The sequence below is a fragment of the Herpailurus yagouaroundi genome, unplaced genomic scaffold (genome assembly GCF_014898765.1).
Source record: "Herpailurus yagouaroundi ecotype Mexico unplaced genomic scaffold, PumYag 191, whole genome shotgun sequence".
Classification (NCBI taxonomy): domain Eukaryota; kingdom Metazoa; phylum Chordata; class Mammalia; order Carnivora; family Felidae; genus Herpailurus; species Herpailurus yagouaroundi.
In genome coordinates, this window is record NW_024412422.1 from 11,961,731 (window position 1) to 12,105,222 (window position 143,492).

The 143,492-nt window shown below is 42.7% G+C and overlaps 4 protein-coding genes across 20 annotated transcripts in view; 2 read left to right on the plus strand and 2 right to left on the minus strand.

Moving 5' to 3' along the window:
* The first annotated feature begins 3,230 nt into the window (after nt 1-3,230).
* On the plus strand, nt 3,231-40,259 carry HVCN1 (hydrogen voltage gated channel 1). Of its 9 annotated transcripts, none has more exons than XM_040443900.1 (8): nt 3,232-3,396; nt 4,538-4,603; nt 9,896-9,935; nt 28,234-28,515; nt 33,002-33,100; nt 35,488-35,719; nt 37,972-38,084; nt 38,437-40,259. In XM_040443900.1, the coding sequence occupies exons 3-8, from the start codon at nt 9,915-9,917 to the stop codon at nt 38,500-38,502; spliced, it is 813 nt and encodes a 270-aa protein (XP_040299834.1). In that variant the 5' UTR covers nt 3,232-3,396; nt 4,538-4,603; nt 9,896-9,914; the 3' UTR covers nt 38,503-40,259. The 9 variants fall into 9 exon arrangements, with proteins under 9 accessions (XP_040299839.1, XP_040299834.1, XP_040299841.1 ...); XM_040443901.1 differs by lacking the exon at nt 3,232-3,396 and adding an exon at nt 3,948-3,990 and having other exon boundaries at nt 4,537-4,603; XM_040443902.1 differs by lacking the exon at nt 3,232-3,396 and adding an exon at nt 4,073-4,102.
* TCTN1 (tectonic family member 1) lies at nt 38,817-67,936 on the minus strand. Of its 5 annotated transcripts, XM_040443894.1 has the most exons (15): nt 67,636-67,935; nt 64,486-64,606; nt 57,606-57,736; nt 56,096-56,247; nt 54,324-54,411; nt 52,451-52,560; nt 50,658-50,684; nt 45,986-46,120; nt 45,323-45,448; nt 44,848-44,933; nt 44,168-44,308; nt 42,855-43,017; nt 40,503-40,628; nt 39,777-39,921; nt 38,820-38,908 (listed from the first exon to the last, which is right to left on the minus strand). In XM_040443894.1, exons 1-14 carry the CDS (start codon nt 67,853-67,855, stop codon nt 39,778-39,780), a joined length of 1,770 nt encoding a protein of 589 aa, XP_040299828.1. In that variant the 5' UTR covers nt 67,856-67,935; the 3' UTR covers nt 38,820-38,908; nt 39,777. The 5 variants fall into 5 exon arrangements, with proteins under 5 accessions (XP_040299829.1, XP_040299828.1, XP_040299826.1 ...); XM_040443895.1 differs by lacking the exon at nt 39,777-39,921 and having other exon boundaries at nt 38,817-38,908; nt 67,636-67,936; XM_040443892.1 differs by having other exon boundaries at nt 38,820-39,921.
* Nucleotides 67,937-89,966: 22,030 nt separating this feature from the next.
* PPTC7 (protein phosphatase targeting COQ7) lies at nt 89,967-127,496 on the plus strand. 2 transcript variants are annotated; one of them, XR_005781116.1, is made up of 6 exons: nt 89,967-90,483; nt 111,165-111,344; nt 116,687-116,885; nt 120,523-120,646; nt 121,748-121,836; nt 122,297-122,401. XR_005781116.1 is itself a non-coding variant. In XM_040443912.1 (6 exons), the coding sequence occupies exons 1-6, from the start codon at nt 90,261-90,263 to the stop codon at nt 123,603-123,605; spliced, it is 915 nt and encodes a 304-aa protein (XP_040299846.1). In that variant the 5' UTR covers nt 89,976-90,260; the 3' UTR covers nt 123,606-127,496. The 2 variants fall into 2 exon arrangements, 1 of the variants encoding a protein (XP_040299846.1); XM_040443912.1 differs by lacking the exon at nt 121,748-121,836 and adding an exon at nt 123,547-127,496 and having other exon boundaries at nt 89,976-90,483; nt 122,297-122,426.
* A 1,316-nt stretch (nt 127,497-128,812) lies between these two features.
* RAD9B (RAD9 checkpoint clamp component B) overlaps nt 128,813-143,492 on the minus strand; it is a 29,841-nt gene continuing 15,161 nt past the window's right edge. For all 4 annotated transcript variants that reach the window (XM_040443908.1, XM_040443910.1, XM_040443909.1 and 1 more), the window contains 5 exons: nt 139,302-139,408; nt 139,156-139,220; nt 138,478-138,600; nt 137,109-137,349; nt 128,813-129,508 (listed from right to left, as the gene is read on the minus strand). In XM_040443908.1, coding sequence (XP_040299842.1) covers nt 129,380-129,508; nt 137,109-137,349; nt 138,478-138,600; nt 139,156-139,220; nt 139,302-139,408 — 665 coding nt within the window. In that variant the 3' untranslated portion in view covers nt 128,813-129,379. The remainder of the gene's footprint in view (nt 129,509-137,108; nt 137,350-138,477; nt 138,601-139,155; nt 139,221-139,301; nt 139,409-143,492) is intronic.

The following is a 143,492-nucleotide window of genomic DNA, read 5'->3' on the forward strand; positions in this document are numbered from 1 at the left end:
AGGATGGAGGCAGGACTTAAACCCAGGTCTCTTTGACGCCAACTTCTATGCTCTTTCTACTCCTCCACATGATTCTCAACTATGTATGATGCAGAAGCTTGAACCAAGTATCAGAGAAGGGGATCAGAGTTAGCTATGACCTTTTAAAACAACATTTTTTTGAGAGAGAGAGAGCACAAGCAGGGGAGAAGGGGAGAGAGAGAGAGAGACAGAGAGAAAATCCCAAGCAGGCTCCATGCTGTTAGCCCAGAGCCCAACACAGGGCTGTTTCATGAACCCCGAGATCATGACCTGAGCCAAAATCAGGAGTCGGACACTTACCTGACTGAGGCACCCAGGGGTCCCTAGCCCTGACCTGGTAATGTAGCTACATTATCGTGTCTAGGAATGCAAGACTTGTGTGGCTGTCACTGCTATAGATGAATCCTATCTGCTGGCAAGACAGCCTCTGGACCCAGACGCAGACGTAGCTCTGGGAAATCCAAACAGGGCCCCTGCCGAGGTCTCATGGACCTTTCTCTCCTCCTTTCTGTTTTCTCACGTTCTCCTGGAATCGGGACCTGGGTTTTGCCCTAGGAAGGGAAGTGGTCAACTGCAGCAGCTGAAGACACTGGCCTGGAGGAACCAAAACCGGCCGAGCCAACCCTCTCTCTTCCCACTGGGTAAAGCCGGAACTGGCCAATGCCTCGGCCCAGTGCCAGCCAGCCCAGGGCACAAGCAGACCCAGACCCAGGGGCTGTGTTTGGACCTTCCTCAGAATGCCCCATGAACATCAAAAGGCAGACACCCAGAAAGCTCTTGAGACTGACAGACACATACTTGAGCAAGCTGGGCTTACTGCTTGGTATGAAATGTGAAGGTGGGGCAGGGACTCCCTTGTGCAAGAGAACTGTGTTAGCGTTGCCCAAGCCAAGTCCTTCCTCTAAAGCTGGAGTTCCTGGTCCTTTTTTGTGCCATGAGTCCTCCCCTCAGGGTAATGTCTTTAAATGCATAGTATAGAATACATTCCATTACAAAAGACCCATTGTCTTGAAATGCAGCTATTGAATTATTTTTTTAAATGTGATGAATATATGAAGTTATTTGCTAACACAATAAACTATGAGAACTAACAGCTGGTTTAGTTACTTCAGTAATTTTGCAGTAGTGGTGAAGGGTAAGTTATATTTTAAGGTGTCTAACTATCTTGTGATTTGGAGACATCTGTGATCTCGATGGATGACAAAATCGTGGGTACTGCTAATACAAGTGTGATCTGTTACCTATATTCATAATGGAAGGAAATTGCTCAATTTCAGTTAGAGGTTATTGAAAATAAAGTAATTTTTTCCCATCCTAGAATACTAGCCTCTTAGACCCTTTGGAGCATAGAGGAATGTGCCCCACTCTTGCCTCCCCAACTCAAATGGGAGCTCTCTGAGGACAAAGCTGTTCCTTCATCTTATATTAAGTGTCTAGAAAGGGCCTGCCTGCCACACGGTGGGCATCCAACACCACTCTGTTGAGTCTCTTGGATTTTCTAGGTAGACAATCACATAGATTGCAGACCAGAGGTTTTCAATCTTTGTCCTTCTCGTCTCCTCTCTTGTCTCGCTGCATTAGCTGGGGTCCCGGTACAATGTTGAATAGAAGCACTGATGGTGGGCACCCTTATCTTACTATGCTCAGTATTCACTTATTAATTTATGCAGCAGAAATGTAGAGCACCTACTATGTGCCAAACTCTGAGCTGGGGATGAAGATGTAACAAAATTGACATCTTTTCCTGTCCAACTGAGAAGATTGAGTAATAGAGGCATTTCTGTGGACAGAAATCTTGAGAACATTACTAAATTCTCCAGACTTGCCGACCTGCTGTCTCAGGATCCTGATTCTTAAAAGGTATGGAAATAAGTCCCTGCTGGTGGTCCCAGTCTCCGGAGCCTAGGTAAGGCTGGCAGCTGCGGGCTTCCCCAGGCCCCCTGCAGAGCTGGGCCAGGAGGCAGCACACGGGAGGGATGGAGGGATAATGAGAGATGTCTCCAGCAGGGGTCAGCCAGAAGATCAAGGCTGGGGTGAGGTTTGAGCCTTGGCTTCCTAGGGCCTGTTGAGGCCACCACCTGTCTGCACTTTGCTTGTAACTATAGGCAGGACCAATTGTTAAAGCCTATGGAAAGAGGATTGCAGCTTCCAGGTGGGCAGTAAGGTGGAGAGATACCTGATACCTGTTCTCTCCACCTCTTCCCTTCCCAGACCCTGAGGGAGTGAATGCACAGACCAGTTTAGTGCACACATCCTTTCCATTCTGTCCAGCTGGCACTGGTAGGGGAGGGGCATTTTTAATAGAATAGAAGGTTGAGGGGCGCTTGGGTGGCTCAGTCGGTTAGGTGTCCGACTTCGGTTCAGGTCATGATCTCACTGTGAGTTTGAGCCCCGTGTTGGGCTCTGTGCTGACAGGAGCCTGGAGCCTGCTTTGGATTCTGGGTCTCCCTCTCTCTCTGCCCCTTTTCCACTCATTCTCTCTCTCTCTCGCGCGCGCGCGCTGTCTCTATCTCTGTGTCTCTCAAAAAATAAAGAAAATTTTTAAAAACTTAAAAAAAAAAAAGAAAGAAGAAGGTTGAAGTTTAAAATGGACCAGACTATGGCTTAGGGACCAGAATAGGAATGTTGTAACAACAAAAATGTGACTGAGAAGTCAGATCAGACTGAGATGTTTTTAAGAAAGCCTACTTACTACCCAGCAAGAGGTTGGGGGCAGGATTGGGAAGAGCAGACTCAGTGGAAGCCAATGGAAACCATGCCCCTGAGGATTACAGCCCCCCCCCCCCCAGATGTCCCCATTTTAAGCCCCAAGACCTGTGGATACAGTACCTGTTGAAAGAGTGTGATTAAGTCAAGGGTGTTGAGGATGGGCCACATGTAATCAAGAGGGTCTTTTTTAGGAGGGAAGGAGAAAGGTCAGATCTAGAGGAGATGGGATGATGAAAACACAGGTCAAAGTGAAGCCACCACCTGGAAAAGGCAAGGAATGAGTTCCCCACTAGAGCCTCCAAAAGAAACACAGCCCTCCCAACACCTTGATTGTAGCCCTATTAAGACCATTTGGGCCACTGACCTCCACAGCTGTTAAGATAACAGATTCGTGTTGTTTTAAGCCACTGGGTTTGTGGTAACCTGTTACAGCTGCAATGGGAAACTCCCAGAACTCCCAGGATTGAGACTCCTCCCACCCCCAATTAAACCAGAAGCAGGGAGGTGCGTGGGAGAGAGCCTCTGCCCAGAGGCGTTTGGGGCAAGTGGTCTTTTTTGGAAGACGGAAACTAACAGAAACCCATTCCAGAGCAGTGCCAGAATGAAGTGCGTGCAGAGTGCTGGGGAAGCCCTGGGCGGGGAGGGACGTTGGAGCTGCGCGGGAAGGTGAGTAGGAGTCAGCCTGGCCAGGGGGCTCAGCCTCCTGGCAGGAAGGCGCCCTCCTCCTTGCCAATACCAGCCCCCGGCAAGGACCCCTCGCCACTGCCAGACACAGCCCCCCCCCCCCCCCCCCCGGGTGTCCGGACCACCTCAAGGTTGGCCATCCCCTGAGGGCATTCTGCCCTCTCTCCAACCCCTACGTGGCAGATGCAATGCAGGGGACCCTCAAAGCCGCTCGGAGCCACCCCCAAGTAATGAGGACAGGGGTGCTGCCAGAAGTCAGGCCCAGCTTCCCCGAGCGTGTGCGGTGGGGAGGGGAGCGTTTCCGCCCCCACGCCATCCCGCAGGAGGAAGGAAGTGGTTCCCTCCTCCCACCCCTTCCCTCAGGCTCGCCTGGGACAGGATTCTCGTGATTCGCGATTGGCTCCCACGGGCGGACCTTTGTCCATCCGCGGGACCGCGAGAGGCCCAGGCCAGGCTCGGGGCTGCGGGGCGGGAGGCGGCCGGGTGGGGGACAAGCCGGAGACCACAGGGGAGACAGGCAGGCCAGGGCAAGGGGACTGAGACACAGGCGGGAGCCAGGGACCGAGACGCGAAAGGGTGAGAGGGCGGGCGGGTCGCGAGGAGGGTGGGTCGGAAGGGGCGGGCGGGGCGGCCCGGCGGGCGCAGAGCTCGCAGTCGCTGCGGTGGCCGCGGGCGGGAGGGGCGCAGGGTAAGTGCTCCGGCGCTGGGACGGGGGGGCGCGCGGCCCCCATTCCGAGCCCTCCCAGCCGGCGCCCTCCGAGGAGCGGACCCTCATCCCCGTCGCCGCTCCCCCGCCAGCCTGCCTGGGACCCCGCCCCCAGTTGCCCTCTGTTCTAGCGTTTACCAGGGCGGACGGTCATTCCCCGGGGGACCCCTCCCCCAGCCCTTGTCCAGAGGGTACTAGAGTCAGGTGGGGGGGGGGGGGGGGGCAGGAGACAGTATGCCACGCGACATGGGAGGGAAGTCCCTCTTGGCCTCAGTTACCTCCCCTTGAAAAACGGGAGCCTTGATAAGAACTGCCCTTTTGCACGGCGTGCTTAACGTGGGGACAGGTGCCTTCATTCATCACACGCTGAGCGCAGCAACAGGTGAGGTAAGTACCCTCCTTGTCTCCCTCTCACAGGTGAAGAAACCGACACTCGGGCCAAGCCACCCTGCCAAAGGAGGCAGAGCCAGAACTCACACCCAGGTCCGTGTGAACCCCTAAATCCTTTTATTCCTCGTCCTTGCCTCTCGCTGCCCCGCCAGGGAGACTGCAGAGAGAGGAGTGGTAAACGTAGTACTGGGGACCCCGGGGGGAGGCTGAAATGAGGGAACCTCCAGGGCAGCAAATCCTTCACCTGGAAATACTGGAAACACCTCTTGGGGCAGGGTGTGCTGAGGAACTAGAAGGGTAGGCTGGGGACAGGTTAAACTCCAGGACATGGAGGTACAGCCAGCCCCCTGCAGGAACTCAGAGACCTTTACACCCCAGCCCCGCGCCTCTGCTGAGTGCAGGGGCTCCTGCAGGCTTAGGCATGGGACTCCACCTCTCCATGCCTCATTCCCTCGACCGTTCCGTGGGGTTGAGCATGGTACTTCCCTCACAGGAGTGCTGAGAGTTAAGTGAGATGGTTGGTATAAAAGCTTAGCCCAGCCTCTGGCCCAAGGTTGCTACCGAGCTGTGTCCCCCTCCAGCCTCACCCGCCCCTCTGAAAGCACTCCTCTGTCCTGGTCACCTTAAACCTAAGGTCAGTCAGGGCCACCTGAGACCTGCAGTGTTTCTGGAAAGGCCCAACATCGGCTGGAAGCTTCTGATAAGACGAAAGCTGGCAGTGGTAACTTCTCACCCTCCGAGTACCTGGGGGGAAGTAGGGGCAGGGTTTTGAAAATCTTTGGGCTGAGGCTCGCACAATTCCAGAGTTGCTCTGCAGCCCCCAAGCCCTCCCCATCCCTGGTTTAGAGTGAAGGAGGAAGTCCAGAGTGTTCTTGCCCCAAAACCTGGTCTTCATCTCCTCTCCAGCATGTAAGCCGGCAGCAGGTTCTACTTCTCGGCATGTTCTGTATCCGGCCATTGCTCTGCATCCCCGTATCGTTTGCCTCCTCTTGGCCTCCCTGCCACCACTCTTGACCCCCAAATGTTCAGAGTTGTTTACCACGCCCTCTATGAGATCAGACCCTTGTCTCCTGCCACCACCCCCTTACTGCAGCCACACTGACCTCCTCTTTCTTCGTTGGACTTGCTGAAGGTTTTTTGTGTTTTTCTGTGGGTTTTTTTTTGTTTTTGTTTTTGTTTTGCCCTCTGAGGGCCAGTGCACATGGTCTTCCAGCCATCTTCTTGTGACTTAACCTCTCTGCAATTCAGGGACCACTATGCAAGTCTCCTACTCAAGTCTTCCCCCACTATTCCACCTGCAGGAGCCACGCTGGCCTGGTCCCTTCTTGCATTACTGTTTTTCCTTCTTCGCATGCTTAGTCTTGGGTGGTGTTACCTTGCTTATGTGTTTCCCTGGTTCCTTGTCTGTCCGTCCAGCTGAAGTATCAGTCTGTCAGGGCCATGGCCTTTATCTTCTTGGCTTTGGATTCCCCGGAACTCAGCACAGCGCTTGGCACATAGTGAATGTTCCAATTATATTGTACAATTGCAAGCAAGTGTGTGCAACCATTCAGGGTTCTTCTTCTCATTACTTAACAGAATTCTTTCTGTATTTCGACATGACACCCCAGAGTTGTCATTGCTTCTGTCAGCCCATAGCCTTTCTCGGCTTTTCTCAAAAGCAGGGCTTGTGGGGTCTTTCCAGCTTCTAGGCATCATATCCAGCTTAGCTTGTCCACACTGTACATGTTTTTTGCTATCAAATTATTTCTTTGAGATAATAGTTCCCAAACTGTTGTGTTCAAGTCAAGAGTATGATTATTTTGAAGGCACTTGCCACTTATCACCAGATGGCTGTTGAGGAAAAACTATGCCTGGCAATATGTGCAAGTTTCCCTACAGCCCCACAAGCATTGAGTTTTATCACTTTTGTCTGTTTTTTTTTTTAATTTTTTTTCAACGTTTATTTATTTTTGGGGGGACAGAGAGAGACAGAGCATGAACGGGCGAGGGGCAGAGAGAGAGGGAGACACAGAATCGGAAACAGGCTCCAGGCTCTGAGCCATCAGCCCAGAGCCCGACGCGGGGCTCGAACTCACGGACCGCGAGATCGTGACCTGGCTGAAGTCGGACGCTTAACCGACTGCGCCACCCAGGCGCCCCAACTTTTGTCTGTTTTAATGGGCAGTTGGTAGTAGGTTGAAATTTTCTGTTGCTTGAATTAGTGAACCTGGGGTTTTGTTTTTTTTTTTTTTTTTATATATGTGCTGGTTCTATTTCCTGTCTTGTGAAGGAAGGAAATCTCCGGGCGCCTTAACTGCCCCCTTCACCTTTGCTTGTGCTAATGGTTCCATTTCAGCCCATCTCCTGAGAGCAGGTCGAGGGACCCAAGGGGCTAGAACAGGAACACACTGAGCTGAACTCTGCTGGTTACAGAAGCTGTTCTGTCAGTCAACCAAGAAGAAATTCTCTAAGAGTCCCTTATGCCCCCAGCATGGTACTAAGGAGAAGAACTTTTTTTTCTAAGTCTATGTGAACATTTTTTTTTCAGAATGATCATTTTTTCCCCCAATTATAAAATCACACAGTGTGCAGTGTTATTGGAACATTGGGGCAGGAAAAGATGGGGAAATAATCTCAACACTGATCACTAGTGGGACTACATACATTCCTACAGGGAAGTCTTGGGCTGTCATTCCAAGGAGTGCACTTGATTTAGCACACATCGATCTAGGACAATCTGAAACAGTGTATTATTTTCCTGTGGCTGCTGTAACAAGTCACCACACATTTGAGCCTTCAAACAACATAAATTTATTACCTTGCAGTGCTGAGGGCATCAGACGTACAAAATCAATCCATTGGGTCCAAATCAAGGCCTTGGCGGGGCCGCATTCCTTTTGGAGGCTCTAAAGGAGGATCTGTTTCTTTGCAACTTTTAGAGGCTGTCTGCATTCCTTGGATTGCAATCCCTTCCCTCTATCTTCAAAGCCAGTTGCATAACATCCTCAAATCTCTGGCTCCAACTTCTGGGTCTGTACTCACCTGTCCTTCTGTGTCTGATTCTCCTGCTCTACTCTATTCATAAAGACCCTTCTGATTACATCGGACCCACCTGAATATGGATAATCCCCGTCTTGGGATCCTTAATGTAACCATATCTGCAAAGTCCCTTTTGCCATGTAAAGTGACATATTCACAGGTTCTGGGGATTAGGACATGTATATCTTTGGGGGTGGGTCATCACTGAGCCTGCCACACCCTAAACGGAAACAAGCGAGATTCACGCAGTATGCGTGGGCTCACATTTGTTTAAGTTTTAAAAAAAAGAGTAAATACGGGTGTGTTGCTGAAGGCCTAGAACACCACTGAAGGCCACAAAGAGACTGGTAAGAGTGGCTGCTTCTGGGGCATCTGGATGGTTTAGTCAGTTGAGTGTCTGACTTCAGCTCAGTCTGTGAGCACAGAACCTGCTTCAGATCTTCTGTCCCCCTCTCTGCCCCTCCCCTACTTGCGCTCTCCCCAAGTGGCTGCTTCTGGGGAGAATGGGTAGAAAGGAGGTTTTTTTGTCATATTTTTTTGTGTTCTTTCGCTTTTTAAAGTTTATTTTGAGAGGGCAAGCAAGGGAGAGGGAGAGAGAGAGAATCCCAAGAAATCAAGAGTTGGATGCTCAACCGACTGAGCTGTCCTGGCGTTCCTATTTCCCTTTAGTATATGCATATGTCACCTACACTAAAAATAAAATTTTTTAATGTTTGTTTAATTTTGAGAGAGAGAGTGCACGTGAGTGGGGGGGGGGGAGAGGAGCGCAGAGAGGAGGAGACCCCAAATCCAAAGCAGGCTCCAGCTCTAGGCTCTGTGCTGTAAGCACTATAGGGCTCGAACTCAACAAACCGTGAGATCATGACCTGAGCCAAAAAGTCAGCTTAACAGCCTGAGCCACCCAGATGCCCAGAAATAAATTTTAAGAAGTAACACAAACTCACTGTAAAAGTTCAGACCTTCTAGAAGTCAGTAGAAGGAAATACCCACACTCCCTTTTTGTCCAGCAATAACCACTGTAAAGAGTTTGGCTGTATTCTTGCAGATGTATTTTTTAAAATGCATGCGTAGGGGCACCTGGGTGGCTCAGGCAGTTAAGTGTCTGACTCTTGATTTCAGCTCAGGCCATGATCTCATGGTTCATGGGATCAAGCCCTGCGTTGGGCTCTGCGCTGGCAGCACAGAACCTGCTTGGGATTTTGTCTCCCTCTCTCTCTCTGCTCCTCCCCTGCATTTGCTCTCTCTCTCTCGAATAAGTAATAATAAAATAAAAATGCATATGTAATTTTTCATGTAGATGGAGTCATACTGTATACACTATGCTGTAATATGAATTTTTATTTATTTTTCTTTTTTTTTCGTTTTCAACCTTTTTTTTTTGTTTTGTTTTGGTTTTTTTATTTATTTTTGGGACAGAGAGGGACAGAGCATGAACGGGGGAGGGGCAGAGAGAGAGGGAGACACAGAATAGGAAACAGGCTCCAAGCCATCAGCCCAGAGCCTGACGCGGGGCTCAAACTCACGGACCGCGAGATCGTGACCTGGCTGAAGTCGGACGCTTAACCGACTGCGCCACCCAGGCGCCCCCAGAACCTCATTGGTGGACATATAGATACTTTGTTGCTTTCCAAGGCATTCCCAGCACTGGAGTGTATGTCTGTTTTTTTTTTTTTTTTTTTTTTTTTTAAGTGTAAACTGAAGTGAAAGTCACATAACATGAAATTAACCATTTTACGATTTGGTGAACATTTAGCAAACGATCCCATGACATTTAGTGCATTCCCAATATCATGCAACCGTCACCTCTATCCAGTTCCAGAACATTTTCATCAAATCAAAAAGAAACCCTGCACCCTAAACAGTCACCCTCTGCCTCCCATCACCCTACTCCCCAGCAGCCACCAATCTTTCTGTCTCTGTGGATTTGCGTGTTCTGGGTATTACAGATCAGTGGAATCATGTAATGTGTGATGTTTTGTGTGTGGTTTATTTGACTTAGTATAAATCACTCATGTTGTAGCATGGATCAGTACTTGATTTCTTTTTATGACTGGATAACATTCCATTGTATGGATATGACATCTTTGATATATCCGTTCATCCCTTAATGGATACTTGAGTTATTTCTACCTTTTGGCAGTGACTGTTTGTGTACATGTATTTGTTTGAGTGCCTGTTTTCAATTCCTTTGGGTATATGCCAAGGATGTGCATCCTTCCACATACACTTTGAGCTTTATGCTATTTTCAGAGGCTGTTAAGGTAAGCAAGTTAAAAATAATTTGTAACAAAGTGTTGCAAAGCACATACTAAGATAAAGGAGAGCAGAATGTCAGATCCAGACAAATGTTTTCTTACTTTCCAGATCCAGAGAGGACAGGAAAATGGCCACCTGGGATGAAAAGGTAAATTAATTCTGGCAGACCAGCAGCATTAAAGGACTTCCTGGCATTGAAGACAGTTCTGCTTGGTGTTACAAACAAGATAAAAGGAAAACACCTGTTTGGGGTGTTTCTGCCTTACCAAAGTGTTTCGTCACAAAGGTGAAAACTGTAGCAGGAAGTCACAAACCTCAAGATGGCCTAATAACCTGAATCAGACCATTCAAACACCACCTCTGCATTTTTTTTTAATGTTTCTTTATTTTTGAGAGAGCGCATGTGTGCAAGCAGGGGAGGGGCAGAGAGAGAGAGGAAGAGAGAAGGATCTCAAGCAGGATGCACACTGTTGGCACAGAGCCCGACACGGGGCTCAAACTCACGAACTGTGAGATCGTGACCTGATCTGAAGTCAGACGCTTAACCGACTGAGCCACCCAGACACCCCTCACCTCTGCATTTTAATAACCATGTGTCATAGGCCAAGACTTTCACCTCCCTGAGTCTCTGTGTCCTTATCTGGAAAAGGGAGCTAAAATTACCCTTGTTCCTGAAGGTTGGGAGGAGTTGAAGAGACAGTGGTCTCAGAATGCTAGGCTGATACTGAGCCCATACGGGGCTTTTCCCTACTGCCCATTTTACCATCTTACAGATAAAGACACTTGCACAAGATCACACAGGTAGGAAGTGGCCGAAGTAGGATTTTACCCTGGCCTCTCTCCAGAGAGAATGCTTTGCTTCCTGTTGCATGAGACCATCCCAAGCAGAGCCATTAAACCCTGTTCTTGATATCTGGATGCAGGTTTGTTGGGTTTGAGGGGACATCAGTTGTGAATAGTGAGGACAAGGCAGAAGGGAAACATTGGCTTCCGTTTCACCTGTTCACTAGGAGGTTCTGGCCAGGTAGAGCCATCAGGGCAGCGTTAGAAGCTCAGGGTGGCAGCAGGGTGAGGAGGGCGGGGTCCAAGAAGCAGGGCCATGGGATGATAATGATGAGCATCCTGTATGTCATCAAATTGATGACCCCTTTAACTGTAAGAGTCCTTTGGATTTTAGGTCTGTTAACAGTGTGGTGGGGTAAATGGCCAGTGGATGCCACCAACTCTGATTTCAGAAATGTTGAAATCTGGGGACATGTTTGTCTTTGAATTAATGAACTAAGGTGCAGAAGTTGTAATAATAACTCAAGCAATGTCTCTGGAGCACTCACTGCTGTGCCAGGCATGTGCTAAGGGCTTTCTGTGTATTTGATTATTTAATGCTCACAACAGCCCTGTGCGCTAAGTACTGTTCTTTCCCTTATCTTCCAGGTAGGGAAATTGAAGCCCAGCAAGGTTTAGCAATTTGCTCAAGGTCACACAGCTGGCAAGGGGTTCAAACCCACGCTGTCTGGCTTCCATGTCCTGATTACTGACTAGTGATTGTGCCCTGTCTGCTTTTCAGACACAGTCTAGCCCAAAGACAGGTCTCCAGAAGGAAGAGACCAAGGAAGAGCTCACCCCTGGCAGGAAGGGAGCCGGGAGTGGGGAGCACAGGGGCAGCACCGGCTCTCTGGGGAGGATTCCTTCCCTCATTCATTCATTCATTCATTCAGCCACAAATGTTTATATCAACACCAGCCATGTCCTGGAACCAACTACAGCTCTCAGGCCATAGCTACCAAACTGAAGGCATTGGTCTCTGCCTGCTGGTGACTTCCTCTCTAGCTGCGAGACCGGTCTCAAGTCACAACACTGAATGTGTGAAGGTGCACATGGGGTGCGCAGTAAAGGAGAAGCCATGGTTAGTGTGGGCCCCTCACAAGGGCCACTGAGACCTTCAGACCTTCAGATCAGAGGGCTCCCCGACCTGACACCTGTGGGGCCTGAGGAGGAAGCCAGGTAGAGGATGAAGACTGTGAGTCTTGGCAGAGGAAGCGACCTATGCCACGGACAGAAGGCGGATGGCCAGGGTAGGGCAGCGTGGTGGGGGCCAGGACGTGCTCAATCTGAAGAGACAAGGCCAGGCAGGGCCCAGGGGACACTGAAGGTTCTGGTGGTGGTGCTAGGAACAGTGGGCAGGCCACTGGTGGGCAGGGCAGCCCCTGATCAGGCCTGGACTTTGAAAAGCCCTCTCTGGTGTCCTGTGGAGATGGGTGGAAATGCCAGAAAGCACATGGGGGGCAAGCAAGGTGGGAGCCCTCCTGCAGGGGAGCAGGGAGCGAGGCGCTGGCACTGGAGAGAAGCGAGCAGTTGGGAGGGATTTACGAGTTCGGTGCCCAGAATCTGGGGAGGATGACACGGAACGTGGGGCTCATGTTCAGAGGAGGAAGACCCCTTTCCTTTGGAGGGTCGTGGAGGGTTCTACAGAAAAGGCAACCTTTGAGCTGGGCCTTGGGATTTGAACTTACGGGATCCAAGAGAAGGGCATTTCCAGCAGAGGGAACAGCATGGAGAAAGGCCTGGAGGCAGGCTCATGTAAAGTTCTACAGAGCAGAGGGGAGTTGAGGGGTGAGGTGATGGTGAAGGTGAAGGTCCCTGTATGCCCGGCTGAGGAATCTGCTCTTTGACCATGGAGAACCCTAGTTCTGGAGATTACCTTCTGGTCTGGGAGGCGCTAGTTTCCCCCCTGTGCAAGCCGGCCTTGGGTTGCTCCGTGGCTCCAGCGGGTCAGCCCCAGCTCAGGGCCGGACAGCCTGGGTTCCAGTGCTACATCTGTCCCTTGTGGGCTGTGTGACCAGCTTCCAAGCCACCCTGAGCTTGGAACGTATTAAATCAGGCAAACCAAAAGAGCATGTGGAAATGCTCAATGCTGGTTATAGAAGCAGCCCATGTTGTTCTGGACAAAATTCGATAGCGTGTGTTGAGCATCATGAAAATGTTCCTAATCAAACATGGGCATCTCACTTAAAAGGAGATAACCCATGAAAAGAAAACTGACTGACAGCACCGTATTTCTTGTCACATGAGGTACCATTGATTATAGATGCGCCATTATTTTATATATCACAAAGAACATAATACTGTCATTTACTGTGACCTTATGTTGCATAATGTTAACACTGGTCAGTTGTGAGACATTCAGATTTCAAGAGTGTCAAAATATGAGGAAATGTGGCCTTTGAATTGGCGATAAAAGTGCTAAAAATGAACAGTCAGTAAATGCAATAGTGAGAGCATTAACTTCTTGGTGAAGTTTCTTGGCCATTAAAACATATATCTGCGGCGCCCGGGTGGCTCAGTCCGTTAAGCCACTGGCTCTTGATTTCAACTCAGGTCACGCACGATCTTACAGTTGTGGGATCTAGCCCCGCGTCAGGCTTTAGCTGGGTGTGGTACCTTCTTAAGATTCTCTTTTGTCTCTTTCTCTGCCCTGCACACACTCGCTCAGTCTCTTTAAAAAAAAAAAAGGGGGGGGGGTTGGGGAACCAAAAATCTAGTGGGAAAAATAACATATGAGATTGTGTGTGGTCTTTGATTACAATTGTAAAAGAGACCTTAGGTGGATGATAAGTCTGTTGTATTAGGAGTATCCTGAATTTACTTCCTTTTGCTCATGTTGCTGAAAGATGCTGAAAGAAATAGATCTAGAATAAAGGTCTGTTCGTCGGGGTGAATGACAGCAGGTAAAGTGGGGGTGGGGAGTGTCCAGGGGAGTCTGAATGAAACCAGGGAGCTGGTGGGGTGGGGTGAGGGTCGAAGGCACAGAAGCACAGGATAGAGATGAGGAACCAAGGAGACATGCTGAGGGCAATGGCAACAGTTGTTGGGGGGGGGGGGAAATGACCCCTGAGAGGGGGGACGCAGGAGCCTTTTTGTCATGCCACAGAGGCCAGTACAAGGGCTGGAGCTGGAGAAGATTGGGCCAGGATCACTTGTAGCACCTGAGCCTCTCTTGATTCAGAGAACAAGTTCCTTTTAGTAATTTATCCTTGTGCAGTTAATTGTGTGGGTTTGTTTTTCTTTCTTGAGTTTGTTTATTTTGAGAGAGAAGGGGGGGGAGGGGAAGAGAGGGAGAATCCCAAGCAGGCTCCGCACTGTCAGCACGGAGCCCAATGTGGGGTTCGAACCCACAAACCATGAGATCATGACTTCAGTTGAAGTCGGACACTTAACTGACTGAGCCACCCAGGCACCTCAGTTGTGGGTTTTTTTTGTTTTGTTTTAATTTTCAAGTTAGTTAACATACAGTGTAGTCTTGGCCTCAGGAGTAGAACCCAATGATTCGTCCCAGTGAGACACCCAGTGCTCATCCCAACAAGTGCCCTCCTTAATGCCCGTCACCCATTTAACCCACGCCTCAACTGTGTTTTTAAAAAAATGTTGTCCTAGAAATGCTTTTAGCAGCTCTTTATTGTCCGGCTGCCCTAGTGTTTGAGGGGAAGATGATGGTGTTGCAGGAGAAACTGGCGGGGGTTTTAGCCCTGGTTCAGAGAGAGAGGGGCCGTGGACTCTGCCCCTTCCCACCACCCTGCAACTCAGAGTTCCTCTTCTGTGAAATGGGAACGGAAACACTCCGTCTACAGTGGTGGGGCCCAAAGAAGCTCGTGCGTGAGAAGCACTGAGCAGGGCCGCACAGACTCAACCCACGGGAGCTGTTCCCTGGGTCATGAGGACGAGCTGGGTTTCCAACCAGCAGCTGACCTCCTCTTCCTCTCAGGGGATTGCGTGTCGCCAGCCACACGGGGCACCTGGGAGCCAGGGTGCTTAGAAATCACTATAGCCCTTTGCTCATTTCTCATGAGCTGGAGGCGCCAGGTTTATTTATGGTGCACGTTCTCAACTTTGGCTGCAGATGGAGATCCCAACACCCAGGCCACCCCCAGACCAATCACAGTCTTGGGGCCTGAGACCCAGGTATTGGGTTTTTTGGTTTTTTGGTTTTGGTTTTTTAAAGCTTCCAGGTGGTTCCAAAGTGCAGCCAGGGCTGAGAGCCACTGGTTAGACTATGGCAGGGTAGGTCCTCTCTCCATGGGCTACTTCACAGTGAGGCAGGGAGAGCGTGCTCTGTTCCAGGGCCAAAGCATTGCTAAGATGTTGGAGCTGGAAATTCCCTGGATGCCTCGGTCTCACATTGGTGATAGGTCTTAATTTCTGGCTGAAAAACGGTTTGTTTTTTTCTTTCTATGCTTTCATTTTGTTATGTTTTTGTAAACAACCTGACTTCTGCTTCCCAGTGAACATGGCTGACGTCACACGCTTTAGACGGGACTGTCTCCTCTCTGGCAATCCTCATTTCCTTACCCCTGGGAAATAGACTGGGCACGTCCTCCCATATCTGCATCTTTAAAACTCAACCTGTTGGTGACTCCTGCAGTCAGTCATTTAAGCAATGAACTAGAATAAAACGGAAAATACAAGAGTTCTCGCACTTAGAAACTTGAGTGTTGGTTGTGGAACACGTGTATGTATGTCAGAGTGTACTAAAAGGCAGCATGTAAAGTGTATTTTTCTCACTGAGTAACACTCGGCTGAGCTCCCTGCACGGCCTTGAGCTCCTCACAGCTGTGAGCCTGGTCCAGGGCGGCATTCAAGGAGGTTGTGCAAGAGGAAGGGGCTCTGGGCCAGGCAGCCTGCGTCTCACTCTCGCTGGCCGTGTGACCTGGGAAAAGTTGTTGGCCTGTCCGTTCCCAGTTTCCTCGCCTGTCGATGGAGATGTCTCCACTCCCCACCTCACGAGGCTGTTGCAATGTGTTATTAGAGGACTTTGTACGGAGCTCAGAAATGGCAGGTGCCCGGGAGGTAGTTGACGCTCACTGTGGCTCCTGCTACTGGATGTTATTGCCCGCATCATCTCCACCCAGCCTCACCCTCATCTTGCCAGCGGACCACTCTGTCAAGACGGGAGGGATCCTGACCCCACAGGAAAAGGAGAGAAGTGTTGCAGCATTTCTGGGGGGGGGGACGTGGGCCACCGGTCGGGCTCATTGGCCCATAAGCAGCGGCCCCCGCAAGCCAGTCAGCCATCAGTGGTGGTTGTTTTTGCCAACCTCAGACTTCCTCCCCACCCTAGAGAAGGAAAAGCTGCCACGCTTATTTAAAGACTTCCCTGATTTTAAAAATAGGCATTCCTCAGAACACCAATCCCCGGGGGGCTGGGGGCGCGGCCCTGGGGTAGGTGACCGTGCACCTGGAGGCCCTCCCGCCTCCCTCCTGCCAGAGGAGAGGTTTGCTCCAGGGATTCATTCCACCATCCAGGTATGTTCAGTGGGGAACTGCCAGCTGCCAAGCGTGGAGGGCCCTCATGGTGGCTGACGGTCTCTAACAGAGGACTCAGTTCCTCTGGTGGGGACACCGCGAAGTGACGTGTCCACTGGGAAGCCTGTTAGAGACTCGGGGCTCAAGGTTGCTGCTGGGGGCTGGTCAAGGAGGTACTTTCTGTACAGCACTTAGAAAATTCCAGGCTCCCTGAAGGAAAGCAAGTGTTCGACATAAACTGAATTGTGTACACACACACGGTCTGGGCCCACTGAGCTGTTCTTACCAGTAAATGGTGGAACCCTCCAGATGCCAGCCAAGGACCAAGCAGGCCTTTTCTAAGAACAGCAGCCTCAAGCCTGTTCTGCAGAGAGAGTGACGGGACTATGTTCTGAGAAGTGCTGTCTGGCCGCAGATAGAGTGCCAGAGAGTAGTGAAGAGCTGCCGTATCCTCCACGTGAGAGGTAGAGGTGGGGCCACGGTGGTGGCAGAGGGCCTAGTGCCGAGTGGGCCCTGGGGGTGGGGGAAGGAAGGTAGGCACTGGGGACAACTTCTCTGATCTTCCCTGAGTGTGTTTTCCGTGTTCTGGACCCAAAAACCAGAGACCCAGGTACCTGTCCGGGACTATCCGTTGACTGGTAGCATTTGCCTTGTTGCAGGGCCTCAGTTTCCCCATCTGCTAAGGGAGGGAAGACAGCATCTCAGAACCTGATTTCTACCTCTTAGAAAATCATCATTTTGTTGCTTTAAAACAAATACACTTTTTCTGCCATATTTTCCCCTTGTTTTATAAGGAGCAAAGCTGGTAGACTTGAGTTCATTTTGCCGGCTTTATCAGTCACTGTTTGTTTTTAGGTATTTGTTCCATTCTTTTTTTTTTTTTTTTTAAGAGTGAGTAGGAGAGAAGGGGTGGGGCGAGGGAGGGAGAGACAGACAGACAGACCGACCATCTTAAGCAGGCTCCACGCTCAACATGGAGCTTGAAGCAGAGCTCAATCCCACCACCTGGGATCAGGACCTGAGCCTAAATCAAGAGTCAGTCATTCAACCAGCTGAGCCACCCAGGCATCTGTTTTGATTTTCTTATTCAGGGATTTCAGTTGTGTGTGTGTGTGTGTGTGTGTGTGTGTGTGTGTGTGTGTATGTGTGTATGTGTGTTCATCCTCCTTCCCCCCTTACCCTCAATACTTCATTCACTACTCAATTCTCTGTAGGCGGGAGGATCTCCCTCCAAGAATGGCAATTTCTTATGATTAAATCTAATAGAATAAAATTTGAAAGTTTCTTTTCACCCTCCAACCCAATTGAACTCCTTTCCCAGAGGGAACCATTTAGTTTGGGGTATTGATTTTGTCTGTTTTTAACAAAGGTGGCATTATATGATATAATCTGGTCCCCAACGTGCTGCTTTTCACCTAGATTTCATATAGACCAAGAACACCTTTCTGTGTCAGCGCCTACAGGTACACGGGCTTGCTGCCTTCTTAACAGCTGCCTAGTATTGTCTAGTGTGGGTCTCCCATAGCGTGTTTAATGATGGACTTTGAGGTCATTTCCAGGTTTGAGCTGTTGTAGCAGGACTTTAGGAAGCATCCGTGTGCTTATGTGTGAGTCCCTTGTCATGTCAAAGGATAGGGACATTTTCAATTTTGACAGAAACCGGTTAAGGCTGATCCCCTCCTTCGCTCCCATGCCTGGCATATTGGAGCCGCTCAAACATCTTTTCGAAAGATGAAAGGAACTGTCCCGCTGCCCTCCTGAGAAGGGCGTATCCGTTTACATGCCCCCGTCCCTTGCCTCTGTCATCCTGCCATGCCATGCGACTCTGAGCAGTTGGCCTCTCCTCCCCGCACCTCAGTTTCCCTTTCTGTGGATTGGAGAGCCTGCCCCTCCCTGCCCTGCCTCCCTCCCAGGATTGTGACAAGCATGAAGAGCCGAAGGGGGTGGAGGTGGCCTGTAAGCTGTGAGCAAAAGGAAGCCGCTGCTGCCAGGACTGGCTGCAGAAACAGGCTTTTCCAAGTGGTTTGTGACCTCTGAAGGAGCCCGCTTTCTCCTGCTTTCTCCCGCTTTCTCCTTGGAGTCCGGGGTTGGGGTGTGGCCCACAAGATACAGGGAGGGGGCACACCGTCCGTGGCCACCCGTCGTAGGCTGATTCGAGCACAGGCTCTGCATTAGCTTCCTGGATCTGCCGTGATGATAACCACACACTGGGTGGCTTAACGCAGCAGAGACACCTTCTCTCCGTTCTGAAGGCTCCGAGTCTAAAATCAAGGTGTCGGCAGGGTCGGTTCCTTCTGGAAGCGTTGAGGGAGCATCTGTTCCATGACTTCCTCCCAGCTGCTGGTGGTTGCTGGCTGTCTGGCGTCCTTGGCTGGTTAGATGCAGCCCTCCGGTCTCTGCCTCCACCCTCACACGGCCCCTCCTCCTCTTGTAAGGACATCAGGGCCCACCCTAAATTCTGGATGATTTCATCTCAAGCCCCTTCACTAGTTAAACCTGCAAAGACCCATAGTCCAAGTAAGGTTGTGTTCTGAGGTTCCAGGTGGACAGGAATTCGGGGGCAGCCACTGTTCAAACCCCACTACACGGTCCTAGAAGGCAGATCTCCAGTCATTGGCTGCCTGCCTTTTTCTCAGCCGTGTGTTCTAAAACAAGGGCTCCGAGTCGTAACAGCCCAGGGGCAGATCGTGGCTCTGCCATTTCCTAAGTTGTGACTTGGGACAAGCCACCTTCTTCACTAAGACCCAAAATGATGGTCTTAACCTCAGAGGGTTGCTAGGAATAAAATTCAATAGCTCATTTAAGGAACTTTAGTGGTATATTAATATAATAAAACAACATAATAGTAGATGTCACTGCTATTGTGTCTTATTGGAGTTTGGGGGCAGGAGATGTTGAATAATATGCAAATCAGGTCCCCAAAGTAGACTCTGGGAGGAAGCAGGGAAATGGGGACTTAAGGGACATTGGGAATCCCCTGAATTTCTTTTTTTTTTTTTAAGTGCCTTTTTCTGTGATTGTTGGATGACCGTGAAATAGGGACTCCCCCTCCTATAGATGGCAGCTTCAACACCTGTAAAACTAAATGTTCACAAGAACATTTTTTTTCTCTGTCTCTTCTAGGTCTGTTTTTCTCATTTCTCCTCCCTCTCCCAGGTAGCAATCTTTTTGGTATGATACTTGACATGTGTAGAAAATAAGTAGGCGATACATTTACCTTTGAGGAGGTAGCTCCTGTGGTTTGCTGTTAATTCGTTTATTAAATAGTTTTCATACCCCTCCCTGTGAGAGCGGGGAAGAGTCTGCCCTCCCAGAGTTTGCAGACCAGGGCAGGACACAGACGATACTGAGATGGCACAGCACAAGTTAGCAAATGGTAAGACATGGAAACAGGAGGGACACTCACCCAGCAGGTGGCGGCTAAGGAAGACCTCCCTGGGGTGGTACAGTCTAGACACATCTGTAAAATCGTGTGCGACAGGCAAAAGATAATTCAGATAGCAGGCGCAGGCATGTGGAGTTCTAGAGCAAGAGAGAGAGAGGTTTATTCTAGAACCACAAGACATTGGGTGCAGCTGGGGTATGGCGGAGGTAGGGGACCTGCGGAGACCAAGAGAGCTTTGTGCCTTTGTTCTGAAGGCAGTGGTTGGCAGGAGGTAGGGTGGAGGACTAAAGGTCATGGGGGAGGAGGCAGGTGAGGCTAGGGACACAGCCAGGTTGTCGCCACAGAAGGGGGACCCTGGCCACCGCTGTGTGGAGAAAGGACCAGGCAGAAGGCCAAGTGAGCAAGGAGGCCAGTGCAGGTGTCTAGGCAAGAGGTGATGGCAGTTGGAAAGGGGAAGAGGGAGAAGAAAAAGGGGCATGAGCCATTTTTAGGAGGTCAGATTGCCAAGGCTCAAGGGAGAGAGAGGAGCCCAAGATGATCTTTGGCTCTTGGCTTGGGCAGCAGGGTGGGTATGATGCCATGCCTTAGGGGAAGGAGTAGTGGATGGGGGGCAGGGAAGATAAATGGATTCAGTTCAGGTCACAGCAAACAGATGACCTGGCAGGATACCACACATCATGCTGGAGGCTGATTTGCACATGAGACTGATCTGCACGTGTTCTCAGTGTTGAGAGCCCAGGTGTGCTGAGACTGCCAAAGGGGGAGGCTGGCCCTGCACCAGCACAGGGTCACCAGCACTGGGGGACCTGGTGGCACGGGGGCAGGGACATGGAGGCTGAGGAGGGTGGCCGGACATGGGAGAAAAATCAAGAGGCAAGATTGTCAAACAGAACCGAGTCAACGGTGTGAGAGGATGCGGTCGAGTCCAGGTGGCAACCACAGTTGTGGGCTTTGCTCCAGGTGACCCTGGAGAGAGTAGTGTCAGGATATAAGGGGACGGCGAAGGTTAACGCAGGGGAGGTAGAGATGGGCGTGTCCAGTGAGTGCCGGGGACCCTACAAGTCTGGATTCCTGGCGTTGTCAGTGACAAAACTCAATCTAGCGTAAGCCTCAAAGGGAATCTGTCAGTTCGCGTGACTGCGAAGTCTGGGGGTTGCAGGGGCAGGCAGTGGGCCAGCTAGCAGAGAAGCGAACTGTCCCCGGCCGGGGATGATGTCCGAGGAGCAGAAATGAGAGTTTGCGCTGCTGAAGAGGAAGGATAGCAGGCGCTCACGGAGGGCTGCTCCAGGCTGAGGCCCTGAGGCTGGTGCTCCGAGTAGCTCACTGAGTCAATCCTCCCATTTGCCTGGGCAGGGAGGAGGAAGCTGAGAGCCCCAAGTGGGTGGTGAAAAGTTGCCGAAGCCCACAGCATTTTCATGATCAGCTATATCTTTGACCTTTTCTGAAACTCCTCTGCTTTTGGTATGTCATATTTTTGACTTAAAACCAGAGTTGTTTTCTGCTCTGCTGGGTGCCATAAATATTTTCATCCCAAATTACAGAAAGTTGCTTTTTACTGGTCACAAGGTTTCAGAAAGAAAAATTCCCTCTCCTGTAAAATATAAATGTGGTTTTTACAAAGCACCCCAAGGCTCCCATCATGCTGAGAAAACCAGCCCAGGAGGCTTCCGTCTGCCAGGTGAGGCGTTTTAGGGGAGAATTATGGCCAGTAGCTGCCCAGAGGGCTTTGGGACAGCCATGGAGCTCGCCCTTGGCAACGGAGGGAGGGTCCAGCCTGAGACCAGCTATAGCCCAGCCATGGAAGACAGTACCAGTGCCCTCAGCCAGCAGGTGGTGGGCTTCTGCTCCCGGTCAGGTGTCACATGAGACTCTGGGGACACAGGCCTTGCGTTCATAGAGCTTAACTGCTAGTGTGGAAAGAGAAGTCATAAGTAAATGGCCATACACACAAAATTCTGATTAGAAACTGTCATGAGGATCTCTCAAAAGAAAAGAATACACAGATTACAAACCTGAGAAGGGGTCTGATTTAGGTTTTAGGGGTCAAGGAGGGCCTCTCTGAAGAAGGGACATTTCAGCTGAGGCTCCAAGCTTGAGTGAAAGTGAGCCAAGCTCAGAGTTGGAAGAAGAGTAGTCCAGGTTGAGGGAAGATGCCATGTGAAGACCAGGTGTGGGGAGAATGCAGAGGGCTGGAGGAACAGAAGGGCCACAGGGCTGTGTATATAATAGGAAGGATCTTGGATTTTGTTTAAAAATTCTTTTATCTTTTTTATTCATTTATTTTTAATGTTTATTAAGAGAGACAGAGCATGAGTCGGGGAGGGGCGGAGAGAGGGAGACACAGAATCTGAAGCAGGCTCCAGGCTCTGTCAGCACAGAGCCTGATGTGGGGCTTGAACTCACAAACCATGAGATCATGACCTGAGCTGAAGTCAGATGCTTAACTGACTGAGCCACCCAGGCACCCCTGTTTTAAAAAAATTTTTGTGTGCATTTTTTATTTATTTTTGAGAGACGGAGCACAAGTGGGGGAGGGGCAGAGAGAGAGGGAGACCCAGAACCCGAAGCAGGCTCCAGGCTCTGAGCTGTCAGCACAGAGCCCGACGTGGGGCTCGAACTCACAAACTGTGAGATCATGACCTGAGCTGAAGTCGGACACTTAACCGACTGAGCCACCCAGGCGCCCCTAAAATTTTTTTAATGTTTATTTTTAAGAGATAAAGAGAGCAGGTTGGGGGGTAGGCAGAGAAAGAGGGAGACACAGCATCTGAAGCAGGCTTCAGACTCTGAGCTGTCAGCACAGAGCCCGAAGACCTGAGTTGAGGTCAAACGCTTAACCGACTGAGCCACCCAGGCGCCCCTGGTGTTTATTTTGAGAGAGAATGTGAGCCAGGGAGGGGCAGAGAGAAAGAGAGAGAGAATACCAAGCAGGCTTCACACTGTCACCACAGAGCCATATATGAGGCTCAGTCTCACGAACTGTGAGATCATGACCTGAGCCAAAATCAAGAGTCAGACACCTAACCAAGTGAACCATCCAGGCACCCCAGGATCTTGGATTTTTATCCAAAAAACAGGGGACAGTGATAGGATCAGATACTATGATCAGAGGTGAGGGTTTATGAGGCCTGCTTGGGCTGCTGGTTGGAAAATGCACTGGAAGAACCAAGTCCTGGGAGAGAAATCTATAAGGAAACAGTTGCAATCTTTGGGATGAAGACTTGGACTGGGGAGGAGGAAGAAATGAACAGCATACGTGGGGAGATGAGAGCCAAACAGGCTCCAGGATTGTGGATGCGGAAAAAATCAGAAGGTTTACTCTCAGGTGGTCATAAGCTCTCCTTGGACCTCTTCGTATCTCGTACCTCTTCTGTTTGAGGAAATCTCAAACTGGGAGCTCCTAAGGCACCTGAACCATATGGGAGACTGGGCAGAGGAGGCCACCTGGAATCAGAGAGGGGAGATCACCGTAGTTAATCCCTTTGGACTCTAACCTTTTCTGAGCTCGTGAAACCGTTTATGAAAAAAGTCTGAATATGCATCAAAGGTGTACTGTTGGAGAAAGATCATTTTATTTTACTTTGAAAAGTATAAAAATATAAAAGAATAAAAATACTATCGAGTACTTCTATAATCATCACCCTGAATTGACAGCTGTTAACATTCTGTCATACTTTCCTCAAATTTTTTTGTAATTTAAAAAGGTGTTCGGGGGCCCCTGGTGACTCAGTCGGTTGAGCATCTAACTCTTGATTTTGGTCATGATCCCGGGGTCAGGGATCAATCTCCATATCAGGCTTCACTCTGAGCATGGAGCCTGCTTAAGTCTGTCTCCCTCCCTCCCTCCCTTCCTCCCTCTCTCTCCTTCTCTCCCTCCCCGCCTCCCTCTGCCCCTCTCCCCTGCTTGCTCAATTTCTAAAATAAAAAAATTTAAAATAATAAAAAGATGTTTTTCAGAGAGCATTCAAGTGCTTTTTGAACCCTTCTGTTTTTAACCTTTATGACTCCCCGAGGGCAGCCACCATCATGAATTTGGTATCTCCTTCTAGTTCATTCATTTTTGTTTGTCCTCCTAAGTGTTCATTAAGCTTCTTGGATCTACATGTTTATATTTTTCTGTCAAATTTGGAAATTTTTTCAGTCATTTTTTCTCCAAATATTTTTCTGCCCTAATCTCTCTCTCATCTTCTTTTGGGGCTGTAGGTACGTGCATATTAGACCACTTGATATTGTCCCTGAGGCTCTGGGTTTTTATCCCTGCCTTTTTTTCTCCCCACATTTCTGCTTGATATTTTCTATTGCTCTGTCTTTAAATTCACTAATCTTTCATCCTGCATTATCTAATCAGATTTGAGCCCATTTGAATTTTTTAAAAATAGTTTCCATTTCTCTATTAAGATTCTATATTTGGGGGCGCCTGGGTGGCTCAGTCAGTTAAGTGTCTGACTTTTGATTTCAGCCTGGGTCATGATCTCGTAGTTTTCGTGAGATAGAGCCCTGTGTCAGGCTCCGTACTGACAGCTCGGAGCCTGCTTGGGATTCTCTCTCCCTCCCTCTCTCTCTCCCCCTTCCCTACTCTCACTTGCATGTGGGATCGTGCTCTCTCCCTCCTCTCTCAAAGTAAACTGGAAAAAAAAAAAGATTCTATGTTTCTTCATTAAGCTCCTATTTTCTTTGAAATCCTTGAACATATTTATAATAGCTATTTATAAGTCTTTGTTGGCCAATTCTATTATCTCTGTCCATTTTGAGCTAATCTAATGTTTCTACTGGTTACGGGCCACATTTTTCTATAATTTTTTACTGTGTGCTATCCTTTTATGAATGCTGCCTTGTTGAGTGTATTTTGTTGTCCTCCCTAATAGAATCTGAGTTTTGTCCCAATAGGCAGTCAGTTTACCTGGGGATCTGCTTGATCTTTTCAAGGCTTCTTTTTAAGTGTATCTGGGACAGGTCTAAGGTAGTTCTCACTACAGAACTAGATCATGACTCCTATGACTACGTATAAGGCATGGCTTTTCTGGAATTTCTACTGAATGCCCCCAGGGTGTTCAGCAAGATTGGTACTAGGGATGTTTGGAACTCACACATCTCCCAGCCCAGCGTTGTATCATCTCTGGCAGCTTTTTAGCTGTTTACAGTTCAGCCAAAGTTGGATTTTTGGAGCTCCTTCTCTGTAGAGCTTCCTTTCCTTGGGTATTTTGCCATGTAAATTCTTGAGGCGGTGGGGGGGGGGGGGCGCGGGGAGAGGGGGAGAGGCCTTGAACTATAATGTTTGCTGCCACGGTCCAGAAAGTAATTCTAGGCAGAAAGCCAGGTGATTGTGGGGTTCACCTCATCTGTTTCTCTTCTCTCAGGGATCACAGTAAATTTCATGTGTTTCATCCAGTTTTACAGTTTTGTTTGTTTGTTTGTTTGTTTGTTTGTTTTTATGGCAAGAGGCCTAATCTGGTACTAGTTACTCTATCATGACCCGAAGCAGAAATCCCATTCTTTTGTATGCTTACACTCCCATTTTTTTAAATGTTTATTTTTGAGAGAGAGAGAGACAGAGTATGAACAGGGGAGGGGCAGAGAGAGAGGGAGACAGACAATCTGAAGCAGGCTCCAGGCTCTGAGCTGTCAGCTTAGAGCCCAACGCAGGGCTCAGATCTAAGAATTGCAAGATCATGACCTGAGCCCAAGTCAGACACTTAACCTACTGAGCCACCCAGGAGCCTCTACACTCCCATTTTTACACACTCCCAAAAACGCATATAGTAATATTTTGCATATATTTTTACATGTTTATATAAGTGGTTTATATTCATAGTCTATATTTTTCTTTTAAACTCAACATGTTTTTAAAGACCTATCCACATTTGTGTATTCAGTCACTTAAACATTTGAGTGTATTAAGTGCAAGACACTGGGTATGTCATTTGCACAAGATGGAAAAAGTTCCACTTCCGTGGAGCTCAGAGTCTGGGAAGGTAGGAAGATAATACACAGACAGCCAGGTACACACATAATGTCGCCAGTAAGCACAATAAAGGAAAGTGAAGCAGAGTAAGTGGACACAGTGTGAGTGGGCAAGAGCGACCAGACAAAGCCTCAGTGGAGGTGATATTTGAGTAGAAGCCTGACTAAGTGAAGGTGTGAGCCATGCAGATGTCTAGGGGAAGACAGTTCCCAGAAGAGGGCCTGAGTGTGATGAAAGAAGCATTTGAGAGTTTTAAGGAAGGGCATGAAGTGATCTCATTTATGTTTGAGAAAGTTCTTTCTCGCTGCTGTGCGGAGAATGGATATGGGGAGGAGGTGGGAGGCTGCTGCAGTAATCTAGGCAAGAGATGGCAAGATATGGTGGGGAGAGGTGGTCTTCCTTGGGAAGTTAGCTTACAGGCAGTGCCAACAATTTGCTGTTAGGTAAGTATTGAATGAGGAAGAAGACATTTAAAGAATGATGCCAATGGTATTGGCCTAAGGAATTAGACAAATGGAATGCCATAAACTGAGATGGGGACTTTTGGGTGGCAAATGAATAATTCTGCCTTGAACTTGCTAGGTATAAGATAGCTCTCAGATAACTAAGGGTGATGCCCTTAGTTGAGATGGGGATTGGAGCTGGGGTTTATGTATAATCGGTGTACAGATGGCTTTTAATGCTGTGCCGCTAAACGAGAACCCCTAGGAACTGAGCGTGGAGAAGAGAGGTGATCATAGGCCTGAGCCCTAGGAATGTCAATTCTTAAATGTAAGGTCTTCCTCTTAGGGAATCCAGCAGAAGAGACTGGTAAGAAGTAATCATTGGGGTGGGAGGAAAACCAGGAGAATATGGAATCCCAGAAGCCAGTGAAACAAGTGTGTGAGCGAAGGAGTGACCTATTGTGTTCAGTGCCGCCAAGTGGGTATATGGACGTCATCAGAGACCTAGAGCCACGCGGTCCGTTCGTGTGAACTGCTGTATAGTATGCCATCGTGTGAATAGAAAAGGCTCATTCCTCTCTCTCCCACCATTTACATGAACATTTGCAGCGAACGTTCTTGAACATATCACTGATTTGAGCACATGGGGGGGGGGTTCTCTTTGGAGTCTTTCTAGGGATGGAATCACTAGTTATTAAGGAAGATATGCACCCCTTCAACTTGACAAAACGATGCCAGATTGTTTCCCAGAACAGTGGTACCAGAGTCCATGCCTGTGCTCAGTGTTCAAGAGATGGCCCACATCTTTGCCAACATTTGCTGTTGCAGACTTTAGAATTCTTGCCACTCACATTTTCCTGAGTACTAGTGAGGTGGTGGGTCTCTGCCACTTGGGTTTCCTTTCATGTGACCTGCCTGTTAATATCAGGCAGTTTTCAATGGAGTTGTCTTTTTTTTTTTTTTTTAAGTTGTATGATTTCTTTATATATATTCTGGACACTAAACCTCCATTAAATACATTGCAAATAATGTGTGTGTCACACCCAGTCTGTGGTATGTCTTAACTTGGTAGGGTTGTGGGTATGTGTGTGTATGTGATATAAAAGCTTTTTGCTTTTCTTGTCGATGATGTTTTTAGAGAGAGCACCAGCAGGGAAGAGGGGCAGAGGGAGAGAGAGAATCCCAAGCAGGCTTCACACACAGCATGGAGCCTGACACAGGGCTTGATCCCACACCCTGGGATCATGAACTGAGCTGCAAGCAAGAGTTGGACACTCAACTGACTGAGACACCCAGGCACCCCAAAATAGATTTGAGTTTTGATGAATCAAATCTATGTGTTTGCTTTGTTTTGTGTCTTATTTAATCAACCTTTCCCTATTTGAAGGTCATAAAAACACTTGCCAATATTTTTTTTCTAAGACTTTAAAGTTTTTTTTGTTTTTTTTTTAATTATAAATGTTACGGTTAATGCATTGGAGATTCTGTGTAGGGTGTGAGGTAGGGATCTTTTATGTTTGCTTCCTCTTGTGAAGGCCAGGTCTTCTGACCTCTCCAGCCTCTTCCCACTGATCTGCATTGCCACCACCATCACACACATTTCCTACAGGGGAATAGGTCTGGTTGGGGCTTTTTTTCCCTAATCCACTGATCATATTGCCCATTCTTGGACTCATGCCTAGAAGTTTTCATTATTGAACTTCATAAGAAACCTGCTATCTGGCAGGGCAAGGTGGGCAAAGGGAGGAGGATTATTTGTTTTTTGCTCTGAAGTCATTTGTCTTTAAACAGCTATCCATAGTGTACTTAAAACAGCACTGGCCGAACTTGGGAAAAAGCTATTTGCCACTCACATATCAAGAACTAATTTGTGGCATAAAGAGGGGGGCCTCACTTTTCCGTGAAACTCTGGGTACTTTTACTTTTGACTTTCCACACCCTTGCCCCGCCAACTCTCACCTCCGGTTTTTCAGGTTGTGATGTCTCTGAACCATGGGGCCACTCTTCCGGTATTTACACGTGGTGGGTATTTTGTGACTGAGCTGTGGTACCAATTTCATTGGTTATTGCCAACCAGACCATAGTGACAGGCCTGACGGGTTCTGGGGTTTCCTGTTGCCTCATTGGCACTGAGACCCCGGATTCCAAAAATAAAAGCACAAGAAACCACCGTGACCTCACGGTCTCTGCTTGCACGGTCCTCTGAACGCCAGGGCTGTTTCCCCCCCCCCCCCCCCCACGGCCTGGCCCGGCCTGGACCCTGCTCCCTGCCAGAGCAACGTGGGGTCTGAGTGGCCTGGACAGGCTCTGAGGGCCGTCCCCCCCACCTGAGAACTTGCTCGCTGTCCCCCCTCTTCAGGCTGGCTCCCGCAGGGCCAAAGTGGCTCCGGCAGAGAGGATGAGCAAGTTCTTGAAGCATTTCACTGTCGTTGGGGACGATTACCATGCCTGGAACATCAACTACAAGAAATGGGAGAATGAGGAGGATGAGGAGGACGAGGAGGAACAGCCGCCACCAACACCTGCCTCCGGTGAGGAAGGCAGAGCTGCCGACCCGGCTGCGGCCCCTGTCCCTGCGCCCAGGCCCCCCCTAGACTTCAGGACCACATTGAGGAAGCTGTTCAGCTCCCACAGGTTTCAGGTAGGTGGGCAGAGGCCCAAGATGCCCAGGGTGGGGCAGAGCTGTCAGCCAAGAGTCACGAGGCCAAGGTGGGAGCCCGTCTCTGCCACTGTATGCCTACTGAATGCTAACCGTGTGTCAGGTGCCCCGTCCAGCACTGGGCAGATCCCGTGTTGTCAGGGATAAAATAAGTCACAATCCAAAGTCAGTTAAAGGTCTAGCACCTGATGAGTGAATAAACAAAATGTAGTCTGTCCATGCTCGGCCAGGAGGAGGAAGGAGGCACGGACACCTGCTACAAAGTGGAGGAGGCTTGACAACGTGGTACTCCATGAAAGGAGCCAGACACAAAGACCACAGAGCGTATGATTCCATTTATATGAAATGTTCAAAATCGGCAAATCCGTAGAGACAGACAGCAGATTGGTGGTAACAAGTTGGAGGGAGGGTAGAATGGCAATGGGCTGCTTACCGGATACGGGTTTCCATTTGGAGTGATGAAAACGTTCCAGAACTACATAGTGGTGATGATTGTACCACCCTGTGAATGTGCTAAATGCCCCTGAACTATAAGCCAACTTAAAAATGATTCAAATGTCTTATGGTAGATTTTAGGTTATGCAGATTTTATGACACACAAAAAGTAAACTGAAGGGTAAACACTGGAGCCAGAAAAAGATGTTCCTGCATTCATTCAGCAAACACTGAGTGCGTGCCCTGAGTTGAACAAAGCCAAGATGAGTCCCGTGTCCCAGACACATCACCGTGGGGGCTTCAGTCTCTAATGTTGTAGAGCGATCTGCATAGTGTAGCCCACGGCTGACCTTGGGGTGCAGTTAGGGGAGAACACGAGAGGGACATGTGGAGTTGAGAGAATAGCGAAGCGTCTGTTGGCATCTTCTGACTTCGAAAGACAAGCGCAGGTCGAGTCTGGTCTGGCTGGCCCCGCAGTGTCTGGAAACTTGTTCTGAGAGCCCCAGGAGAATTCGGGAGGCCCAGGGATACTAAGGAAGCATGCAGCCCCCCAGGTCCTGTAATGGAGCCATTTTGGGGACCCTGTTGCTGGCGTCCTCCTAAAGCAAAATAAACCAGCGCCTCCCAAAGCTGACTTCCCTTCTGGAAGCAGAAACAGCCCTTGCCTCTCCCATCACTTTGTTCCAGGGTAAAATAGAAAAAAAAAAAAAAAATTTTTTTTTTAATTTTGGTCTTTTTCTCATTCTTGCATAGCTTAGAGAAATGAAGCAGGCCAAACAGCCCAACAAGCCTTGCAGCTCAGCACTTTCCTCTGCGGCTGTGACAGGAAAGGAAACGTGGTATTAAGTTGTTGGGGTTGAAATCCCAAACCCTCAATTTCAGGAGCAGAAGGAAGGCATCAGTTTCCCTCCAGCTGCAAGGGAAACCCTGGACCTCCCAGCTCTGGGAGGTCCTCCCGAGGGGGCACAGGGCTGGCCCCCTGCGCCAGGACCCCTAAGGACACTCCTACTGGATAAGCCTGACTGTGGAAACATAAGTAGAGATGCTTAGTCATTCACTTGACAGTCACTTCTCAAGCACACACTGCGTGCCAGGGGTACAGCAGCAGGCATGGCAGATGTGTCCCTGTCCTTATTCTTGAAGGACCCACGGTCTATGGAGAGGCAGGCACTCCAGGAACCACCACCCAGACTGATGCTGGTTATGAGTGAAGGGAAGCCCTCTGTAAGAAAACAGAAGGGGGCTCCCAGCGATCCTGGGGGCAGGGAGCCACATGACCCAGGATTGGGTGTCATAAGACATGTAGTGGAGGAGGTGACATTTCACCTGACACCTGAAGCTTAGGCAGGGCTGAGCTCTGTGAATGGGGAGGGGAGGAGCTTTCCAGGCAGAGGGACTGTGTTTGCAAAGGGCCGAAATAGGAAAGGACCTGTCATATTCCTGGAATTGGGAAGGGTCCACATCGGCTTCCGTGTAGCAAGTAAAGGGATAACTTGGCAAGAGAGGAGGTGCTAGAAGGTCACCTGTGGGCAGTGGGCAGCCATGGAAAGTCTAAATGCGTGGGTGGGAGGGAGTGACACAACTAGATTTGTAGAGAGGCTCAGGGAGACCACCTCGGAGTGGGGATACCAGTGCAGGGGTTTGATCTCTGCCGGTAGAATCAGCATGCAAAAGGATTCTGGAATCCCTTTCTTGGATGCGTTCTCTACCTGTTCCCGTGGTTTGAGGCAGCCTAGGTGACCAGATATATAGTTAATTGCCATCACTTCTCACACAGGATGGTACAAGCAAGGGAAAGAATATAGGGCGTGTTGGGCCTCTGTGGAATCCATGGGTGGACAGGGCTGAGCTGGGGAGGACAATTGTGAAGGTCAAGGAGCTTCACTTTATTACCTGCTCACTACAGCCGGGCCCTGTGCCTTATAAGCACCCTTCACACATTACCTCATGTAATGCTCCCTGTGTCATTCTAGGGTGTAAAATGTGGTCAACCGCATTTTCTCCAAGAGTACGCTGAAGCTTGGAGTTAACACTTGAGAGACGTGCCCAAGGTCTAGGCCAACGCAGGAGCCGGCCCGGTGCTGGTGGCCCCATAGCCTTCGCTCTCACCATGGCCGTCTTTGCCCCATCTGGGTTTGGAATTAACCGGCTTCCCTGAATTCTCAGCTTTTCTCTTTGTGACATGACTCCCCTCAGAAATAGCACTGCCTTGTGAAGTGGCAGTTTCAGGGTCTGGGGATTTTTTCACAGCGGTCAGGATTGGAGCCCAGACATTGTAGTTTTATGACCTTCGGTCTGTCTCACCTTTTTTAATTGAAGAGAAATTCACATAATCATTTTATTACAATTATTTAAGAGAGAGCGAGAGAGTGCACATGGGATAGGGACAAAGAGGGGGAGAGAGAGACTTCCGAGCAGGCTCCACACTGGCACAGTGTAGAGCCCAATGTGAGGCTCGAACTTACAAACCGTGAGATCGTGACCCGAGGCGAAATCAGGAGTCATTCCCTTACCTGACTTGACTGAACCAGCCAGGTGCCCCTAAAGTTAATCATTTTAAAGTGAACAATTCAGTGGCATTTTGTACATTCACAGTGTTGTGCCACCCCCACCACGGTCTAGTTCCAGAATGTTTTCATCACCCCAAAAGGAGATCCAATACCCATTAAACAATAACCCTCGGGCCCCCGGGGACCACTAATCTGCTTTCTCTCTGTACGGATTTGCCCGTTCGGGACTTCATAGGAAAGGAATCAGACAACGCGTGGTCTGGACGCCCGGCTTCTTCCTCCGCGTCACGTCTTCCCCATCACTCATGCTGTAGTGTGCCAGTGCCGCTTCCGTTTTACAGCTGAATATTCAGTCTGCTTTTAATGTCTCTGTGCCTTGGTTTTAGACCAGACAAAGCTCTCACATCCCTTCAGCTCTAAAATAAAACCAAGGATGAAGAAAGAAAGAAAAGGAAAAACAACCTGCCAGAGGCTGGAATCTTTGAGCTACTGAATTTGAATATGTGTGAAAACTTCATTACAGAGCAATTTGGCATGCAATTTTCACAGTAAACCATGTCACTGAACACTGTAATTACTGAAATAATTAGCTACGGGCTGAAATGGTCAAAGGGTTTACTAGTCCATCCTCACACAGGCCTGTTGGGTTCCAGCCCTAAACTGCAGGCACTGCCAAGAAAATGGCAGATGAACTTGCGGAATCTACCCCGGAGTGTTGGCTGTAGGAAGGGCCCTGAGGGAGGCGAGGGAGGGTCCACAGTTCCCGAGGGAAGAGAGGGGTTACACGGCGTCCTTTGGGTCTCCTCCCATCGCTGCCATTTCCACCGCCGGACACCGTCACCCCCACCCTGCCATTATAGAGGCCTCACCAGCATCGTCACTGTCACCATGCCCCCCCCACCCCCGTTGGTGAGAGCACGCCCTCACTGCACCCCACTCTCACGGAGCCCGCAAGATGGTCCTCCTCCCACCACTCTCTTCAGTCCCCAGCAGACCCAGGACTCCCTCTGCCCTTGGCCCCCTAACGAGCATGCGTGAGCTGGGCAAATATTCGCGGCTCTGGACGGAAGCGATTTCGTGTGTCCCGTGGACATCACTGTAATCCGGCTGCCTGAAGCAGGCAGTCCCTGGAGGCCTTCCATGACTCAGATCTGTGAGACAGATCTTTTTAATTATTTACCGAACATCTGTTCTGGGCGTACCCTGGCAAGAAGATCTCCAGAAACAGAAAAATTAAAACTTAAAAAACATTTTCTTGCCATCTAGGAATCGGCAGTTTGGCTTGAGAGATGCTGAGACACAGTGAATAAATACGAAGACTGGTGGTGACAGAGTGTCACTCAACCACACAGAGAAGCTCCAGGGGGACAGACACTTCCCAGTGGGTGGGGGCAGCGCAGGCAACAGGCCTGGAAGGCGCTCTACTGTGGGCCGCGGCCTCCCATCCTTGGCATCTTTACCCAGGATGGTTTCCCCTAGATGTTTCTGGCCTAATGTTTCTTGTGCCTTCCCTTGGTCTGCAGGTTATCATCATTTGCCTGGTCATTCTGGATGCCCTCCTGGTGCTCGCTGAGCTCATTCTGGACCTGAAGATCATCAAGGCTGACAAGAACGCCGTCAAGGTAGTGTGTCAGCAGCCCTTTAATACGGCTCAGTTCTGTTATCTTTCCTGAGGCGGGCAGAGTGGGGCAGACGGCACCCGCCTGGGAGTCGCAAGTCCTTAACAGAGTAGGTTGACTGGGTGCTTTTAACCAACGAGCAGAGAAAATGTCTTTCTTTCCAAACTGTAGATAAGCATTTACTACAAACAAGAAACCTTCTCATTTCGTGTGATGGCTCGAATCTCAAGTGGTGCTAGACCGCAGAGCTGGAGCCTGCTGCTGCTTCTAGAGGATCTGACCGAGAGAGGGCTACTGTCCCATCTTTAGGGGCAGATGAGCTATTTCTCTGCCTGTCAACATTCTGATGTGGTCCCCATGTCGGAGATGTGCCCACTGTTTATCCCCCAGTTCACAGCTGCTGCCTGAGCCTGCCCCAGACGTTTGTCCAGCCTTCCCAAGACAGCTGCTAGCTTTTATTCTGCGGCCAGCCCGAGTCCTTCTGGAATATTTTTCCTCTCTCTCTAAACTTAATCACGGACATACCTGCTGTACTCACTCTCTTGTGCCTTTTTCTTCAACTTTTTATTATGAAAAATGGCAAATAAACATTTGCTGTATTTGCTTTCTCTATATCCACAAACACACCCATGTATTTTTGACCATTTGAAAGTAAGTTAGACATTAGGACACAAATATTTCAACTTGCTTAAGTATAAGGTCCTTCTGGGGCGCCTGGGTGGCTCAGTCGGTTGAGTGTCCAACTTCGGCTCAGGTCATGATTTTACAGCTTGTGAGTTCAAGCCTTGCATCGGGCTCTGTGTTGACAGTGCAGAGCCTGGAACCTGCTTCTGCCCCTCTCTGCCCCCACCCTGTTCTCTCTTTTTCTCTCAAAATAAACATTAAAAATTTTTTTTAATAAAATTTTAAAAAAAGGTCTTTCTCCTATAGAACCACAATATTATCAATTCCTGAAAAGTTATCAATGATTCTATAATAACCAGTTTATATTCAAATGTCCTCATTTGTCCCAAGAGTATCTGTTATAATGTTTTTGTTATTTTTTCAAACTAGGATCCAGACATCTGATATTATACTCGGTCATATCTCCACAGGCTCTTTTAATCTAGAAGAGTCCTCCCACCTTTAATTTTTTCCCCTTAGGACACTGACTTTTTGGAGTCCAGCCAGTCATCTTGTTAAGTGTCCCGTGTTCTGGATTTGCCTGTTTCCACAGAGGTCCTTCCAGCTTGTTCCCCTATCCCCTGTACACCATAGGTGAGGTCCGGAGGCACAATTAGCAAGAGTTCTTGGCTGGTGGGGTGTTTTCTTTATAGCACAGCACATCGCTACCGGTGATCCTGAGACCACTTAAGGCAGTAATTGCTGAGCTGTTCCACTGTCCAGGGACACTTTCCCTTTTCATTTATAGATAATCTGCAGTGACACTTGACTGCCATGCAAAAATCCTCTTCTCCAATTAGCGTCCACCTGATGGTCACTATCTGAGTCGGTGAATACATTGGGGGATGCGAACTCAGATTTCCATCATTCATTTTACATCTAGTAGGTGGTAATTTATTTATATATATATATATATATAAAGAAGAGCTTTCCTTTCTCCCCATGTGTGCATACATATCACTATGGGGGACTCGTGGATTTTTTGGGTGTATTCAGTGTATGATAATCATAGTCCTTCTGTTCACTGTTCAAATTGTCCCAAATTTGGTCACTGTGAGCCTCTTCAAACTGACTATATCTTTTTAACATAACTCCATAGGCTCTGAGCATTTCTCGTTCTCTGGCGCAAGACGACGTCCCAGCTGAGTTTGTACTTTCCCTGTCCTAGAATGGAAATGGTTACTTTAAGGAAACGTAGTATTTATAAATAAAGATCTAGCAATCCTCTTCAGTTACCGTCTACCTGGGAGATCATTTCTCGTCAGTACGTAGGAGTCAGCCTTGGTCCTTTGCCCAGTGCTCCATATGGAGGTGCCATAATGCATCTGCCAGATGCCCTCTAATATTTCTATACTGCAAAGAATATAGATCTTTTGTCTGTAAATGATGCTGCAGCGAATATTCCTACAACATGCCTTTGTGCACGTGTCAGCTTGGCTGTAGGATAGATTCCTAGCATTGGAGTCACCGGGCCAAAGGACATGGTTTTCAAATCCTGCCATTGCCCAACTGCCTGTCAGAGGGCAGGCAGGGCAGAGCCCCGGTCTGTGGTGTTCCGGCCGTATTCCCAGGCCAAGAACTGAGCCCGTGGAGTTTGGGGTCAAATCAATGAGTTCACTCTCCGGTGCCCGGGCAGGTGCACTCAAGGCCAGCTCGTCTGTGTGCCCTGCCCCAGCCTGTGACCAGCCCTGGATCTGCACTCACTGTGCTGCCTCTGTCCTCTCCAGGTGTTTCACTGCATGAGCATTGCCATCTTGACCTTCTTTATGATGGAGATTTTTCTAAAATTATATGTCTTCCGCTTGGAGTTCTTTCACCACAAGTTTGAAATCCTGGACACCATCGTGGTGGTGATTTCCTTTATCCTTGACATCGTCCTCCTGTTCCATGAGCACCAGTTTGAGGCTCTTGGCCTACTGATTCTGCTCCGGCTGTGGCGGGTGGCCCGGATCATCAACGGTATGTTCCCTGCACTCCCGGGCTGCAGAGGGAATTGGAGGGTGGGCACAGCCTGAGAGTGGACCCAGAGGCCATGGTTCCTCCTCCTTCTGGCTAGCATTTTCTAGGGAAAAAGGGGGTGACCTGAGTTTGTAGCCTCTGTGGCTACAAATCGACACGGCGTCACATGCTCAAAGAGGAACCACATTTCTCCTGTAGGCCTTGTTTTCATGATAATTAGAAGATATTTATAGAAGGGGTCAGACGAATGCCTCATTGGTCCCTACAGCTTGGTCCCCAGAGCACCTTTGTTGTTTGGTGTTTTCCCGAAGATTGTTCCACCGCACCCCACCCACTGGGAGGGGTACCATCCAGAAGGGGTGCAAGTAAGCTGACAAACCCTGCACCCTAGATTCTGGCCCTTTGAGGAAGTCACAGCACTTGTTAACATGAGGAAGACTTTGAGAACTGTTTCCCAAACTGACAAACTGGACAGTTTGGGGGGAGATAACACCTCTTAACATGACGCAGCCTTTGGCTCTAGAGAACACGCTTGGGGAAAGAATGCTCTACCATATTCCTCATACACACCCTGTTGGTGCAGGGAGGCTGTTTCAGAGAAGCCATGTTTGTGCTGTTATTGGGTGGGCACAGTGATCACCAACTGGTTCAGCTCTCCCTGAACGAGTCAGGGTTGTTCTGAAGCCTGTCTGTAGACCCACCGCACCAGAATCCCCTTCAGGGCTCTTGTTTTTTCACTGGAGAGTCTGATGGCGACGTCTGGGTGGACCCTCGTGGGGTGTCTGTTTTTGAAGTGCTACCAGGTGACCTGGGCGTCCAGACAGGCTTGGGAATCCCTAGACAAGCGTCCAGCCCGACAGACTGTAGGTCAATGCCAGGAGAGTGAGGCAGGCCCGTCCTAGGATGTGCAGCTCCTTCACTGGGCAGCAAGAGTCCCACCCCGGCCTTCCGTGCTGGCGGGGAGGGGTCACGTCTGCTCCGATGCGGGGCTCTGCCTGTGGGCACTGCGGGCTCCCACAGGCTTTAGGAGCCAGTTCAGATCTGATTAAAGTTTATTAAGAATATTCACTTGGGGGGCTGAGTGGGTTAAACATCCGACTCTTGATTTCGGCTCAGGTCATGATCTCACGGTTTGTGAGATTGAGCCCTGTGTCAGGCTCTGCACTGATAGCAAGGATACTTGCTTGGGACTCTCTCCCATTCTCTCTCACAAAATAAGCAGACATTTAAAAAAAAAAAATTAATTTGGGCTCCATCAAAGGAAATAAAGGAAGTTTTCCACTTTACTGAATACGCTTATGCTGATTATTTCATTCATCAAACAGAAATACTCTGTGCAAAGGTTAGCACAATTGAAATGGATCAACCATTACAAACTATGAATGACTCCGGAATAGTTACTACCCATTACTCTCCTATCACACCACTGTGAGATGTGCTTTTACAGATAAAACCAAAAGCCTGAGCTCTGTTCATTCTCTTGGTCCAAATGGTAGCAGGGCACAGGACTGCCTAATAATGCGCACTATTGCATCGCTATCAAATTTAGGGGCAGGACATGAAAGGTCTGAGAAAGCAACACAAGCTTCAACTGGATTCAGACAATCAAGAATGCTGGGGACCGGGGGCCAGTGCTCCCCGACCTATGGCTACCGAGTCCACACATGGTCACTCTTAGTTGGAAGGCACAGAGCATCCCCAGTTGCTGCACAGTCTTTTGAGGTCATGTCCCCACTGTGGCATGGGCATTTGGGAGCCACCAGATAAGGCCGATGACCCCCCCCTGTCAGCCAAGGCTTTGTTGATGGCCTGATAGCTGAATTGGCCATAGCTGTGGGAGGCGGAAAGTCAGGACAGTGACAATTCCAAGGCCAAGCTTGAGCATTTCCAGGCTTGTACTTTCGTGTCTTTTGTGTAGAGTGCTAATAAGCCACGCCGTCATGAACACGCTCTGTGTTAAGGAGCTTAACACTCACGTGGTCAGGGACTATTAAGGACTTCTTAGCCCATGTGGGCTAAAGGGAAATCTTTAGGAGCCAGTTCAGGTCTGATTAAAGTTCCTTAAGAATATTCATTTGGGGAGCACCTGGGTACTGAGTAGCTCAGAGATAAACTCTGACCCTCCTAGTTCTGATGTCTTTAAGGGACTGACCATGCTGTCACCAGCTGGACACAGTTATAAATAATACAGGGCTTTTTCCAAGTGGTTAAACTAGAAACCTATATCACTGAGACCCTTAATTATTTTACAGGAATAATTATCTCCGTTAAGACACGTTCAGAACGGCAACTACTGAGGTTAAAACAGATGAATATACAGTTGGCCGCCAAGATCCAACACCTTGAATTCAGCTGCTCTGAGAAGGTAAGACCACAGTTGTGGGAAAATGCCACCTGTCTGCCTTCAGTTCTGCACTTCTCCCTGCCAGGCCCTTGCTCGGACACAGCCCTCGACTAAGTCTTCCTTGTTCTTTCAGACTCAGGTTAGGCATCGCCTCCTTCCCCAGAGCTATGTCAGGTGTCTCTCCTCTGAGTACCTCCTGTCACTGGAGTCGCCCACTGGACCCCATCTGACTGAGGCAGGCTCCACTGGCAGACTCCAGTAGGAGTGTAGCATTCATTCGGCTGTGCATCCGGGGGACCCACTGAATGCTCGCCACATCTCTGGGGAGGCTCAGAAGGTAAACTGACTTGTTTGTCTGCTTTTGTAATGACAGGAACAAGAAATTGAAAGACTTAACAAGCTCTTGAGACAGCACGGACTTCTTGGTGAGGTCAACTAGATGTGCACCTGCTCCACCCCAAAGAGAAGACCCTGCTTCCACGGGCTTGTGTCTCTGAGAGAAAGACAGCTGCCTCTCCTGGGCCCGTTTCGGGGAGAGGTTTGGTTCGATGCCTTTGCCTCACCTCCACCCAGCTTGGATTCCGGGGTGGGCAGGTGGTAGGGGGAGGGGGGAAGGCGGGGGAAAGGCTTGCCCTTCCTTTCTTGGCGTGACCAAGAGCTTCCCATCCCGTCCTCACTCCACGTCACCATGTATCATAAACTATGTTCTCTCATGTTGACACTTTTGCTTGAAAATGAACGAAGCTGGACAACTACTAGTTGTATATAAAATTTTATCTCATCAGTGTACTTTTCACATTTCGCGTGTATATTGAGGAACCAGTGCATTCTTTCATATGGGCATTCTGAAAGACAAAGGAAAAAAGAAAGCTACCTTAGCTACCAGCCCATTCTAGAAAGTCTTCTCTTCCCAAGCTGTTCTCAACAGCTCCTCTTGGTGCATATTCCTCCAGGGAGGTTGTCCTCAGGTACCCAGCCCCTCCTCTGCCGCATCTAGCTTCTAACGGGCTCTACCCAGTTCCGCCACCTGACAACTTTTTTCTCAATTACTGTGCAATTAATGTATAAAAGCAACTCCTTCCCTCGGGACCTCCTACTCTATTCTTTCCAGCATCAACTGCTAGGAACTGCTCTGTGGTATTCCGTACAACCACCCGTTGGAGAGCTCCAGTGCCTGCCACCGAAATAGCAATTAGACCCAAGACTCCATGTAATGAAGGTGACACCGGGGAAAGATCCCCTCATGAGGCCCTGTGCTCTACTTGCATGATTTTGTACAATTTTGCTATTTTTGTATTCGTTTCCACGGGACCAGTAAAGGAAAGAAAACCTGGACTACAAACAATGAGTATTTTTTAAATAAGTCATGTTGAAGCAGAGGATGAATACACTGGATGAACCCTCGATGCCTGAGCTACTTCAGGGTCTGTCCCCTGTACCATCTTCCCAAAGCTGCAATTTGCTTTCCACACGTGACCTATGTGCCAACAGTACTGGAAATCACCAAGACCAGACGGTGCCCCATTCTAAGGTCACACTAAGTAGAATTTCCAAAAGGAAAAAGGAGGGAAGTGAACGGAGAGAGGAGATGTGTGGTTTGAGGGCAACCCCACAGGTCAGAGGTGTAACACCACAGGAGGTCTCCAAGGGAGCCCACACCCCACAGCACTTGATTCTAGAGGTGTGGTGTCATTTCCTTGATTAAAAACTTACGTCAAACAAAGGGGAAGAAGAAATTAAACGGCAGCTTGGCATTGATGGTTGGCCGAGTCCTGAAGCCCGCCTCTGCAGGTGCAGACACATCCACAAAAGTAACCGCAGTGGAAATAAGAACCGTTCTTTCATTTCCTGAGTTGGTCTGTAATAAAAAGAGCGATGCAAGCCCTGCCTTCCAGCGTGCTAACAAAGCTGGGACATGTTGTGTTCTTTTCGGCACGTGACCGTGGTCAGTGCATCTCATAGGTATGCGGAGGGCCCATCAGCCACTAACTTGGATGAAAGATACCACTTTTACCCAGGTTGTCCTACCCCATCAATGTCAATCGCAACTCAATTTTCAATGAATTTTAAGGATCAAATCTAAACAAGAACGCTAATGTGAATTCAACTGTTGTCAGAATTTTCTAACTAAATGACTGCTAAAGTGTTTAAATTTCAATAATTTTTTCACAGAATAAATTTTATTATCACACTTGAGTTTTGTCTGGACTTACATCTTAACCAATACCTTGATTTTTTTTAAGTTTGTTTGAGAAAAGTGTGGGAGGGGCAAAAGGAGAGAGAATCTTAAGCAGGCTCCATACTCAGCGTGGAGCCCAACACAGGGCTCAATCCCATGACCCTGGGATCGTGACCTGAGCTGCAATCAAGAGTCTTGACGCCCATCCAAGCCACCCAGGGGCCCCTTAACCAATACCTTTCTACTCAAGTTAGACGTACCTCGGGAAATGAGGATGCAATTAGATTTGCAGTGACATTAACTATTTTAGCCTGTGGGTTCAGTAAGGATCCGTACTTTGTCCACTTCACTTCTATAACCAAAGCCACTGGGAGCTGGCAGGAATCCTGCAAAACAAAATGCCATTCACCAGTCTGAACATTACACAACCTCATGTCAAACTTAATCTGCAGTTCAGTTTTAATTATAAAATGTTTCGCATATTACAAAATGTTCTGAACAAGAGAGTGAATAGACTCTAGAAGTTCAGACGAAAACAGCTGAGAGCACATATTTTAAAGTACTCAGTGCTCCAAAAATATTTTAACACCTAAAGCATCATTTTTCCCGTGCTCTCCCGCTTCTAGAAAGACGAGCCATTATTGGGAAGTTCTGGAGATCCCAACACCAAACTGGAACACGGGGCTTCAAATGCCCCAACTTCAGCTCAGGGATTCTTTAGGGGAGAAACTGGCATTGGGTGGGGAGAGAAGAGAGGATGGGGTCATTCACAGAAATTAAACCTAATTGCAGATCACGTTCCAGAACACACCTGGAAGAAATGCAGTTGCTCTCTTTCCATTTATTTAATCTCATCAGTTGGCGATCAAGGTGTTACACAGGAATGTATAGAAATGAGTCTGTAAGGGGTGCCTGGGTGGCTCAGTCGGTTAAGCGTCCGACTTCGGCTCAGGTCATGATCTCACGGTCTGTGAGTTCGAGCCCCACGTAGGGCTCTGTGCTGACAGCTCGGGCCTGGAGCCTGTTTCAGATTCTGTGTCTACCTCTCTTTCTGACCCTCCCCCGTTCATGCTCTGTCTCTCCCTGTCTCAAAAATAAATAAACGTTAAAAAAAAAAAAATTTTAAAAAAAATGAGTCTGTAAGTTGTCAAAGATACTAAGTCTCCTGTGGACTGAGAGCATTGCTCCCACAGTTGCGCCTCCTGAGGCCTCTGCCCCCGGGGCAGAACAGGCCAGCAGCCTCCCAACCTTTTTCTTGCCTTTACATCTGGTTTGTTGGCAAATGTGATAACCACTGAAGCTGCTTGACCGGTAGAAGGGATTCCATTGTAATACTCGACTTCTGTGTGTGTTTGACATTTTCCCCACAATAACAAGTTTTTAAAACTACGCCTCTTTAGGGCATGAAAAGCTACCAAGCCTGCTAAATTTGGTGCCTGCCAAAAAGGCACTGGTGGAACTCCTTAGCTTGGAACTGCCTTTTAAGAAGTTTGCAGGCAAAAAAATCCCTGTGACTATCCTGTTATTAGAAGATGCGATACACCACTGGCAGAAACTGAGCTTATTAGCACAAGCTCTCATGTCTGCTACTGGAGTTTCCTGGAAGGGGAGTACAAAACCCACTCCAGGCTCTCTGAGCTCCCTGGACCAGCAAAGCCCTGAAAACGCTAATGTCTGCACTGCCTCTCCTCCCAACCTGTTTTCCCCTCTGAGGGGTCCTAATAACTGGATGTCTCAACCCAACTGCCAGAAGCCAGAAGCAATTTGCCTCGCTCCGAGGTGGCAGACCCGAGCCAAGACATAGCAGCTGAACAGCAGGGACTGAGTAATCATGGGTCTCTGCCGGGGACTCAGGAGGAGGGCCGGATCAGAGCTAGAGAGCTAGTCCTCAGCCCCTTTGTCCCCACGCTATAAATACGCTAAGCAGAAAATGAGAGGCCCGAGAAGCTGCCACAAGCAAACGCTGGGCAATTAAAGGATAAGATGGAGAGCACGCCTCCGGTGATCGGGACCAGCCCACGCTCTGACGGCTGAGACAAAAGAAAAAGGTGGGCAGAGCAATCACATGTGATCAGGAACCTCTCTGTAGCATGTCAAGTTCCATTACACTCTTCAGGGAACTTTGGAACTGAAAGCTCTCACGTGTGGGCTGCCTTTATAGACCAGGGAACGAGAGATGGGACAGCGATGTGGACAGGACGAGTCTCTCTTTCTGTGACAGTCCATGTCATACTCCCCTGTCCTGTCACGATGCCTCATGTCACACCAGCAGTGATCGTAGGAAGTCAGGATGGTGATGGGTGGTAGTTTCCACGTTTGCAGCGGCCACTAGGCACCACGAATGTCCCTCATTTAACTGTACCACCCCGTGTGGCTGACACTGTAGCCCTCACTCCCTGTTTCACAGATGAGGAAACAGGCTCAAACCCTCAAAGGCAAGAGCGCTAACGAGGGGCAAAAACAGTTTTCAAGACCCAGGCCCATCTGACAGCAAAGCCTGGGCTCCGGCCCAGAGCCATCCATCTCCTTAACAGCTCCCCACGGGGGAGGGGGAGCAGTGGGAATAGGAGAGACCACTCGCGCACAGGTGCGGCCTTCCGCTTCCCCTTTACCTTCATGTGGGGCGCCTGGGTGATGAAGTGGATGGGTACCCAGTCCAGCACATCCTCGGCCCGGGAATTTCCAAAAGGGGCCACATAATCCGGGAAGCCATGGCCCTTCAGGAGGCTCTTCACTTTCTGCACTGCAAGCTGACACGTGATGGCTTTGGTCAGTCTCGTGGGAAGGAAGAAGAGGTTGATGCAATGAGGCTGTTGTTCATTCCAACAGTTTTCACCGGCTCAACAACACACGTGCCCTCTCCAGTTTATTTTTATTTTCTCACTCCAAACCCATCATTTGACAGAAGCCAAATTGTCTCTAACTCTGAGAAACCTCGGTTAGCTCTGTACAAGCAGAGCTTCCATGGCCAAAAGTTTGGGAAATATTGCATGCCCACATCCCTCCTGAAGCACACTGGCATATTAGAGGCTCTCCTTACAGTAAGGAATCATGTTTTTAAATTTAGTTTGGTGTTGCTCAAACATATTGATTGGACCACAGACATACCCCTACTGACTCTTGTGGAAATGTAGTCCCTGAAACTCCCTCAGAGAAATACTGGTCTAAAGTGATCAGAACCAATAATGGAAATGGAATGTGTTGGTCTAACCAAAACAATGCTATAATTACCCTGAGGGGAGGTAGGGATGGGAAGTGTAGGGTAGGAGAAGAAAGGGGTAAGAGCCAAATCTTGGTCTTCCATAGTGGGGACTCAATAATTCATAAGACCAAAATATCAAGAAGCAGCATTACATAAAGGTTATTCACAGATTTGGGAGTAAGTTTCCAAAAACTCAGCTATAGGAACTTCAAGAGATTGCCTGCAGAGGGGGGAAATGGGGGTAAAGCCATGCGGAGCTGACCTTTTACGTTATATGTATGTTTGATGTTAACACGGTAAAAACAGAGATCACATGCAGGCTTCCTCTCAATGGGCTTGTTGCACTATGTAAATTAAATTTCAGAAATATAGAAAGGACTTTCAGGGACAGCTTCTTTTGTTTTTTGTTTTTTTTGTTGTGAACTCAGATGCTATGTATGCAACCTTAAAACCAAATCTCCAAAACCCTTGAGATTTTTACTCTGCCACATCTGATAAGAAAAATGATCTAAACAATTTTCCTTTGAATCATGACAAATGGTGTATGGCTGTGAAAACTAAAATTAGAAAACAAAGGTACTGTCACTAGTGCCAACAGGTCACACTGTGGCTTTCACATGCGCTTGCAGGCTGATGGGGAGGTTCGACTGAGATGGGGGAAGAGTAGGAATGTCTTGTTTTCTGATCAACACAAGTTCCAAAAGAAACAAGTTTCTCTCTTACCTTAGCTTACAGCCAGATTGCATATCATAACCAAATAACACTGGGGTCCGGATCCCCTCGAGTGCTAAGCAGTCTTTCTCCGCTGTGCTTCGAAGAATAGTAAGTTGTCCATATCTGTTCATGGTCTGAATAATCCCAGATATTCACAGAAAGTTAAGGGACAATCACCCAGTACAAACGCAGTCCGATTTTCAGGAGACAGTGACACATGTGTGACATGAAGTGAAACCCAAATATCCCTTCTCTAGGCATCTGCAATTTTGACAGTTATTTCCTGGGACAGAGCAAAAAACGGTTCTATTCTCCTTGATTAGGAGATCCTCAGAAAGAAAATCCTCAGAAACCGTTCCTCCTTTAAAATATTTCCAATTTTTCAATATCACTAAATGTGTTTAAGAGTCTCTGTTTAAGTATGCAATTAAATATATCTAAAAGTCTGTCAACTTTTCTGTCTTAAGATTTTCGCTATAAAACACGTTTTCCAGGGTCACGCTGTTTCACCCCCAACCACCCCACATACCTCACGTGCTCTGCGGCCAGACCCACCACCACCAGAGCCAACCAGAGAAGTCCTGGCCAGAACTAGTCTCCAGCTCACAGGACTCTCAGCAATAAAGAGAAGAGTGACACACACAAGTGGACAGGGAAATCAACCTTGTCTACAGAACCAAAAAGGATATCCCTTCTGAGGCTGAAATCCAGCAGCTAATGGGAGCCCTACAACATAACCAGGGTTTCCACTGAGAGGAACCGGCTTTGTATTTTGCTGAAAGACAAAGAAGAAATGCCCCCAAATAATTCTTAATTTAATAAGGAAATAGGGTGAAAATAAAATGCTTTTCACAGTGAAATCTAGGATTTCCAACCAATAAAAGAATTCCTCCCCCCTACTCAGAACTATAAATATATCTGCTGAGTGTAGGAGTAGATCATTCTATAAAAGAACAAGCTCACATGGAAGAAAATCTTACTCCCAGAAAGGATAAGATACAAGGACTCTGCCTGATTTCCTCACAAATACATGCGACATAAACCCTTCGTTTAGTACAAATGGATAGATGGTAACACTTCTAAATTGGGATACCTTTTCCCCTAAGAAGTTATGGTTTCTTTTTATTTGCAATTAAATATGTGTACAAAATTGATCAAACCTACCTGAATGAAACGAATTTCAAACTTTTGCTCAAGTGGAAGCATTGCACTGCTCACTGTCCCCAGAAGGAGAGAGAGATCAGCTTTGGTTATTTCCCCGGCATCTGTATATGTGAGGCTGTACTTGACCTAAAAACAAAACGATACTCCAAATCCACCTGTTCCTGTTGCATTTCTGTAGCTGTATTAATAATTCAAAATACATATAGAAGGCAAGTCCTTTCCCATTTCTCTATTCATGGAAGCTTTTCTGTCCTGGCTCATCAGACTTCAGGACGAGTTGCCTCACCACCCCCAGCTGACAGCATCATCTGAGCCTCTCTGTACCGAGTTACGTGTATTCCAAATCAGCAGGTTTGAGCAGATCGTGATCAGTCCATCTCCGCAGGGGAAATGTGGTAAAACAACAGCAACGACAACAAATTTTGGTATATTCTTGAAAGTCACTAGGTTTGTGGAGAAAAACCACACGTGATTCTTTCAGAGACCCTAAAGAAGCATCCTCTAATGACAGAGCATGAAGGCAAGCAGGAGGGCAAGCCAAGAAAACCAACACATCAGAATGGGCCAGAGCCCCCTCTGAAGGGCATCCAGGTCCTCCCTCGGGGCCATGCAGCCTGAGTCTGCCACACAGACTCTGCTTTCAAAGCCAAGCTGGGCACCTACCTCAAGAACAACGTTAGTGCAGATTTTAACGTCCCCAGCCTCAACAAGAGTCTGGTTCAGTACATCTGTGTCCTCCAGTCGGGCTAGCGTTTTATTCAGAGACTCCATGAGGATGGACTGAACAGTGATAGGGATCTGCCAAGTAAAGGAAATGGCTCACTGAGGACACCGTCCAATAGAGATGAATCGGTTACAGTAACGAAAAACTGGAGACAAACTCCGCCGACAGACTGCCAAGCAGGGAAAAGCATGCCACACAACAGTATGCATATTATAGTTCCACACTTGCAAAAATACATTTGCTTATATGTAGATATATTTACACAGAAAATACTAGAGAAGGATATTACCAAATCTTTCAAAGTGGTTATCTCCGAAAATCTACGTTCACACAAAAACTTGTACACAAATGTTCACAGCAGCATTCCTAACAGCCAAAAACTGAAAACAGTGCAATGATCCATCAACTGATAAATGGAAAAATGTAGTATGGCCATACAAAAGAATATTATTCATCCATAAAATGGAATGAAGTGCTGATTCATTCCACAACATAGATGAATCTTGAAAACATGATGCTAAGTGAAAGAAGCCAGACACAAAAGGTCACATATTACATGATCCCATTTATCGGAAATGTCCAGAACAGGCAAATCCACAGTGACAGAAAGTAGATTAGTGGTTGCCTAGGGGTTGACGGAGAGGATTAGAGAAGAATGAGGAGTGCCTGCTAATGAGCACAGGGGTTCTTTCTGAGGTGATGAAAATGTTCTGGGTGGCTCAGTTGGTTGAACGTCTGACTTCAGCTCATGTCACGATCTCACATTTCGTTAGTTCAAGCTCCACTTCAGGCTTGCTGGAGCCTGCTTCGGATCCCGTCTCCTCTCTCTTTGCCCCTCCGCAACATGCACGCGCACGCTCGCTCTCTCTCTCTCTCAAAAATAAACATTTTAAATTGATTAAAAAATGTTCTGGAATTAGGTAGTGGTGATGGTTACACAACCTTGTGAATATACTAAAAACTGCACAAATCGCACACTTAAAAATGGTGAGTTTTATGGTATGTGAATTGCATCTCACATTCACCTATATTCACCTCCAGAGCACAGCTCCTACCGATAAATGCACTCATTCTGTACACATGAGCACATTCTGCACAGTCCCAGAACAAAGCTCCCTATACCCCCACACCCTCCCTGAATATACCCCTGGCCCACTTCACACCCAACTTCTACACACACCCTTACACACACACACACACACACACACACACACACACACACACACATACACACACACACACAGTGGTGGGATCATGGTAAGAGAAAACAGAGACAGATAAATCTTTCAAGCAGAATCAGGAAGCTCTGCTTAACCCAATGCTATTAAAGGACATTTTTCATGGGGCACCTGGGTACTCAGTCGGTGGAGTGTCCGACGCTTGACTTTGGTTCAGGTCATGATCTCACCATGTGTCGGTTCAAACCCCGTGTCAGGCTCTGGACGCTGACAGCATGGAACCTGCTTGGGATTCTCTCTCTCCCTCTCTCTCTGCCCCTCCCCTGCTTGCGTGCTCCTCTCTCTCTCCCTCCCTCAAAATAAATAACATTGTTTTAAAAAATAAAGGACATTTTTCATTTATGGCCACAGCCAGCAGAACAACAAGCAGCAAGCAATCCTTTAAATGGCTCAACCCTCTAGGGAGTTGGGCCTCTTCATACCATGTGACAAATCTGATGTTTGCTTTAAATGTCAGTACTCAGAAATCACTGTTTAGGAAGGAATCTAACTTGTATCTAGTTGTTTATATATTGCTTTGAACTTTGCCCTCAATCATGTACCATGCTGTTTATAATTCAAAATTACTAGGTATTTAAGCTGTCATTTTACAGATAAATAAGCAGTTGTTACACATCTGCTCCCATGACCAAAAGGACCTGTAACTGTCCTTATAAGTCAAACCTCTAGGAACATGACAGGGTTTGGAAGCAAAGACAAGCTGTCATGTGACAACAGTGGCAAAAGGGCACCACCAAGCACCACAACACCCTCTGCATAACAAGCCCACCAATCCACGTAAGACCTACATAGGGAGTCCCTTGCTATGAGTTAATGAACTCCTCAGTTTACATCCTCAAAAGACAACTCTGGATCTCTTTATCTGAACCTACTGATCCCTGGTTCAGCACGAATCCTGGGTTCTAAGAACGCGCACACCCTTCCACACCAGCCTGTGATGGAGCCATTCCGGTGGTATACAGACGTAGTTGGCAAAAACCGAAGGGCCCAGGTTAGACAAGCTTCGGAAAGACTGGTCTGGCAACAGCCACTGGAATAGTCACAGAATGAAAATGGTGGGGCTACTCTGGTTTCCTGAATGTCCTATTCGGTCCTATCCCACCCCCAAGCTATACCCTGTGGCAAAGAACTAAAGCATACGTAACAGTGGAAATATAGTGCTGTAACTTAATCTTTCATTGATGTTTCAATAGATATTAACAACGATTCCAGGCAAGCCTAACGGGGAGCCTAGATCCAATTTTTATACTCCTGATCCTCTAACAAATCTTGGAAGTTGCTTTTTAAAAATCTTTATAAACAGGGGCACCTGGGTGGCGCAGTCGGTTAAGCGTCCGACTTCAGCCAGGTCACGATCTCGCGGTCCGTGAGTTCGAGCCCCGCGTCAGGCTCTGGGCTGATGGCTCAGAGCCTGGAGCCTGTTTCCGATTCTGTGTCTCCCTCTCTCTGCCCCTCCCCCGTTCATGCTCTGTCTCTCTCTGTCCCAAAAATAAATAAAAACGTTGAAAAAAAAAATTAAAAAAAAAATCTTTATAAACAATCTCTGATATTAGTTGATATATTTGTCCTTTAGAGCACAAGCTTTGGTATCACACAAATCTGAGTTCTAAGTCCCAGTGCCACTTCCTGCCTGCATGGCCATAGGAGGCAGAGAAGGAATGTGTGTGAAGCTTGTAACTGGGAGCCTGGCACATAGTATAGCTTGTCCAGTGTTGTGGTTGAGAGTTAGGTCTTTGGAGATTCCTATCCCAGCTCTGCCACTTCCCCACTGGGCAGCCTTGAGCAAGCTAATTCAACTGCTCTGTAACTCATGTGCCAGGGAGTGACAACAGGTCCTACTCCCAGGACTGCCGAGACTAACAGACTAATGGACTTCAGACGTGCACAGGAATGAGAACAGTGTTCAGCACGCAGCACGCCCCTTCCCATAACACCCGTCATCCTCACACTAGGTCTTCCCTGCGTGATTGAACCAATCCCCTAGGCACTGATTCAATTAACACGTAACCCACTGAGTACCCAGTACATACTAGGCACCGGCTTACTACTATGGATATGTCATGAACAAGATGGACAGGATCTCTGTCCCCACAGACCATTCACGTTTTGAATGGTAGAATCAAAGCACTTTGATTTGAGGTATTTGAAAGCTAGTCTATTGTATGGTTTTCAAACTGGGTTCTTGGGAGCCATAGGTTCCTCAGAAGGACTAAACAGGAGAGAGATGGAGAGGCCAGGCAGGTGGAGAGCTCTGGGCCCCACCCCTGCTCCAACCAGGGGCTTTGGATTCAATCCAACTTAACACAGTAGGGAGAGTTCTGCTAAAGATCACATTTGAAAAACTCTGAACAAGCTTGAAAACACCTTCACAGATGAGGAAATCCAGGCCTACACACAGAAGTGTGAAGTCCAAAATCACATGACTATTTCCTTTCAAATGTCTACCTCAAACACATTTGTGTCTAGAGACTTAACGAAATCAATTACAGTAGGTATCACTGTCCCAAGTGCTCCCTGGGCACCAGACACTGTGCAGAGTACCTATGTGCATTCTCCCACTCAAGCCTTACACCTTCTCTGGGGCACACACTTACCATCTGCTCAACAACTGGGGAGAGTGAGGCATATGTCATATGAGAAAATAATGGCGAAGTTGAATTTTGAACCAAGGTCAACCAATTCCATGAGCTTTGGTGGGAGACCATGACAAGGCCATCAACTTGGTCCTCCTTGGGAACTGTATTCACAGGCACAGGGTGCAGACCCAAAAATAAAGGGTAGATCCATGTTCCTTTGCTCTAACATACCCACGAGAAAACCTTGGCCTCCCGACCACAGCCTGACAGAGCCTCTGGAGTGGGGTCGGACAGATTCGACACCCATACCTCAACCCCTGAAGCTATACCAAGAGGGTTCAGCTCCTACACAAGTGTGGACATTCACAGGACCATTCACTGTTTCTACCTTCTACCCCAGACAGATGGACAGACGGCATCCTGGTAGCTAACCAGCTCTCCTGACAGGAGACCAAGAAGACCTAAAGGGATGCCTGGAAAGCACAGAAGCCAATGGGTGTGAACCCATTGTCAATAACATAGCTAAACCATTTAAATATGAAAAGGTGCAAACTATGAAAACAGGGGTTTTGAAAATTTTGTATTTTTCAAAATTTTACAAATTTTCAAAATCTGTAATTACAAAAAGGTCCTCTACTAAGGAGTTTCCCTATTTCATTTCTGTTTGCCTTTTGGCAAATGTTTTTGTTATTGGCAGTAAGGTACCCTTCTAATCATAAGTGTATTCATTTCAAAGGGCTCAGAAATAAGACCATATATTATAATCTATCTTACTTTCCACCAATAAATACTCTTACCTCTGCCTTTGTTCTTAAACCAGGCACCTAAACAAAAAGAAACAACAAATTTTGTTAAGTACAATGGAAAGAAACATTTCTATTGCTTTTTCAGACCGCAGATTAAAGGATATATTCAACTTATCACAGACTTCACAAAGAAGAAAACAGTTTCCTTAATCAAGACTTGCCACCTACATATTTTTATATCTATCTCCTAATCCAAAGGTAACTTTATGTCTTCCTTCTATATTCATTTATTTTAGACTGGAAGCTTAATGGAACAGCCTGACAGAGCTGGTCTCTGGAAGCCTCCATGCTTCACTGTAATCTTTACGTACTTTCTACATGGTCACCGGTGACACAGTACTGTAGGGGAGATGTGGCTCCTATCCTCCTAGGTCACCCTCCTGCACCTGTCCTCACTGGAAGGCCACTGTCACTGGCCCAGGTGATTCCACAGCCTCCTAACTGCTCTTCCTGCCGTTAGCCCAAACCACTCAATGGCGAGCTCCTGCGTCCCCAACACAGCAGAGTACTCTTCCGAAGGCCTCGACCTCCCTTCACTCTCCATCCCCGTCTCCCCCAACCTCACTTTTCATCATAAGACACCCTACCAGGCCAAAGGGAACTTAGGGGTGGGGGCTGAGTAGGCATGTTTGGGGAGGCCTGGGCTGAGAGCGCGGAGACTGCACGCTTGAGGGGCTACTTCCAGCACCACCATGAGAGGTCAAATACCTGCAAGAATTCAAAGATCTACATGGCTGACTTATGAGGAGAGGGGAAGAGGGAAAGGGATGGGAGAGGAAAAGCTTAACCTTGGTTCTGAAAACTGCAGCCCAGATGAATACTGATGTCATGGACCACCCTCCTCCCTTCCCGTTCCCCCCAAAATAAGGAAATCAGGAGGTGAGGGTTCATAGCAATCATATGGTTTTTCATTATTGAAAATAACTTTTACCTCTCACAACCCTCCAAGCCATCCACCAAGTGGGCCAGTGGCCTCTCTTATTGACTCCCTTCCAGCTTTGGTCACTGCAACCAGAACGAAGGGGCCTCGATAACACCGTGGCCTCTTCCCCTTCTCCAGCAACCCTATCTCCTACCTGTCTTCTCCTGCTTATTTCATCAGTGAACCAGAACGTGGATTTTCTATTCTCTTCCAGCCTGCTTCTCAGAGAGGTATCTTTTTGGTGCTAGCGTGATTATTTCTGCCACAGACATTAAGATGTTTTTATAATTTCTAAAGTTTTCAGTTCTTAAAGTCTTTTTTTATGCAGGAGACAGACATTATCGGTTACCATGAAAATGAGTGAGAGCCCCCCCCCCGAAAAAAAAAAAAAAAAAAACCCACAATGACTAAAAGCAAAATATGAGCTATGTAAAAATAAAAATTACTTCAAGTGATTATTTCAATATCTTTGGTAACAGTATACTGAAGAACCAGAGAAGACAAATTTAAACTTGAATTATCAATCAGGTACTGAAAATTTTCTATACTTGTCATTATTTCAAAAGAGCGCAAAGAACATGAGGTGCCTGGGTGGCTCAGTTGGTTGGGCAGCCAACTTCAGCTCAGGTCATGATCTCACGGTTCGTGGGTTCGAGCCCCACATCGGGCTCTGTGCTGACACCTTGGAGCCTGGAGCCTGCTTCCGATTCTGTGTCTCCCCCTCTCTCTGCCCCTCCTCTGCTCACGCTCTGTGTCTCTCAATAATAAATACATGTTTAAAAAATTTTTATAAAAAAAAAAAAGAGTGCAAAGAACAGAAAACAAACCTGATGAATAAGTTTCGCTTCAAAATAATTCTTACCCTCAAAATTTTAGGGCTGCTGTAATAAGCCATGCCCAGGGCTTCAACTTCTTCACACTGTGCCAAATTTATCCTTCTGGTGCACTTAACAGCTTGGTTCACCAGAAATGCTAGAAATCATAACGTTCCCAAGGGGGGAAAAAGAGAGAGAGAGAGAAGAAATTTTTCAACTGTCCAATGGTAACTAAAAACTTGTAATCTAAGTAAAATCGTAAAATAAGTTATAACACAGATATACAACATGCTTCAAATAGGGTTTAAGAAATTGTGTTTTGAATAGGTTATACATTCACACAATTCAAAAGGCACAAAAGGATATTGAGAGTCTCTCTCCAACCCTTGTCCCCTTCCCCCCATCCCCGCCCCGGCCCAGCCACCACCAGAAACAACTGTTTGTCTCCAGAGACAATCAGCGTCAAGTTTGTTGTGTATCTTTCTGGAAATATTCTACGCAAATAAAAGCGTGGGTATATGTATTTTTAGTATTCCTTTCCCCTTTTAGAAACAAATATGTGCTATATATTCTGCCCTTCACTTTTTTCACTGAACAATATATTTTGGAGTTCAGTCTAGCTCAGAATATGAAGAGATTTCTCCTTTTTTTTTAGGGATAATCAGTATTCTATCATAGATCCGCCACAATTTATTCAACCAGTTCCACATTAATGGACGCTTAAGTTATCTCTGGCTTTGCCATCACCAACAATGCTGCGATCTACAATTTTGCATGTGGGCCAGACATTCTGTAGGACCAACTCCTAGATGCAGAACAGTGGGTCAAAGGGCATATTCACCTGCAATTTTGACACATACTGCTAAATTGCTCTTCACAGAGGCTGTACCAATTTGTGGTCCCACCAGGTATGTAAGATCAATGCCTGGAGATCAAGACTCTCCAGAGTCTTAAATTTCTTAAGCTTTGCCAATCCACTGGATGGAAATGGTATCTCAGTTTGGTTTTAATTTACACTGTTCCTATTGTGAGCAAGATTGAGCATCTTTTCAACAGAATCCACTTCCATTCCTGTACGAAATGATGTTCCATTCGGCCACATGTGACCATACACTACTCAGCTAGCTTCTTCACTGTGATGCTACCTTAAGGATTGGAGAGCCATGTCTGCTGCCTCCCACTGCCAGGACGGTGACTCCACAGAGTCTATGATGCTCCTGAAAGGAGAAGCAGGATCCATGGGAAGCAGCTGCATGGGCTGCATCCCTGCTCTGCCACTGCCTGAGCAGGCCTGAGCAAGAAACTGAATGTTCCTCACTTTCCTCATGGAAGAACACATGGAAGCACTTAATACAATACCCAGCACAAAGTAAGTGTTTAATAAACATTAGCTGGGGCGCCTGGGTGGCGCAGTTGGTTAAGCGTCCGACTTCAGCCAGGTCACAATCTCACGGTCCGTGAGTTCGAGCCCCGCGTCGGGCTCTGGGCTGATGGCTCAGAGCCTGGAGCCTGTTTCTGATTCTGTGTCTCCCTCTCTCTCTGCCCCTCCCCCGTTCATGCTCTGTCTCTCTCTGTCCCAAAAATAAATAAACGTTGAAAAAAAAAATTTTTTTAAATAAACATTAGCTATTGACAAACTTTAGCTCCAGTGAAGAAAGAACTTCCCCCAAGCTTGGCAGGGTTAAACAATGGTGGGCTGGTTTTGGGTAGTGAGTTCCCCATCACTACAAGTGCTCATGCAGTCACATGGTAGAAAAGATTTGGGCACTGGTTGGGAATCTAAACTGCATAACCTTTGAGACCTCTTTCAAAGATAGACTATTTCTAGTTATGAAGCCTGTTCCATTATGACTACTATAAATTTAAACTAAGAGCAAACTCTGTTTATAGAGAGAAAGAAAAAATTGCCCACTGTCTTACCTGCAGGGTTATCATCAGTGCAGAGAGATGACGTAAGGGGAGAGGGAAATCTCAAGAATGAATCTGAAGTCTGCAGACGAACCCCATACTGTGAACAGACCAACCAATAGCTATTATGGTGCTATTAAAAGCATTCATTCAACACTTACTAGACACCTACTATGTGCCAGACAGAGTAACAGGCATCAGGAACACAGTGATGAACAAAAAACAGATATGGTCCCTGCCCACACGGAGCTTACACCCATGTGCCCCAACCCTTTCTTTTAAGGACATATGTCTCTGTGTGCGAACATTATTGTATTTGCAGGGTTTTTGTTTTGTTTTTTTATTACAGAATTCCTCCAGAGAGGTATATAAGAAGTTGACATAGCATCTTCCAATGCAGACAGAAACTGGGTAGCCAGCAACGGAAGTGAGACAGGTAATTATTTTTTATTAGCAATAATTATTTAATAACAGATACAGTATACATCAAAATCATAAAAATGATAGGCCTTCTTTCCCAAAACCAAACCATGTGAAACTTTTCCCCAATATTCAAATCAAAATTTGCAGCTATTGGGCATACAGCCAATTTTCTTGAATCTCGGTGCCAACAAGGATCTAGGGAAACAAGCCCTCTCTTTCACTGGACCTGGGAGTTTAAACTCCTATAATCTTTCTGGAGGGCAACCTGAGACAGAGGTTTTAAACTTCCATTCATTTTGCCCAAGTTAATCCAGTTATAGGAATGTATCCTAAGGATTTAATCAGACAAAGATATACATATCTATCAGAATGTTCCTTATGGATTATTTATGATAGCAAAAACCGGAAACAAATGTCTGTTAATAGTGGAATGGTTCAACAATAAATGATGATACATACACAGAGGGTATACTTTGTATCAGTAAACTGTAGCTCCGATAAGTTACTTTCCTAGACTGAAGTTTCTTTTTCTCATCGGTTAATGGGGACAAGACGCATTATTTCAGGGTTGTGTGAAGTAATGTCTGGAAAGCTTTGCACAGTGCCTGGCATGTGGAAAATGATCAAGAAATGGTAATTTTTATATTGATATGGGAAGATGCGTAAGATTTATCACTGAATAAAAAAGGAAGCTTACATAACAATGTAGATAACTACAAATCCTACTTCCATACAATACTATACATGTATACTTTTATAGATGCATTTAAAAATCAGGAATATATGCTGATCTATTAACAGTGATTTCCAATGTGCATTTTCATGGACACTATGGCCTTTCCATCATATGTACCTCGATGCTTTTACCTTTTAGAATTAGCACAGAATGTTTTTATATTTCTCTTTTAAGATGTTTCCAAAAAATCTGAAGTTTATTCAAAGTTAATGTATATTACATTGAAAAGTTTACTAATGGATAGTATATAAAATAGCACACATTTTTCTAAAATCTGTAAAACTAAATACAGCTTTGAGAAGTGGACCAGGCACACAACTAATCCACTCTGTGTCCCCAACAGCATGACTCACACACTCTGCTGCGTCTTTTGAGGTGGAGAAGCACAAAGATTTCTGCAGAGAAAAATGCAGGCTTACTAAAGAATAAAAAAACCTTATGTTAGAATTCAACTACTCAATTTTAATCTTTGTGATCTTTGATTTGTAGGCATGAAGTTTTCCCCTCTGTAATGTGAATTCTGTCTCAGGGAAACCAGTTTTGCTGATAACATACTGAAAAATTAACTCACAAGGACAGGATATTTGCAACAAGATGAATGGACTTAATCAAGTTCTTGATTCACCTCATATTTTGCAGTATCTGGAGCATCTGACTGGATTGTGAAAGAAATCTCTGATTCTGAATTCAAGGAAAAACCATCAGATGTTTCCATCAATTTATCAAAATTATTTTCATCAGGCACTTCTGGATTAATAAATGATAATGCAGGTTTATCTGGTTTTAGAAAAAGTATTTTAGGTCAGCATACAATATATTATAAGCATTATATATAACACATAATATTTTGGAAATAGCTTTTAAGTAGTATTAAGGCTGATGTGAGGGGGGCCTGGGTGGCTCAGTCAGTTAAGTGTCCAACTTCAGCTCAGGTCGTGATCTTGCAGTTCATGAGTTCAGACCCGTGTCAGGCTCTGTGCAGACAGCTCAGAGCCTGGAGCCTGCTTCAGACTCTGTATCTCCCTCGCTCTCTGCCCCTCCCCCACTCGTGCTCGCTTGCTCGCTCTCTCTCAAAAATAAACATTAAATTTTTTTTTTAAAGGCTGATATGAAAAGAAAAAAGTGTCTCTTTCCATATTTACTTTACCCAAAATTTCTCAAGTCTTATTAAATAAACAGGATCCCTAGATTCGGCCTGTTTCTCTAACAGTGTGGAAGTAATGGTTTGTAAAGCCTGCAGGCGAAGCACAACAAAAGCCAATAATAATCAATCTTTCTGCAGCCCACGGACTGGGGAGCTGGCTGCATCAACCTCTGAGGTGCAGCTCTCTGCAGATGGTGACAGGGACAAAAGACTGTGTTTCTACCATCACGCAGCCACCTCCAACCCACGCCCAGGAGAACAATGTGCTGTGTATGGAATAGAAAGGAGGAAATGGGCTGGTATGCTCAGTTGCCTGGTCTTACGTCATAGGACCCGACAATAACTGACCAGTCATTACTTTAGATTACCAATCACAGAGCATTCGCCTGGTTTTCGACTGCAAGGGAATGAACTCAAAATATAAAGACGTTCTGAAAAGATGATGAAGTTTAAGCAATAAAACCACAAATATGTCTTTGATCTTGGATATCTTAATAACACTTTGCACTTATATGTACTTTTGGCTCTAGACCCCTATCTGAGCTCAATGCTCAGATAAAAATAAAGATCCGGTTTGCATGCAAATATTCTTAGTAAAAATAAAAGAGAAAAAAGGAAATTGAAACCAAAGCTGAACCTGATTTTCAACCATTAAAAAACCAGGAGAAAATAAAAAACTACATAAATATACACACAACCTAAATAAATCTAGATTCCTACGCATGCCTACATATTATAAACACCTGTGAAATAAAGTATGTAACTTCAAAAGACAACTACATAAGCACATTAGTTTTAATGAAAACATGCGTGCCCACAGGCCTATCAAGTTTTTGCAGTCGCCTGCGAAAAGGCCTCAGAAGATACACCTGAGCCAAACCATAACCTGAATGCTTTAAATCTAATTGAATGAGACATTTTTTCCAAAAAAGAACTTTTTAAAGAAAAAATTTCCAGGGCTTCTCAAAGTATATCAGCATCAAATACTTACAGTTTGTAATCTGAATGCAGAAAATAGATGGATTAATCTGGTCAACAAGTTTAAATATCCTTTGAGGTGGGTTTGCTGTAAAATTCAATGAATAGATGGCTGCTTTTTGACTACAAAACTGACTATCACCCCTGGAAATTAAAAAATAATAATACAAAATTTTAAGGCATATGCACACAATCTTAGCAAGATTATTTTAAAACTGTCAGATGCTTGTACTGTACTATGTTAACAACTACATGGAAGATATTCATGAAAGCGTGATGTTAGAACTGAATCCATTTTTATTTGGTTTCTTCAGTGTTAAAATGTTCGGCATTTGAAAACTTTTTCCTTTAACAGAGAAAATATTAAGACAAGTAGAATAACTTTAAGGAAATCGTATCAAGTACAGAATATAGATCAGGGTATAATTTTGATGTAAATGAACCTTGTAAAACTCTGACACCATCAATTATAAAATTTTGCAGAACTTCAGATTGTTTACAAGTACCCAGAATGGATCCAAAATTCCTTGTCTTTAGAATAAAGCTGCCTTCAACAGACTGAAAGTCAGAAAATGTGAAGTCATCTGGAAGTTTGGGGGCTTAGAAGTTAGGGTACAGTCAAGACTTCAACCAATCCCAGATTTGACAAAGTGTAATCATTTTGATACAGGTATGGTGTGAAGATAGCAAGGTAACAAAAATGGGATCATATTCTATGTGCTGCTTTTAAGACCTTTTCTCAGTATATACTGCCCAACATTTCTCATGTCATCAGTATGTTTTTGCAATACTATATGAAATGGCTTCATTCTATACCAATTTATTTAAGTAAGCTACCCCAATTTTTTTTAGCCAATTCTCTACTGTTGGTCTAGGTTGTTTCTCGCTTTCCCCGATTACATATAACGCTTTAACATCACCCTTGCACATATTTATGAACGTCTCCAGCTATTTCCTCAGGCTGTGCTCCCTGAGGTAGAATTGCTGGGTCAAAAGGTAGGTGTATTGTTCAAGGCTTCTGAGACATACTGCCAGATTCCCTCCAGAAAGGGAAGACACGTGCTCACCAGTACTGCAGTTAAGAGTGCCTATGTCCCTGTACTATTGCCAAGAATACACATTATTCAGTTTCTACACTTTGCCAATTTCACAGGCAAAAATCTGCTATCTCATTGTTTTAATTTGACTTTTCTCATTTACTAGTGACTGTAAACATTTTTCCATATGGTTATTGCTCACTGGTATTTCTTCGGTAAGGTGCTTCTTCATACCTATTCAACATTTTTTATGAGGATATTTGTCTTCTCATTGGTTTGCAAGAATCCATTTTTTAAGAATCTCAAGTGTCATGTGTTGTAAATATTTTTTCCCTGTTTGCTACCTTTCAATTTTATGGTGTTTTTTGTCATAAAGAAGTTTTAATCTTTTTTTTTTTTTTAAGATTTTATTTTTGGGGCATGTGGGTGGCTCAGTCAGTTAAGCATTAGACTCTTGATCTCAGCTCAGGTCCTGATCTCAGGGTCATGAGTTCAAGCCTGGTGTTGGGCTCCATGCTGGGCATGAAGCCTTACTTAAAAAAAATTTTTTTTTAACCCAAAAGTTTTATTTTTAAGTAATCTCTACACCCAACATGGGGCTTGAACTCACAACCTTGACATCAAGAGTCACATGCTCCGTGGACTGAGCCAGCCAGGTACCCCTTCATTTTTTAAATAAAATTATCAATCTTTTATGGTTTGTCTGTGGGCTTATGCTTAAAAGACATTCCTTAACCCAACAACAACAAATTTCACCTATACTTTTCATTTTTTCATTAATTTTTTTAACATTTTACTCTTTGATCTATTGGTAATTTACTGATATAACGCTATGACGCAGAAGTCTAACATTTTTACTTTTCAATAGTTACCATCTTACATCATTTACTGAGTGATCCAAACTTTACTCCATTGTTGTAAAATCATACTTACTATATATTAAACAGGAAAAAAATACATAGTATTTTGTGGGTTTTTTAAAATCAGTACACAGAACGGATTTTTGGACTATTCTCATCCTGATCTACCTATCTGTCTTGAAGCAATATGCATTACTTTCATTACTATAATGTTACGACATGTTTGAAAGCTGATAGTTTGCTCTTCTTATTCAATAATGTCTTGGCTGTTCTCAGGTTTATTCTTCTAGATGAATTTTCAATCATGCTGATGTATTATCCACCCCACCCCCATCTGACAATGGAATTACACTTCAAATTAAGGTTTTTTTTTTTTTAACTATTTTTATCTATTTATTTAATTACCTGAGAGACAGTGAGCAGGGGACAGGCAGAGAAAGAGGGAGAGACAGAATCCCAAGCACGCTGTGTGGTACCAGCACACAAACCATGAGATCATGACCTGAGCCGAAATCAGGAGCCGGATGCCCAAGTGAGCCACCCAGGCACCCCTACAAATTAAGTTTTTGTAAGTTGAAGTGTTTACATAATGATTCTTCTCATCCCACTACAAAAATTATCTCTCCATGTATTCAAATGTTTTAGGTCTCACACCATATTTCAGTTTTCTTCACATAAATTCTAAGTACTTACGTTTTATGTGACATTTCTATGGGGTGTTATGAATAGGATCCATTTTCATTATATTTTTTGATGGTTATTGCTGAAGTATAAGGAAGCTATCAATTTTATAAGTGGCTGCTTTTCCAAAAGCTCTGTATAATTCTAATGGCATATTGGTCATTACTGTGGGCATAAAGAACCTATAAATAGTATTTATGAGAAAAGATCCAGCACTAAAAAATTTACGAGGCCTACTGCGTCTTAAAGGATGTACAGGAGTTAGAGAGTGCAAGAATGGCATTGGCCAAGGATGGGTAATGTACTGATGGGGTCTAGAAAATTCTTGAGTACCAAAGTTCGGATGCATGGAGGAGACAAGACGGGTTAGTAGGAAGTAGGATCTAAAAGAGTTTGGGGATAGATCTGAATCGGGATAGATCTGAATCCAGGCTAAGAAGTATGCAGGTAATGAGAGCTTCTGAAGGCTTTTTTATAGCAAGCGACAAAATGAGGTGTGACCTTATACAGAGGGGAGTAGGAATGGACAGACACAAGGGCTAGTGTAAAGAATTCAGTAGAACGGAACTCCTTACTCTTCCCCTTCCAGTCTGCCTGCTCTCAAATCCTGTGCAGTGGAGGGGTATCGGTTCTGCATATGTCTCTAGTCACGACCTTCAGCGTGGGGAGGAGGGCACCTGTTCATCCGTATCTCCAACAGTTTCTTATTACTTGGTTCCCTGCCACCAGGCTTAGCCCCTGTGACCCATCATCACCCGTGCTGCCGCAGAACTGCTTAAGGTGGGAATCTAATCCCCTCACCCCCGGCATCCTGCAGAGTTCAGGACAAAACCCAAACCCTCAGTGTGCACACAAGGCCCCTCAGGATCTGACCCCGGCCACTGCAGCATACTCCTCTCAGTCCCGCTCTCCAGCTACACTCAGCTACCTGCAGTTAAGGCAACAGGCCAGGCCATACCCTCTCACTCCCAGGACTCTGTCACGTGGCTCCCTCGGCCTGGAATGCCCTCCCCGATTCCATGCCAGCCAACTTCACATCCTTCAGGACCCAGCTCAGATTGTCTTTTCTAGAAAGACTTCCTTAGTCCAACTGCCCAGGTTAGATGCCACTCTTCTCAGTTGTCTCAGTGCCTGGGGCAGCACTGCCACCATTCCTCTGTCTCCCTTTGTCAGTGAGCTCTTGGAGGGCAGGGCTGCATGTAGCTCATCTTCTACACTGGTGCTCATGGAAGCACGAGGTGTGAAAGACAGCTAGATGGAGAAGGCAAAGAAGAGGAAGGAGTCAGGGTAGCTTGCAGGTTCTGGCCTGGCTGTCTTCCTGAGAGGACAGTGGTAGAGAGGTCAAAAGAGAATACCAGAGGGCTGGTTAGGGGTGGAGGAGGGAAACTCACCCACAGAGTCAACTCACTTCTAATGAGGGCCAACTGTGTGGCAGGAGCTAGACTAGGCACTAGTGACACAAAGTATGTAAGAGGGATATTAATCTTGCTTTCATGAACCTCACATCTGGTGAGGAAAACAGACATTAACCTAATAACCTTAACAATAAATTTGCAAATCATTAATTAGCTGCTGACAGTTAAGCATATGTAAACAAACCTTTTATGAATTAGAACCTAATAATGAAAATAATTAGGATTATTAATTTTTATTTCATTATTTCTACACTTCGTATTTAGGAGAAAGTCGTAAGTAAAACTAACTCATGGGAATGCAAACTGGTGCAGCCACTCTGGAAAACAGTATGGAGGCTCCTCAAAAAATTAAAAATAGAACTACCCTATGACCCAGCAATTGCACTACTAGGTATTTATCCATGGGATACAAGTATGTTATTTCAAAGGGGCACATGCACCTCCATGTTTATAGCAGCGCTATCAACAATAGCCAAAGTATGGCAAGAGCCCAAATACCCATTGATGGATGAATGGATAAAGAAGATGTGGGGGGCACCTGGGTGGCTCAGTCAGTTAAGCGTCCAACTTTGGCTCAGGTCATGATCTCACAGTTCATGAGTTCAAGCCCCACATGGGGCTCTGTGTTGACAGCTCAGAGCCCAGAGCCTGCTTCGGATTCTGTGTCTCCCTCTCTCTCTGCCCCCTCTCTGCTCATGCTATCTCTCTCTCTCTCTCTCTCTCAAAAATAAATACACTTTAAAAAAAATTTTTTTTAAACAAATAAAAAGATGTGGAGAATATACATATATCTCTCTCTCAAAAATAAACTTAAAAAAATTTTTTAAACAAATAAAAAGATATGGAGAATATATATATATGTACACACACACACACACACACACACACACACACACACAATGGAGTATTACTCGGCAATCAAAAAGAATGAAGTCTTGCCATTTGCAACTACGTGGATGGAACTAGAGGGTATTATGTTAAGTGAAATTAGCCAGTCAGAGAAAGACAAGTATTATACGACTTCACTCATATGAGGAATTTAAGATACAAAACCGATGAACATAAGGGAAGGGAAGCAAAAATAACATAAAAACAAGGAGATACAAAAACATAAGATACTCTTAAATACAGAGAACAAACTGAGGGTTGCTGGAGGGTTTGTGGGTAGGGAGATGGGCTAAATGGGTGAGGGGCATCAGGGAGGACACTTGTTGGGATGAGCACTGGGTGTTATACATAGGGGATGAATCACTTGAATCTACTCCTAAAATCATTATAGCACTATATGTTAACTAACTTGGATGTAAATTAAACAAATTTTTAAAAATGAATATTTATAAATGTAACTTTTTAAATGTAAATAAATAAATAAGTAAAGGGGGCAGAAAACTAACTCAAAAAAAATTCTGAGGTCCTTTCCTGAGGGCACTATGGATTCAGCTCTAATGTCTATACCAGGAGTCCACAAACCACACCTAATTTTGTAAAACTTCATTGAAACACAGTCATGCCCATTCATTTACACATTGTCTATGGCTGCTTTTGCTCATCAATGGTCGAGTTGAGGAAGTTGCAACAGAGACCACTGGTCTATGAAGCTTTTTTTTTAAGTTTATTATTTATTTTGAGAAAAAGAGTACACACAGGAGGGGCAGAGAGGGAGGGAGGGAGGGTGGGGAGAGAGAGGAACAGAGAGAGAAGCCCGAGCATACTCCACATTATCTTGGTGTGGAGCCTGATGCGGGGCTCGAACTCATGAACCGTGAAATCATGACGAGCGGCAATCAAGAGTCGGTCGCTCGACCGCCTAAGTCACCCAGGCACCCCTGGCCTGTGAAGCTTAAAATATTTACTGTGTGGGCTTCCACAGGAAAAGCTTGCTGACCCATATTCTAAATAGTCTATATCTAAAATTCAGTATTGACTAATAAAAAAAAAAAAAGATTCTAAATAATCATCTCGAATTGGAGCTGAAATCTCTCTCAGGCTCCTGTTACTTACTAAAGCAGAAAAGCAGAATGGTTTCTAACAAAGATTTAACTATGATGTAGCCCAGATAACCAGAAAAGTAATCTGACTACAACATACCATTCTCCAAACATTTTTACAATATTGGGAGTAGATTCACTTTCTCATTGATCAATAAAATAGTTCTTCATGGAAAAACACATCCTACTTCCAAAAAGCATTCAATCTGTCAAGTATCAACTGCTACAATTTACTACAAATTTAGCTACAGAGATAGCTAAATTTAAGTTAGCTATCTCTGAATAATAAATTGGTCCCATCCTGAATAAATTAACCTCTTTTAAGTGCTATATTTTTCAAAGAGCTTTGAAATCTGAATTACGAGAAACAAACCATTCAGAAGAGATTATTTCTTAACCTGATAATCAACTGGGAATGTTATTTGCCATTATTCTCCTATACAATGTGAACTGTGAGAATCCCCAGTAGATTTACACATCATAAAAGTATAAACAAAGCTTTCCTATCTGTTTAATTTTTTGTTACAAGTACTATATCCACAACAAAAGCTGTAAAATTAAACTGCACTTTTCACCCTATGCTATATACATGAGACTAATTCACCTATACAAAAATGTGCACATTATCTGTTTACAAATCAGAGTGAAATGTCATTCAGTCTCTGGAAACAAAGATTTCCTTATACTCTTAACCAAGTAGACTCTCTCTTCTCTTTGGCCTGCACTATCAGCCGGCTGGATGCAAATAAGACATACTCCAAACGTATTGGTTTGGACAGCATGGCTTCTGAATGATGCAAAATTCAGGAAACCAGGTATGGGTTTTTTAGCCTGGAAGAGTTTTCACTTTCTGTCTTCAAATTTTATAATCTTGGTTCAATTCCATCAAAACTGCATGCATCACAAACTTACGTGACACTTGGAACTGAACAGGCAGAAAAGACACTGAAATCCACGGGGCTGCAATCAGGATCACAACAGCAGTTGACGTCACACTGTGCTGGAGACAAGTCACAGACACACAGAGCAGCAACTACAGAAACAAAAGAGGTGGGATGCAGAACTTCACAATCAGCAGGGAGTGACTGCCCCCTGCCACTGCAAAGTACCAAAAGTCCATATCATACAAAAGGCCCATTTGATTTTTCCCACTGCACTTCAGGTTGGGGGCGGAGAGGGAAATTTGTGAAGTGAAAATTAGTCAGTTTGAATACTCCTCAATCTGAAGTTTCCCCAAAATAGCTAATCATGTGACTCACTTGGAAAGTTCTGTTTGTGCTTTACCTACAAAGACTCTGATTTGGTAAGCTATGAAACGCAGACATTTGTGTTTTTCAAAACTATCCAGGTGATGCTGATAATTTAAGAACCAGCATGCTAAATCACTTGCCGGACCATAAGAACCTGGTGTAATAGTACAGATTCCCAAGCCCCTCCTCTGGAGACTCTGATTCAGAGGAAGAGCCCAATGAAGGCCACCAGGAATCAGGGTTCTCAATCTTATTTCTGTCCTCAGATGTCACCTTGCAGCTTTAAAACAGAGCCCACATTCAAACTATTAGCCAAGAATCAAACTGGCTCAGGTGCTTTGTACCTGGGGTTCTGGAAATATATTTGGTAATTTAGACAATAAAACATGGGGGGGGATAGAAAGGGTAGAAATCTCCCCAGTTCACAACATTTAATTTTTAATAATGACTATCTGGATTTTTAAATCTCTATTTTATTCTGTCAAACAGGGGAGAGATAACCCTTTTAAAGATGGCAGAGCATAAGAATGATAAACAGGGAATTCATGGTAGTAATTATTCCTGAGAAGAGGAGAATAAGATCATGCTTCAGTCTTACGTAAAATGTTTTGTTTCCTTTTTCAAAAAAAAAAAAATCTCATGCAAAACAAACAAGGATCTTAAGCAAATGGTGGTAGAGAGTCAATTCAACATTCTGATTTGCATGAATGAACTATTTCACAACAAAAATCAGCTTTACAAAATACACCTCAAAAAAGGTACAACAGCATCCTCTGGAAGGAGGTGTAAGAGGAAGGTTTTGCCAATAAATACACAATCCTTTCTTCATCTGAGACACAAAAGTTTTCCCCCTTAAGCTTACATACTTCCCTCTAGCCAAGGACTCTCCTATGTGCTTAGAGAAATGAAAAGGCAACGTGTGCAAGCTAATGTAAAAAAAAAAAAAAAAAAAGTTTAGGCTCCCTGCCTTATGTGCTTAAAATTACAATCTTGACTTGTTTTTCAGAACTCAAAACCCTTGTAAGTAACTATATGACCAGTAAAGACAAAGCAATAGTGTTTAAGAACGCCACTTAGGGAAGGGAAAAAAAAAAAAAAAGGTCTCTATCCAGGATGTGAGTGCACTTAATCAGCCAACAAGTATCTGCTGAGCGCTCCCAAGGTCTAAATAGCGCTCAGCTGCTCTTCTAGACCTCTTAACATCTACATGCCTGGCTCTAGAGCAAGATATTAATGAACAGAACTCAGACCAAGAATGAAGTTATCACTTTTCTCTTCTATCTATAACCCATTCTGCACGTGGTGTCCAGTTCTCCACTCCATCAGCCCCTGCTCCAACTCAGGGCAGGGGTGGGACCTAAAATCAGGCAACTAATTCACCTACCCAGAAAATGGGGATAACCCACACCATTGGGAATTAAATGAGATACATTAAGATGAAAAGCTTAGCACAGGGCCTGCTGCTACACAGTAAGCAGTTAATAAATGCCAACTGTCATTTCTTACCATTATAGTCACAGATCTAGAGAGGGGTCCTTTAAAAAGATGAAATGCAAATGCATCCCCCATACTGGAAAAACAGCCCTGAACACATGCCCGAATAATGATGGTTCCAGAATAGATTTATTGTGGGGAGAAAGTACATAAACAGACGGAATACTTAGATGGATAAAGGATAACCCAGTCCCAACCTTAGAGAATTGTGGATACTGAATTCTGTTCCTGTATATCATTTATTTACCTCCCCTAATTCACCAAATCAACAGTTTCAATATAGAAGTTTGGTTAATATATACTGAAACAGAAAATGTAAAAATTTATTTCTCTGTATGTTTCCTTACACATAATGTATAAAGGAGGCCCTCTGGAAAAATGATGATTCAGGAACTGAAGTCCTAGAGTACATGGTGTCAGCCAATCACAACTTTTCAACTAATACTGAGCCTTACTCAAGATCTTTTTCTCTCACAAAGGAAAAAAAAAATACTGCATGCCTATTTGGGTTGCAGTCAGAGGACTTACAGTTTTGATGTTTTGGTCTGGTTTGTTTTTTGAGATCACAAACCCCTTTGAGAAACTGCTCACTGCTAAGAACCCTCACCCAGAAAAAAGCATATTCACAAAATTTTGCACTCTGAGCATCTCAGGGTTACAGCCATCCCCTTAAGTCATCCATGTCTTATCACATTATACAATATTCACTAATGTGTAACTCCAGCATTAGGTCACTTTCTGAGAAATATGTTAATTATCCCTCAGGATGAATCCTAAGAGGTGGGCATCACCCCTCACCTCATCGCTTCCCACCTCCAACTCAACATGAGAGGAATCCTGGGTTTTCATAACTGAAGTCAACAGACAAGGGCCTAGTCACATTTAGTAAACTAGACATCTGGCGTCTCTTTTTGATAAATCAAAAGTTCAACGCATCCTACGCATTCAACTTCCATAACTGCCCAGAAACTTTGGATTTACATAATTTCACCTTTGGCTGCAAAGGTGTAACAATTCGTTCATTATTACCTCTAGCATAATGTTGTCCAGGACCACTGCAAGTAATTGCAAAGATTTTATACTGTCACACTTACGCTCTGTGAGCCTCAATTTTCTCATGTGTAGGAGAGGGATAATGAGGTCTATCTACCCTTAAGGGCTGCTGAGAGACTCAAAGCCTATGAAATACTTAGAAATGCCTGCACACACACAACTGCGTGTTCCATAAATGTTAACTATCATTATTACATCCTCACCCGGGCTAACCGCTCCAGGTTGGATCACTCTGGATCCCCAGGAACTGCCACTTGGTACCCACCGTCCGTGACCGGAGTGGGCCTGGGGCCAGAGAAGGGCCTGGGGGCCTTGGGGGTTCCGGGGGGCCTAGGAGACAAGGCGGGTCGGAGAGTCATCCAGGCTGCCTCCGTAGAGTTGAAGCCCTCCGTCGTCACAGGCGGGGTGGCAGCGGCCTGGGCGCTCACGGAGGCGCAGCAATCCAGGAGCACAAGAAGGAGCGGCCGAAGGCCGGGGGAACCCATAGCCCCGCGGAACCCCACGCGACCCGCAGCGGGGACCCCGCGCGTTGCCTGGCAACCGCGGCCTGGCGCGGGGCATTATGGGATTGGTCCCGCGAGGCCACACGAGAACGCCGTGGGCGGGGCCTGGGTAAGGACGGCTACGAGGGGCGGGGACAGGGGCGGGACGAGGGGGTGAAGACCTGGGGTGGCGTGAAGCTAGTGAAAGCTAGTAGGGGTGAAAGGCTGGTAAATCCCTGCAGCAGTTTGCAAGCCAACTTCCAGGCTTGTTTAAAAAATGCGTATTTCCAAGTACTTTCCCGGGATTCAGACTCAGTAAGTCTGGAGTAGCGTCCAGGAATATATATACATATATATATTTTTTTAATTACGTGATTTTTTATGGTATTTTTGTGCTATATTATATTGCTAGACTCTATTTTTTATTTTTTATTTTAGAGAGAGCATGAGCAGGGGAGAGGGAGGGGGAGAGAGAGAGAGACAGAGAAAGAGAAAACTTAAGCAGGCTGCGCACTCAGCGAGGAACCCCACGTGAGGCTCAATCCTATGATCCTGGGAAGGTGACCTGAGCCGAAACCAAGAGTCCAATCCTTAATTGACTGAGCCACCCAGTCACCTCCAGGAATCAATATTTTTAACAAATGTCCTGACGCAACCAGTGACAGGAGGGAAATTTGGGAACCTATCCCCTAAAGCTACCAAATATTTTTTTTAAATTTCTAATGTTTATTATTTTGAAAGAGAGAGACTGAGCGGAGGAGGGGCAAAGAGAGAGGGAGACACAGAATCAGAAGCAGGTTCCAGCCTCTGAGCTGTTAGCATACAGCTGGACAAGGGGCTTGAACCCACGGACGTATGGTCATGACCTGAGCTGAAGTTGGACCTGAGCTGAAGTTGGTTGCTTAAACGACTAAGCTACACAGATGCCCCTAAAGCTATAAATACTAAAGGAACACAGAGAACACATCACAACCCTTGAATTTCTCCATGTCATACACTGTTGACACTTGCTTTGCCTTTTTTGTTTTAGATGGCCAGATCTAAGGAGGTCGCCAGATAACTTCTAGTCACCCTGTTGTAATAAGGGGGACAAATGAACACTTTTTTTACAGACAAAAAAAATTGATGAAAATTAAGCAGAATGATTTACAAGTTTTAAAAGAAAAGAAAGAAAACAAATCTGTATGTAATTCTACCAAAGGGGATGGAGACCACAAGACTTAAGAAAGCCCCTACAATCTAAACTGGCTTATTTATAAAGATACCCCAGTCCAGGGATGTTGGCTGTATCATTGACCCTTAATCTCCTTACAATTCAGAAGTAAATGTCAAAATACTTAAAATCTCATGGTATTTACTCATGAGACACATTTACCAATTCAGAAAAATGCCAAAACAGTACATATATCTAGTTTGTTAAATTTAGCAAAACTAAATCATCAAAGTGGCACCTGTAGCACCTTTGTCTGGCATGCTGGACAAAGTATAGAAAGATAAAATTGGATCAAATGTATACTACAGATATTTCCTTTTTTTTTTTTCTACAAAGGATTACTTTAACATCTGACTGAAATTCTGGACCACTTTTAATAACTGGTGTAATGCTTTCCTTAAAAAAAAACAACAACTGTATCTTCCAAACCTTTATTTCATAACTTCTAAATCCAGGACTTACTGTTGTTTTTTAAAACCTTCTCTTTAGGGGCACCTGGGTGGCTCGGTCGGTTGGGTGTCCAACTTCAGCTCTGGTCACGATCTCGCGGTCGTGAGTTCGAGCCCTGCGTCGGGCTCTGGGCTGATGGCTCAGAACCTGGAGCCTGCTTCCAATTCTGTGTCTCCCTCTCTCTCTGTCCCTCCCCCATTCGTGCTCTGTCTCTCTCTGTCCCAAAAATAAATAAACGTTAAAAAAAAAAATAAAACCTTCTCTTTACTTCCAGGTACTAATTTCCTTCCTTCCTTCCTTCCTTCCTTCCTCCCTTCCTTCCTTCCTTCCTTCCTTCCTTTCTTTCTTTCTTTCTTTTCTTTCTTTCTTTCTTTTTCTTTCCTTTTTTTAAGAGAGAGAGTGGTAGGTGCAGAGAGAGAAAGAGAATCTCAAGCAGACTCCACACTGTCACCGCAGAGCCTGATGAGGGGCTCGAACTCACGAACCGTGAGATTGTGATCTGAGCCAAAATCAAGAGTCAGACGCTGAACCAGCTGAACCACCCAAGAGCCCCCAGGTGCTACTTTCCTTTCTATTCCTTAATATCTGTGAATCTCTTTGCCCTGTTTTCTGTTTTGAAATTTTAGGCTGTTGGATTAAATTTTGATGAGGTGTCTTTTGGCTCTAACATTTTCATTTTATGGTTTGGGAAATAATCTTCCCACCCTTTTTGTCCAATTTCAAACATTCAGTAGGCAATTTTATGACATCTTGTGAAGTTGAAATGAGGGCTACAATCAACTCAAATCAATTTTGCAAACCTTAGGAACATTGAAAAGTTTTCATTTCACAGGTGACCCATTTCTGCCAGGCTTTTTTCATCTTTCAACCCAGAGGATCCTTTCTCCCTTCCTTCTCCTCTGCCTTTGGCAGGTTCCTTCATTAGGATGGAAAGACACAAGGAAGGCTAAGATCAATTTCCATATTTATCCAAAACTGCATCATTTGGGTTGCGCATAAATGCTTGTGATTAAAAATGTCCATCTGTTTCTCTAGGATTACTGGCATTGAGAATTCCTTATAGTCTGTGCCGACGTTGGGAGGAATCAAGATAATTCAGCTTTTTGGAATTCTGAATTTGGAAGCTGCCTCATATGAGGAGGCTGAAAAACCAAAGACAGGAGTGGCTAGGTGGGAAAGTAGCTAAGGCTGACTTCTTTTTTTTTTCAATATATGAAATTTATTGTCAAATTGGTTTCCATACAACACCCAGTGCTCATCCCAAAAGGTGCCCTCCTCAATACCCATCACCCACCCTCCCCTCCCTTAAGGCTGACTTTTTAAGGCAGAGTTAGCCACTCTTTCTTGACCTTTGGTATGGTTTGGGGTACATTGGTTTCTAACCTGTCTAAAATTACGTATCCAGTTTTTCCTATCTTTATTCCATTTAGACAAATATTTTACAAATAGGGAGGCAGAACCATCAAGCTTTATAAAGGGACTGCTTAGCACCACAAGGAGTTAAGGCTATGTGAGGACAAAGGATTGACTCTACCATTTTGACTGAAGTGAACAGACCAGTAATTGATTTCTAAATCAACACCCAGGGGGAAAAAAAATAATCCTCAGCTTCTCTCCTCCTCTCATTCCTCATGTGTCCAGTCAACCACCAGGTGCTATTCTTGTTCTGGAACACTATGAGGACAGGAGGACTATTTGAGCAGACTTCACATTCTTGAAAGCACAGAGCCTGACGCGGGCTCGAACTCACGGACCGCGAGATCATGACCTGAGCCGAAGTCGGACACTTAACTGACTGAGCCACCCTGGTGCCCCTACTAGACAATTTTAAACCTGCCTCCTACTAATGGACCATACTGTAGTTGGAATAAACCAGTTGGTTTTTTAAGAATCATTTTTAGTGTTATTATTTATGAATTGAAACACTTCAATCACAATGAAAGTTACAAAAAAGAATAGCACATACACCATGATGTGTACCATGATCAGGTTTCACATTTTGACATATGTACTCATATTTCTTTCTAGTAATTTTTAAGAGGGATAATTTATATACAGTATAAATCTCTTCGTATACAATTTTTGATGTACAGGTTTTTCTGACACATCAATGTACAGGGTTTTTTGGCATAGTTTTATAAATTTTAACAAACACATATAGTCATGTGACCACAATTACAATCAAGATGTAGAACAATTTGGGGTGCCCTGGTGGCTCTGTTGGTTAAGCGTCCAACTTCAGCTCAGGTCATGATCTCGCAGTTTGTGGGTTTGGGCCCGCATTGGGCTCTGTGCTGACAGCTCAGAGGCTGGAACCTGCTTCAGATTCTGTGTCTCCCTCTCTCTCTGCCCCTACCCTGCTCATGCTCTCCCTCTCTCTCTCTCTCAAAAATAAACATGAAAAAAAATTTTAAGATACAGAACAATTTTATCACCCTCAAAGTTTCCCTCATGACCCTTTATAGTCAACCCCTCCCCCTGGCCCAGCCTTTCATAACAGTGATCTATTTTCTGTCCCTAAGGTTTTCCCTTCTCCAGAATGTCACATCAATGGACTCATATAGCATGCAGCCATTTGGTCCTGGCTTCTTTCACTTAGCCTAATGCCTTTGAGATTTATCCATGTTGTTTGTATCAACAATGTAAAAACACATAACATTAAACTTACCATCATAGTAAATTTTAAGTTCATTAATGTTGAGTGTTTTCACATTGTTGTGCAATAGATCTCTAGAACTTTTTCATCTTACAACACTGAAACTCTACTAATTTCCCTTCCCCTCCCCACAGCCCTTCATAACCACCTTTCCTTTTTCTGTTTTTGTGATTCTACTTTAGATACTTCATATAAGTGGAACCACACAGTATTTGTCCTTTTGTGACCGGCTTATTATACTTAGCATATGTCCTGGAAGTTCATCCAGGTTGTAGCCTGTGACAGGATTTCCTTCTTTTTAAGCCTGTATAATATTTCATTGCAGGTATGTACCGCATTTCTTTTTTTAAGAAATTATCTGAGTGTAGTTGACACACAATGTTACCTTAGTTTCAGGTGCACAGCATAGTGACTGGACAAGTTTATATATTATGCTGTGTTTGCAAGTGTAGCTACACCTGTTACCATACAACGGTATTATAATATCATTGTGTAGTCTTGGCACCCTGGTTGAAAATCATTTGACCATAGATGCAAAGGTTTATTTCAGTCCACTCCTTTTTATTGCTGACAAGTATTCCATGATGGATATACCACCATTTCTTCATTCACCCGTTGAAAGTATTTGGGTCTTTCCAGTTTGGTCGATTCCAAATTAAGTCATTATGAACACTCACATACAGATTTTGTGCAAGTATCTATTTTCATTTATCTTGGGAACATATACCTAGGAGTCAGGTTTCTGTGTTGTATAGTGGGTGTGTGTTTAATGTTATAAGAAATTGCCCAACTTTTTCCCAAAGCAACTTCACATTTTGCGTTCTCACCAGTAGCGTATGAGATTTCCAGCTGCTCCACATGCTCGTAAAAACTTGATATCATCAGTTTTGTTTTCATTTTTGTTTTTAGCTGTTCTAATAAGTGCGTGGTGGTGTCTCACTGTGGCTTTATTAGTTGGCTTTTAATAAACTCAGTCATTTTGTGATCGCACAGATTCCATTACATTTTAATCTTGGGGCTGCCAGGAGCACTTGTTAAATGCTAGATGAAGAAATGAATTCTTTATTTTTCTGCAGGCGAAGAGCTGCAAGAAAAATGGAAGTGAGCTGGCCTCTTGGTGCAACTGAGGGGCACTGCTCTCTCCTCCCCCACTTCTATTTCTATGTCTGTGCTGTAAACATGTTTTCATCGTTGCCCTCAGGACCTACAGGTCGTTCTGCTTTTATTCACCCCTTACTGGAAGGCTGTTAGTGAATTCTTCTTGAGGAGAAGTCACTCTTCAATCTATTGTGCATGCATTACTTCTCAGTTAAAATCAAATTGAATTTTTTTTCAATTTGAGCCCTCCCTGGTTGGCTCAGCAGGTGGAGTATGTGACCCCTGATCTCAGGGTCATGAGTTTAAGCCCCATGTTGGGCACTGAGCTTACTTTAAAAAAACAGTAAAATGAAATTAATTTTTAAATTAAATGAACACAATGATAAAACAAAATTTTAAAGCCTATGTTCCCTCTTTTAACCTATTCTTATGTTCCATTAGGGGGAGCAATTGGAAAATAGGGCAAATATCCTTCCTTCCTGCCAGCTTTGCCTGGTGTCTACTGCTTAAACTAGACTCGAAAGCAAATTTTAAAGGTTTGAACATTTTCAAGTCTAAAATAAAATTAGACTCAAACAAATACTGTAGGCTTGTCCTACAGGAAGTGCTTACTTTCTAGAATTATTGAAAATATGTCACTCTTCTTAAAAATTGTTTAAAGGGATGGCACAGAGGGAGACCAGTTGACTACATGGGTAGCTTCTGATGGCCACTGGTCACCGTGATCTGCAGGCTGGCCCTCCATTCTGACATTTCAGAAACAAAATCTTTTCAGATCAGCCCATCATTACTGGGTCATGGTAAGCAGATCTTCCAGAGATCAGAAGAAGAGATGTCCATTTATTGTTCTGCCTTATCCCTCAAATCTCACTTCCTCCAGGAGGCCCTCCTGCCCTGACCCACCAAGGAGACAGACCCTCACAAATTTCGGAGCAAGACCAGTTTGTGTTAATCTAATTCCATCTCTTATTAACTGGGTACTTAACTTGTCCGATAAAATCCATCATGCTGATGTTTCTAATTAAAATCAAGACTATGAGGCGCTTGGCTGGCTCAGCCAGTGAAGTGTGTGATTTTTGATCTCTGGGTTGTAGGTTCAAGCCCCATGTTGAGTGTAGAGATTACTTAAAAATAAAATCTTTAAAAAAAAAAAATAAAAAAAAAAAAAATTAAAAAAAAAAAAAAGTAAAAATAAATAAAATCAAGACTAGAGGGGTTTTACTTAAACACATTGATCTTGCATGTGTATTTCTTTTTTCCCATACCATAAAGGTTGGTTCTCAATAGCTCCAATATAGTTCATTATTTGATTTATCCCAAAAAATACACTTAGCACAGTGCTAAATCTCAGAATAACAATGTCAATATTATCGCTAAATACATGGTTATTGAAAAAACAGGAGAAAGGGCACCTGGGTGGCTCAGTTGGTTAAGCATCTGACTTCAGCTCAGGTCATGATCTCACAGTTCATGAGTTCAAGCCCCACATTAGGCTTGCTGCTGTCAATGCAGAACCCGCTTCAGATCCTCTGTCCCACTCTCTCTCTCTCTGCCCTCCCAAGCTCACACTATCTCTCTAAAATAAATAAACATTTATTTATTTGTTTGTTTGTTTGTTTATATTTTAAAAACCCAGGAGACTTCTTTTTAGCTGCATGCTTTCATTTAATCCCTCTGTTTTTAGCATGTTGTCTCCACTCCTTTTTCTGAATGCTCTCTCTAAACTTAGAGCTGCTCTGTTTGATGTTCTCCAAAGAATAAACACCTAATCTTCTACAAGGATCAGTGCAAGGAGTCACGGGAGGGGAATCTGAGATTATGTTATTGAATCTTAGTGTATGTTACTGGTACAATTAATGCTCTGCTTTCACTCCCACCTCTCACCCCAGGTACTTGGGACCTTCAATCCCTGAGCCCTTCTGGGGCTCAACAGCTGCGACTGGCTTGCTCCTCATTGGCATCTCCTTCTGCAAAACCTAGGGTTTTTCCACTCAGCCAAATCATCCATCCACTCTCTAGCCTCCAAAAAGGATTTGATATCTCTCGTGAGCAGTCATCAGCTCTCCGATTCTGTGTGGTAAGGTTAGACCTCTTTGATGCTTCTTTTACCATGTTAGTAGTGTTTCAGGAGAGCACAGAAATAAGTGGCCGGGTTCTGTCCATGTATTTCTGTATGTTTCATGTAAACATTTTCCATATCAGGTGTAGAGAAGTAGCATAGAAAAATGATTAAAAATATACATTATGGCCCCACGGTGTTTGGGTTCAGATCCCTAGTTCTGCTACTTGCTAGCTGTGTAGTCTTGGGCATGCTTTCTATGCTCAGATTCCTCATCTATAAAATAGGGATAATAGTGATACCAGTCTCAAAATGGTGTGTGTGGCATGGTAATGGATGTTTATTAAGAACTCCAAAAGGTTACAAATGTTATTAAAGAAAGGGTACAGGTTTTCTTAATTGGAAAGGACAAAATGGGATGTCTGGTTGGCTCAGTCAACAGAGCATGTGACTCTTGATCTCAGGGTCATGAGTTCAAACCCCACGTTCCGCATAGAGCTTACCTTAAAAAAAAAAAAAAAGGAAAGACAAAATGATGTTGATTAATTCTGCCAAAAGCTAGAGGAGAACAATTAATTCTCTGGAAAATCTTGTCGTGAAGTTGACTGTATTTACCTTAGGGCTTTAGTGGCTTTGAATCCTGCAGATTCACTTTTTCCCTGCAGGTGGCAACCTTTGTCACCAAAACTTAGTTCCTCAGCTAGGGCTGACCCTGAGGGGGGGAAATAAACCCTATAACTTTATTCTTTCATTCGTTTGATCATTTCCTCAGTAAGTATTTACCGAGTACCTACTGTGTGCCAGGAACCAGGGAAACAGTAGTGGTCAAGTACACACCAGCACTGCCTTCTCAAACTTAATGGTTTGCAATAGCCCTGGAACTTACTTCAAAGAAGCTGAGAGGACCCTCCCTCCCCCCACATCCCTCTTCCAAGAAAACCTTCCATATGAATGTGCTTGGGTGTGCAAGCCCTAACTAGAGTTCTACTAAGAAACAGAATGTCCTCTGGAGCAAAAATTATGCTTTAAAGGACGTTACTTAACACCAATACTTTCTCAGGCCTTCTTGCACTTAAAGACTTTCCTAAGTCCCACCCTCCAATGAAAGGGTTGGGAGACTAAGAGGCATTGAGATAGTCACCAGTGCAGAAACGGGTGTTGCAGTGTTGAAGTAGCTGGACGGGAGGACTTAGGAATTACAGGCCAAAGATAACAACTCTCAAAGTGTCCCCCAAATTTTTAAGCCAGACATCTCCTTTTGTTTTTTGTTTTTTGTTTTTTTTTTAATTTTTTTTTTCAACGTTTATTTATTTTTGGGACAGAGAGAGACAGAGCATGAATGGGGGAGGGGCAGAGAGAGAGGGAGACACAGAATCGGAAACAGGCTCCAGGCTCTGAGCCATCAGCCCAGAGCCTGATGCAGGGCTCGAACCCACGGGCCGCAAGATCGTGACCTGGCTGAAGTCGGACGCTTAACCGACTGCGCCACCCAGGTGCCCCCAGACATCTCCTTTTGAAGAAAACTATCCGGAATTTGGAATTAAGACCAAAAGAGGGCGGCATAGTTCTTTCCATGTTATCTGGGACATTGTTTAACAAGCCCACCCAAGGATGAATTCTCTAACAGGGGTCTGGAAACTTTTCTTATAAAGGTCTAAATAGTAAATATTTTAGGCTTTCAGGCTATATTCTCAACTATTCAACTCTGGTGTCTTAGCACTCTCATTGTACAGCAAAGGCAGCCTTAGACAATATGTAAAATGGCTATGGCTGTATTCCAATAAAACTTTATTACAAATGTAAGCAGCAGGGCCAGATTTGGCCTTCTGGTCATATATATGACAAAGAACGTAACTTTTTTTGCCTAGCTATTTACTATTGGTTAAAGGCTCAGGTTTTTGTCTGGTAGAAAATTTCAAATCATTTCTAACCAGTACAAAAAAATAAACTCCGAAATTTATAGTTTCTATTAGCCTGTGGAGATTAACCAGTTTTGTATCTAAGTTTCCTACTTCTCAAAATGCTCTCTGAACCAGCTTTACTATATTACTGTCTCCTCTTTAACAAGTTAAATAAATTTTTGACGTTTATCCTGTATTTGAATGAGTCATGTTGTAACTTTTGACATTGTTATTTGTTACACTCTTATTGTTCCCTAGCAATTATTGTTCCCTCATTATCATGGAGGGTAGCAAAGAAAGAACTTAGGAACTTCATCCTAATCTGTTGTCAAACTCAGAGAAGAGAAACCCCCTGTGGTAGGGGCAGAGTTTTTGTGTCTTTGGCAAGGAATTTTTTTAAAAGACCGTATCATTTCCCCCTGATTCCCCTTGGCATGAATACGGAACAATTCTTTATATTAACAAAAAATAGACTATGGAGGATTCATTCTATCTTACCCAACCTCCGTTGACCTCTAGGATTTCACTTCCACATTTTAGTCCTGAAATCCTGGCTCCCGCAAATCTACTTTTTTAAAAAATGTTTTTTATTCATTTTTGAGAGAGAGAGAGCAAGCAGGGGAGGGACAGAGAGAAAAGGAGACACAGAATCTGAAGCAGTTCCAGGTTCTGAGCTTTCAGCACAGAGCCCCGTGCAGGGCTCAAACTCACGAACCACGAGATCACGACCTAAGCTGAAGTCGGCTGCTTAACCGACTGAGCCACCCAGGCACCCCTCAAATCTACTTTTTTTTTTTTTAATTTTTTTTTTCAACATTTATTTTTTTTGGGACAGAGAGAGACAGAGCATGAACGGGGGAGGGGCAGAGAGAGAGGGAGACACAGAATCGGAAACAGGCTCCAGGCTCTGAGCCATCACCTCAGAGCCCGACGCAGGGCTCGAACTCACGGACCGCGAGATGGTGACCTGGCTGAAGTTGGACGCTTAACCGACTGCGCCACCCAGGCGCCCCTCAAGTCTACTTTTTAAAGCAAGCTCCTCACCATGGTGTTATGAACTAAATGTTGATGTCCCTCAAAATTCATATGTTAACGCCCTAATCCCCAATGTTACCGAAATTGGAAACAGGGCTTTTAAGATGTAATTAAAGTTAAATGAGGTCATAAGGATGGTGATTATGGATGAGGTCATAGGCAAGCCACAAAAAGAGGCCTCACTAGAACCCAACCATGCTGGCACGCTGATCCCAGACTTTCAGAACTGTGAGAAAATAAATGTCTGTTGTTTAAGCCACCCAGTTTATGGTATTTTGCTATGGCTGCCAAAGCTAAGACATCACCAAATGTATTCGCAGCCCAGGACTTTTACACTTGTTGTTCCCCCTGCCTGGAATGCGCTTCTTCCAGAATTATGAATGATTGGCTGTTTTTCCGCAAATTTTCACTTAGGTTTCAGATGAAATGATACCTTTCTGAGTAGCCTTCTCTGCTCACCCTAATGTAGCCTCCCCACTGTAGTCATTTACCTGATCACGAGATCGTCTCTTTGCATGTCTATTGGACAATTGGATTTTCTCTTCAGAAATGCCCTTCCTCAGGGCTCCTGGTTGACTCAGTCATTTGGGCGTCCGGCTTTGGCTCAGGTCATGATCCCACAGTTCATGGGTTTGAGCCCTGTGTTGGGCTCTGTGCTAACAGCTCAGAGCCTGGAGCCTGGAGCCTGCTTCGGATTCTGTGTCTCCCTCTCTCTCTGCCCCTCCCCTGCTCACTCTCTGTCTCTCAAAAATAAATAAATGTAAAAAAAAAAATTTTTTTTTTAAAGAAATGCCTTTCCTCATTAAAAGATAAACTGAGTCACATTAATAGTTTTAGAAGTTACTTGAACACAAATCCATTTGAATCAGGCAGCACCAAGCCAGAAATGGTTAGGAGAGCTCCACCAACAGGAGCTAGGAACAAGACTTCTAAGAGAAGACCAGGAAGCAAAGCAAAGCAATTACTTGATTGGCTGTACCTTAAGCGATTGCCTTATGTGAGAGAGCCCAGTTGGCTTTTTGTGCCTAGGTTTCAATTTCTTAACCTTGAGGCATTTACAGACTTAGCTTTTGGTTCACTTATATAGGCTGCTCGGGCACTAAGCCACCTCACTCTAATGGCTTCTTTGTTTAATTAATGTAACACCCCACTGGGCATTTTTCATATTTTTCTACTTTGTTATTGAGCTCTTTTTCTTTATTAATGTGAAGAAGTTCTTTATGTACTCTGGATACTAATCCTTTTTGACTTTATGCATTACAAATATCATCTCTCAGTCTATGGCTTATCTTTTTTATTTAAAAACATTTTGGGGGTAGTTGGCTGGCTCAGTTGGAAGAACATGCAACTCTTGATCTTGGGGTTATGAATTCAAGCCCCATATTGGGTGTAGAGATTACTTAAATAAATAAAAAACTTAAGAGAAATATTTTAATGATGTCTTCTGTTGTGTAGAAGCTTTAAAAAATGTTATCTGTGGTAAAATATGCATGACATGAAATTCCTGTTAATGGGTAAAATATGCATAACAAAATTCATGTTAATTTATGTTAACATAAAATATGTATAACATGAAATTAAGTGTACAGTGTACAGCTCAGGGGCATTAAGTACATTCACGTTGCTCTGCAACCATCACCACTGCCCATCTTCAGAACTCTTTTCATCTTGCAAAACTGAGACTCCATCTACATGAAAAAATAACTCCCCATGCCTTCCATCCTCCAGTCCATAGCAACCACCATTCTACTTTCTGCCTCTATAAATTTGGCTACTCTGAGTACCTCATGTAAGTGGAATCATATAGTATTTGTCTTTCTGTGTGTGGCTTGTCTCATTAGCATAATGTCTTCAAAATTCATCCATGTTCGAGCCTGCATCAGAATTCCCTTCCTTTCTAAGGCTGACTAATATTTCACTGCATGGAAAGACCACATTTTGTTTATCTGTTCATCCACTGATGAATACTTGGGTTGGCCCCATCTTTTGGCTATTGTGAATAATACGGCTATGAACATGGATGTGCAAATAACTGTTCAAGTCTCAGTTTTCAATTCTTTTGGGTATATGCTCACTAGTGGAATTGCTGGATCATATGGTAATTCTATGTTTAATTTTTGAGGAACTGTCGTACTGATTTCCACAGCAGCTATACCATTTTACATTGCCACCAATAGTGCACAAGGGTTCCCAATCCTCCACATCCCTGGTAACATTTGTTACTTTCCAGTTTATTAGAATAATGATAATAATATAATAATAAAAATAATTATTATTTTATAGTAACCATCCTAATGTGTGTGAGGTGCTATCTCTGCAGTTTTGATGTTCATTTCCTTAATGATTAGTGATGTTGAGCATTTTTGCCTGTGCTTATTGACCATTTTGTATATCTTCTTTGGAGAAATGTCTGTTGAAGTCCTTTGCCCATTTTTAAATCTTTTTTTTCTTTTTGTTGTTGTTGTTGTTTAGTTGTGAGAGTTCTTTATATTGTATTATATTATATTATAATCTAAAATATATATAGTATAAATATATATATTTATATAATTTAATTAATAATATATATAATATAAGTATATTTATATTATACTATATTATATTATATTATATTATATTATATTATATTATATTCTGGATATTAACTCCTTGTCAGATATATTACTTGCATGTATTTTCTCCCATCCCATGCTTGCCTTTTCACTCTGTTGATTACGATCTTTGATAAACATAAGTTTTAAATTTCGATTTAATCTAATTTATCTATTTTTTCTTTTGTTGCCTGTGCTTTTGGAGTCATAGCCAAGAAATCATCGCCAAATCCAATGTCGTGAAGCTTTTCCTCCATATTTTCTTCTAAGAGTTTTAGAGTTTTAGTTCTCATGTATAGGTCTTTGATCCATTTTGAGGAAATTTTAACTTTTAACATAATCAAATTGGTCAATTTTTTTTTTAATTTTTAAAAATGTTGGGGCGCCTGGGTGGCACAGTCGGTTAAGCGTCCGACTTCAGCCAGGTCACGATCTCGCAGTCCGTGAGTTCGAGCCCTGCGTCGGGCTCTGGGCTGATGGCTCTGAGCCTGGAGCCTGTTTCCGATTCTGTGTCTCCCTCTCTCTCTGCCCCTCGCCCGTTCATGCTCTGTCTCTCTCTGTCCCAAAAATAAATAAACGTTGAAAAAAAAAAAAAGAAAAAAAAATTAAAAAAAAATAAATAAAATAAAAAAATAAAAAAAATAAAAATGTTATTTTTATTTATTTTGAGAGAGAGAGAGAGAGAGAGAGAGAGAACAAGCAGGGAAGGGGCAGAGAGAGGGGGAGAGAGAAATCCCAAGCAGGCTCTGCACTGCCAGCGCATAGCCTGATGTGGGGCTCAAACTCATGACCATGAGAACATGACATGAACTGAAACCAAGAGTCAGATGCTTAACCGACTGCGCCACCCAGGTGCCACTGATCAAAATTTTTCTTAACAATGTGTGTATTTTTATATATTATTGAAGTCATCATTTCCTATCTCAATATTCTATATTTTCTTCTAAAAAGCTTTAAAGATTTGCTTTTGACCCCTGGAATTTACTCTTGTATATTGTGTGAGTTAGGGGTCCAGTTTAGTTTTTTTTTTAATTTTTCCAAAGGGATAACCAATGTCCTCACATCATTTAAAAATAATTTTTTTCCTGGGGCACCTGGCTGACTCAGTCAGTGGAGCATGCAACTCTTGATCTTGGGGTTGTGGATTTGAGTCCCACGTTGGGTTTAGAGAGTGCTTAAAAATAAAGTCTTTAAAAATAATAAGTACCATTTCCCCCATTAATCTGTAATATTACCTCAGCTTCCTCTCAAGTTTCCATATATGCATGAGTCTCTTCTCCCTCTTAATACCTGCCTAGCTGAGCCTTCAAAAACTCATTTCCCTTTCATATCTATCTGGTCTACTAAGATCACAGTTCTAGCTTTAAAAAATCCCCGCCTTACTCCATCCAGTTTAGTAAGCCAGTCCTTTATTTGTCTGTCACTCTTCCGCTGGTTCTGTTCCGGTAGTATGACAGAAGCATATTCTTAAAAACAACCTCATCCCTCCCTGATTTCCTCAGCAAACCTGTTTCCCAGAGACAAAATCTTCTGGATATAAGCTTCGTTAACTGCCTGCTTAGCTGTTAGGTTTTCATTAGCATTCTCTACCTCAACCCATAAAGAAACATTATCTCCTGTGTTTAATAGGGGCCCTGTTCTTTTTCTTTGTTTTCATTAATAAAATATACCCCCCATTCTATGGGTAAAGTTGAAGTCTGAGCTCCCTAAAGCCAAAGCCATGATCAAGGTTTATGTAATGAACAAAGCAAAGCTATTCTGGGATCTCAGTAGTGAAATGAGTCTTACCAGCATGTGACAAGCCAAATGTTAAGAAATCAGCCCCTCTGTGGGTCTTGTTCATGGCCCTGAATGAAACTCAGAACAACCTACAGAAGAACAGATTTGGGGCTATTAACTTTGTGGTGTCCACCTACACCCTGCATTTGTGCTGCCAGGAGGCTACAATCACACAAACAAGAGCTCTGCTGACCCTGTATAATTTAGCTGCCTCTGCTGTTTTAAAGTTTAGCTTAAAGCTTTGCTGAAAGACATAATACAAGAAGCAAAAACTGTCTGCCCACCAGAGCCTAAATGTTTGGAGACTAAAGTTCTGCCCTCTTTAAGGTAAGCCTTTCCTGGGACAAAAAGATTTTTTTCCAATGGCCTAATCCCTGTCCCCGCCACCTGCTGAGGTCAAAGCTGTGCTCACATGGGTTAGGTCAAGGCCTGCCCCAGCGGCCCTTGTACTCAGGCCCCTGCCAGTTAAAATCCTGCCAAACAACTGTAGCTGTCACAAACTGCCCAGGTCAAAAACCCACTTGACCCACAATTACCTTTAAGCCTAGGGCCCTGACTGCACCAGAAACCTGATCTCCATGTGCTATTTTAGCCCCCCAAGTGTCAGTCGGCATGCTCGCCTCTCAAAGTTTTCCGAAAAGAAAACTAACATGTTGGGGTTTTATGGGGTGATAATTATACCCTTCTCAGCCTTTCCAAATTCTAAACCCACTAAGAAGGAGATGTATCAATCAGGCTGCCGGGGCTCAAAAGTATCAGTTTTATAAGGCTGATTGGAGAATGTGGCTTCATTGTGCACTCAGTTCCCCCTCCGGATTACATTGATTCACCTGATCCCGGGCTGGATTACTGCAAGCCTCCTCCAGAGGGACAGGCTCCCAAAGGTGGAGGAGGAAACACGAGTACCCCAGAGTCAGGCCACAGCAAGAAAGAAAAAAAGAGAAAGGGACTGGGCAACATGCTCAGCATCTTCTCCCAAACACACTGATCAGACCAATCACTCCTCACCCCATGGAAGGAGCTTTTCCTTCACTAGTTTTTCTAATGAGAAGTGGGAGCTCCTCCTCCTCTATGTAAATAAGCAGAGGATAAGTTCTCTTCTCACAGTTGTCTTGGGTTGAGGACTTATTCTCAGTTCAATCAATGTAGCCATGGTACCTGGATCACATGATGTGCTTGTCAGGATTCACCGTATTGCAAGCTGAACTCAAAGTGACTTAAGCAAAACAGGGAATTAACACGAGTTCCTTTTTCAGGTAAAGCTGGATTCAGGGGTTTGCTCAATGTCCCCAGGCCTCCATTTCTTACCATCTGTAGGCTCTGCTTCTCTTTGTATTACTGCCTTTATTCTCAGGCTAGCTCCTCCTAGGTAGTGGCAAAAATGGCCATCCGCAGCTCCATTCTTGCAGTCTCACCACCTTACAAGCCCTGGTGAGAATTTCTCCTTCTTAATACTTCCAGCAAAATTCCGAAGTGGAATTTCATTGACCCACCTTGGGTTACGTTGCCTTCACTCTGGACTAATCACTGTGACCAAGAGAATGTAATGTTCTGATTGATGATACCTGGGCCATGCGTCCACCGCTGGTCCAGGTCCACCCAGTCTGCACGAACCAAGGGGGTGTTGGAGTGCACCTCCAAGGAAAATCAAAATACCATTATCAGAGAACGGATTCCAGGTGGGAAAAACATGACCATCGCACATAATGCAAAGCAGGGTAAGTTCAATGAAAAGAACAGCCTGTGGCTAGTTCCTTCAAAGGGCTTTACAGGGCAGGCGCCAAGAGTTTCCTGGACACCTCTCCCGTTCACTCCGTCTCCATCCATTAACTTCATATGGGATGAACATGCTGCTTGCTCCCTTTCCTTAACTGTAAAATAAGTTGCTTGTTTAATGTGATCTCTAAAGTTCTTTTATTCAACAGCATTCACTAATTTGATTTATTTAGCATCTATATACATGCCAGGCACTGTTCTGGACACGTGAGTAAAAAAAAAAAAAAAAAAATAGACAAAATCCCCTGCTTTCCTGGAACTTACGTTTTAGTCAGTGGGGGAGCCAAACATTAAACAAAATAAGTAAGTCCTACATGCTATGAAGGAAACTGCAGGTGGGACTCTTGGGTCGTCCCATGGTGAGGTAGTCACAGCAGATGGTATAGGTAAAGCACATGGCAAGTGTTCAGTCTATGGTATCTATTATTGTCACTCTATTATTCTTTTCATCACTCTTGTTTTTCATTATTTTATTATAATTCTATTATTATTTATTACTTTATTATTACTACTGGCATATTAAAAGCATTGGGTGACCCCTTGGTGTCTCCAGCATTAAGAACCCTCAGCTTAGAGGGCACCTGGGTGGCTCAGTCGGTTGAGCGTCCGACTTCGTCGGCTCAGCGTCATGATCTCACAGCTCATGAGTTTGAGCCCCACCTCGGGCTCTGTGCTGACAGGTCAGAGCCTGGAGCCTGCTTCTGATTCTGTGTCTCCCTCTCTGTCTGCTCCTCCCCCACTCATGCTCTGTCTCTCTCTCTCTCTCTCTCTCTCTTTCTCAGAAATAAACATAAAAAAAAAGTAAAAAAAAAAAAAAAGAACCCTCAGCTTAGGATATAAGGCCCTCTGCCATAGGTCCTAAACTATTTTTTTACTAAACTTCTTTTTTTTACTTTATTTGTTTATTGTGAGAGAGAGAAAGGGGGGAAGAGAATCCTAAGCAGGCTCTGCGCTGACAGTGCAGCCCCTATGTGGGGCTCGAACTCATGAACTGCAAGATCATGACCTAAGCTGAAACCAAGAGTCAGATGCCTAACCAACTGAGCTACCCAGGCGCCCCAGGTCCTAAACTATTTTTTAAATTGAGAGGTAACTCACATACTATAACATTCCCCGTTTAAAGTGTACGGTTCAATGCTTTTTAGTGTATTCATAAGGTTGTACAACCATCACCACTATCTAATTCCAGAACATTTTCATTACCCCAAAAAGAAACCCCACACCCATTAATAGTCACTTCCCATTTCTCCCACACCCTAGCCTATGGCAACCACTAATCTGCTTTCTGTCTCTATGGGTTTGCTTACTCTGGATATTTCATATAAATAGAATCCTACAACATGTGGTCTTTGGGGACTGGTTTCATCATGTTTTCAAGGGTCATCCATGTTGAGGTATGTATTAGTGCTTCTCTCCTTTAATGGCTGAATGGTTCCTAAACTACTTTCCTAGCCCCATTTCTCATTTTTCTTCACTCAAACCCTAAGGTTGAGCTGCACTGGATTACTTGTCCTTCTCCATACTCTGCTTTTGTTTTCTTTCTTTCTTTCTTTCTTTCTTTCTTTCTTTCTTTCTTTCTTTTTTAATGTTTATTTTTAAGAGAGAGAGCGCCAGCAGAGGAGTGGGACGGGGAGGGGCAGAGAGAGAGGGAGACACAGAATCCAAAGCAGGCTCCAGGCTCCAAGCTGTCAGCACAGAGCATGATGCGGGGCTTGAACCCACAAACTGTGAGATCATGATCTGAGCGAAGTCGGGCGCTCATCCAGCTGAGCCACCCAGGCGCCCCTTTTGTTTCATTTCCTGCCCCTCCTCAGACCTCTCTCTGTGCATTCACACCTCTCACAAATGTCACCTCTTCACAAAGTGCCCTGAGTGTTCTCCCTCCCCCCACAAAGGGTCCCATTTTTCCTCCCCATGCTCCTTTTTTTACTTTAACTGATGATGCTTATTTTTTCTATATATTTCTTAACTTTAACCCTCCTACTCCACTGTGATTGCCATGAAGGCACTACTTTTTAAAATCCCTTTCCCACAGCTTCAAATGTAACAAGTGCTCATCAAATATTTGCTAACTTGCATGGCATTGGTATAACCCAGTGGTTCTAAACTGGGGACAGTTTTGTTCCCCAGGGGACATTTAGCAATATCTGGAGAGCTTTTTGGTTGCCCTAACTAGGAGGTGAGGTGTGCTACTGACATCTGGTAGATAGAGGTCAGGGTTGCTGCTAAGCAGCTTCCAATGCACAGGGTAGTCCCCTACGCACCGCCCCCTCCCCCCCAACACACACACCAAAAAAATTATCTGGCCTTAAATGTCAATAGTGGCAAAGTTGAGAAACATTGCCACAAACTAATTAATGCTCCTTTTGAATAGGTTAGCAAAAAGAAGTTAGGAGAGATCAGTGTATGACTTTGGCAGAAAATCTTATTAAAGAATTTTTTTTCTTTTTTTTAGGAGCTGAGGGTAACTCCAGTGCAAACCTCTTTCCTAATGCCATAGTAGGTGCCCTGGGAACACAGATGGTATTTTCACCACTTGTTCGCCTTTGAGAGTGACAACTGACCTCCCAGGAATCTTTGAAGTGCTAGGAATGTAATTCTGTTAAGGAAGAAAACTCTTAGGGATTTTTAAATCTATCAAAATGTCAAAAGTGAATAGTACTTCTGGGGGAGGGCAGAGGAAGGTGTTTTTTTAAACTACCCTCTTCTGGGGGTGCCTGAGTGGCTTAGTCGGTCAAGCATCTGACTTTGGCTCAGGTCATGATCTTGGGGTCTGTGAGTTTGAGCCCCGCACTGGGCTCTGTTCTGATAGCTCAGAGCCTGGAACCTGTTTCAGATTCTGTGTCTCCCTCTCTCTCTCTGCTCCTTCCCCACTTGCGCTCTCTCTCTCTCTCTCTCTCTCTCTCAAAAATAAATAAACATTAAAAAAAATTTAAAGTATCTTCTTCTGGCTTCCCCATGATGGTGAAACTTTTCAGATCTATCTCTGGAATAAATGATTCAAGGGAACCTGAGGCCTTGTCTCCTCTCCTTTCTAAAAACTGCAAAGGAGTTTTGAGAAAGGATTCTGTTCACATTGTGCTCCAGTGAGCAACTCACTTGCAGGAAACTCATTTGCAGGAAACTCAAGGCACCCGTATCATTTAACTGAACACAGCAGCCCCATCAGAGCAGAGGTTACCAGCTTCAGAGGCACTCATCTCATCCAACCGGTTCTTGTGAGTGACACGGAAATTAGATAATATATACTCTGAAAATGAAAGGTAGGACAGTCTGAAGGAGTTTGACGAGGCAAGGAATAGTGGTTGACGTGCTATTTTAAAAAGTTTGTCCTTGGGGTAGAATTACCTGACAGCCCGGCTGGGATTTGGTAGTGGTGTGTGTGGTTGAAAGAACAACCTTTAGCACAGCTGGCATAGACATAAATGCCAAGCAGAGGATCCACAAGACTCTACCCCCTCTTCTGGATGTGCTCCAATTCTTGTGGGCCATAAAGAATAGTAAGGCGGGACTGCGTTCTTGGAATCGCCATATCTTTTATCCAGTAAATGAACTTTTATTTAGTCTGCATAGTTGACAAAATGCCCTTGCTATGTGAAGTGATTTATTCAGTCCAATTTTTATGAAAACCCTTAAGGACAGAAACATATAGAGTACTCGGCACACCGAAACACAGAAGTGTTTAATGATGACAGTAATTAGGATAATGCAACAATGTGCTTTGGTTGAATGTTTGGCAGGACTTTAGATATATTAAGAATCACTTAAATATATATATTATATATTTTTTATATTTTATATACAAATATATATAAATATATATATTATATATTATAAACATATATAAAATATTTATATATATAAAAGATATATGTATATCTTTTATATATATAAAGATAGATATATATAAAGATAGGTATATATAAAGATATATAAAAAAGAATCACTTAAAGAATGAAATGGGAGTCCCCAGAGTAACTGCAGTTCTGTCAAAAGTGAATCGGAAGAAGACCAACGCATCTGAGTGATATTTATGTTTTAATAAAATTAAAAATTATTCCAAATTGGATCACTTGCCTCAAATCTCAATTTTCTTTTGTAACCACCCTTCAATCATTCTTGTATTCAATGTTATTTTTTATATTATTTATGGTTTCTATTCAATTATTTCCTCTTTTATTCAACATGCAATTACAAACTCCCTACCATGTGCCAGGCTTTACATTGGATTCTAATAATACAATGGCAAATGATTCTTGCCCTTGAAATTTTAGCAAATAGAACCATTCATTCTTTCATTCATTTACTGAAGTATCCACTGTGTGCGCATACATTCTGGGTATACAGCAACAAAGAACATAGGACCCTGAGATAATAAAATTACATTCTAGTGAGTAGAAGGAAGAGCAAGAGCAAAGGTCCTGAAGCAGCTGTGAGCATGGCTAGAGCCCAGCTAGTGAAGGGGACACGGCACCAAATGGGATGAAGAGGTACCCAGAGCTAGATTATGTATGGTATGGTATGTAATCTGGCATGGTATGTAATCTGTACGTGCATACACACATACAAACATATTGCACATATTGGGTGAGCTAAACTTTCCATTAGATTACAAACTCACCGGTAAATTTAGTTATTTAACCTAAATAATTTCAGAAGAAGTGTGTTAATAGTCAAACTTTGGAGAAGGCTACTGTGCTGTTTTTATTAGGGGTGGGCTGAGAGCTTGATAGAAAAAGTAAAAGAACTGCCTTTCTTGCCAAGGGCTGTCCTTCTGAAGAGAAGAGGTAGCAGCCATAGAAGGAGAGAGGAGAGACCTCATCTTTGCAAGTCTTTGACACTGCACCTCTTCTGGGCAACTCAAGCTAGAGGTCAGAAGACCTGCTCATACAGGTGGGCCCTCAAGATAATTAAGATTTGGGGCAAAGAAGTTTGGGGCTTGGAATTTTTTTATTACCAAATTGGCAGAACCATTTGCAAAGTCTGAAACACTTCTATATAGCCATATCTACAGTGACCATTTTTGTATCTACACTGTACATCACTGTCTTCTCATTCAACCCCTAGTCTAATAAGGACAGTAACATCTCCCCGAATTTTCCTAAATAATATGCAAAACGGCTCTTATTTCCAGATTTCTGCCTCTTAACCCTTCCAGTATATAAATTCTGGAGATGTCACTAGAGTAGTAGTATGTGACCTGACTCTAGTTTCTTTTGGATTTTTCTTTTAAGGGATGGTGGCGTTATTTAAAACAATAGCCTTTAAAATACGTGGTTAAAACAGGGAGGAAACTTTCAAACAGCTCATCTGTAATTCTCAGTAAATGAATTTAGGTCCCGCGTCTGGGGAATCCTCAAACGTCCTGGATGGTAGGCAGTGAAGTAAACAGAGACTACAACTCCCAGGAGACATTGTGTCCACTCCCTCTGCGCACGCTCGACCTCAAAGGCAGCCTGAGGCACGGGGCCCGAGAGGGCGTGGCTTGGGCCCGAGCCGCGAGCCGTGGGCGGGGCTATAGGCGTGGCCACGGGGGGGGCGGCGCTGCCGGCGCGGCCCGGAACACGCTAGTGGAGTGGAAGATGGCGGCGGCAGCGGTGGCTGCAGCCGGGACCCCAGTCGGGCTGAGGCGGAGGAGCCGCTGGCTCTGACCTCGCTCTGGCTCCGGTGCGCGCGGCGCAGCGTGTGCGAGGCCCCGCGCGTCGGACAGGGGCGGCGCCGGCGGCTGTGCGCCGCCCTGAGGAGCGCTCCGGCAGCGGCGCTGCTGCGGCTGAAGAGAGAGCCGGCTCCGGGCCTCCGCGTCCTCCTGCTCCCCGGGCCCCCCGCCTCCTCGGGGGGGCGGCGGCGGCGATGTTCTCGGTCCTCTCGTACGGGCGGCTGGTGGCCCGCGCCGTCCTCGGCGGCCTCTCGCAGACCGACCCCAGGGCCGGTGGTGGCGGCGGCGGTGACTACGGGCTGGTGACGGCCGGCTGCGGCTTCGGCAAAGACTTCCGTAAGGGCCTTCTCAAGAAGGGCGCGTGCTACGGGGACGACGCGTGCTTCGTGGCCCGGCACCGCTCAGCAGACGTGCTCGGTGAGTCCCCGGCTCGGGTCCCCCCGTCTCAGCCCCGGATCCGCCTCCTGGGGACTTCCCTGCTCCGGGCTTTCCCCAGTTCTCCGGGCGGTGAGAGGAGCCCGAGAGCCAGTAGTAGCTGCAGGGAGGGAGCGCTTACTATGTGCCAGGCGCGATGCCAAGCGCTCCAAGGTGCGTTTTCCGTTGGAACAACCCCCATTTCAGAGATGAGGAAACTGAGCCGCAGAGCGGTCGAGCTCTGTGCTCAAGGTCACCCAGCCTGAGATGTGACCAGTTTGTCCGAGTCCAGAACCGCACTGTTAGTCACTTGGCTCTGCTAGTCCCGACGACCTCGTCCCTTCCCCCGGAGACACCTGCAGACTCCTAACCTCGCTCTTGTTCCCTCCCTGCCTCCTCCCTCTGCGTGCCCCGGATATCTCTGATTCTTCGCGTACTCCTGACGCCGCAGCCTGTCCACGCTGCGGGATCCATAGCGGACTGTCGCGAGCCCCAGACAGCCCGGCCGCATTCTTTGACCGCCTCGATGGTGACCAGATCTCCATCCTTTTCGGAGTCTCGCAGGCGGTGGCGGTGACGGTGGCGCTGGCCTGGTGAAAAAACACTCGCAGTACCTTCTCCCAAACTGATCTTGCCCGCTTGAGGTCACTTGGGGTGGAAGAGAATCTCCTTGACCCAAAATAGAATGGTCGAACCTTCTTCAAACTGCAGCCAAGAAAGCCTTGAGAAATTGGTTCAAGCCTTTTCAGGCCACAGGTGCTTCCGAAGGGCCTGTTCCAGTTACACCTTTGGGGACGGGAGACTAGCGTGAGAACTTACAGAAAGGGCTAGATATAATTCACAAGCAATCAGAAAGTTTGTCATAACGTATATCTTTGGAGACAATGTGTATGCTATAGAATCGTATGCCATTGAATCTCCTTTAATGAGTAAAGCACTTCCTTTGAAATTGAAGGACATGCTGTCATTGAATTGGGTTCAAATGTCACTTTGGTTTCACTTCCCAGGTGAGATTGAGTTTTTGATTACTTTAAATTTCATATGCTGGGGCAAAGTTTGGCGTTGGAACAAATGGTCCTGTAACTTTTTATGACAATAATTATTTTTTAATTTGATCTCAGAATAACTGCTTATTATCTTTGTTTCTACTACATGTAGTGTTTGTGAACATGGTATAGAAAGGTTGTTCTCATTTTAATTTATGAATGACCCCATTACCTGGGTAGAAAAAATCATTTAGTGTTTAGGCAACACTCTTGATGTTAACTGTAAGAGGGTGGGAGAGGGTTCCTTAGGTGAAGGAGCTTGTAGATATCCTACAACTCCACTTTGAAGTCGGCTTGACCCTGATTCCGTGTATTTTTTTTAAAGGGCTGTCAGGAGCTGTCTTTTTCCATTACATTTAGAAGCTTCATTTAATGAGCTTGTGACCTGTGCTGCTTTTTCAAATTGCACTCATAGTGCAACAGGATAGGTGACAATGAGCCACTAAGGTTCCCCCTTGTAAATCTATGTAGTGGCTTTTGTGAAATATTTGCAATTTGATTGATGATTTGGGGACATTTTAATGAGCCAAATCCCTGTACTTAAGCTTGATTTAAAATTTTTGAAAGGGGCGCCTGGGTGTCTCAGTCAGTTGAGTGTCTGACTTTGGCTCAGGTCATGATCTCGTGGATCTGTGAGTTCAAGCCCCACATTGGGCTCTGTGCTGACAGCTCAGAGCCTGGAGCCTGTTTCCGATTCTGTGTCTCCCTCTCTCTCTGCCCCTCCCCCACTCATGCCCTGTCTCTCTCTGTGTGTGTGTGTGTGTGTGTGTGTGTGTGTGTGTGTGTCTGTCAAAAATAAATAAACATTAAAAAAAATTTTTTTTTGAAGGCTACTTTCTTAATGAAGTGGGGGTATTTCTAAGGATGGGGGAATTTTGGTCAAACCCATTTTGAAAGATAAACCTATCATCTTGGCAGAAACCGTGCCTAATTTGGTGCTGAGCCTTGCCAGGCCGGCTCTGTGATCTGTGATTTTGGGCAAGAGCCTCTCGACTCATTTCCTCATCTAAACTAGAGGATGGACTACCACTAGAGAGTGGACTATGTGACCCTTAGGGACTTCTGACCATCAGATCATATTTTCTTTTTGTTTTGAAAAGACGGCACCCTTTGCTATTTTGCATCTGAAGTAACGGGCATTACTTCCTATCTTATTCACATGGGTACCTTCAGTATATTTCTTCTGTTTTATGTTTGGTGCTAAAGCAGTGGTTCTTAACTATCCTTGTTTCACAGTCTCAGGGTTTTTGAGTGCCCAAGGGCTCTCTCTCCAGAAAAATGTGCATGGAGGCAAAATTTTGTACAGGCATTCAAGGACTTCACTAACCCCATGAAGTCCATCTTTGTGCGACCTAGAGGTGCATGCACGGGGACCAGATTAGGAACTGCAGCTCTGTACCCCTTCCAAAAGGGAGGCTGCCAGGCATAACCAAACACGTGTTGCTTATGTCACCTAGGGGTGGTCTTTGGCCATATTTGACAAAGAGCCATTTTAAGAGAGAGAGAGACTGAGTGTGTGTGTGTTTGGCGTACAAATCAGGGAAGACAGGTTCTCTTGGACTGTCCTGTTTTGGAGGAGCTCTTCCAGAGAGCCATCTTGGGAGCCACCGGAAACAACTGAGTTGGCCTCCTTTCTTTGGCTTCCACTTTGTGTGATGGTTACTTCTATTTTATTGACACCATCCCCTCACAGGCAGCTCTGGTTATCTCTGGCTGTGAGAGAGGCGAAGCATCTCAGCACATCTTTAGTAGTGCTTTTTCTCTAGAAGTTGGAGTTCTAAACTGAAATGTGTTAAAAGACTGTTGAATGATGTTATGTTGAACCTCAGTGCTTCAAACCTTCTAGTTCTACAGATAATTCATTTTCTTTGGGTTGACACCATTTGTTGCTAAGCATATGTGCAACTCACTGTGGTCATTTAGAACTCCTTGACTGTTTGGAATAAAAGCTGTTTGTTTCTTTTTGTATTAGAAAGAGAAAACTGTTGTTTTTCTTTAATTTAGAATTGATCTTTTCTATTAGTCATGCAGTGACTAAAAGTACCTGGTGCATTACAACATTTTGTAGAGTCCCCACTGGATTTCTTTTAGGAAAAACCGACTATGGTGGGTGTGGTGAGACATAGGAACCACTCCTATCCCTTGGAAAATTGGCAAAGGTGCTTTCTCTTTATTAGGTCCAACAGGAGGAAACCAGTACCAGCAGGGGCTATATGTGCACTTTTCTTTTTTCTTCTTCCTTGTGGCTAATCCTGAGTTCTTTCATTACTCTATGTGGCATGGATGCCTAAGTACACAAAAATATGAGAGCTGCCTAGTGTGTAACTGCTAGGCCTCCCACAGCCCTAAGCTACTTAACAATAGAATCCAAGACTGTTGAGAGTTGTAAGACTTAGAAACCTTGGAGACCAGTGAGAAGATGGACGCCTACAGAGGGTCAAATGATTTTGCTTAGGTTACTCCACTAGTTAATAGCAGCACTAGGACTAGCACCCAGACTCCCCGTTCCTGTCCTCTTTCCGTTGCATCACTAGATTTTCTTGAAAAGATAGGTGAATTCAAAACCAGTCTGTCTTTAGGTACTGTTTGTCCTTTTAATGCTTTTCTGCTTAAGGGTGTGTGTGTGTGTATTTACAACTTCTGCATTCACACTATGACTCATAATTAAAATGCAACAAAAACTCCTCTGCATACTAAAGCACAGTTAACTGAAACCACTTCTTTACAAATGGCAGCATTGTCTCTGCCATCTAAAATCTGACCTCTGAAAATTGAGTATTTATAATGTAATTCTTAAAAAACTGCAGGATATTTATTTAAGCTAGACTTAAACCTTAAAGAGAAATGAAAACAATGTCATATTCTAGCCTTTAGGTATGATTTTGATCGTGGCCAGGATTTCTGAAGTGTTTTTGTAAGTAATGGCAGTCTTAAAAGTAGTTGTCTTTAAGGTGTAAGGATTATGTGAACAATATAAACATTAAAAGTGTATTTAGGAAGTGAATACGTTAGGTAGAATTTTATGTTTTTTTCCAACAGTCATGATAATTTTAATGTATTTGATTGAACTTCTGTACCCAAAAGTGAGTTATCCTTTTAGTAGCAAAGTAGTCACCCTGGGAGAGTGTGTATGTATGCTAATTTAAGCCTCTGAAGAAGTCCCCTTTGAAACTTGCCTCAGCTAAAATTTACGCTGTATCAGGAAACTAGTGTTATTGCTATATAGTCATAATTTTCTGAAAGCCAAATTTTAGCCTGATCTACATCTTGACAGCAGACATGACCTTGGTTGAATTTTAAAAAATTGAGGTATAGAATTCATCTGCCATAACATTTACCTTTTATAATTAAAAAATTTGGGGGGCACCTGGGTGGCTCAGTCAGTTGAGTATCCCACTCTTGGTTTTGGCTCAGGTCATGATCTCATGGTTTTTTGGGGTCGAGCCCCACATCAGGCTCTGTGCTGGCAGCTCAGAGCCTGCTTGGGATTCTCTCTCTCCCTCTCTCTCTGTCTGCCCCTACCCTGCACATGCTGTCTCTGTCTCTCAAAAATAAATAAATAAAACTTAAAAAAAATTAGTACATTTAGTACTAAATTTAGTATTTAGTACATTCACAAGATTGTTCAGCTGCCACCACTGACTAGTTCCAGAACATGTTCATCCCCACACAAAAAAAAACCCCTGTGCATTAGCAGTCACTCCCCGTCTCCCCTCCCTCAACCCCTGGCAACAGAAAGTAGATTCTGACAATAGATTTGCCTATTCTGGACATCTCATATAAATGGAATCATACAAAATGTGGCCTTTTGTATCTAGCTTTTTTCACTTGGTATATTTTCAAAATCTGCTCACATTTAGTTTGTATCAGTGCTTCATTCCTTTTAATGGCTGAATAATATTCTGTTATATGGAAGGACCGCATTTGTTTATCCATTCATCTATTAATGGACATTGGGTTGTTTCTACTTTTTAGCTGTTGTGAATAGTGCTGTTGTGACACATTCATGTACAGGCTTTTGTATGAACGTATATTTTTCATTCTCTTGGGTATATATCTAGAAATGGAATTATTGGGTCTTATTATAACTATAACTTTATGAGGAATATAGTTGTTTTTTATATAATTATTTTTACATACTTATAATTATCCAAGGGAAATTTTTTTAAAAGGTAAAAATCAAATGTAAGTTCTAAGATTAATCAGTACTTTAAATATGCCTGATTTCATAATCTATGTACTTTCAAGAGAAAATTGTGGAATATTAAAGAAATATGAGAGTTGTGGGTTTAGTAAAAGAGCCTTTAGGACCCATAGAAGCAACAGGGCTTAAGAAGTCACTGGCCAAAAAAGGAAAGAAAGAAAAAAAAAGCCATGCATTTGACTAGTTGCTGTCTGATTTTTCTGAGTGTTCTTTCATTGTGTAATAAATAAGATTACAGGGTTGCTGGGTAGAGGAATTTTGCTGTTTGTTTTTTAAACCCTTTCTCCCTGATATTTTTCTCATTTTGTTATACAGATATATTGTACATTTCTTAAGATTCTTATAAGGCACATTATTTTTAAAGTCATGTCCTCATTTGTTATACTGTCAGAACTACTTTTCCTTTGTTCAGTCTTTAATCTAGAGATTTCTCAAGCTTAGTTTTAAATTTTCCTCTCAGCTTCTCTCTCAATGTGTTAATCTTTTTAAAGGATTCTAGATGAATCTTTTTTATAGAGCAAGTAACTGAATTTTGAAAGCATGACTGTTTATACTTTTTAGAAAATACATTTTTTTAAGAAAGGTTTTAATTTTTTTTTTTTAACATTTATTTATTTTTGGGACAGAGAGAGACAGAGCATGAACGGGGGAGGGGCAGAGAGAGAGGGAGACACAGAATTGGAAACAGGCTCCAGGCTCTGAGCCATCAGCCCAGAGCCCGACGCGGGGCTCGAACTCCCGGACCGCGAGATCGTGACCTGGCTGAAGTAGGATGCTTAACCGACTGCGCCACCCAGGCGCCCCTTAAAAAAGGTTTTAAATTGTAGCAGAAGGTAAGATGCATATGTTAGTTAGCTGGTTGTGGTGGGGTTTTTTCGGAGGGTGGAGGAGAAGGGGCTGGATCTAAGGAGGCTGTTCCCTGAACTTTAGCACTGCTTTATGAAACTGGGCAATACATAACCTGAATAGTAGCAACAGTATCCAAATGGAGTTTGTACTCATGTGTGACTCACGAAGCATTATATCCGGGCCACAGTATTTGACCTACAACCATGTCCTTTGAGTAAATGCTGATGTCAAGTTCAAGCTGAATGTCAAATGCATTTTATGTAAGTCCTGTGCCTTTTAGAGAGGCCTTACTTGGGGCTTTAGGTTCAGAATTTTCAGAAAATGCTTTAGGAAAGTAAGTTAACAGTATTTTCTTTCTAAAGAAATTTGACTTTTTTAGGGGCACCTGGGTGGCTCAGTTGGTTAAGCATCTGACTTCGGCTCAGGTCAGGATCTCACACTCTGTGGGTTCTAGCCCCACCTTGGGCTCTGCCCTGACAGTGCAGATTCTGCTTAGGATTCTCAGTGTGTCTGTCTGTCTGTCTGTCTGTCTGTCTGTCTCTCTCTCTCTCTCTCTCTCTCTCTCTGCCTCTCCCCTGCTCGTGCTCTCTCAAAAATAAGTAAATAAACATTTTTTTTAATTTGAAAAAAAAGAAATTAGACTTTTCAAACCAGAAGTTCTAGTTAGCTGAAAAACAGTGTGCGTTGTGAGTTTGCCTTTCAAAATTAGTGTTAACTTTTGATCTCATTTTAAGAAGTGATGCCCTGGATCCTAATTTTTGTCATTAGTAATAAAATTTAGTGATCTATTTTGTTTGGGAGTTGTCAAATATTTTAAAAATCTGGTATTTTTCTATTTCCTTGAGAGCTAAGTCATTTGTTTCCTATTATTAAACAATACACACAATTTACAGAATTGCATCATAAATCAAGACTTTTTGCAAAAGCTGACTCATTGCAGAGGACATTAGGCTGATAACATACTTAATCATTTAAACTTGAGTTGGCAAGTGGCACAGTTCTTTCAATTTAGTTTAAAATTTTGAAGAAGAAAAGATGTTCAGTTCTTTTGGATAAGATCCCAAACAGGATTTTGGATGGATTGTGGGGTGGGGTACAAAGCTTTTCCTTGAAGAGTGAAAACACTTCACTCAGTTTTTCCTAAGCATTTATTCAGTATCTTGACACAATATATGATTCATCAGTGCTTTATAGTGCTTTAGATTTTACAGTGCATTTTTGTGTTTAACATTATTTAATCTTTTAACTAGAATAGCTGTTCTTATCTCCATTTAATCTGCATCTGTTTCCTCATCTGTGAAGTTGACTCCTCAATAAGGTCGTTAACAGCTGGTATCATAGCTGGGACTTGGGCCTAAGTTTCCTGCTTGGTTATCTGGTGCTTTTAAATAAATGCTTTTGTTTTGTGCTTTAAAAAGTAACCCATGTTCAGAAAAGCACAGTATAAAACACCTGTACATCATAATTCAGCTGTAGTCAGTGTGGCTTCCTCTAGCTTTTGTGTATGTACAACAATATATATATTATTAAATAAAATTGACTTAATAGTAATGTTATTTTTTGTAATGTAAATTGAGCATATTTCCTTACAATATTTCCTTACATTTTACTGCGTGCATAGTCCATAATTCATTTAACCAGTCATCTATTTTTCGTTAGATTATTGCCAGTTTTCTTTCATTTTTTAAAAGATTTTATTTATTAAGTTTTATTTATGTAAGTAATCTCTACACCCAATGTGAGGCTCAAACTCACACCCCAAAATCAAGAATCGCATGCTCTACTGACTGAGCCAGCCAGATGCCCCAATTGCCAATTTTCTGTTTTGAGTAACATTAGAATGAATGAATATCTGCATCTGAATATTTCCTTAGAATAAATTCCTTGAAGAGTTCTTGTGTCAAAGGCTACAAACACTTGCAAGGCCTCTGATATGAATTTTAGCATAGGTCCCTTCAAAAAGGTTATAGTAATTTATCCTTTTCCAATTGTTATGAAATTGCTCTCATTAGTAAGCTTATTATTGATCTTGAGTCTGTTACATTTAATTAACAATTTATAAATTTACCAGGTTCTTAAACAGTTGTTTTGTGGTGAATAAGTTTGGTGAATAGTTCTAGAATTGATTGAATTGTTGGTATGAATCCCACAGGCTACAAAATGACTGCAAAAACTTTGCCAGAGACTACAAAAGTGACTTACTACAAAGAATGCTTTCTGTTGAAAGACCCAGTACTATTTTGACTCAGGCCAATTCTAACACATTTTTGTACCGATTTTTCTTTTACTCATTAACAGACTATTTTGAAAAGAAAGGGAATTTCTTTTTGTGAGTCTGTGTGCCACTATGACTGTACATTTTGATCTTTCAAGGATGCTACCCAGCAAGTTTTTTGATTTATCAGAATTTGTCCATGCTGTCATTTGATGTCTATGAAAAAGATTAGCTGTGCTGAATGAAGCAAACAAAAAGTGCTTCTGTTTTCACATCAATGTTTGGATAGCAGTTTAGGATAAGAAAATAGAGGTGAGCTATTTGCATAAGAGCTAGAAAACGGTTCATGGTCTTTAAGTCAACCACTAATTGGTAATATGGTCATTAATGTTTCTATGAAATGAGGAACTCTAAACAAAGATGTCTTATGCATACATTGTTTTTAAAAAATCACTTCTCTTAGTTCTTGAGCATCAACTTTGATCTTATCATTACTTTTCTTGTTCATGTATGCTAAATTCACTCAACAGTTAGTGGTCTTTGGATAACAAAGTGTGTTTTGTGAATACATTCCATGTATACATATAAATTTCTTTACAGATCAGATGAATTCAGTGAAGTAAATTAATACTAATCGATAACCCTCTTTTATTCTTTTTTTTTCTTCTTTTATCAGAGTTTCAAATTGAAAAATGGTTGGCCTGACATTTTGCTAGGCTTAATTAGACTTTTGTCAGGTAGTAACACTTAAAAAAGAAACATTTCCAACATTTTTAAGTGGTTAAAACTAAAGTAAAAGGACATGGGGCAGTATTCTTACCCTCTGAATCATTATTGCAACATCTCTGAAAACATACATGTGATGGTGTAATAAAGAAGAAAGGAAAATTTGCGAAGGTTAAAATGGAGCCTTTGCTTCAAAACTAGCTCATGCAATAAATGTAATGTATGTGAAAAAGAAAGCATAGCTGTATGTTAACCTTTATTTTATAGTTTCTAAATCAGGTTCCCTTTTCTTGCAGTGTGATTTAGAATCCCAGAATCTTAGTTCTTAAAGGAACTCGAGAGAATTTGTCCTTCCTGTCGCTTATTTCACAGATAAGAAAAGTAAAGCTTAGAGAAGTGATTTGGCCAGTTTCCTACAGCAGGTTAGTGGCAAAGAAAGCTGGGAGTGGTGTTCTCTCCTGACTCCCTTTTAGGATTCTTTCCATCAAACTTTCTTATAATGGTCTGTGACGGGAGCATCCTGTAGCTAGCATAACACCTTGTGCAACTCTACGATAAAATATTGGGTAAGTTCTCTTTTTGGAGTTCTCAGATGAAAGTTTGTATACCAGAGTGTTGGTATTGTAACTTTTCAGTACAGTCACCTGAATTCATTGTTTACAAGTTGCTTCCTTGGTGGAGAAGACCGAGAACAAAACAGACTTCAGCCTGGAAGTTTCATACTGGGGCAGGGAAGGCCACAGGAACAGGATAAAGAATACACATCAGGTGTTATGGAAGCCTGGAGTCAGGCCTCGAGAGATGGGTTTTCAGTAAATGGAGGCAAATGAGAAAAATGGTGAAGCTCTCCAGATTGAGGAATCAGCAGAGACACTGGAGATTCTCTGAACTACAGCTGTTTTGTGGCTAAAGAGTAATTTGGGCCAGCTGGGTGGGTTTGGGAGGGTGGTTGAGAATTGTTAGAAAATAGGTTGAGACCAAACTGGAAGGTCACAATTGCTGTGTTAAGTAATTGGGTGTTTCATTTTTGTTGTTGTTAGGAAGCTATAGAAAATGTTTTCACTTTTGTTTTGAGTTTGGTTTGGTCATTTTTGAAGAGGTACCACATTCAAATGGTACAAAATTCAAAAGATACTATAAATTTAAAAAGGTGCAGAGTAAAATGTCTCTCTTGTTCTTGTCTTCTAGCTGCAAAGTTCCTCTCCCAGAAGGAACTAATGTTACCGGTTTCTTATGTATCCTTCTAGAGAATGTTTTTACATATACAAGTAAAAAAGTGTATATACATGGAAGGTATTTGACTAGAAGAATAACATGGACATAGTAAGCTTGTAAAAAGCAAAAAAGAAAGAAGCGAAAATGATACAAAGAGTGTAATGGGAGAACAGGAAGCAAAAGACCAGTTAGGAAGCTACTGAAATAGTCTGAGTTAGAAAAGGCTTTAACTAGGGCAGTGGAAAGTAGTTGGGCTTCAGACTCATTGCAGACATAGAACCAATAGTCCTTAGTGATAATTGGACAAAGGATGAAAGAGAAAAGAGGAATTGAAGTTGATTTTGAGGTTTTGCATCTGGAAGCTTCCTTAAGGTTTCTAGCCTACAAGTGTGGGTGGGTTGGGCTGCAAGAGAAGGAAATGCAAGAGAAGGATCAAATTTGGGAATGGGAAATAGGGAATTGCTTGTTGGGAGAGGCATTTCAGAGGTGGAATCATCTGGCTCATAGAATGTTTAAGTCCAGCTGGCCTTAACTAAGTTCTGAGTGCTCCAGTAGTGATTCTCATTAGAATCACCTGTGCAGTTGTTGGCCATACTTTGCTAGGATGTCCAGGTCCATCCTGGGCATACTGACTCAGGAGGTGGGACTTGGATTCCACAGGTAATGTCATTGTGCAGCAAGAATTGAGAACTGTTATGCCAGCTACTAGGCCAGCACCCAGAGATGAAAAGGATGGTTGGTTAGCAATGTGAAAGAGACTCCGCCCTGAAGGGGAGTCACAATATAAAGAGAAAGGAGACAGGAAAGTTGTGATAGAGGTGCTGTGATTATTGTAGTGACTGAAGGGAATGGTTTAGGCCAATTTATATATCACCAGTTGTTATGTAAGATTTTCCATTTAAAATAAGGAATATCTAAATCTGAACCCTGGCACCTAGCAGACAGCAGGCACTGAAGAGATATTTGTTCACTAAGGTTATTTCAGAATCACTTCTGAAAAAGGAAAACTAATTTCTTCAAAGTGTAGGTGGATCTGTTTTTCCTTGTATATTTTGTAGAGACGTATATGTTTGTTCCTTAATTCCTGTTCAATGTTTAATGAGATACTGAATGGTGGTGGATGTGTGATGGGAAAAGTTGAGTGGACTCCATTCATCTTTTATATATTACCTGTGAGTGGGAATTGTCTTTTGGTTGTGACCACAGAACAGTGGTTGTAAACTACAAACACTGATCAAAGATTGCTTGATATAGACTGTTCTATATGCTGTTATTTGGTCTTAGAGAGGCATAAGTCTCTCTTACTGCATGTCGACTATGAGCTGAGCACCCATTTACAGGTGAAGATGCTAAGGCTCAAAGAGCTATCCAAGGGACACCCTTGGATACACATTACCCTGGTCCTGGAGCTGCAGTTTGAACCCAGATCTGACTCCAAAGCCTGTGCCCTTGCCTAGTGTATATACACTGCTTTTCAAGTCAGAAATGATCATTTAAAACTTTGTTTTACTAAGGTGATCTTTGCTGAGTCTGAATACTACCTTGACATTAGCTATTCCTAAGCTAATAGTTGAGCAAAGCCCCTTCATTAAAGCAAATAAAGCCCTCAGTTGAACTAACTAGTTCAGTGGGCCTCAAGGACTTTGGTGGTTTCAGGCCAGTCCTTTCCTTCAGGAGACCTCCTTTATAAGCCTGAACTCCTGCAGTGAATTGTTTGGGCTGATTGCTGGTCAGAGGTTCCTGGCTGGAATGTAATAAATAGGCATTTACCTGGAGGTCAGGTTTCTCAGCTCTTAAGAGTTCTACCCTCACCTTTATTACTGCACTTTATCCATATTAGTCAGAATCTTAAGGAACTGCCCAAATTGCCTCTCTTGTCAACCTCCTCCCCCATGACTCATGTTTTCATCTTTCAAGGCGCGGATCAGGCACTTCTCTTCTCCATGAATACTTTCTTGATTCCTTCAGCTAGATGTAATCTGATCTTTACTTTAGTTTTTATTGGTGCATGTTTATTTTGTTAGAGCCATTTATCATAAACCTCTCCAAACCCTTCTTCCCTGCCACAGTCACTACCACTTGATTTTAAGCTCCCTGGGCAGGAAATCTTTTATTATATGTAAATCCCTTTAGCTCCCTTTCACTACAATGTCATGCATATAGAAAATGTTCAGTAAACTGTGTTGAATAACTTTAATATTGAATGTAAGTGTAAAATACAGTTCTAACTGGATTTATATAGGTTTTATAATCCCTCCCATAAAGGTAACATATATACTCATTACTGAAAAATGGGAATATCATGGAAAATGGAAAGAAGAAAAAACAATTATTGGTCCTACCACTCAAATACCATTACTTAGTGAAACAGTGTGTAGGAAAAAAAATTAATTAGTGTTTAGAAATTAAGGGACAGTTCTCCACTTGGCAGGCTTATTCAGAGGAATTATGTTCTCATTTTTTAAAAAAAAGAGTGTTTGTGCCAGGGCTACATGTGACTCTTGACCTCTCCCAGAGGGTGGTATTTTAGTAAAGGCCAGCTCTTATTTTTATAGATGGGTGAGAAAAGCAGGGAGGTAAATAAGTATCCTCTTTGGGGTTAGGTCAAGGATATATAGCTTAATTGTCATAAATATTATGTTAACCTTTAAGACCAGAATTCTAGATCTAATCTTATAAATTACAAGCAAAAGGAAAAATTCTTTTTTAGCCTAAAGGGCCAGTACAAGTAGGTACACATCAGATAACTAACTAGGCTTTAATTGCTGTTGTTTTCTTATTTAAACATTAAATCATTAGGTGTTATATAACATTTTCTAATATTTAGAAACAGAAGTCTTGGCTTTAATAGAAGCCCTTAATTCTATGACACACTAAGGGCCCTGCCCATACACTTCACAGTTCACAATAAGTGTGAGCCCATGATTTGCCTGTTGCTTCTTTCTGTTCAGAAAGCACTGCTAACAGCATTTAGCATTTGAGGAAGATACTGTTGCAGCTCAGAAAGGAGTGAAGTGACCTTTTCTGTGACTTCACCTTCAACTCTTCAGTTTGATGAGAAGGTAGTGATTCATACCCAAGTCTATAAGATACCAAGTTCCCCAAGTCACGCTGAGCCAGACATTCCACATTAAGTGTTGGTATTTAAACAGAAGAGCTAAAGTTAGAGGAAGAACATTTTAATTTTAATTTTATTTTATTTTGCCTTCAGAGTATCATTTCCTAATCCTTTTAGCATTTTTCACTACTTTTTTAAGGCAAAGCAACTGCCCAGAATTGTCTGGAAATTACCATCTCTAGATAATGAAGTATTCTGAACAGTAGGGGTGAGTGTGTGTGTGTGTGTGTATGTGTACATTTTAATTTGATTAATCACGAAGTAATTTTGTGTTTACTAAGCTAGTAAGAAATAGCAGCTATATTGTTTACAATTCTAAAACATAAAATGGACCGTTCTACTTTGGATCCTTATTTAAGTGCCTCAGACAGTTCCCTTTCTTTAGCAGAATTTGAGTTTTGTTTATAGGTTCCACTTTCACACATTTAACCAGAGTTGAACCTTTCTTCCCTTCCATTCTTTCAGCTTCATGGCCTCAGCTCTGAGTTTGCTGTTCTGCTTAGAGATCTTGAATTCTTGACGTAGATTTGTTCTCCAGAGAATCAGAAGAAGCAGGTTTTGTTGGTGATTAATGAAGAATGGTTGCTTTGGGGAAACTTTTTGCAAAGGGAATATATCACTTGCTTGTTAAAGCAGAAAGAACATCATAATCTATATAATTTCACCTCTAGAGAACTGAAAGGACTGTTAGTCAAAGCAAATTGTACTTTTCTGAATAACTCAACTGTTGAATTTTTTTTTTCAGTAATTCTGCTTTTTATTCCCTTTGGGATAATTATTTGCAGATACAACATTTCACAGTCCTGAATCACAGGGGAGTGTTCTTAATGCCCAAATAGTTGAGGCTTCAGCAACGTTGATACAAATATGATCTATTCTATTTGATAGAAATTGAGTTTATACTCTGATCTCATTTTTCTTTAGTTATAATGCTTCATGTTGTGATGTCTCTAGACAAAGAAGATTAGCTCAGAGAACACTAGATGATAGTATTTGAAAAAGAACCTTTTCATCTGAAAAGGAGCTGGCCACAGCACTGCAATAAATACTGCCTAGCCAGGGCTTCATTAGATGAATACTTGCTGCAGGAAGTGTAAAAACAGATATCCTGATCCCTCCTTATTCAACTCTTGTGATCCAGCCAGAATCTTACTCAGTTTCTCTTCTGGAGTTTCAATTCACTATCAAGTACCCATCTTAGTAGATAGGAGATGTGTTTCACTGATGGAAAAACAATCCCTGTCGAACTGTCTTGCTTCACTAGAGTGTGAGGCTCAATGTAAAATGCCTCAAGATCATCAAAAATGCAAAGAATAAAGCTATTACCTTTGGGTACTAGATAATATCTGAAATTCTGCCAGAGTCTATTTTAGATAAAATTGTCAAATCTTTTTTCACTGATACATAAAAATTGAAATTTAGAATTTATTCTCTAGGCGTCACTTTCTTCTGGAAAATGTTTGCTTTGTAACTAATTGCATGTCAGTCTGAAGGTGAGTGTAGTAGGAAGGGCTTAAGAATGGCAACCTCATGCTTATGGCTGATAATGGACCATACTAGAGAGACACAGACTGATGTTGGCTTAGTTCAGAGTCTTTTTCAAGGTGAGCCTTTTGCAGCTAGGTGACCATAAGCAATTGGAAAGATAGGATTGTTAAGCTTCCACAATTTCAGCTTATGAAATCTTTTCTCCTTCAACTTTTGGCCTAGAACAAAGCTATTAAGTAAAAATTTAAGTTTAATAAAAAGCCAAATGATTTTTTTAAAGTACACAAAATTTTGTTTTTATATGATTATAAGTAAGGAAAAGACAAAAATGTGTTAATAAATGAAAATTGGCTGTTACTTTAAGAATTTTCTTTTTATAGAAAGATACACTTAAATGATGGGAAACACACCGGAATTATCCTATCTTCTTTTCTCTTAACTCTTCACTTTAGAAAAACAGTCTACAGGAAACTTACCAAAATACTATGTGGAAAATTATAATCATCATAAATATTTTCTGGTTGATTATCTTCCACCTTACAAAACTGGCATTTCCACGTAAATAGTACACCTAAGTGAATTTTCTGTGTTCTGTAGTCTCCTCTCAGCCTTTTGCTTGGCTATTTCAGATATGTAACCATTATCTTACTCTAATAATGGTTTTAATTGGATTTGGGGGGTCAAAGGAAACACTTAAGCTAGATATATGCTGACAGAATGTTATTAATGGAGACATAAGATGATTATAGTGAATTAAAGGAAATAGCTTCTATATTCAGTGTAAACTCTCTGGTGGCATTCAAAGCATTCCCAGTCATTAATTTAGGCCTACCTTTTCAGCTTCACCTCTTTTCACCTCTAAAGAAATTATATCATTTTGCCAAACTGGACTATTTCCTTAAACTTTAATCAGTTGTAAAAAACTTAATCAGTTATCATATCTGTGATTGTAATTTGATGCCTGGAGTAAAATGCAATTCACAAATGAGCTATTTGACCAGGAATTCTCATTCCTAAAGTCCCCACTTGACTCCTTGAACTTACTACTCTCTGTGTTCTCCCTGAGCATCTAATCCACCCCTAATGGCGTTAACTTCCCAATCTTTGTCAAAGATGTGGCTCTGATTACCTCCCCAGCTGCAGACTTACAGTTCCTGACTTTTCATACATAACATTTCCTTAAAAATGTCCTCCTGGTGCCTAAAACTCAGCATACCCAAGACAATTCAATATTTTCTAGAGGCATTTCCACTCCTTTCCCAACTGGAGAGTCATCTAATCAATACTCATTCCTGAAATCCAGAAACCTGTTGACATAAAGTACGTTGATATCAAGTCCAGGTGTCTTTCTGTATTCATTCCTTTGTATTTCTAGTGAGTATTCTATTTTTCTCGTTATGTCTAAACTAAAATCTTGCAGCTGATGCCTGACCTCCATCCTCTTCCCAACCCATTCTCTCCACTGCTATCAGTATTATTCTTCTAAAATATAGATTAGGGAAAAAAAAAGAAAAAAAAAGAAAATATAGATTAGATTATATCACTTTTACCCAGGAAACTTGATGACTTTATTGTCTATAGCAGTGCTATATATACTGTAAACTACATAATGTAATCTTAAATTTTGTAGTAGCCACATTTAAAAGAGCAAAAATGAAATAGATGCAGTTAATTTCAATTAATATATTTTATTTAACCCACAATATCTAAAACATTTCAATCTATTCAGTATAAAACTATCACTAAAGTATTTTATAGTTTTTTTGTACTACATTTTTGGAATCCAGTGTTATTTTACATTTAACAGCACATCTCAATTCAAACTAGCCACATTTCAAACTCAGTAGCCACATGTGTCTAATAGCTCCCATATCAGTTCAAGTCTATAGCGTAAAGTTTAAAGTTCTTGGATCACAACTCTGAGCCCACAACTTCAGCTCCTGCCCTGCATTTTTCAACTTAACTTCTCAGCACCCAAACCCCAGCCACACCTAATTGTCTACCATTCTTTTCCTGTTATTACTTTCCTTTGACTGTGGAAGTGACTTACCCTCCAGGGCCTAATCTGAATGTTATGTCCTAAGCGAAGGCTTGCTCCATTCCCACAGGGCACCATGAGCATTAACCATTTGTTCTTGACCCTCCTATAGCAGCATTTATGGGAGCTGTGTGTCTAGTTCCTGTGTGAGTTGTTGCTGCCCACTAAGAATGTGAGCTGCTTTCTCATAGGTAGGATGTGTCTCCCTCAGCCCCGTTTCTAGTATTTACTGTGGTCTCCCTTTGCTCTTAGGTGTGTTCTTATTTGCTGTTTCTTATCTTTGGGATCTTAAGCAATCTCTCCTTTAACAGTTGTTTTCGTTACCTTTGAAATGTATTCTAAGTGAAATTTCTCTTTATATCTGGATTAATTCCACTGTTTAAAAGGTGTTATTCCTTTGTGGTTGGAGGCTTTTGCTTGTGCATGAGAGGAAATACTCATTTCCTTGTAGAAATAATTGCCTAATATGAATTAAACTAGGTTTCAAATATACATGTGGTAGGTTATTCTGGTTTTAGCCTGATTCTAATCCCAAATATGACTCTTCCTATTACATAACTTGTTCTTTGTGAGTAAATTATTTATGTATACTAAGACGTTTTTTTCCCACAGCTTTTTGAATCTCCTTCTTGCCCTAAAGAGATTTCTCCAATGGAGCTTTGCCTAGGATTTTTTCCCGTAGAAAAGCAAACAGGTGCTTGAAAGGTTACACTCTATTCTGGGAGAAATCTGATTAATGTTGAAGGGCTGTGTCAGGTCAGACTCTATAACCTGCTGACAGATTATTTAGTGAGTGCCAGGATCAACTCTCAACGTTATCTCAGATTTTAATGGTTTTCTTGTGAAGGGCATTTGCAGATGAAACCACTTTGTATTTAAAATTAATTGTGGCTCTTAGAGACTGGTTAAAAAGAAATTCTTTCCTCAAGCAGGCAGTAATTTGAAAAGAACGAATGATTCATCAGATGAAGTTGCAACGGTTATAATTAACACAAATTGTTGCATTTAAAATAATGGTGAGGGGTACCTGGCTGGCTCAGTCAGTGGAACATGTGGCTGTAGGTCTTCGGGTTGTGAGTTCAAGCCCAATGTTGGGTGTAAAAATTACTTAAAAATAAAATCTTTAAAAAATAAAATAATGGTGAAATCTTATCCCCCAATAAGAATTCCTCAAAAGAAGTTCCTATTAAACTATCTTAAATTCTGTGAAAATTTTCCAGATATCCTCAAAATTGCTTGAAAAACAAAAAAGTGATACTTCTTCCTGGTAGGGTAGACCTCAGTCATCCTTGATACTTGTCTTTCTCCACCACTGCTATACCTCCATCCAGTACCCCAATGAGTCCTTCTGTTACACTGGATCTCCAATCTCTGCACACTGACTGCACTGCCACCATCACCACTGAGTTACTAAGATAGGTTCCTGATTCGTCCCCTTTTTCTGCTCTTGCTCTCCACACAGCCAGCAGAAGAATCTTTTTTCTTTCTTATTATCATTGATAATAATAATGGAAATTTTAAATAATGTATAGTGGAAAATTTGCATAATGGAAAATTTCAAATATATATCAAAGTAGAGAAATGAGAGTGCTTCTCATTCCACTTTATAATTTTCCATTCATGGCCAATCTCATTTCATCCATTCCTCCATCACTCCTCCCCCCTATTGTTTTGAAAAAAATCCCAGACACCATATCATTTAATCAACTAATTTGGAACTGCCCCATAGTGAAATTTTGCTTACTGGTTGGTCATAAAGGTAGGAAAAGTTGCTGTCCTAAGAGGGATATTGCTTGCTACCTTCCTTATACTCTCTTCTAGTTATGTTTCCTCTCATTTTTTTCAGGATGTATTCCACTTCTGTTTGAGAAATGCAGTCACCAGAAAACAGAGTTTCATGTGTCCATTTCATATTTGTTTGTTTGGTTTTTCTGGGTCCATTTCATGTTAAGCCAGTTTTTTCAGGATGCATATATAGACAGACACTCTCCTACTTTTGTACCAAATAAGTTCTTTAAAATGTGTGTGAAAGTTGAACATACAAAAATGTAAATATGTATGTGGGGAGGATGTTTAATGCTCAGCAAGCCTTAAAAATTATAAAATTCCTAATATTTTTATAAAATCAATACATAATCATTATAAAAATAAATTTTAAATAGTTCAGAACAGTATGAAGTTAAAAAGCTAAAGTCTGACCATTTGTTCACTGATCATTTTCAGTCTCTTATTTCCAAAACTACTATTAATACTTCTTATAGATCCTTCCAGAAAGGTTGATATATGGTCATTTAAAGCCTTAATAATGTATATATATCTGATCTTTTAGTTCCCTCAGTTCATTTAAACTTAGCAGACAGAAATTGATTTTAATGTTGAACAACTAGCTTTGGGTTTTGTAAGGAGTTGAATAGGAGGTGGTATGATGTTGACTTTGGTGTCTTACTGACTTTCTTAAACACTAGTTTCCTTTTGATAAAGGAGTCTTGTGTACACTCTGAACTCATCAGCAGCTCTATGGACCCATGCAAATCTCAATACCATTGCTATCCAATGGAAGTACAATGTGAGGGGCCCCTGGGTGGCTCAGTCGGTTGAGGGTCTGACTCTTGATTTCAGCTCAGGTCATGATTCCAGGGTTGTGGGATTGGGCTCCACATTAAGTGTGGAGCCTGCTTAAGATTCTTTCTCTCCCTCTGCCCCTCTCCCCTCTGCATTCTCTCTCTCTCTCTCTCTCTCTCTCTCTCTCTCTCTCTCGGGGGAAAAAAAAAAAGGTGAACCACACATGTCATTTTAAATTTCCTAGTATTCACATTAATAAAACAAATAGAAACACGTGAAATTAATTTTAATCTTTAGCACATTATATCCAAAATATTATTTCAACATGTAATCAATATAAAAATTTAGTGAGATATTTTACCCTTTTCTTATACTAAGTTTTCAAAATCCAATGTGTGTTTTATATTCAGAGGACTTCTTAATTTGGATCAGCACCATTTCAAAGGCTCAGTAGTCACTTGTGGTAGTGGCTGTTGTATTAGACAGTGCTGACCTGTACAGAATAGTGGCTGTCTCTGAGGGAGGAGGAAAGAGGATGGGATATGTTTTTAATTCTTTATTTGATAGTTATTGATCAAAATTTGAAGTTAGAGTTTGCTGTGTTTGATATCCTGAATGATTGCCAGCTCTGGCTCAGTTGTATTATCACTATCATCAGCATTTTTTTTAAAAATCAGTTTTCATTCTTATAAAATAGAACACAGTAATAACATAAATACTTCTATACGAAGACGATAATCCTGCTGAAGTTGAACTCTTGGCCAAAAACACACATATTTATTCATCAATTTATGAAAGATCGAATTCTAAGTAGAGAATGTGAATTAGGAGTATTAGTGTATAATACATTATTTTTGAGAGAGAGAGAGAGAGAGAGAGAGAGAGAGAGAGAGAGCACACACGGAAGAGGCAGAGAGAGAGGGGGACAGAGGATTTGAAGCAGGCTCTGCATTGACAGCAAGCACCAAGCCTGATGTGGGGCTCAAACCCACGAACCATGATATCATGACCTGAGCAGAAGTCAAGATGCTTAACCATCTGAGCCACCCAGGTGCCCTTTAGTGTATAATACATTAAATATGAGCACTTTTCATTCTGAATTCCAGGGTAAATACATGTACTAGTATGTAGTAAAATTAACTGTTAGTAGGAGACAGTAATAAAAATTCCTGAGAGGTCAGTAAGAACATCCTTTCAATGTAATTTTTTTGTTTTGTTTTTAGGGGTTGCTGATGGTGTAGGAGGATGGAGAGACTATGGAGTTGATCCATCTCAGTTCTCAGGGACTTTAATGCGGACGTGTGAACGGTTAGTAAAAGAAGGACGGTTCGTCCCAAGTAATCCCATTGGAATCCTCACCACGAGCTACTGTGAGTTGCTGCAAAATAAAGTACCCTTGCTTGGTAAGTAGCTATGCTGTGTGTTTTCCTCTGTAAAGAAGCTCAGGAGATGGTCAACAAAACCAAGAAAATCACTTGGCAACCCACCTTTTTTTCTGAGGCTCTTTATTAAGCAGAGTTTGATAGAAAAGCTCTGAGCTTCTCTCACTCTCTACGTAAGTACTACTGCCTGGAGGGGATGTAAATAGGTGCGGCCACTTTGGAAAACAATTTGGTATTATGGAATAAAGTTAAATGTAAACAGAGTGTATGACATAGCAGTTCCACTCCTAGGTCTATACCCTAGACCAGAGAAGCTCTTGCATATCCGTGTACCAAGAGATAGGTACAGGAATGCTCATATAACAGCAGAAGACTCAGAACAAATCTAGAAAGTCCATTTACTGGGGCGCCTGGGTGGCGCAGTCGGTTAAGCGTCCGACTTTAGTCAGGTCACGATCTCGCGGTCCGTGAGTTCGAGCCCCGCGTCGGGCTCTGGGCTGATGGCTCAGAGCCTGGAGCCTGTTTCCGATTCTGTGTCTCCCTCTCTCTCTGCCCCTCGCCCGTTCATGCTCTGTCTCTCTCTGTCCCAAAAATAAATAAACGTTGAAAAAAAAAATTTTTTTTAAATAAAAAAATAAAAAATAAAAAAAAAAAGAAAGTCCATTTACTATAGAAAAATGCATTTTGAAAAGGAACAACTTAAAGCTGCACGCAATATTCAGGAACATGATGTTGAGGGAAAATAGAACATTGTGGAATATCACCTAACAGTTTAATTCCACATTTCAAATTCAGAAACATAAATAAGTAAAACCATATTGTTCAGGGTTTCCAAAATGTGATAAAAGAAGAAAGAAAAGTAAGTGGTTGTATAATTCAGGATAGTGGTCCTCTCCAGGGGAGGAAGAAAGGGAATGGGATTGGGTATGTAAAATTAAGTTGATTACCTGTGGGGAGTTCAAGTTGCATTTAGGTACCCTAGACTGCTAGCAGGTAGCTGATTAGTCTGTGAGATAGCATGACACAAAATAGATCCCCATTAATCTTGTATTAGAAAACTTCCAAATATCTAGTGTGTGTTTATCTGGTGTGCTAATAGAGCATCTTTTGGCCAAAGCTTCTACATTTGTTTGTTAAATGGTTTCCTGGGAACTTACCCAACAACTTACCCAGCCTTCTGAGCAAGCTCTCAGAAGGCTGTTATTAAGTTTCTGCTAATTGCCAGCATCTTTCTGGTTAGTAGAAGTAGCCTCCTTCCCAGTCACCATCCATTTTTAAAATCAGCCTCTGATCAGTGTTAATGGAGATTTCCATGTTGTAAAATTTTGCCTTCAATTTAAATCTTTTATAAGAAGGTGTTCTTTTTATCATGCTGCCATCTTCTGTCTTAGTGCTGTGACTAATCAGCTTGTTTTCCTTCTAACTGAAGAGAAACCTTGTCTTGAGGTTTCAATATACCGCTTTGTCTTAATCCGCTATTTTGGACATGCAATCTGGAGCTTGCCTGGCACAGTGAAACACCCTAGATTCTATTTCTAGCACCTCTGTCAACTTTCCATATGACTTTGGGAAAACTACTTAACCTCTGACCCCCTTGCTTCATTTGTTCAATGGAGAGATCTTTTTCTGTGAAAAGGAACAACTCAAAGCTTCATGCAATACTCAGAAGCATGTTGAGGGAAAGAGGGCATTGCAGAATACTATCTAAAAGTCTAACATCTGACGAAGAGCCTATAGACACAGATTCCAGGTCCCAACTCCTGCTTGTTCCCATGAGTCCTTTGCCAACACCCCCTATCAATTCACTGCAACTTGGAATGAGCAATTGCAAAGCAACAACTATCCTGATTTTGTACTTTGAAAGCTTTAGCTTTGTTTTTTGCTATGTTTCTTTCTTATCCCTCCTTCCTTTCCTGTTTACCCTCATGTAGTTGGAAGGTCTTAAAATAAATGTAAGGACATATTAGAAGTTTTCTTACATTGAATATTATAATCACTTCTTTTCTCCTAAAAGACACATTGAAATAATCCTTCATTACCATGTTTGATACATACACGCTTCTTTCACCTAATCTACACTCCTTTAAGCTGTTTAAACTCAAGCATCTTTTGGCGAAGACAGCCTGCTGAATTTTACTGAGCCTCTGATATAACCACAAATAATGATAACTTTAGGTAATTCTTTTTTTTTTTTTATCCAGGAATTGCTAAAAAGCCTATAACACAATTCCAATATAAAGGTCAACTACTCATTTCTTAAGAATTTCTAGCTGCTTTTATATCCAGGTCGGCATCACAGGCTAATTGTCAATATATAATTTCTCAGAAAACCATAAGTGGAGTTAGGTCTTATAAAACCAACATATCTTAAGAATTTGAGGGGGTGAGTCATAATAAGGTTCTTTCTTTACTGCACAAAAGGCTCCATAGTAGTTTACAAAATTAGGGGCCAGTGATAAAAATTATTTCCATTTTAGCATGAGTGATTTGCTTGGGTCCCTGTCTGGATTGTCAGTGGTCTGAACATCTTGACCCTGTTGTCCTCAGCACATTTTTTCTTCATTTCCTGCTTGTTCCTCTACAAATACACAAGAATAATGTATTCCAGGATTAGGCTCTCAGGGCCCGATCCATGTGCACACATCAGTTATTTGAAGAGGCAGAGGAGGAGTATATACTCCCAAATCCAGATGATTCCGTAACACTGGGCTTACCTTCATTTGTGCTGCTTTGCATGTTAAAGCTCTGTCATTCACAAGGACCGTTTTGACTCCAACTCAGCAGGTGACCGTGACGGCCACAGGGGTGGCAAAACAATAGCCTGGGTTTGTCAGTGAGTAATAATGAGTCAACATGAGTCCTTCCTGCCCCAGGTTTTTCAAGGCTATGCTACTCATCTGTCATTTTTCCTCCTCAGATTAATCCCATCAGCTTTCAGAAGATCTTTTGTGTGGTGATTCTATTAGTGAAAAGTGATTGGAGTTTTTGTGCATTGAGTTAGGAAGGAAAGGTAATTGGTGATCTTAACATAAGCTATGCAGATTATCTGGTGGCACTGCCAGTTCATTACAGTGCTGTGTTTTTCTCTGATGTTTAGTGGCTGGCGACTAAATAGCTTAGCGTTAGGGTGTCCGATTAGATAACAAGGAAATGGAATTTCTGAACATTATGAGATAAATATTTTAAGTGTTTTTATATTAACTTACACATTTTTATTAAGGAAAAGTTAATAAATTACCCATAATCCCACAAAGGAAACTATTAATATTTTAGTGATTATGCTCCCTTATTTTTCTTTTGTGTATGTTTGTGCATAGAATAACGGTAATATGAATTGTGCATCTACCGTGTGCTTATAACAGCCCCATGAGATAGATCCATAGGTACTTCTGTTTCTCATTTTGTTAGGAAGAAACTGAGGCCTAGAGAGAATAAGTGACTTGCCCACAGTCACACAGGTAGAAAATAATGGAGCCCTGGGATTTAACGCAGCTGGTTCCACAGCCTGTTTATTTTTTTTCATTTTGCTTTTAATAGGCATCTTAACAGTTTAGCTTTTGCCTACTATTATCTTTTTAAAATTACATTAAATTTTACTTTTTTTGAATTTAAATTTAAGTTTGAGAACACTTTTTATTTAAGGAAACTTAAAAAAAAAATTTTAATGCTTATTTTTGAGAGAGAGCAAGCAAGAGAACCAGCGGGAGAGGGACAGAGAGAGAGGGAGACACAGAATCCAAAGCAGGCTCCAAGCTCCGAGCTATCAGCACAGAGTCCAGGGCAGGGCTCAAACTCGCAAACCATGAGATCATGACCTGAGCTGAAGTCAGTTGCTTAACCAATTGAGCCACCCAGGTGCCCCTATTTAAGGAAACTTTAATGCCAACTTGTAATCTACTTGTTTCGCTTAAGTTATCTTTCATTTGCAAATATATTTCTCTTAACAATTTTAGTGACTATCAGATAGCTAACACTTACTATGTGTTGTAAGTGTTTGACATGCTTTAACTAACTTTATCCTCACAAACTACACTAAGAGGTAGGTACTGTTATCCCTGTTTTGTAGATGAGGAAACTGAGGTGCAAAGAGGTTAAGTAAGTTGCCCAGGTCACCAGGTGAGTAAGCGACAGAGCCAGCATTCAGATGGGGCCAGGCTGACGGCAGAGTCTGTACTGCTAAGTATTCCGTGATAGTGTGCAGCCTCCTGCTGTTACATCCTCCTGGAGGTGCTGTAACTGATTTAACCAGTCTCTTAATGTCAAATGTTGAGGTTGTTTCTAGTTCTTCAACAATGCTTTTGTACTTACTTTGTTTACATCTCTAGTTGTTTCTTAGGAATTGCTAAATCAAGTGATACACACATTTCCCAATGTTGTATTGCCCTTCAGAAAGGTTGTTTAGTTTTACCCTCCCACCATCATGGAATAAGAATGACCATGTTCCCTGCACTCTTGTCAACACCACGCAGGATTTTTTTTTTCTTTTTTTTTTTTTTTGGACTCTTGTTAAACTAATAGGCAAAATGGCTACTAGTGTGATGATGATTTTTTCATATATTTAAAGACCATTTACATTTACTTCTTGGTGAACTGTTTATTTTTCTATTTTGCCACTTTTTCTGTAGGTATAAGTTTAAATTTTAGTACTTGAAAGCAGTAGTACTGGTGGTACATCAGCTTTTCAATCTGCAGGTCATGTGAGCTGTGTGCTGCAAAGCTACACAGAAGCTTTTGCTCTCTGCTTGGACATGCTCGCTTCTCTCTGAACATTAATGGTCTCTGTAAGGTCAACAGGTGGATCCCATAGGCTACCTGAGAAAAATTGGTCTTGTCACTTCATAGCAAGTCAGTCTTTGATGAAGGTTCCTCATGACCTCAACAGATGGAAATCTGGTTAAATATTATAGTTATGTGCCCTCTTAAATTTTAGTGAATTTCATGGAGAAGGCTTCCTGCTGATGACTAATGAGAAATGTCAGGAAAACATAACATTCTTATTCTGGCATTTAAGTATTAAAATTTAAAATTTCAACAACATGGTTTTGAGCACTTGGCACAGATTATAGTGCTATTGAAATGAAAAAAGTATGGTTAGATACCAGCCATTTTTATTGTTTTCTGTCTCTGCAAATGAAAGATTTCAGATTCAGGGGCCTGCTTACTATGTGTAATATTTCTTTCCCTATTATGTTGACCCTGATCAGGTTACTATTGACACTTATCGGAGATTTGGAGCATGACTAAGATAGGCAAAGGAGGTTCCAGTTGTGGCATATTGCTTTTTGGGGTGATGTGATAAAAATGTGGATGCAAAGATAGGAAGGTAGAAAGAAAAAATAAACGGGGATCATTTTTGTTTCTAGGTAGCAGTACTGCCTGCATTGTGGTGCTGGACAGAACTAGCCACCGCTTACACACAGCAAACCTGGGCGATTCGGGCTTCCTGGTTGTCAGGGGTGGTGAAGTTGTGCACCGATCAGATGAGCAGCAGCATTACTTCAACACTCCATTCCAGCTCTCAATTGCACCACCTGAAGCCGAGGGAGTCGTCCTGAGTGACAGGTAATCTCCCCTCTTGGCCATTACATTAAGAGCCAGTAGGACATGGCTCGCCCACATCCTCCTCCCATCCCCCTTTACCTACAGTGGAGATGGGCATTTTCAGTTCTCATATGACATAAGGCACATTGAGAATGTTCTCATCAAAAAGATCTTTTAGTTTGACTGAAAGATATTTTGCTGGCTATTGCAGCCAAGTTGAATTCTAACAAACACCCAATAATTTGACAAGACTGAAAATATTCTTCAAGCTTACAGAATATCAGTTTTTCATACCAAGACCAACATGGTATATACGGTTATATTTGTTAAATTGTGCTGGAGAAGTGAATCATTGTCTATGCATGCCACTGCCCGTATGAGAATTTGCATATGTTGTTAGGGAAGAGTTCAAACAGACATCTGCTTTATTTATCAGAATAACTTCCTGATTCTCAGGGCCGCCTCCTATTATATGCATCAAATAGAACTTTTAAATTGTCAAGACCTTTCAAGACAATAACTACTTTTCTGAATCAACTTTTACAGTTTATTTTTCCTAAGATCAGAGTACAGAATAAAGCTAAGACAGTCTCAGATTCCTCTTCCTTTAACAACCTTATGGGACCTGGCACAAACCTATTTGATTGTGCCAGATTATGATTATGATTCATGAATGTTGTAAAATGGGTAATGAACCTTTTGTAAAAATAGAAGTAGTCTTGCAAAGGTCTGTTGTCTCTACTTAATAGTTCTTATTAAGCCAGATTTCGAGTGCAAACTAAGATAGAATGATTATTACTGCCATCTTTTAAACTGGAATGAGTATATTGTATAATTAGGTATTCAGGATTGTCCATCTAGGTCTGTTGCTGACTCCTAGAGAGAGGGAAGCATTTTTTTACTTTCAGATTAAGGTATGTTACCATAATTGGAAGAATATTTCATTATAGTCCCTTCTTCATTTGGCTCTAACATATATTCATATTAGCCATATTGGAGTGAGGAGAAAGCAGAACCCCAGGGGGTGGTAGATACCAAGCTCAGCTAACAGTTACAGAGAGCAGTGTTTTAATTTTCCCTTATTTGATTCTTGTTATTTTGGCATCTGAGTGCTAGAGCTGCCCTGCCATACCTCACACGCTATCTTTGGGACAGTCTGGTTAGGGCAGCGCTCTGGCCTGCCAGCGAGGTGGAGGTTGCTTCCCCCTGGAGCCCACAGACAGCTTGCTAGCATGTGACTTCAGCTCGTGTTTCAGTGCAGTCAAAAGTTTCCAGCAGCACAGTATGTTCAATCAAAACGGGCAAAACTGCAGCTGGCGGAACACCAAGCTCATGGGTGGGAGTGTTGGGAGAAGAGGACAAACCGTCCAATGGTAGCGAGTCTCACACAGGCAGGATAGCAAAGGACACTCCTGGGGAAGAAAAACCTCAGCAGAAAATAGAGCTTCACTGCCAACCTGGTCATTAATCTAAACTTCTAGAATCTGATTCGTTTCCAAAGTCTGAGCAACTGTGAAGTGTCTTGCATTGTTTCTCTTTATTCCACAGAAGAAATCGACCTGGTTTCCACCAGTTTTACAGTCTTTTTTCCTCCTGCTGAATGACATTTCTTTTGTCACTCGGTTCCTCATATCTATAAAGTATAATTTTTCCTTAATTTACAGGTTTCCTTTAGTTTCCTTTTGGTTTGCTGTCTTTACAAAATATTTGTGATATAAATGTGTAAGTGATATGTGTAAGCCAAAGCCCATCACAGAACTTTGAAATGTGCTACTTCTTTTCCTCAGTCAGGAGTAGATGAACCAGAAATTTTCTCAGTGCACTTTGTATAAATCCCCAGCAGGCGTGGGTGGGTGGGTTTTTATGTTTTCTCTTCACATATTTTATAACGTATCAGTTACACAAACAAGTTTTGGGATTTTTCTGTCAAGCTCAGGGTACTTGGTTCTGGCTTCTCCTTTCTGGATCAGTGTGTAAATTTTTTTCTTTGCATTTGTTCCCTAATTACAGGTTAAGGCAGATTATTAGATATTTCACCTTTCCTTCACCTTGGAGGCTTGGATTCAGTGAAGCTGGCCTTTGGAGATGGCTGAGAACCAGCCTTTGGGAGAGGGCCTTTGACTCTTTGAGTATATGATCTTTTCTCCCCACCTGAGATCCACCCCCCCCCCACTCCACTTCTTGTATCTGTTTTCATCAGGTGTTATCACAGAAAAACAAGCAAAAAACCACTCCCATCTATCTTTTTTAAAGTTGCATACAAAAAGATGTAGTGAAAAATCTACCTCCTATCCCATCCCCCAGCAATACATTCTCTCTCCTCAGCCACTGTTGTCTGTTCATTGTGTCCTTCCAGATTTATTCTCTGCATATGGAAGCGTCTGTGTTTATGAATCTACCCCCCCTACACACACACACACATGCACACAATGTCTGTACATTCCTCTCTTCATTAACAATGTGTTGAACAGTTTTTCCCAATTTGGAGGGTTACTTTGTTTCTTCACTTATTAGATATTTCTTGAAGACCTACTTTGCACCAGGCATACTAATAATTAAATACTTAGGTGATGACAGGGTGCCTGGGTGGCTTAGTCGATTAAGTGTCTGACTTCAGCTCAGGTCATGATCTCGTGTTTGTGAGTTTGAGCCCCGTGTCAGGCTCTGTGCTGACGGCTCAGAGCCTGGATGGAGCCTGCTTCGGATTCTGTGTCTCCCTCTCTCTCTGCCCCTCCCCCGCTTGCATTCATTCTCTCTCTCTCTCTCTCAACAATAAATAAACGTTAAAAAAAAAAAAAACTTACATGATGAGCACTCTTTAAGCCCTGGAGACACACAGTCCCTACTCTGCCTTACTAGTCCATACTAATACTAATCTAGTAGTAATACTAGTGATTACTGGCACTATAGTGAGAAATATTGTAGGTATTTCATGTGAATTCTTACAGGATTTGCATGCTCTCTTCCATGGTGCTCTCTTGTTACACTATTACGGCAGCCTCCTGAGAGCCAGAGTCAAGCCTGCAGGGAAACTGATGAGTAGAAAATGAATAAGAGAGGATGGAATTTGGCTCTAAAGAATTAGGAAATAAAGACTCATTTCTACTAGGCTTTTAGAGGCATGTTAGTTCTGACTCAGAAAAGAACCCTTCCTCCTTGTAAGCCCTTTGTGACTAATCATCAAACTCAGTCTTACTTGGTAGTTTCAGTTAAGCTTTTGAAACATTTATATCAGATTTTTCAATTAATTTTTTTCAAGGTTAGGAATTTCAGAACAACTGGGGTTTTTTTTTTTAATGTTTTTTATTCTTTTTTGAGAGAGAGGGAGAGCGAGCCAGCACGAGCAGTGGAGGGGCAGAGAGAGAGGGAGACACAGAATCCCAAGCAGGCTCCAGGCCCTGAGCTGTCAGCACAGAGCCCAACGCGGGGCTCGAACTTGTGAACCGTGAGATCATGACCTGAGCTGAAGTCCAACACTTAACCTACTGAGCCACCAGGCGCCCTGTGACTGGGGTTTTTTTAATTTTTTTTTTATTCTGTTATTATAAATTAGTTTTTCTTATAGCCTCATTACAATATAACATAGTGCCTGTTGGAAACTTTCACCATATCTCTGAAGGCCTCTTGTAACTTTGCCCCTACCCTGTCCTTGTCACAGCCCGGATGCTGCTGATAGCACATCTTTTGATGTCCAGTTAGGAGACATTATCCTGACGGCAACAGATGGACTTTTTGACAACATGCCTGATTATATGATCCTTCAGGAGCTAAAAAAGTTAAAGGTAATTAACTCAAAGGTTAGTTCGTGGAAGGAGAGGCCCTCTCTGGGCAGCTAAGTTTTATTGGTACAATTGTATTATCTCTTTTGTAGGAAAGGACTCTTGTAAATTTAGGAAAGAAATAATAGTTCTGGTCTTTCAAGCAATTGTAAATGGAAATAGTCACAATTGGAGTACTTGAGAAAAAAGAGGTTTCCCACCTACACCTTTTAGTAGAGTGGTAAAGGTTTAAAAAAAAAAAAATGGTAAAGGTAGGAAAGTCCAGATGAGACATTTCTTGTATTTTTAATTGTATTTTAATGGTGCTGGTTCCTGGTTGTCTTTTTCTCCTTTTATTTCTTAACAGACTCAGCAGGTGTTGAGGTCAGGAAAGACAAGAAATCACCACACTAGAGCCAGCCAGGCCAAGGACAACAGGCAGCTAGGGGCCTTGATGTCAGCTGAGCTGTCCCAGTAACTAAAAATTCAGACTTGGCCCATATAGAGAGTGGAAGGAAGTAAAAACCAGTTTTTCCATATTTTCCTGGCTTTGTAAAACTACTAACTCTGGGGAAAATTAGTCTTTTCCTAGGTCCTTACCAGTAAGCAGTTATGACTTAAAGTAAGTTGCTGAACTGTTTTTAAGCAATATTTTCCTCACCTTTAAAATGGGGTGGGGGGTACCATGGTCTTAGTTAATCCTCACCACAATGCTATTATAATTTATAGACTAAGACCATGTATACGAGGTCCTTAGTGTCATGCCCCATCTGTGGGATACAGTAAAGGTCAGGTGCTTATATGGAGCTGGCCCTGTGCTCTGCGTGGTGACAGAGTGGTAAGCAGAAATGACACATTCCTTCCATATGGAGCTGACGTTCTAGTGGAGAAAGATAATACAAAGAAAGAAATATATAATAAATGTTGGTGGCTTAGAAAGAAACTAAAGCAGGGTGAAGGAACAGAGAATAAAGCAAGCTGCTGTTTTAGAAAGATTGGCCGGGGAAGGCCTCTTTGAGGAAGCGACATTGAAGCAGAAGCCTGTTATTTATTTATACTAAAACTATTCCGAGTCTTAGCATGTTAGAGCTAAAGTGGACCTTGTTTCCCATCCCCATTTTACAGATGAGGAGGTTGAAGCAGCAAGGATAAGGGTATGGATCAAGATCACACAGCTAAACAAGAATCTTTCATCATGATATAAAATTCTGAAGGTATTTTCAATAGGACACCTGGCAGCTCTCACTTGGAGAGCAAACTGTGTGGTTGGCCAGGGTCGCATTCCTAAGCAAGGAAACTTTTGAGGTCCTCCCTGAAGTGCTATCAAAATCCACCTTTTCAGTCCTGTCCAGTTTTAGCAAGAATACCTTAAGAATTCCACATGGGAAAAAAAGCAGAAACGGAAATCCAACCTTCAGGGCCCAAGGCCACCTGAGCAAAGAATGACATCTGACTGACATCTTGTGCAGGCAGCACTGGTGGCCTTGTTCATTTTACTGAAGGTGTAATGTTTTAATGTCTTCTCTAACTAGAGTAAAAACTGAAATGCTGGAAACTGTGGCTAGATAAATGTTACTGTCTCAAAAAGTGGTATTTACAAAAAGCGTATGTACTTGTGTGCAGAAATCCTATGAGGCATTGTGTAAAGATAACTCCCTCATCCTTTCGTCTTAGAATTCAAATTATGAGAGTATACAACAGACGGCAAGAAGCATTGCTGAGCAAGCCCATGAGCTGGCCTATGACCCAAATTATATGTCACCTTTTGCACAGTTTGCATGTGACAACGGATTGAATGTGAGAGGTAAGCATTCCTTAGGAAGGTCATAGGGACTAACTGGGGACATAGTAGGATGGGAGCATTCTGGGCTGTGGGGTGAGGTAAACTAGAGCACTGGGGTGAGACCGGTAAGATATCCTCTTCAGTTGGGAGCCCGTGGCTTTGAGCCTGGTCAGCAGGCCCTAGCACTGAAGGACAAGAGCAAGTACCTGTCATCGTGTCTTCCCCACAGAGGATGCCCTCCAGAACTGAACTCCATTGGCTCTAGAGGCAGGCGGAACCTGAAGCCCTTTATTGCCACCACTGCACTGCTTGGACCTGAGCCCAAAAGGCCTCTAAGTCTGCCTAGAGGCCCTGGACATTCCTAACAGCTTAACATTCTGCCCTTCACGGGTCTGACATTTCACTTCTCCCTTCCTCTGGCCTTGTGGGACTCGTTGACGATATTTGCCTGCCAGATTACCACAGCAGGTTTTGAAGGGGAAAGCAATGTTAAACTGCCCTTGCCTCAAGAGTCCTTCTATCTGCTGAACGATATGTAACTTCGGGAGCAGGCCAGCAGCTCAGTCTTAGAGCTGGGGTGACATGTTGTGCTGTCGTATCAGAACTTGTGGAGTTGGTCAGTGTCTTGCTGGTACAATATTGTGACATGTAAAGCATTTCTTAGCCCTCCAGGAAGTATTAAAATAGAAAAAAGCACATGCCATAGCTGTTTGGCAGATTAGAATACAAGACTATTCCTAGTTTCAAAACATTAGATATGTTTGTCCAAATTAGGATTGTGAGTAAAAGCCTGTAACTTTCTCATCAGGCAGAATTTATCCCAACCAGATTTGTCTAGTTTACTGCGATTGCTGTAGACAGAGGATGTGGTAGCCATTTTAATAGAGCTCCTGTGGTAAAGAAGCAGCGAAGGTTTTTTTTAAACCTCAGTTAAACTACATGTCATTTTTTTTTAAACTATTTCTCTTTATCAGATATTTTCCATATCAAATACTTTTCTACTAGAGCATGTTGACACATCAAACCTGCCTTACTTGCAAACTTTTATCTCCTAGTACCTGCTTAGGCTTACTTTTTTAATTGACTTTTCCTTTTAAGATCTCTGAATACATTTTCATTTTCATTTTCATTTTCATTTTAGGTGGAAAGCCAGATGACATCACCGTCCTTCTTTCAATAGTGGCTGAGTATACAGACTGACCCGCCTAGGTGTCAACTCCGGCCTTTCCTTTCATCTTCCCAAGTTATCCCCTGCCACATGTGCTGATCCTGCTGGCAGGACCGTGTTTCTTTGCCACTGATCTCGATGGCCGGTGATGTAAGCCTTTGCCTGTCTTTTTGAGACCCGGTTGAGATCTTTGTGGAGAACCACTACTGTCGTTTGTTCGCTAGCTCATTATCTGCCAGCAACTTTGAAGAGAATCAAGATTTGAAGATAGGCCTTCACTTCCTACTGTCCTTTCTCCGATGGGATGGAGGTTTGCAAGGCCAAAATGGCTATTGCGTTTCCAAAATGGTTTAGGCATTGAAAATGATGATGTTGGTAACGTGCATTCAAAATTACAGTGTGTAAAAGGGATTTTTAAAGTCTAACACAAATTGTATGTTATGGTACATCTACTAGAAACATACATTATCATCAAAAGAAACGTTACACACGTACTATACAGTCTTTGTTATGATGATTGGGTGTGGCTTTATGTTTTCATTATAAACTCCTCTTTTTCAGGGGCTTATAATTCTGCTCTAAAACACTGCTCTGGATTATGAAGTCTTTATCCCAGGAGCTTTTTTGTTACAAATTGGAAGAAAACTTCAGTTTAGTTCTATGGATGCAAATGTTCTGTGGTTTTTAAAAGATGCCTAATTGTACTCCTGTAAGGAAAGTTTCGGCAGTTTATTGAGTGGTCCAAATCATAGGCTGGTGGCCTGATCTGCAGGAGGGGTGAGGGAGACTCCCTACTAACATTTTTCAATGGAAATATTCAATATTGTAAACTCCTCAAAGCCTAGAAATTTAATGTTGTGAAGTTCCTCCCAGCTGTCAGATACGATGCCCCTGTGTGGGAGTCCCTGGGCCACAGGCCTCACAGTGGACAGCTGTAACTTTGAATTTTGTTGGCTTTTACAGTCGTGCTACTCCTGGTCTCCCTGTCAGACCTGTCATTAGTAGCCTTGCTCTCCGTAGAGCGTGCACCACATTCGGGGAGTCTGTGTGGAAAGAGCACCTTGGGTGATGGCAACAGCACAAGAGTCCACAGGGAAAACTCCTGGTGATGATCTGACATTTGCATTTGCCCTACACAGAAATTTAGGGGTTTCTGAATCAAGCTTAATGTTTACAGTTTCCGAATAGCCATCTTGCAGTGTATAGTTTCCTTATAAAACTACCCCGCATTCAGTTTTCCCTTTATCTGCAAGCCCAGACTTATTTTTAAGGTTTGTGTACAAGTCGACTGCTGTAAAGATATATATTTTTGGGTCAGTTTTTTTTCCTTCATTAACTTGGTGGTAGAAAAAAAATATATATATATATACATGTATATATATATATATACATATATATATATACGTATATATATATATATATATACACTTAGAAATTCTTAAATTAAAGCCATGTTTTATATATAAGTCAGGTAACATTGGTGTATAGATGAGAATGCAATTAAACCTGATGAGAATCTACTGGAGGAGAATACAGAAAGTCTCTTTCTCTAAAGGAGATACTTATTCCCTGGTTTATTGCATTAAAACTTATGTTTGGGGTTACCTCAACTTGTTTTAAAAGATTTTGTTTTGTGAATTTGTACTGTATATTTGAGTAACTGTCAAGCTTTTGTTTTATTTAAAATTGTTTAACATGTACCATGTACATGTCATTACTATATTTCAATGCATCATGCTTGTAACAGGCATTTCATTTATAATAAGAATGAGTTATTCATTTGTAAGCTGTTCAGTAATTTATCTACTATTCCTAAATTGGCATAATGTTAGATATCTATTTTGAATCACCTTTAATTACATGTCAGAATGCCTTAACTACCCTAACTTGACAAAACAGAATTCTTTGGTAGAGGAGATAGGGGACGGGGCAGGGGGATGGAGGGGAGACTGTTGAAATAATGAGTAGCCATCGTGCTTTGATAAAACACAGAAGCGTGAGTGGCAAGTGGTGGGGTATTTATTTTGCACAAACTGTTTGCAGTCTCTGTGTATTTAAAAAGTAAAGAAAGTTGCATCCAGAAGGGTTTTGTTGGAAGGAATACATTTATACTTGGACTGACAATTTCAGTTCTTTTGTTTGGGTTTTTAATTATTTCTGGTCAGAGGTATGTAGCCTTATGATCTGGATATATTTTGCATTAATTTTCCAATGCCTACATTTAATTACTTGTAAGAGCAGTTCTGTTCAAGTCACTGGCTTTCCTCTGCTCTCATTTAACCCTTCAAACACAATCTTTATAAAGCTAGATTGGTGGTGTTTTACACAACACATTTATTTAATCAACTTACTTTTTTTGAGAAATGACTGTTAGAAACCGACATCCTTTGTGTCAGTGATGTTGAAAGTAGCAGGACAAGAATTGAGTTTCACAGTGGAACTGACTTTGGACCTGGCCTGTAGATTAGTGACACAGTATTTTCTCTATTTTCTTTTGCCCTGTCCTTTGTGTGTTGAGCACTTCATTTTGTGACTGGGGGTTGGGGGGAGTGGTCAGTTGAAGTGCTGCTTAACAGGGAACTCTCCTTCCACTCCCAGCAATCAGAGGCTCTGCTGGATCCATACTGGAATTTTCCAGGTCACAGAACCCAAGTCTCTGGGGGGTGTGACTGAGATATACTACTTGGTGGGTCTGATTCTGAACTTGATGTGTGTGTTAGTTGTATTTTAAATCAAGCGGTATAAACACACACACACACACACACACACACACACACACATTTGCCTCATCCAATGGACTTTTATAACAAAAGAGAATTTGGATTTCTAATTTACAAATGGCAAATTATTTATCCCTCTCTGGATGCACCAAAGACCAGTAAAGTTTATAGCTTTTCCATCTATATTTATAAAGCAATACTGTATTATAAAAATCAATATTTTTATCACATGCTTGAAATTTTTATTTTATTCTGTTTTAAAATGTGCACTCTAAACATATCAGAACCTTATTTCTTCCTGTGAACTTAAGCTGCCTGCGCACAAAAAAATTTACTGAATGGATAATGCAGTAGAATCCATAGGCTCTTCAAAACTGAAAGAAGAAATGGGGGTGGGGGAAACAAGTTACTTGTCCTGAATTACTGTCCTGGCTTGATGTGGTTGATAGGTACTAAATCACAAAAGAATCCATTCCAGGTATGCATGTCTGGGGGGGCGGGCTGTGTCTAGATTAGAAACTAGATTTTAAGCTTTGCGTGATAGGAGTGTGTCCTCTCCTGTCAGCTGCATTTGTTCTGGATAGAACAGTAGCCTTCAGTACCACCTTCAGTAGCACCAACCCACCACCTTGAGTAACGAGGCAGGAGTTGTTGGGATTCACTGAGTCGGTTTGGAGCATTTTGGAGATTGTAAACAAGATTGGCTAGAACTGTAAATGTTTGTCCTCTGGAATAAGTTCATGGTTCCTTGTCACCTTATACCAGCTATCTTTGGTAGAAGCTACAGCATCCAATTTCCCTGGAAACTATCACATTTTGCAATGAAAAAATTTTACAATATGAAAAACAAAGCAAAATCTGCTTATAAAATTGAAAATGTGAAGCAGAAAAGAATTTGGATTCTATTTGCTAAAAAAAAATTCTTTGCAAAATTGAACTTCTCAAACTAAACATCAACAGTGTCCATGGCAAAATTTTAACTGTTAGCAGGTAGTTTGTGGCAAAGATGGCTAAATAATGAAGCAAATTTGAATTTGTGTATACTAATGAGCTGCTTTTTTCTGTTGAGACTATCATTGTTTGTCTTACCCAAGAGGCAATGACCTGAATTGGATGTCTGAAATATAACTTATGCAGGAATAGTTCTGTAAATACATTTAAATAAACTGTAAAGATATTTAATAAATATAGTATTTATACTAATCTGCGTTAACTCCTCTTAATTTGAACCTTAACTACGTAAGACACCAGCCCTTGGCATTTTGTGGGTCTCTGTCAAGTCCTCATTTCCAAGGCTGTTAGTCATGCCAGCAGTACTCCTTACTTTGTAGCTATCATTTTCTGTCTTTTACTAGTTTATCCCACTTAGCTCTTTTTCACCAGCTGGTTTACTACATCAGTTTAGCTGCCTCAAAAATTCATCAAAATGGACTGATAATTGAATGTAAAATATAGATGTTTTCCCAACTGAGAAGGCTTTTGCATCTTCCAAAAATGGTATGGAATGAAGCCACAAAAAAATCTGGTGTCATTTAAACTTAGCATTCTGTATGCAAATTATAAAACCCAAATTACATACAATTTAATAGTGTGACTATGTCTTCCAGACTTGTGCTGCATCCAGGCAATTATTGGTGAGGGTGCCTTCACAACGTGCACCCCTCTGCCCATTTCAGCAAGCGAACCAGAAACTTCATCGTCTGCAAGGAGACCTCCGGTTACTCTTGGGTACACCTGCTCTCTTTGTAGTCATCCGCAATCGTTAGGACTTTGTGAAATTTCAGTGTTAATCATCAGTGTAAGCATAAGATATGTATATCTTTAGCTACAGTGTGAAAGGACTTGAAATTATGTGGGCATTGCCAATTTCCACAAAAAGCTTGGTGAAAGCCCATTTTCATTCACTGAGGAACGTTTTGGGATGAACTTGAGTTTTTATTAGGTTATTGTGGGTAGCTCTGACTCATTGACTAAGCTACAAGAGCCAAATTCATTCTGGTTTTAGTTAGAACTCTGTTCACAGTTCTAAAGTTTACTAATTCACTCTGCCACCTTTGTGTATGAAATCCTCACAAAACGTACAACTGCTTGCCAGTGAAACATTTCCTTGTGATGTGTTGGTTCACAAAGACTCCACAGTAAGATGTTACAGAAGTCAAGAGTTTGTCAGGTTATAATCGACTCTAAACAGGTTTGGGGGAGGGAGAGGCAGGCGTAAAATTACATAACAATGGTTTTGTGCCAGATTTTTTAGTCTGTTTGTTCAGGTAGGAAGCTGATTCTCAGACGGACAAAGAACAAAGACATTTGTAATCTACCTCATTTTACTCCAAACCTAGGGTCCCTGGCAGTGGAGGCTGCTGATCTATGTCAGATAACAGAAATAATTTTTTGGCATCAGTTCCATTATATTCTTTTCTGCATCACACTGCAAAATGTAAAAACCACATATGAAAATCAGAACAATTTAAGGCTACAAAATAAAATTTTACAATACCTAAAAAAACTCCAAAGTGAGGGGGGGGTAGCTATTATTTTTATTCCAGACTTTTTTTTCCAGAGATTGTTTTACTTAAAGTATAAAAAGCAATGAACAAAAAAAGTCATGCATTACACGAGAAAAGATTGCATAACTTTTAACTGTCTGAAAGCACCCAAACTCAAATGTTTGCAATCAAATACAAAAGCTACCTACTAGTCACAAGACCACAGGCCATATTGACGCATTCCAAAGAGCTGCTGAAGAAAGTCTAAATACCTTTATAAAAACTGGCAAAGAAAATGCTAAAAGCTCTAGTGTGAACGTGCACTGAATTGGAGAACTAGAATGGGCTTTTTCCCTGCACGGGAAAACTCTTCTGCCTCCCAAGTAGCATAATGGATTTAAAGTAAATATGTCCACTTAACAAGCAGCTATTTCTAGATATGGCTGTTATACCAGATGATGATGTTGAGAAAAGCAGAAACCCATCCCCCATTTCGAGGAAGGCCAAGACAATATCTTTATTGACTAAATGTGAAAACGTGTCTGAGGTTGCAAGTGAGCTAGCAAATGGGCTGAGGGCCAATTCAGCCATCATTAAGTGTTAGAATGTGGAAAAACTGCCATCATTCATGTCCTCTTCACTGTCACTTGCTGTTGCCAGACTGTCAAAAGGGTGGTTGAAGCGTTCTTGCTGGTCAGAAGAAACTGCTCCAAAGAACATGCAAGAAAACTGGAGGGAAAGAAGTTACTCCACTGTTTACTCAAGTGAAAGTGCTCGTTAGATGCCCCAGGTACCAGCCCCTTTTCAGAAACTTGGCCAATATGGTCCCCTAACATTAACGGTGATGGTTCATGGAACACCCCAAACCTTCATGACTGATCCAGCACATCCTAAAACAAAACCTTTCCCTGACTTCAAGGCACAGTTTGGGATAAGTGATGTGCTTCTGACTCTTCTAAACCATTAAAAAAAAAATTTTTTTTAAGTTTATTTATTTGAGAGACAGAGTGGAGGAGGGGCAGAGAGAGAGGGAGTGTAGAGCTCTGTCAGCACAGAGCCCAGTGTGGGGCTCAAATTAACGAACCATGAGACCTGAGCTGAAACCAAGAGTGGGACACTTAACCAACTGAGCCACCTAAGTGCCCCCTGCCTGAGCCATTAAAACTCACACCAAGGCAGTGGGAGACAAAGGGACCTTCTGCGGGCTACTTGACTAATTCATCTTCCCTTTCCCTCCTGCTTCAGCAGAGGCTACCACTCACTCCCAGCTAAGGCCAATCCTTCCCTCCCTGTCTCTGCCTCCCAGGCCTCTCCTCTCTTGAATAGGAATATCACCACTGTAATCAAATGTCACTTATCTCTTTTTTTCTTAATATTTATTTATTTTTGAGAGACAGAGCAAACGGGAGGGGCAGAGAGAGGGAGGCAGAGGATCTGAAGCGGGCTCTGCACTGACAGCAGAGAGCCTGATGCCAGGCTCCAGCTCACCAACCGTGAGACCATGACCTGAGTTGAAGTCAGGCACCTAACCTACGGAGCCACTCAAGCGCCCCTCTCATCTTTAAAATATAAAATAGCCTTATCCCATTCCCCACTTCCAACCGTTGCCTGACCTCTGCTGTAGAGTTGTCTGCATTTACTGTCTCCATTTTCTCATTCTCCTATTCCTCAATCCTATCTGAAAAAGCTGCTGACCCCATCACTTCACAAACTGTTCTTGTGGTCACCCCAAATCACCACATCCTTGTCAATGACCATTTGGGGTCTTCATCCCATTTGATACTCACTGACTCTTCTCATACCTTCCCCCTGCCACACTCTCCTGGTTGCCTTTAGAATTTTCAGCTGGCTCACCCTTTGAATTGGGGTTTCGCAGTCAGCACTACAGACATTTTGGGGCTGAGGGTTTTTCATTGTGGGGACTGTGCTGTGCAGCAGGGGATGTTGAGCGGCACCCATGGCCTCTATCCACTAGATGCCAGTAGCATTCCCCACCCCCCACCAAACTGCAACATCCAAAAAGCCCCTAGACATCGCTCAGTGTCTTCTGGGGAGCATAACCACCCAGGTTAAGAACCACTGCTTTAGGGGCACCTTGGTGGTTCAGTCAGCTAAACGTCCAACTCTTGATTTCAGCTCAGGTTATGAGCTCATGGTGTGTGAGATCAAGTCCCATGTTGGGCTCTGTGCTGACAGTGCAGAGCCTGCTTAGGATTCTCTGTCCCTCTCTCTCTGCCCCTACCCCACACTCGCATACTCTCTCTCTCAAAAATAAATAAACATTAAAAAAAAAAAAAAAGACATGGAGCCTGCTTAAGATTCTCTCCTTCTTCTGCCCCTCCGAGGCTCTCATGCACACGCACACCCTCTCTTCCTCCCTCTCTCTCAAAACATAAATAAAAATAATTAAATAAATAATTTGCCTCAGTAAAACTGCACCCAAAATAATAAGCTACCTAGAAATAAGCCTAACCAAAGAGGTAAAAGATGTGTACTCTGAAAACTGCAAAGCACTACTAAGAGATTGCAGAGGACACAAAGAAATGGAAAGGCATTCCACGCTCATGGATTGGAAGAATAAATACTGTTAAAATGTCTATACTACCCAAAGCAATCTACTCATTTAGTGCAATTCCTACCAAAACACCAACAGCATTTTTACAAAAATAGAACACACAATCCTAAAGTTTGTATGGAACCACAAAAGACCCTAAATAGCCAAAGCAATCTTGAAAGAAAAGCAAAGCTGGAGGCATCACAATTCCAGACTTCAAGTTAAATTACAAAGCTGTAGTAATCAAAACAGTACGGTACTGGCACAAAACCAGACACAAAGATCAATGGAAGAGAATAGAAAATCCAGAAATAAACCCACAATTACATGGCCAATTAATCTTCGATGAAGGAATATCCGATGGGACAAAGAATGTCTCTTCAACAAATGGAGTTGGGAAAACTGGACCACTTACTTACACCATACACAAAAATAAATCCAAAATGGATTAAAGATCTAAATGGGAGACCTGAAATCACAAAAATCCTAGAAGAAAACACAAGCAGTAACTTCTTTGACACAGGCAGTAGCAACTTCTTTATAGATATGTCTCCTGAGGCAAGGGAAACAAAAGCAAAAATAAACTATTGGGACTACATCAAAATAAAAAGTTGCTGCACAGTGCAGGAAACAATCAACAAAACTAAAAGGCAACCTATAGAATGGGGAAGTGGTTTGCAAATGACCTATCCAGTACAGGTCCAGTACAGTATCCAAAATATGTAAAGAATTTATGAAACTCGAGCACCTGGGTGACTCAGCTGGCTAAGCATCCGACTCTTGATTTCAGCTCAGGTCATGATCTCATGGTTCGTGAGTTTGAACCCCACAACAGACTCCACGCTTACAGTGCAGAGCCTACTTGGGTTCTCTCTTTTTCCCTCTCTCTGCCCCACACCTGCTTCCGTGCTGTCTCTCCCTCTCAAAATAAATATTTAAGCAGAAAAAACAACACACTTTTAGGAATTTGCCTTGAAGATACACTTTCGACAATATGAAAATACATGTGTAAAAGTTATTCACTGCAGCTTTGTAACTGCAAAATATAAGGGGGGATTATCTAAATGCCCACATATAAGAGAATGGTTGAATTAATTATGGTACATCACAGGTGAAATACTACACAACTGTTGGGGGGGGGGGACATAGAAAGTGACAGGGAGTGATTTGCAGTACATACTAGTAGGTGCAAAAAGCCAAGCGGAAAACAGCATGTATAGTATAAGAAAGGAGAAGAAATAAAATACGTGCATCTGCTCATTTGTGCAAAACTAACACAAATGATCAATGAAAAACTAATGAGATGTATTCTCTACAAAGGGTACAAAGAAGGGAGTGATGATCCCTTCTTTGTCTCTGCAGAGACGCTTGCATAGTTCTGACGTCTAGTGCTGTTCACAGGTCAGCACTCAAAGACCAAATCAACAAGGATTTGGGGAGAACCAGAATGGAAGACAAGCAAACAAAGGTATCCATATGATGATTAATATAACCATACTGAAATATGAGTGAAGGAAGAAACTACCCTAAGTAACTTTGAAAAACGGTCTTTTGAATATATACTTTATAGCTAAAGACACAAAAATGTTCACAAATATTATACCTCTGTTAGCAGATTCATTTTTCCAGGGGTATGGGTTAGCAATTCTGAAACTACGTTCTTGGATTGAACAATAAGTAAACATGTTGTGGATAGTAACAGCCAAGTTTCTCATTGTCAGACAGGAGTTATAAAGAAAAGGGGGTGGTGGTGTTGGACTGGAACTGGAGGTATCATGAATGCATGGGTTTTCGTGTACATATGTATGTATGTACACAAATAGATACAAAAATTGATCAGTATGTGTGTATGTGTCAATAAATGCATATGTTTCCTAGTTCTGTCTGCTGAGAGGCCCTAGAAGCAAGGAAACCCAAGTACAAAGGAGCACAAAACCTACTACCCACAAGTTGTTTTTGTCTACCATCCCCAATCAAAGGAACCAGGACTCTGGGAGAAGTGGCTGATTCCATTTGGGTTGGAGTCAGAGAAATACAAGTTAAGCCTAGCACACTTTAGTATATGTGCTGCCGAAGCGAGCACAAGCCTAGCACACTTTAAATTTCCCAAAAGTAAGTGCTCAAAAAATGCTGGAGACATGCCAAAGAGATAGTCTCCCAGTGGCCAAATATGGAGAGTTCAAGCAACAAAATAAATGATAGTTATGGATCATTACCCAGAAAGTAATATTAATATCCAAGAGTATTTTGTGATCTAAATAACAATAACAGATGAGGGGAAGGAAAGTTATTAAAGTGCAATTTCATCAGATAATAGAAAAACTACCCACCAAAAAATTACCATTTGTCAAGCATCACAGTAATAACTATTTTAGACCAAAAAAGCATCAATGGATGCTAAAATTAGTAGGCAAAAAGTATGATGAGAAACAGGATATTCATGTAGTTTCAAAGTATCTTCCACCACGACACCTTCAATTACTAACAGAAAAAAGTACCTTTACAGTGGAGAGATCTGGCAGATAACACCTTAATTATATGATAAAAATTAGGATTACCAAGGCAAGTCTCCATCATGTGCCTCCAGATATGATGTAGAAGAACACAGCGTCATTCTGTTGTATTCTTACTAAAAATACACAGCTGAAATTTAACCATGAAGAAATCAGGACAATTCAAAATCAGGGATATTCTAGTGAAGTGTCAAGGTAAAGAAAGGCAAAACAAGATTCAGAAAATGTTCCAGATTAAAGGAGACTGTTAACATTTAGGGAATCTGGGTAAATGGTATGTGGGAATTATATACTAAATTCTGTGAGTCTGAATTTATTTCAAAATTTAAAAAAATTGATGTGCATGTGTACAAGTATGAGTGTGTACATATGCACAGAAAAAGTCTTAACAGGTAGAGTAATAATAAAAGTGTTCATAGTGATTATCTCTGAAAATCTCTTATTTGTACTTTCTGATTTTTCTCTGATGAACTGATAATTGTACTGTTACACATAAATGTTAGCATTTGGAGTCTGCGAGAAGGGTATGTAGGAATTCTTTGTACTAATTTTGCAACTTTTTAGAAGTGAAATTATTTTAAAACGACAAGTTAAAAATAAACGAAACAGGGGCGCCTGGGTGGCGCAGTCGGTTAAGCGTCCCAGCCAGGTCACGATCTCGCGGTCCGTGAGTTCGAGCCCCGCGTCAGGCTCTGGGCTGATGGCTCAGAGCCTGGAGCCTGTTTCCGATTCTGTGTCTCCCTCTCTCTCTGCCCCTCCCCCGTTCATGCTCTGTCTCTCTCTGTCCCAAAAATAAATAAAAAAACGTTGAAAAAAAAAATAAACGAAACAAACAGGATGGGCCATATTATCGTAAGAATGTCACTAGCACCATAATGGCTACAATTTTAGTCTGGTTCACAGGTGATGGCCCTCTAGTGTGCATGGCAGATAACTGCTAATCAACTAGAGATACAACTTTAGTCATTCTCAGCTTGCCCAACCAAATGACTGACAGGTGGTGTTACTAGAGAGGAAACCTATCTGCCATTCCCGGCGTGGAGTGTGTTCTGTAATGGGGCAAGAGGGAGGGAAGGAGGAGGCCCAGTGAAGAGCATAGGAAATATCTTAGGGACGGTCCCTGAATGCCATTCTGAGGAGTTTAGGTGTAATCTCATGGGAAAAAAGGAATGATCCAAGAGTTTTGAAGACAGGAGAGTGACGTGTAAAAATAACATTTAATGAGCGCCGACCATGTGCCAGCTCCATATATTGGTTCAATTAGTTTCCACAGTTCTAATTAATGGGTAGTATTATTATCTCCATTTTACTGATTAAAAAAAAAAAAAAAAAAAAAACTAAGACAAAGAGGAGTAACTTGTCCTAGTCACACAGCTAGTAAGTGGCAAGCAGGGATGTGAACCCAGGAACTCTAAATCTGGAGCCAGCACTCTGAACCCCTGTACTCCATCCTCAACTAGAAGGTTTGCACAAAATCTTCTAAAATACTTTGAGGAGAACCAGAGTGCAGGGGAATGGAGGCATGGAGGCCAACTTGAAGGCTCACAGTAGTTTAGGAGGAAGATGGTATGGGGATAAATACTTAACCATATTGGAATTTCAGTTTTGCAGGAATTTGCCACATTAAGGCAAATAATTCCCTTTAAAAATAGAATGTCCTTTTTAGAATTTAAGTGACATGATGGGAAATTTGAAGAAGAGTACCTGTAATGGTGCTCATGGAGCTTACAGTTCTTTATACATGTCACTTTCCCTACTGAGGAAACGGGCAATCTTAGTGAATTTCAGGGAGGTGAAGCAGTCAGAAAATGTTTTTGTGTCGTCATCTGTGAAAAAGTAAGCACATAACATGTGACCAAAAAAAGGAGGGGGAAAACACTTTCGTATAATCAAAGGACAAATTTCTGTTTTCACTTTATGGCCAAGCTAGGAATACAGAAGAGAAAACTGTCAACTGCTAGGAATGTAACAGGTATTCAGTAAACACTTATAGGGGCACCTAGGTGGCTCAGTGGGTTGAGCTCCGACTTCAGCTCAGGTCGTGATCTCGCAGTCTGTGAGATCAAGCCCCGCATTGGGCTCTGTGCTGACAGCTCAGAACTTGGAGCTTGCTTCGGATCTTGTGTTTCCCTCTCTCTCTGCCCCTCCCATGCTCATGCTCTGTCTCTCTGTCTCTCTGTCTCTCTGTCTCTCTCTCTCTCTCTCTCTCTCTCAAAAATAAAATAAACATTAAAAATTTTTAAAGAGGGGTGCCTGGGTGGCTCAGTTGGTTAAGCGTCCAACTTCGGCTCAGGTCATGATCTCAAGGTCAGTAGATTTAAACCCCATGTTGGGCTCTGTGCTGACAGCCTGGAGCCTGCTTCAGACTCTGTGTCTCCCTCTCTCTGTGCCCCTCCCCCGTTCAAGTTCTGTCTCTCAAAAATAAATAAATGTTAAATTTTTTTTTAATTTTTTAAAGAAAAAAATAAACACTCATAGCATCAAACTGAATAATAAATGGAGTTTACAACCCAATTTTACTACTCTAAAAATCTTTTATACAGCATAAAAGATAGCGACTTTTACAAATATTCTTTCTCCCTTCAATTTTCTAATTCTAAGAAACTCATATTTCCAGTAAAAGAAGCTTGAATAAAACATTAATGTAAACATGTTAAATTGGGACTGGTATTTCAGATACTTCAGTTTTCTAATAAATCCTATTTATCTTCAGCTCAATAGATATAATAAGGTTTAACACAACAGCACTCCATAAAGCTTATTATCCACCTAGTAAAATGTTGGTAATACAAATGTTATTAGCTGGGACTCCACTATGAAAAAATTTATGATGTTTGTTGGGATGAAATTTGTATTTGTACTACAATGAGTAAAGGGTTTCCCAGCCAAATTTGAAAACTAAAATGAGGACACTTATTTTAGAAAAGAAATTATATGACTTTAGCAAAGTATTTGTACTCACAGATAAGTATCTTGTAAGAAATCATAATTTATTCTTTTAAACAAGTGACCCAAATCTCTACTTGAATATACTTTGTTACTCAATGAGCAATTTTTAACTCTTTTGTACGGACAGCCTATATAAGTCAGTCTTTGCACCATCTCAGACTGGTTTCACCTCTGCCCTATCAAAAAGTAAGGATGAACTAAATTCAGGATATTGGGGTGAGCTTGGGCAAGGAGACTGCAAAAGGAGACAGATGATGAGAATTCCTGACTGAGACACGGTCGGGTCGGTCGCGTCTCAACGCTTTCCCTTTACCTTCCTCAGATACGGAGACCCCGGCACCTCCTCTGTGTCGCTGACGCTGCTTTCCGACACTTCACTCCTGTCTCCATTCGCTCTTTTCATTATGGGGCTGCCACAGTTTTCCAGTGCAGAGACATCTGTGAGAGTCTCCTTCGGATAAAGCCTTTTAGGTGCTACTTTTCTCAGGATACATTCTGGGGTCTTGCTGGTTACATTTTTACCAGCCTCTGAATTTGAACTCAGTGGCTCTGACCTGAGGTATTAAGAGATTAAATGAACGAACTGTTTGCCTGGAAATATATATTTTCATATAACTGATGAAGCAATATGGGATGACAGTGATAACACTGGTTTAGAGAATATATTGAAACAACACAGAACTAGTTGTTGAAAGTTAAAATTTACATATATGATTATTTAGAAATTCTCCCTACAGATTCAAATTCTTCAGTAAAGCAACCCAGTGTGCATGAGACAAACCTGTGATGTAGTAACAGGACCAAAAGTTAGAAAAAAAGTCAAATACTAAACATCTGTATGATAATATTTTATACAGTCAATAAAAATCATGTTTCCAGGGCCACCTGGCCAACTCAGTCTGTAGAGCATGTGACTCTTGATCTCACGGTTGTGAGTTCAGGCCCCATGTTGTATGCAGAAATTACTTAGAAATAAAATCTTAAAGAAAAACCATGTTTCCGAATCATAATCAGTGATACTGGAACATATTCACAATATATTCTGTGGGGGAAAAACAAGATACAAAACTACATATGCTATATGATCCTGATCTTATTTTAAAACGCAAGTATATGCAAAATAAGAGAAAAAAAAAAGGTGAGGCAAATGTTAGCAGTGGCTATCTCTAGGTAGTGCAATTTTGATTATCTTCTTTCTACTTTTCTGTATTTTCCAAATTTCCCATAGTACCTTTAAGCTACTTTTACAGTGAAGAACCCTGCACCAAAAAAAAAAAAAAAAAAAAATTTAAAAAGGAAAAAAAAAAAAGGAAAGAAAAACAATGGCTGTCTCCTTGTCTGAGAAAGAGAGTTCTAGGCAGTGAATAAAAACTGTCCGGTGAAGCTTAACACCATATCCCTCCTAAAAAATGACTACCAAAAATGGAAATGAGTTTTGGGTAGTAACAAAGATAAACCAAAACTATTAAATTCTGATCAGAACAGAAAAAGCAAATTTCCAACACATGACTGAGGATATCTCAATGCTAGTTAGGTCCTACCATAGCTCTTCCTGATTCAGTCAATCTGATCTAATGTTTTGTTCCTCGACTGTTTCCTAAATGAATGCCGATGAATTATTTCAGGATAAGATTGCAATGGCTTTTTCCCAAACAATAAAGACGTTGAAACATTGGCCTTACCTTTTTTGTTTTTGGGAAAGACACAGTGACTGCGGAGAAGATGCTCTACTTGGCTCATCAGCTAATGTAGCCAAAATAAAGTTAGCTTCCAATAACATATCATCAATACTTAAAGCCATAGGTCTAAAAAAAGGCAAAGTCAGAGCAAACATCATACACATTTTCTGATGGACACTGGGAAAACATTAAAAAATGACACTTAATTCAAGAGTAAAAGGAGATCATAGAAGTAGAAGTCCTTTTTGTCTTTTCACAAAGTTAACGCAGTCCTAAGGGCTGAACGGACCTTAGACATCATCAGATCTAATTTCATAAAACACATCTATCCTAACCTAATCTCACTTGAAATTTTAGTTCTGAAATACCATAGAAAATATCATAGCTTCATAGAGATTAGACTTATTTAAGCCATGTATAATTTTCTAATTAGGCAATTTACTTGGCACGATGTCAAATTTATAAGTGTTTTCACTCTGCAGAATATATCTTTCTCAATTACCAATTAAAAAATGCCCTGTTATGGCATCCTTCAAAATTCTAGTTTGATAAGTGTTGCTGATAAAGTAAGCAATTCCTGAGGTGTGAATTAACTGCAAAGCGATCCAAAGGGTTTTATTATTGATATATAACAACAATTAAAAAAAAAAAAAAAACTCAGAAAACTTCCCAAGGACTTACTTCCCAGGAAAATCAAAATGAATGGCTATAGGAGCATGCGTAGCTTCTGAAAACGTCAGTATTCCCTGAAAGAAAATAAGAAGAAAAATAGTTGAAATCTTTATTTAAAAATTACCAGTGAAATTTTGACACAAATTTTTGTTTACCTTCAATTCTTTGAAGCAAAATGTTATTTCACTATCAACTCCAATTTGAAAGAAGTCAAACTCATCTGGGCCAACAAACATCTCACTGTACACAGAACTGGTCAAATCTGTTCGATATTATAGGAAAATAAAGAATAAAATTAGTTCCAGAGGTACTTGTGAAGTTTTAAAATTTTTTTTTTTTTTTTTTTGAGAGAGAGAGAGAGCGCATGTGTGAGCATGGAGACACAGAGAGATGGAGAGAGAGAATCCCAAGCTGGTTCCACACTGTCAGCACAGAGCCCAATGTGGGGCTCGATCTCACAAACTGTGAGATCATGACCTGAGCTGAAATCAAGAGTCGGATGCTTAACCCACTGAGCCACCCAGGCACCCCATTTGTTAAATTTTAATATGAAAATACAACTGTAAGTGGTAGATTAAAAATAGCCACAAGTCCTTTGACATCCCTTCATTGAGAGATGGGGTCTATGTCTATGTCCCCCTCTCCTGAATTTGGGTAGGAGGGCTCTCTGACTACTGCGACCAATAGGATATGGCGCTATAGGTGAAATGACCTGGTGCTGGTTTCTGAAGAGACTGGCAACTTCTACTTCCTCTATTCTCTATCCCCTTCCTCTATCCTAGAACACCCACTCTTGGAGCTCAGCCACCATGCTGACTTCATGCTATATGAAGTCCAAGTTAATGGAGAGGCCATATCTATGCAGTCACTCTGGTTAACGGCCCAACTGTGTTCCCAAGATCAACTACCAGACATCTTGGATGTCTTCAGATGATTCCAGACCCAGCCGCTATCTAACTACAATTGCATGAAAGACCCCCAAGTGAGAACTGTCTAGCTGAGCCTCGTAAACCCACAGAAACATAAGTGACAAGAATAAATTATTTTGTTTTTTTTTTTAATTTTTTTCAACGTTTTTATTTATTTTTGGGATAGAGAGAGACAGAGCATGAACGGGGGAGGGGCAGAGAGAGAGGGAGACACAGAATCGGAAACAGGCTCCAGGCTCTGAGCCATCAGCCCAGAGCCTGACGCAGGGCTCGAACTCACGGACCGCGAGATCGTGATCTGGCTGAAGTCGGACGCTTAACCGACTGTGCCACCCAGGCGCCCCTAAATTATTTTGTTTTTCACTGCAAAAATGTTTGATATAAATGCTCAGAAATATATACACACACACGAGTACCTTTTCTTCCATTTTCTTTTTACACCTTACTTGAAGTGTAATTAACATACACTGTTATATTAGTTTCACATATATAATAATTCAACAATTCTATACATTCCTCAGTATTCATCAATATAAGTGTATTTTTAATCCCCTTTATCTGTATCAACCATCCCCCTACTTACCTTCCCTCTGCCAACCACTGGTTTGTTCTCTATACTTACGAGAATGGGCAAGGGGCGCCTGGGTGGCTCAGTTGGTTAATTGTCCAACTTCAGTTCAGGTCATGATCTCACAGTTTGTGGGTTCAAGCCCCACGTCGGGCTCTGTGCTGACAGCTCAGAGCTCAGAGCCTGGAGCCTGCTTGGGATTCTGTGTTTCATTCTCTCTCTGCCCCTCCCCCACTCGTGCTCTGTCTCTGTCTCTCAAAAATAAACGTAGAAAAAAAAATTTTTTTTTTAAAAAGAGAGAGAATGCTGGGGCACCTGGGTGGCTCAGTCAGTTAAGTCTTTGGCTCAGGTCATGATATCACAGCTCATGAGTTCAAGCCCCACATTGGGCTCTGCTTGGAGCCTGCTTCAGATTCTGTGTCTCCCTCTCTCTCTGCCCACCCCTGCTCGTGCTCTGTCTCTCTCTCTCCTTCAAAAATAAATAAACATTAAAAAAAATAAAAGAGACTGCTTTTTGTTTGTTTCTCTTCTTTGTTCGTTCATTTGTTTCTTAAATTCCACATGAGTGAAATCATATAGTATTTGTCCTTCTCTGATTGATTTATTGCATTTAGCATTATATCCTTTAGGTACACCCACGTTGTTTTAAATGGAAAAATTTCATTCTTTTTTATGGCTGAGTAATATTACATTATATACATACCACATCTTCTTTATCCATTCGTCTATGGATGGACTTGGGTTGCTTCCAAATCTTGGCTGTTCTAAATAATGCTACAGTGAACACAGGGGTGCATTATCTTTCCAAGTCAGTGTTTACATTTCCTTTGGCTAAATACCCAATAGTGGAATTATTGGATCATATTGTATTTGGGTTTTTTTTTTTTTTAAGTTTATTTAAGAGAGAGAGAGAGACAGCAAGCACAAGCAGCGAAGGTGCAGAGAGAGAGGTAGAGAGAAGATCCCAAGCACAGAGCCCGAGACAGGGCTCAATCTCACAAACCATGAGACCATGACCTGAGCTGAAATCAAGGGTCGGATGCTTAACCAACTGAGCCACCCACATGCTCCTAGTATTTCAATTTTTAATTTTTTCAGGAAACTCTATACTATTTTACACAGAGGCTGCACCAATTTATATTCTCACCATCCGTGCACAAGAGTTCTTTTTTCTCAACATCCTCGCCAACACTTATTTCTATGTTTTTTATTTTAGCCATTCTGACAGCTTTAAGATGATTATCTCATTGTGTGTTGTGTTTTTTTTTTCTTTAAAGGAAGACAGACTACCACATGCAACACCTCATTTGTATGTGTCTCAAGTCTTGGAAGCTTGACTACCCAAGTTCTCCTGCAAAAGGACCGTGAGAGCTTGTTTGAAGGTTGTAGCAGGGGAGAGCAGCTACTTGTATACCGTTGACCAAAGAACAGTCCTCTATCAGGGAAGGTCATCCTCTTCAACTGAGCACACAGCTTCTGGAGGGACACACATCAAGCGGTAAGGGAGGAAGGGGACACCTGCCTAGCCAGACAGATTAGCCAAATCAACCCTGGCAATGGATGGGGTGACAGATGTTGCAGCCAGGTCATCCTCACATCCTCATTGTGGTTTTGATTTGCATTTCCCTGCTGATGAGCGATGTTGAGCATCTTTTCATATGTCTGTGGCCATCTGTATGCCTTCTTTGGAAAAATGGGTATTTAGGTCCTCTGACCTTTTTTTATTGAATTACTTTTAATAGCTTCACAGTATTTCATTACTTTCACTCAACCAATCTTCTGTCGTTAAATCTAAAGTATACAAGGAAATGTCCCAAACTATTAAAACTGCTTACTTCTGGATAGTGGGATTTCAGGTGACTTTTTTTTTTTTTTTTAGTGTTTGTGTTTTTTATTTTCTTCAATGGACATGAATTATGTAAGAACAAAGGATAAACAGTATATACTTTTTAAAAGGATCAAACACTACCCTAAAAATACATTATTATCAAACAAGAAGGCTCATGTCACTCCCAGTGTACTAGTACAGATTAAGTTTAATAATAAACAGATGGGGCCCAGGAGTTAAGCATCCAACTTTGGCTCAGGTCATGATCTCACAGTTCATGGGTTCGAGCCCCACATCAGGCTCTGTGCTGACAACTCGGAGCCTGGAGCCTGCTTCAGATTCTGTGTCTCCCACTCTCTCTGTCCCTCCCCCACTTGCATTCTGTCTCTGTCTCTCAAAAATGAATGAATGTTTTAAAAAACTTAAAAAACAAAATGAATCATTGGGTCTCCAATTGCTACTTGTGCCCATAAGTCCCCAGTCAACCATAACTATAACTACTCATTAGAAAGCTTCTCACAAGGGACAGTGTCTCCTGGTGAGACACAATGGCCATCTTTATTCAGAGATGGCACTACGGAATATAAAACAGACCTTTTACTAGAATAAGCATATATTTTCCAAATCATGCACTTCTGGGTGTCAAAAAACAATGCTAGATAAGACTTCAGAGAAACAATAATAACACAGTGGTATTGGGCCTGTGCCTTGAAGCCTACATTCAGATAATATTCCAGCCCTACTAACTGTGTGACACCAGGCAAGTCACTTAGTTTCTCTGTGCTTCATATTCTTCACATGGAAAAATGGGCATAATAGTACCCACATCACAGAGTTGTTACAAACATTACATGAATTCACAACTGGAAACCGTTTAGAAAAGAACATGGCACCAACTAAATACCACAAAAGTCATCTGATCCAATTTTAGCCCTGGTTCTACCGGTTTTTCACTTCAAATAATACAATTCCCTCCCTTCATATTCTTTACTGCTATCCCTCTCTCTCTCTCTCTCTCTCT

What these genes read in the sequence shown, in the direction of transcription:
- TCTN1 (XM_040443894.1), bottom strand. Translation starts at nt 67,855, where the DNA reads ATGGGTTCCCCCGGCCTTCGGCCGCTCCTTCTTGTGCTCCTGGATTGC. An exon ending in TGTTCAGTTCCAAGTGTCAC is followed by an intron (nt 57,737 to 64,485) that starts GTAAGTTTGTGA and finishes TTTAATTTCCAG; the next exon opens with GGGTGATAGTCAGTTTTGTA. An exon ending in GCACTAACGTTGTTCTTGAG is followed by an intron (nt 45,449 to 45,985) that starts GTAGGTGCCCAG and finishes TTTTGTTTTTAG; the next exon opens with GTCAAGTACAGCCTCACATA.
- HVCN1 (XM_040443900.1), top strand. Translation starts at nt 9,915, where the DNA reads ATGGCCACCTGGGATGAAAAG. An exon ending in CTGACAAGAACGCCGTCAAG is followed by an intron (nt 33,101 to 35,487) that starts GTAGTGTGTCAG and finishes TGTCCTCTCCAG; the next exon opens with GTGTTTCACTGCATGAGCAT. An exon ending in GGTGGCCCGGATCATCAACG is followed by an intron (nt 35,720 to 37,971) that starts GTATGTTCCCTG and finishes ATTATTTTACAG; the next exon opens with GAATAATTATCTCCGTTAAG.
- PPTC7 (XM_040443912.1), top strand. Translation starts at nt 90,261, where the DNA reads ATGTTCTCGGTCCTCTCGTACGGGCGGCTGGTGGCCCGCGCCGTCCTC. An exon ending in AAATAAAGTACCCTTGCTTG is followed by an intron (nt 111,345 to 116,686) that starts GTAAGTAGCTAT and finishes TTTTGTTTCTAG; the next exon opens with GTAGCAGTACTGCCTGCATT. An exon ending in AGGAGCTAAAAAAGTTAAAG is followed by an intron (nt 120,647 to 122,296) that starts GTAATTAACTCA and finishes CTTTCGTCTTAG; the next exon opens with AATTCAAATTATGAGAGTAT.